The sequence below is a fragment of the Limanda limanda genome, chromosome 16 (assembly GCF_963576545.1).
Source record: "Limanda limanda chromosome 16, fLimLim1.1, whole genome shotgun sequence".
Classification (NCBI taxonomy): Eukaryota; Metazoa; Chordata; class Actinopteri; order Pleuronectiformes; family Pleuronectidae; genus Limanda; species Limanda limanda.
In genome coordinates, this window is record NC_083651.1 from 3,843,570 (window position 1) to 3,986,951 (window position 143,382).

The 143,382-nt window shown below is 41.9% G+C and overlaps 2 protein-coding genes across 3 annotated transcripts; one reads left to right on the forward strand and one right to left on the reverse strand.

The window, feature by feature from the left end:
- The first annotated feature begins 22,508 nt into the window (after window positions 1-22,508).
- Window positions 22,509-80,269, forward strand: gulp1a (GULP PTB domain containing engulfment adaptor 1a). Of its 2 annotated transcripts, XM_061088624.1 has the most exons (15): window positions 22,509-22,629; window positions 45,702-45,787; window positions 61,492-61,573; window positions 68,192-68,253; window positions 72,286-72,357; window positions 74,620-74,718; window positions 74,812-74,949; window positions 75,110-75,242; window positions 75,446-75,453; window positions 75,818-75,904; window positions 76,945-77,175; window positions 77,664-77,805; window positions 77,912-78,006; window positions 79,010-79,020; window positions 79,495-80,269. In XM_061088624.1, exons 3-15 carry the CDS (start codon window positions 61,546-61,548, stop codon window positions 79,514-79,516), a joined length of 1,128 nt encoding a protein of 375 aa, XP_060944607.1. In that variant the 5' UTR covers window positions 22,509-22,629; window positions 45,702-45,787; window positions 61,492-61,545; the 3' UTR covers window positions 79,517-80,269. The 2 variants fall into 2 exon arrangements, with proteins under 2 accessions (XP_060944607.1, XP_060944608.1); XM_061088625.1 differs by lacking the exons at window positions 75,446-75,453; window positions 76,945-77,175; window positions 79,010-79,020 and having other exon boundaries at window positions 75,110-75,226.
- Window positions 80,270-81,070: 801 nt separating this feature from the next.
- On the reverse strand, window positions 81,071-116,477 carry col5a2a (collagen, type V, alpha 2a). Its single transcript, XM_061088681.1, has 54 exons — window positions 116,288-116,477; window positions 99,610-99,843; window positions 98,581-98,600; window positions 98,423-98,455; window positions 98,282-98,314; window positions 98,035-98,088; window positions 97,134-97,226; window positions 96,750-96,821; window positions 95,411-95,455; window positions 95,266-95,319; window positions 95,133-95,186; window positions 94,538-94,591; window positions 94,380-94,433; window positions 94,217-94,270; window positions 94,055-94,099; window positions 93,615-93,668; window positions 93,420-93,464; window positions 93,247-93,300; window positions 92,943-93,041; window positions 92,792-92,836; window positions 92,606-92,704; window positions 92,457-92,510; window positions 92,167-92,274; window positions 91,575-91,628; window positions 91,365-91,463; window positions 91,204-91,257; window positions 90,978-91,076; window positions 90,830-90,883; window positions 90,607-90,660; window positions 90,457-90,510; window positions 90,293-90,346; window positions 90,135-90,179; window positions 89,952-90,050; window positions 89,755-89,862; window positions 89,590-89,643; window positions 89,317-89,370; window positions 89,124-89,177; window positions 88,956-89,009; window positions 88,765-88,872; window positions 88,554-88,607; window positions 88,383-88,436; window positions 87,517-87,678; window positions 86,754-86,861; window positions 86,561-86,668; window positions 86,419-86,472; window positions 86,236-86,343; window positions 85,934-85,987; window positions 85,648-85,755; window positions 84,937-84,990; window positions 84,707-84,814; window positions 84,240-84,546; window positions 83,777-83,958; window positions 83,438-83,680; window positions 81,071-82,322 (listed from the first exon to the last, which is right to left on the reverse strand). The coding sequence occupies exons 1-54, from the start codon at window positions 116,373-116,375 to the stop codon at window positions 82,176-82,178; spliced, it is 4,494 nt and encodes a 1,497-aa protein (XP_060944664.1). The 5' UTR covers window positions 116,376-116,477; the 3' UTR covers window positions 81,071-82,175.
- Between the last annotated feature and the right edge of the window lie 26,905 nt (window positions 116,478-143,382).

Genomic DNA, 143,382 nt, shown 5'->3' on the forward strand with positions numbered 1-143,382 from the left:
TCCATAAAACTCCATCATACAAAACCAAAATGAACGCTATCACTTTGGTTTTCCTCACTTTATTAAGAGTCTGCGATGTCGTGCTCAAAGTTACCTTGAACCTCTGAAAGGCCGCGTTTTATTTTGAAACCTCTGAGAGCCGCCACAGCAGTTTTAATCCTGCAGCCATGAACCATGAGTTTCACCAACTCACTGAGAATAAAAGGATACAACATAGTTCACTGCTGAGTTAAAGGGACAGGCTGTGACTGAGAAACAAATCAACTTTGGAAATTGACGTGTTCATTTCTAACACCAAAGGCCTGGTGGGCGTTAGTCACCAACCGATATCTAAATAACTCCATTCACAGACCTAAGTGAACACCCAACTTATCAATAACATGTTTGAAATCAGAATGAAATCAATGTAGAATGTAACAGGTGTTGGGCAAGGCCCAGTGATCCGACTTAGAACAAAGGGTCGTAAAACCTTAGGCCAGGCTCGGGTAACCCCTTACATTTAAAAATCCAGAATGGGCCCTTATCTCCATGTGGCAAAAGATCACGTCCTGGTCCCCCACGGTAAGCCCGCCCCTGGGGGCCAAATCCTGACAACTCAATTGGCTGGAGGGCCACACTGACCCCTGACCCCTCCTCCCAGGGGGGAGTCACCTGAGACATGACTTAAAAGGGCCGAACTCACAGACTTCTACCTCTCTTCACTCAGATGCCCAAGCAACAACAGAACCCCTCCGGGGTTCTACTAGTTAACTCGGTATTTTTAAGAGACTCTCTTTGTCCGTCTTTTTTCCACGCTGCTCAAGTTGTCTTCTGACCTCAAGAGGTCTAACCACACGACTCAGTAACTAAGGAGGCGATTAGACATCGAAACAGGAAGTGCCCCGCTGGACGGACTCACACACTTCCATAGACTTTACTTTTTCTTTTTTCCAACGATCTACAAACTGCTTCAAACCAGCCGTCCCCTGCAGAAGCGCGACGTTCATCCCGCTGAGGAGTAAGAGGCAATCCACTCCGTTCCTGTAAAACAGCACGTTCTCCGCTGTTACAGAAGAAGACGAAGTTTCATTCCGTCAAGGCAGCACGAATAATTCGCTTCCTTTTCCGGTCCGGCGGCCGAGCCCGGAGCTCCGCTCGTGAGAGAGACTACGTGATTCACTGGCCCCCGACACATTCGCGCCGAGGTGCAGACACACCGCGAGGGTGGTACAGTAAGACTTGATTATCTGGGCAGATGTTAGTTTTGATACGTAGCATATTATTTAACATTTGATTGTATTTGTTGCGAGACCGCTGAGTCTCATTGTTTTAGCCGGCTACGACGAGCCGCTACTTCCGGTTCATTTCCGGGTGTTGTGTTAGTGCTTGAGGCCGCGAGGAAAGCCTCCAGCCACGCACTGTTAACGTCTGTGTGAGTCTGCAGTGATTTCACCGATCAGAACCTCGGCCCACAACGCTCGCTTGAGGGCTGAGGGGTGAATCACAGTTAACTCATCTCAGGCGTGTACTTTTAAGAGCTTCTTTGAACTCTCCTTACATGTTTTTCTCATGTTTTCTCTCTCTCTCTCTCTCTCTCTCCTTCTAAACCGACCTATACACACTTCTGACCTGTATTTATAATACAGGTCATGTCACATAGTTAAATCTATGCTTAGAGAGGCTGAACACATCTGGAAACCATTCGGCCCCCAAAGCCAAGCAGAGATAAGAATTCTCTTTGTCTAAAATTTCCTTTGTGTAATTCATGTGACGACCACCAGTGTGCGCTCCGGCCACATGGTGTCATTAACATAGACTCCATCTTGAATAACGCAAGTTAACCCACCATTTGGAGTCTATTATTGCCACGCCTCCGCTCTCTCTCTCCTCCCATCCTGGCTCTAAATTCATAACGGCTCCGCCATCTTGTTTTGTAGTCAATCCGCCATTTTGAGAGTTTTTAGGCCTTGATTCCACGAATCATGATCGGCCTCCATCTTAGATGTGATGTCACTACGCGTCATCGCCACCCCCCTTCTTTTTCTCTCTCTCTCGCACACACACACACACACACACACACACACACACACACATTGATAGACACAGACAGACACACACACACAGAGACACATAGATGGACCAGAGGTTACATGCGTGTTCTAAATTGTGATAAGCTGCTGTTGTTATCTTTGAAATATGGGAGTTTGTTAAGATGATGAATCATTAAATAACACTAACTTTATTTCACACACACACACATAGACACACACACACAGAGAGACACTTTGACACAGACACACACACACATAGAGACAGACATACATAGGTAGACCGCAGGTTGTCCATGTATTTACTGAATTGTGATAAGTGCTGCTGCTGTGTTTACCTTTGAAATATTGGAGCTTGTTAAAATGATAAATCATTGAATAACATTATAACTTTATTTCCCCTTTTTAATAAATACTTTTGTAATTAAAGTATCTGTAGTCTGTGATTATTTGTGCATATGTATGTGATTGCAGCTGGATTATGATCGCCTGTGCTCGAACTTAGAAGCCTTCACTGTTTATTAAGTAATCGTTAATATTAAAATATTGACATTATTAATTTGACATTTATCATTATGAGACTGATAATTATAGCTTGACATCGTTGGTCCCTGGTAACCAGGGTGGTGCCCCCCTTTCTCAATTATTAATATAGATAGTATTATTCTTAAATTGATAATTTTATTGTTTTAGACTAATTATTTTCATTATTCTTGGTTGATAACCTTATCATTGTTAATTGACAGCTTGTACTTTCTAATTGATAATTCCTATTTTCTCATTAGTGGTTTTATTGTTATTTGATTACTGATCATCTTCAATTAATAATTTAATTATTTTTGATAGATAATTTTTATTATTTTAATAATCCTATTTCATGATTATTAATAATTAGCCAACGTCAAGTCTACTCCTATTGCACAACATAAATGGTGCCCCGTGTGAGGGGATCTAACTCCAGCTGTATCATAATACTGTGTACAATAATCCAGATTCTTTTTTTTTTTTTTTCCAGAAATTTAATTTTTTTGAAAAATTTAAATTTTTTTTGAAAATTTGATTTTTTTAAAAACTTTTGCTTTCTCTCATTTGGTATTGATCATGATTCGTTGTTGAAGAAGAAAATAATTTTGGAAATTTATTCTTCTTTGCAAAGTTTTATTTTTAATTCATTTGAACTTTTACCAAACCGGTATACCGGTGCCTGGTGTATCCGTAATTGGCTGCAGATTGCAATCGGTGGTTGTGTTCTCGAGGCACAAGAATCATAAATAATTTAAGAAAAGAGAAAAATAATTCTAGGAATTTATTTCTCTTTGAAAATGTTTATTGTAATCCCTTTGCATCTGTCCCAAGCAGGTATACTAGTGCCTTGTGTATCAGTGGTTGGTTGCTTCTAGCATATAAGTGGTTGTGTCATCTCAATGCACAATAATTATGATTAATCTTTGAAGAGAGACATAGGTTCGAAACTAATTTCTCTTTGAAGTTTCTTTATTCTTAATTCCCTTTGCTAAGCAGACTTTTGTGTAACTTTGGTTGGTTGCTGACTGCGTTTCAGTAGTTGGTAATTTTTATTGGAGATTTTCTGCATGCTTTTTGATCTTAAGGAGACAAACTAGATTTGAGAGACTAGTTTTGAGAAGACTAGTTGTTGAACAACTAGGTCTTAAGGATTGAGCCACCGAGCTATCCTTCATTGACACTTTATAGACACAGGGTGAAGCTCACCTGTGCATCTTGTTGTGTAGTTTTTTTAATTAAGTGTTTTACCCACTTTTTCTAAGCAAGCGTGAGCAGTCCACCAGGTGCCTTTTCGCACTCAGAAGATGAGTAGCATGTAACACCGTGGGGCAAGTGCTCCCTCAGGACCAGAGGTCCTATTAGAGACTGTAGCCAGTCTGATTAATTTTTTTCTAATGATGCGGTGAGTGAGTTGAGTGAGTATGAAATAAGTACCTGCGATCGTAAGATCAAGAACTGTCCATGCACTCATCAACCCCACTGGCCCGCATCCAAAAATACCCCATGCTCTGGGTCAACTGACACTCCTCTACCAGCAGAGAGCCGAGCTGCAGACCCAAGAACATGCGAAGGCGCTCATAGCCATGCAAGCAGCATGTCGAGCGGAGCAGGAGAAAAAAACTCCCACCTGCGGCACATCATCGAGACCCGCAAAGAACAGGACCAGGCGGTGCAGGAGCATGCGCAGGTCAAAGGTCAGCAGAAAGGGGGGCACAGTCAAACAGAGCTGTCCCCCCCTCCAGCTGAGATCCCTGATGACAGGGCCAGGAGCTGACGTCATTCCCGGTGGAGCCAGCGGAACAGAGACACTGGGAGAACAGCTGCGAGCACAGCTCCACAACCCTCATGCAGAGGGAGCTTTGCTCTGGAGAGCCAGACACACCCAGCAGTCCACCGCTCCGACCCACTCAACACCAAAGGGGGAGCAGGACTCAACCCCTAGACGTGCAGTGACCTGCGACCGCTATGAGGCAACATCAAATGCCTGTCCAGCGGACACACAGCATCCACTCCAGCCAGAAGGAACACATCCTGCGCGGAGCCATGCTGATCCACATCACAACGACGGAAGGACTCCGTCCTGGAGGGCTGAAGGAGATTCCCAGTCTGCCACTCAGGCAGAGGCGCACCATGACTCACGGTCGCGTCCTGGATGGTCCTCCAACCCCGGTGCAAGAGATGGTGGCCACGAAGATGAGTACCGTGGCACATTCGAGTCAAAAGACACTGATGACTCAGCACCCCCTCAAAGAGAGGAAATCCGCAACCGGCGGCAAGAGCCCCTTGAAAAGACATTTATCGCTTCGACCCAGACAACCGAGGGTGTAACGAAGACGACACCGTGGTTCTGGCAGTTCAAGTCCAACTCAATGTGGACCCGGCGCTGGAAGATGACAACTTTCCCCACGCCAGGATGAACCCCAGCAAAGAGAACCAGAAACAACGACCCTTCCAACAGGGTGCCCCTCAAAACCAAGGGGGTGAGGATTTCAACCAGCCCCACAAACAGTTTCGACCTCAGCACCTGAATCCCTCTCCACAGAGAAGTAGGGGCTGTAACCAAAGGAAACCTCATCAATACCAGGAGTATAGTGATGGTGACCGAAATCCAACACATGGGATGCATCCTGGCACAGAGGAATTAATACGGAGATGTGTGGATGAAGCAATGAGAGACATTGTGCCACGTGTTCCTCCAGGCTCCCCTAAGAGACCAGACACTGAACCCCGTTGGCGAAACTAGAAGCAGTTGCCCTCCTTCTCCACTCCTAAAGATGACTTCAATGACTGGGAAGGACCGAGGCGCTGCCAGAAACCCCCTCTCACCTCCACACCTGAAAGGGGGGGGGGAAGAAATCCCAATTTTAAAACAAAGACCGCTCAAACCACTCACTCCATCAATAGCTGCATGCTTTAGACCCTCTGTCAGTAAATCGTATAACGTATGTTCAGGTAGTGAACTCCTTAGACCTCGTTGAGGATTTTGAAGTCGTTACCACTACGGTTGTGCAGCCCTCACGGGTACAGTTGGCAATTCAGTCTTGGCAGAAAAATTTCAATATCTGTAGATTTGCAAACCTAGAAATAGGATTTACCATATATTCACAGATTAGCGAACAACAGAACGTGACTCGCCGTTCTAAATGTTTTGGTTTGACAGAATAACACACATGATTACCTCAAAACACCAGCACCTACTCAAACATTTTCTTCTGTTCCTTTTTCCACTTTTCTTTCATTTCACTCTTCACCGAAATTCATCAGTATGTTAACAATAACTGCCGATAAGCATTATGTGAAATTGAAATGTGCGCCGTGTTTTAGAATATATGTTGTTTAGCTTTGTCTGCCCAGACAATTACCTCTCTCTGTTTAGACTCATGCCTCAAAGACATTTATGCCTCATGATGAACTAACTTTCAATGCTTCAACTCCACTCAAGGATTACCTCTCATGGATTATCACTGGACTCTCGACCCTAGCGTGCCCTGGAAACTGGGTAACGACCCACTTCCCAGGTCAAAGGGGGACTGTTGGGCAAGGCCCAGTGATCCGACTTAGAACAAAGGGTCGTAAAACCTTAGGCCAGGCTCGGGTAACCCCTTACATTTAAAAATCCAGAATGGGCCCTTATCTCCATGTGGCAAAAGATCACGTCCTGGTCCCCCACGGTAAGCCCGCCCCTGGGGGCCAAATCCTGACAACTCAATTGGCTGGAGGGCCACACTGACCCCTGACCCCTCCTCCCAGGGGGGAGTCACCTGAGACATGACTTAAAAGGGCCGAACTCACAGACTTCTACCTCTCTTCACTCAGATGCCCAAGCAACAACAGAACCCCTCCGGGGTTCTACTAGTTAACTCGGTATTTTTAAGAGACTCTCTTTGTCCGTCTTTTTTCCACGCTGCTCAAGTTGTCTTCTGACCTCAAGAGGTCTAACCACACGACTCAGTAACTAAGGAGGCGATTAGACATCGAAACAGGAAGTGCCCCGCTGGACGGACTCACACACTTCCATAGACTTTACTTTTTCTTTTTTCCAACGATCTACAAACTGCTTCAAACCAGCCGTCCCCTGCAGAAGCGCGACGTTCATCCCGCTGAGGAGTAAGAGGCAATCCACTCCGTTCCTGTAAAACAGCACGTTCTCCGCTGTTACAGAAGAAGACGAAGTTTCATTCCGTCAAGGCAGCACGAATAATTCGCTTCCTTTTCCGGTCCGGCGGCCGAGCCCGGAGCTCCGCTCGTGAGAGAGACTACGTGATTCACTGGCCCCCGACACATTCGCGCCGAGGTGCAGACACACCGCGAGGGTGGTACAGTAAGACTTGATTATCTGGGCAGATGTTAGTTTTGATACGTAGCATATTATTTAACATTTGATTGTATTTGTTGCGAGACCGCTGAGTCTCATTGTTTTAGCCGGCTACGACGAGCCGCTACTTCCGGTTCATTTCCGGGTGTTGTGTTAGTGCTTGAGGCCGCGAGGAAAGCCTCCAGCCACGCACTGTTAACGTCTGTGTGAGTCTGCAGTGATTTCACCGATCAGAACCTCGGCCCACAACGCTCGCTTGAGGGCTGAGGGGTGAATCACAGTTAACTCATCTCAGGCGTGTACTTTTAAGAGCTTCTTTGAACTCTCCTTACATGTTTTTCTCATGTTTTCTCTCTCTCTCTCTCTCTCTCTCCTTCTAAACCGACCTATACACACTTCTGACCTGTATTTATAATACAGGTCATGTCACATAGTTAAATCTATGCTTAGAGAGGCTGAACACATCTGGAAACCATTCGGCCCCCAAAGCCAAGCAGAGATAAGAATTCTCTTTGTCTAAAATTTCCTTTGTGTAATTCATGTGACGACCACCAGTGTGCGCTCCGGCCACATGGTGTCATTAACATAGACTCCATCTTGAATAACGCAAGTTAACCCACCATTTGGAGTCTATTATTGCCACGCCTCCGCTCTCTCTCTCCTCCCATCCTGGCTCTAAATTCATAACGGCTCCGCCATCTTGTTTTGTAGTCAATCCGCCATTTTGAGAGTTTTTAGGCCTTGATTCCACGAATCATGATCGGCCTCCATCTTAGATGTGATGTCACTACGCGTCATCGCCACCCCCCTTCTTTTTCTCTCTCTCTCGCACACACACACACACACACACACACACACACACATTGATAGACACAGACAGACACACACACACAGAGACACATAGATGGACCAGAGGTTACATGCGTGTTCTAAATTGTGATAAGCTGCTGTTGTTATCTTTGAAATATGGGAGTTTGTTAAGATGATGAATCATTAAATAACACTAACTTTATTTCACACACACACACATAGACACACACACACAGAGAGACACTTTGACACAGACACACACACACATAGAGACAGACATACATAGGTAGACCGCAGGTTGTCCATGTATTTACTGAATTGTGATAAGTGCTGCTGCTGTGTTTACCTTTGAAATATTGGAGCTTGTTAAAATGATAAATCATTGAATAACATTATAACTTTATTTCCCCTTTTTAATAAATACTTTTGTAATTAAAGTATCTGTAGTCTGTGATTATTTGTGCATATGTATGTGATTGCAGCTGGATTATGATCGCCTGTGCTCGAACTTAGAAGCCTTCACTGTTTATTAAGTAATCGTTAATATTAAAATATTGACATTATTAATTTGACATTTATCATTATGAGACTGATAATTATAGCTTGACATCGTTGGTCCCTGGTAACCAGGGTGGTGCCCCCCTTTCTCAATTATTAATATAGATAGTATTATTCTTAAATTGATAATTTTATTGTTTTAGACTAATTATTTTCATTATTCTTGGTTGATAACCTTATCATTGTTAATTGACAGCTTGTACTTTCTAATTGATAATTCCTATTTTCTCATTAGTGGTTTTATTGTTATTTGATTACTGATCATCTTCAATTAATAATTTAATTATTTTTGATAGATAATTTTTATTATTTTAATAATCCTATTTCATGATTATTAATAATTAGCCAACGTCAAGTCTACTCCTATTGCACAACACAGGCCAGTACCAGTTGGAGTTATGTGTTCATATCTCTTACATCAGAGCAGCTTTGACTATTGTCACTGTTCAGTACATTACACTCGCCAAGACCAGAGAAGTAAATGCATGTCTGACCTTTGGTTTTCCAGTTGGTGACACTAATCTAATCCAGTTGTCAAGAGTAGGCAGCAGCCACTGGAGGATGGAGCCACGTGCTCGACCAATCATGAGTCAGTCTCATCTGTTAATAAGGATGTTTCACCCTGTCTTACCATCAAATAGCAAATTGAAACTAAGCAGAAGAATAAACACTTACTGTACATTAGTGTGATAAAAACTAGGTAAAATTAAGTGTAACCCAGATCTCCTGGGCCTGAGTTTGTAAACACAAAATAATTAATATGATCTCAGAAGAATATTTGAAACGAATCTTATCTTTTGTTTAAATTCCTCTAATTAATATTAAAGACCACCACAACTGTATTTTAATAGTCAAAAGCTTCACAGGTGTTTATTTACAATATGAAATAAATGAAATTGTTGTGAGCTACTCTCAAGAAGTAAAATATTTACAAAATAAAATAAATGCACAACAGTTATATGAAATGTAACTGAGGAATTAAACAAAATAAAATAAAGGGTCTCTTTAAATTGTTTAAACCCTGACAAGGTTAAATAAAATCTTTACCTTTCACAGGTCTCTGAATCAAAACAAAACAATTCCTATCAACTTTAAATTAACTCACAAACATCACATTTGGGCCCACTCCAGAAATGATAAACTGTAGACTCAGTTGCAGGCCAGTAGTGATGCTCGGATGCGGTGAGGCCTGAAAACTGTTATGGCCACTTCACTCAATCAAGAGCATAAAATAAAAGCACGTGCATTGTCAAATAAGTTCAATACTCACAGGTCCAAACGAGGAATGAAAATCCAGGGAAGAATAAAACAGCAGGGTCCATCCACCAGCAACCATCTCAGTTTCTCTCTCTCTCTTCACAGACGTCCGTCTCCTTTGGCAGGTTACATAGAAGAGTAATATCAGGACCACGAGTAGTCGACCTCGACGATACCTCTTAAATGTTTCCCACAGCACTACTATGTTCCTCAGGACTCCGGACAATATCTCTCTCTCTCTAACCCACCTGCTCAAAGCATGCTGAACCACAACCTGCACTTCATGTCCCTCCCCATACAAGACGGATGACTTGGATTGGCTGTGAATTTGCTACTACCCAATGAGAACTGCAGAAACTGAATGACTGATACACACAACTGAGAAAAAGTTAGATTTCACATTAAAAGCACTCAAATCAATAAGTCTCTCGTCTTCTCAATCACAGAGCCTTTTAACCACACATCTATTTATTGATTTACTTTTTAACTGTAAATAGCTAAACTTATTAACTGTACATATTTTATTTATTACATTTTATCCCTTATTTATCCTTATTCTAACTTCTATTTTTAATAATATGAACTTATCTAATTATCATGAACTTTGTCTTTTAATACAACATTTGTTATGCTATTTTGAGATTAATTTTATGCACTGTGATGATTTTATACGGGGCTACATAAGGAAGCAACTTTGAGAAACATTTCATTGATGTAAAGTTTGACTTTTATAGTTTGGCCGATGTCCCACCCATTAACACGGAGGAGGTGGGAGCAGGTGGTGATTGAGCTTTTAATTTTTTCATGTTTCTCTCGATCTTAAGAATGCAGCAAGTATGGATATTAAGCCAGGATGAGATCAACTTAGCCAATGTGAATAATTATTAATGTTGAATCAAGCAAACGCTTGTAAGACATTGAAAGGTCAAGAGAAGGAACCTCAAGGTCGTTGCTTATGAAGAAGACACCGAAGAGAAAATCTGTTTCACGACAGGGATTTGAATGTTTTCACTTGACACTGCAGATTTTTCAGTGATCAGCACATTTCCTGCCTTCTGCTTTTTCGTTTATTTTTACACCATATTTCTCCAAAGAATATTTCCCGCACAAAGGCGAAGGTTTTTCAAAACATATTCTTTCTTTTTTTAGGTTTAGCCGACGCAGCCGGATTGGTCCCACAATAGCACGACGTCTCGTGGTCACAGCGAGCTGCGACGACTCGAATCCGCTGCCGTCAGGATCGAGAACAGAACCCGGGACGTGCACTGAAGCAAGAATGACAGTGAGCCCCCCCCTCTAATCCACGGCTCTAATCCAGCTCCTCTAAAGGCAACTCGCCTGCTTTTAGCCGAGGTGCATCGCTCGCCAGAACACCTGATTCAGCAGCGCGCTCGCCAAACGGCTGAAATCTGCTGCACACAATTGGAAGAACATCCTGTTATCATAATGCGATAAAAGAGAGAGAGAGAGAGAGGAATTTGGGGACGTGCACTGGCTCAGCGACGGCTTTGTTGGCGCTCAACTATTTATGATATCTGGGATATGTTCTATGGAATTCTCTCTGTGGTGAAGGAGAATAGATTAGACGTGAATAGATGAAACATTATAAGGGCTTTATGTAATAATAAAAAGGGACACAACGTGTGTTTTACGTTTTTATGTGAAGGAAAAAACTAGAAAAAGACAATAACGCTCAAAGCCAGTGATCCAGATTCCCATTTTTTTTACTCTCATCTCCTCTCATGGTGTAATATAACGTATGTGCCTGAGGAAATGCTGTAGGCGGAGTCAGCAGCCTCCTTAAAATCAAAGCTTACATACTTTTACTAGTTGATATCATTGCACTGGGACTTACTCCTTGTATTTCTGTCGCGTGTTTAGTGTTTTATAACGTTATTTATTCTTATATAACTGAATTTGTATTGTTTTCACATCGATTTCCATGTATTTTCAGTTTTGCATGCGTGAGGAAGTTAATCTGTTTTCAATCTCTGCTGTGATGTCTGACATGATGTGAGATTTACGTATTACATTCAGGCTTTTATCCCCATGATGGTCCTGCAGGCTGATGGAGACTGGTGCAAGTTTGCTGGGGGAGTTATCAGGCCCCAGCAGGCCTCTTAGAACAAGAGCACTAATTGGCAAAGTTTTTAAACAGGGTCACGTAAGATTAAAGTGGGGTTCTGCTTCGGTCTCTTGCAATTTGATTGATGGGGTTTGTGAAATATGTAAAATTGACGACCTCTATAAAGAATGACGTAATCTGCCGTCTAAAGAGAAACTGAGCACGTCCAAATGAAAGAAAGCAGGAAAACACAGTCTTTTCTTTAGAGTGACAGAAAGGGAGAGTGGTTGCAATAGAGAGGTAAGCACGACTTGTCTGCCTGTCTGATATCCTCTGAAACACAAGCTAACAAGGTGAGGTTTAACTACAGGAGAGTGGAGTATAGGGCATCGCTGCTCGTGATTCTAAATCGAAGTCTACAGACTCTTTCTGTTTTCGGGTGCAGGGCGAGTTTCCCACGTCTCACGAGGTAATAGTCTGTGGCTATTACCTCAGGTCCAGTCCGTTCTCCTTTGTGTTCCGCCGAGGATCCCGGTAATGAGGGTAATAATGTCTGAAACACACAGACGGCTCAGCTCAGTAATGGAGATTTGATGTAGTCGTATCTGCCCACTGGGGCCGACTCGCCTGAGGCTGAATTCACACTCAAAGCTTTCATGCCCGTTTCAATAAGGCTCCTTTTTGTGTGTTTGACTGTGTTTTTTAATTGGCTGGTTGGTTCTGTCTCTTAATAAAACATGAGAACGTACAGTGAGAGCAATTAAGTCATTATCTGTGAAATCAATAGGAGTCAATAAGAGTAAAGGTTCCTTTTTAGATTATTAGCCTTTGTCACATTCCACAAACGTCTGGATGTACTACACATGATAGATAGATAGAGTACTTTATTCATCCCCGAAGGGAAATTAAGTTGTCATAGCAGCCGGTATATTTGAATACAATAAAATAAAATACAATACAATACAATAGAATAAAATTAAAAATAAAAGGTAGAAAGAATAAAAAAACAGAAGCACAAGATAAAAATACAATAAAATAGGTAGATAAGGTGCATTGGCAAGATGATGGTAAAAGTACTGATGATATGATGGTAATGGTATTGTTAGACAGTATATAAGAATAGTACAGTATATATAGTATATAATATAACATAATATATATTTATATATGATAGTAATTATACCAATATAAAAGCAGTATATGGTAATAATGGCAGCAACAGTATATATAATAATAATAGTAATGGTGATATAATAATAGTAATTATAATATGTACACATAAATAAATATGTGTATATAGACTTATGTAAACAAGAATATACAGAGAGTATGATATGATATATAGTAGAAGTATGAATATGAATATAAGATACGATATAAGATTTACATGTCTTGTAAATCGTTCATCTAATCGGTTTCACACTTATCTGTAAAATATATCCATTACAATTCAGACATGCGGTTCTTTCAATATTAATAGAAATTGACTAAACAGGCAACCAGGTAAATTGAGCAGTTCTCTGGCAGGACAACATTCGTAGAATCACCTCCTGAGTGTCAAAGTAAAAGCACACGGTTCATTGTGTTGAAGCAAAGTTTATGAAAGGTTGTGAACTCGGGTCTGGAGAGTCACTTCCTGAACAGATCTCCTGAAATAACCGACTGGTATTTGATAATAAAATCTTCATTGCAGATAAACCAGGTAGGATGAACCAAATGTTTACTAACTTCCTTCGCATTATAGATTATTTTGTTTAGAAAAAAGCTCTGCACATAATGTCCAGCACACAAAGAGTACAAAAAGTGAGAGTATATTGTAGAACTGTTTTGAGGACTCACTAAAGGTAAAAGGTAATTTATGACAAAGCGGTTTTCTAGTTATGATGACCACACAAAGCGTTTTACAGTGGAGTTTTACATTCACACACACACATTAACACACTGCATCTATGTGCAACACTTTCTCTGATGACAAGGAATTATTCTGAAGTAGCTCTGGAGCATCAACACAAGAGAACAACCCATTCCAAACCAGCGGGTGCAGAACAGAGCTATCAGAAACATATGACTCCATACAGCAGTGGCTGATTAGGCCAATTAGATATAGACATCACTTCCCAGGTATGAAGGTTTCAAATAATCCTTTTTCCTCAGTGTGAAAACAACCGAACGACTTCAGCAGCAGCACATTCAACAAAGATGCTGAGAGGCAATTACAGTCGCTGAGAAGTTCGCTGTGGGAGTTTCCTTCTGCTTCCTGAGCTCAGAAATGTTTAGCATAACTATCACAATTGAACACCAGCGTTCATATCGAGTAGTCCCACGAGGCCACAGCAATCACTTGTTCTTGGAGCGAACAGGGACAAAGACAGAGAGAGATAGAGAGAGATAGAGATAAGGGGCCTATTTACAAACCATAATAATGGTTTGTAATATTGACTGTGCATTCAAACCTCAGACCGACCTCCACAGAATACACCAGCGCTCTCTCCTTTCGTACGGGTTCCTGCATACGATGATCTGAAAGGACAAGTGTTGGAAAATGAGTCATGTCCTCTGTAGTACTGTTGTAAGGATCCAGGGACACTTGGAAACTCTGAATCACATCAATTCAGTGAATATATCAAAGAAAAGTATTTTTATTCAACTGCAAGGCAACCTCACTTTATCTTGTGTAGTTACAGTTACAATATGAGCATCCACCATAACACTTACACTACCTGTGGCCACAATCAGTAACTTAAGTAAGCTGCTATTGAAAAGCATCAACATGCCACATAATGATTTGTTCTAGGCAAGGCAATGTAATTTATAAAGCAGCTTCCATACACAGAGGTAACTTCAAGGTATATATACAGGGACATAATAAAAAAAAGGCAAAAAATACAAAATTTTGAGATAATTGAATATAAACTTACATTATAACCCACTAACATTAACAGTATAACAAAAGAGATAAAAACATTAAGAGAAATAAAAGGATTAATCAAAATCTAAAAATAAATCGAAAGGGAAAAAAGGCAAAATGATAAAATAAAAACAGAATGAATGAAGTGTTTCAACAGGTTTTTTTAATTTGCATTGGACGGGTTATTCCTGTGCTCATCAGGCAGTTGCTCCCAGTGCTGTGGTGCACATCGACTTAAAGCTGCTTCTCCATGTTTAGATTGGAGATGGATCAGAAAATGAATCAATTTTTTCCTTCCGGAGGCCAGTTACCAATTTAATGCTTCTGTCAGTTAATTTCCGGGACTCCTGCAGCCGCCTTCGCGCCCTCGCTTCCTCTTATTTTGTCAGATTCTGTCTTTTTGATGGAAAGGGAGAAAACGATATTTTCGGATAGAGTCAGTCACACAAACAGAACTGCAAACAGAACCCGTAATGATGATGAGACATGATGGCATTATGTCACCAAGCTACACGTCGGTGGGATTGATTGTGACCCAAATGCGAGAAGCTCCCCGGCTGAGACGAGTCTGGAGATGAGTTGTGTCCAGATGCTGCCGTGTTCCGGCGTCTTCGCTTCCACCAGATCTGCTCAGTGTTTTATTCTGTTACCACTCTATAGCTCTATAGCTCTATAACTCTATAACTCTACGTTCTTCAATGATTCACGAGCGGACGTTCCTTTTACCTCGCGAAGCTTTTAGGTTCTCACCGCCGGGCGTGTAGCTTTGCACTTGTCCTGCTCTTTTTTGAGAGATATCACCAGATCTAGTTTTAATAACTCGGGTCAGCAATTTTAAAAGTCAAGGTGAAGCAGCGGCCTCTTTGCAAGAGAGCCTGATATAAATCCAGATAATGGTGCACTTAGGTTTCTTGCAGGGGCTCATTTTACATCTAGAGACATATTTAAAAAATGACCTCATTGGGCGCTTGCTTCTGATTCGGTGACACCCCCCCTCTGCCAGCTTCCTGGTGAGGGAGGAGGACTGATGCGAGTTAGGCGTGACACTGCATGCAGTCATGGTGAATTTTCTGTTCCTGCCGATACAAAGCGGGTGAAGGCAGCTCCCTAATGGCTCCTTCACGTGACACCAGGCCTCTCATCTGCTGCTGAGATTGGATATTCAGGGTTTAATGCTCGACTTTTGAAACAAAACCTGGCTCACAAAGCTGCTGCATGGATTTCGAATCCAATTACTGCCGCAGCAGATCAGAGGGGCCGCTGAATTTTGAAATAACCCTGCGCATAAAATGAAATGTCGACTCGATATATACACCTTGGAACAAAAATACACTGTAAATGTGTTGGTGTTTATGTTTGCTTCTAATACATTTTGCCCCTGTTAATACTTTCAGAGGCGTTTTTACCGTATATCTCCACTGAGTCATATGTCTTTTTTTCTTGTGCTTATCTATTTCAATTCTCTTCCCACTATATAATAATGGAGAAAGTGTCTCTCCAAAGGAAGCACTTAAGCTTAAGGATCAGAGCAATATAGGAACATAGCAAACAAAAGCATGATCCCTCTACAGAGAGAAAGAAGTAAAGAGGCAGAAATAGAACCTGCGTGAAGACTAGAGAGAAACAAGGCGAGGAATCTCAAACTGTTGTGCCACTGAACTCGCAGCGGCTGATAACGTGTATATTGCCAATTATCTGCCTCATTTTCTCGGTTTAATTCCAGAAAGAGACAATGATGCCCTTATCGTCTCTGCTTGGGGAGCGCCGAGAGGAAAAGCATGGTAACTCTCTGCTTGTGCAACCCTTTTGTTTACATTCATCTTTGCGATGGTGGCTGCGCTGATGAGCTGCAACAATGATGGATTTGTAGATGTGTGTCTTAATGTGCAGCCTCATATCCACAGATGGAAAGGGAGGAACTTGGTCTGTAGGCGTTGAGTGTTTTCCAAGGAGCGCCCGTGTTATGGACTGAAAATGGGATTGGAAATAATGGTATGAAATAGGTCTCAAACAAGCCGCTGAGGAACAAAGCAGGAGTTTCAGCGCAAATGGATAAAAAAATACAGTCTCATATCTGAGTCTATATAAGAATTAATGACCAGGGTGGAGATGGAGCGAATCTCTAAAAGGAGACGGGTCTGGCTCCCAGTGAGAATCAGCAGGCGTAGACACACCGAGGAGACAGCGTCTGTAATGCAGGAGCTGTTTGGATAAAGCAGATTATTCTGTGCGACGCTCTGTGAAACACAGAAGCACCAACACAAAAAGAACAGAAAAGTGGGAAAATCGGATGCAGCAAAGGTATTTTCTACATCAGTATAAACATATGGCCACAAGCGCAACCACTATTTACCAATATAAATAAACTGCATTATAAATGTTCATACAGAATAAGCAATATGTGGGTATTTAGCTGGCTCAGGGGTTTGTGTACAGGATCAAAATGAAGGTTCACTAACGAGCTGCAGAACAACATCACCAGTCTTCTCACAGTCAGGGGAAAAACCTTTTTCAACAAGAAGAACAGAACATAATATTCAGAACTCTTAAAATGTGTAGACATAACATGCAACATATCCTGAAAGTATTATTTATATATTATTAAGCTGTATTGAGTTCACTTTTCTTCACATTTCCAGGGAGACACACAAATAGAATCACTTCACTGCAGCTGACTCGCCCTTGACAACAATCTGATGATCCAAACAAACATTTAGCTCCACCCACCAATCATAGCAACTGGTCATTTCCTGTCTGAAATACTACTTCAAGTGGAAAATATAAAATGTTCTTAAAGCAACTATGGCACAATGAATGTTTTATTATTTATGTTTAAAGTCTGAGTTCTTATTGAACTGGGGAATCAGTGGAAAAAGATGTAGCCAATGAAACAACACAGACTTGAACTCATGGGATTAGTTGTTGATTGGATTGTTGGTGCGAATCTTCCTGATCTGTCATCATCAGCATCGTGTCAACATCAGGCCGACTTCCTCAGTTTATAGAACGCTGCTTAGCTCCTCCCACCTCAAAGCAATCTCCGAAATTAAGTCTTCTTTATCAGTTGCTGATTTGCAAAACCTTACAACATGTTTTCATATCATCTCGACTTGATTACACTAATGTACTTTACTCTGGAATCAGCCAGAGCTGCCTCCACTGTCTCTCAGCCAATTCAAAATGCTGCTGTCCTGTTTATCACTGGGACAAAGAGCCCCCCCACCCCCCCCCCCTCCTTCCACTGGCTCCCTGAGATATTCCATATTGATTCTAAAACTTTATTGCTCACTTTTAAGGGCTAAAAATATCCTTGTGCCCAAATATCTTTCAGATTTATGGACCAGTCTGTGACTGAACTTTTGCAATCAGAGCCCCCACATTATTATTGTTATTCTCGAGCTTCTTTAAATCCCTTCTTTAAACTTTTCTTTTTATTAAAGCTTTTACCATCGGTTGACATTTGTGCTTATTTACATTACATTGTTTAATCCTGCTTATAAGACTTTACATATTAAATCGTTATATATATTTTCTCTGCTCGTGTTCCATTCTTTTATCCTCGTGTTATCTCCCTTCCTGGTGTTAATTCCTCCTTGTGAAGCACTTTGAAACAGGAAGAAAAACACTGTATGAATGTAAAAATATTATCTTGACCTTTATCATAAACTTTGTCTAACCTTTTCTAACTCAACCTCTTTTGTAACAGTTTAAATTCCAAGAAAGATCAACAGCTGCCTGGGTGTCAAGTCTCAATACTTGTTGTTACTTTGTGGAATGGAATGAATTGTTTCTTTTAAATAAAGAACTGGTGCTTTTTACTTGCATGACTTTCATTTCTCTCGTTCTAAACTCGGCGAGGTCGTACTGGGCTCGATGGTTCGAGGCAAAGTCACTAAAGCGGATATTGATTCTTTCCCCAAATCTTCCTCAGAGCCAGTTTAAGCACCAAAGGGAGAGAGAGAGAGAGAGGGATGGGGGGGTGACAGAAAGAGAGACACCTGCAGGTCTGTGCCAGCAGGCCGACAGCGACAGGGGCAGCAGCACTCGCTGGACTGCTCCTTCCTTCTCCGCCTCCTGGGGCTGTGCTCGGGAGGCAGATGCATAATGTACAAGGCTCCGTGCACCAGCTGAGCAAACTGCAGATACGCTTCTTCTTATATAGACCAACAAATAAAGACACAAGGCTGAATAATTTACCTAAATGCAGATGCGTATAAAAGAAGAAAAAGAATACAAAAGCACAAATTAAAACTGAATTCATAAGTAAGGGAAACTTATGAGTGTGTGTGGCTTGTGAGATGAATAAGGTGATGTATGATTTTAAGGCATTAAACCCATAGATGAATGGATAAAGGGAATGCATGGATCATGTGAGGCATAAGACAAACTATCCAAAATCCCTCATTTTAAACTCCAGCAAGATCTGTTGCAGCCCCTCGGGTAGTTTTGAGAGAATCTGCAGCCACAATCTCATCCTTCCAATTCACTGCTATCAGTCTTTTAGTTGTCTGCTTTATAAAAAAATTGTTTGGTTCCCTCAGCAGTCGCAATTTTTCTATTAGTGCCTGATTTAGTTTGGCCCCATGTTCTGTTTTCAGGCAATTTATCTTGAAAACACATAAAAAATATAAGGAGCCAGAAGGAGAAGTCTGCAATTTCCAAGAGAGCGCTGGAGTTTTTACACAATATCACTCAAGTAGGATAAAATAGTGCAATAGTTGGATTAATAAAATGTTGGTTGTTTTGAAGAGGACGACTCTAAATTATCGACAGCGCCCGTGGTGGAAGACAATTTGCTCTTCTTTTCCCGACAATAGGAAAAATAGGCCACAAAATATCCTTATAATTAGAGCTTTTATTGCCAAAACCCACCTTGACCATTTTTACTGACGAAATATTTAATTTAAGTAAGTTTCCACAAAGAAAAAGAGTTCACACGATTCCTGACACATTTGAAAAAAGTGAATACGTCTGCTGATGTCACGTTTACAAAGCAAACATAAATGTAACACTGAGGATGTTGTAAGGTATCATTCACATATTCATATTATTTATAGGGCTGGGCAAGTTAACTCGTTTTAATCGAGTTAACTCAAGTGATGAGTTAACTCGATTGTTTATCCGCCAATTATTTTCTTTTTTCCTGTTCTGCAGCAGTCAGCAACAGACTTTCACAAAATAAAAGCCTGACTTTCACAATAAAACAATAAATAATCAAACCTGAGTTATTGCGAGATAAAATAATTAATCGAGTTAACTCATCACTTGAGTTAACTCGATTAAAACGAGTTAACTTGCCCAGCCCTAATTATTTATAATCACTGACACTGAATCCATCAGAGCACATTCACCACTGGGGAAAAAAACTGCCAAATGTGGAAGAGATTGTGCCGTGTCATCAAGAAAGTGTCTCTGAAGTTGGTCAGCTGAAGGGAATTTAAATACTGTGACAGGGGCTGATTTCCTTGATGCATTTTTTTTAGCAAACTCCAGCTGTAGATAGGGGGGGGGGGGGGATATTTGAAGCCCCACTGTCAGCTCCTCTGACACCAGGGTCTTTAATCCTGTGAGAGATATCCAAGGCTTCCATGACAAACCATAAAAGTGATTCTCTTTTAAATGCTTTAAACAAGAGCCTGGATTCTGTTATCGTGGACACAGGCACTGACCTATTTGGATTCTGTTTTGGAGAAAAAGGGATTTATATCAGAGGGATTTATATTTTTTAGTTAAGGTTATATTTTATTGTATTTCAGTACAATGCAACGTGTTGCTGATCCTTGCAAGGAGCTGACATTTTGCTTTTTCTCACGACCACAGCTCATGACTTAAATCATCCATCTACTGCAATAGCACATTTCTGCAAACGTATTAAACAGGATAATCTGAAAAACCAGGTTGGCATAAGTAGTCAGATTCTTCAAATGTAGCTCAGGTGATGATATCTGATGTTTCTAGACCTTGCCTGGTGTCCACTTGTGGGGAATTCACACACAAACCAAGCCCTCTGATATCTTCAGCATTGAAAGTAAGCCCCAACAAGGAGATTTGAACTGGTCTTTTATGACCTACAACAGAAATTGAGACAATGAGGGAGAACATTTGTTTTATCTTGAAACTATTCACAATGTCTGTCGCTGGGACGGATTACCCACAAAGTCAGAGCAGCTTTCTACGCCAGTCGGGCTGGAGAAGCCTCTGTTCAGGAGGAAGAAGAGGAGAGAGAAGAGGGGGAAGCGAGCCAGGCCAGGCTAACGGTTTCCCAGTACAAACCAGTGTCCCCAGTCTGTTCCTCGCCAACATCAACAAACAAGATGGATGAGATAAGCCTGAGAATTACTCTGCATTACCTCATGCATCCTGCAAACAGCTGTGTGTTACAGTGTGGTTCATATTCCAGCCAACTTTAAGCCCCTGTAGATAGAGTGAATTGGTATTGTCTCAGGTGGGATATTCCATTCGGCCTCAAGAGGAGGGGGAAGTGTGGATTTCTTGTACCTGGATAAATGCATTTGATACTTGTGTTAAATCAGTTGTAATATTGTTAGAAGACTGAAGGTTTTCAGTGGAAACACGAACGCTTTTGTCCACAGAGACGCTGAAAATCAATGAAAATGAAAAGTTCCTTGTCGGACATTTAAAGAAAGACGAAGTACTCCACACATGGCCTTGGATTAATGTCCTTCATTGTGGTTCAACCCATAAATGTAGATATTAAACATGATATTACAAACGGAGGCAGCCATGTTTCTTGTACACAGCAAAATCTGTAGTGTTGTTTTTTCAGTGTTAATATTTTTGAGTTGGTGGGTGTTGATTTTGGAGTTGTTTTAACACCACTAGTGTTAAAAAAGCTCTGCGAGCGTTGTCAATCAAGCGAGTTAAATGTTAACACCTGTGACTGAGTTAGATTCACTTCAGGTGGAGTTGATCATAAAATATGGGAGGAGCTTCACCACAAATCTCTGCACCCAATGAACCATAACAAAATCCCTCGGCTCTCTTTATCAAGACAGGTGTTAGACTGACCCTTGGTCTCATTTTAGTGTTAAAAATACACTTTAATGAGTCATAAAATAACACTATGTATGTTAAAAATTAACTCTCATAGTGAAATGAAATAACACGATTTTAGTGTTAAAAATTCACTTTAATGTGTCATAAAATAACACTATGTATGTTAAAAAATTACACTCACAGTGAAAGGGAATAACACAATTTAGAGTTAAAGGTGCACTTATGTGGTGTCATAAAATAACACCAATGGTGTCAAATATTTATCACTGTTAAAGAGTTAAAATATTAACACTTTTCAAAGTGTAATTTTAACTCTTAACTTTTAATTTTAGAATCAGTGAGCAAAATCTATACACAGAAAAAGTGTTAAATTTAACACTGTGAGTTGAATTAACACTCCCGATTTTGCTGTGTAGAAGCCCAAACTCAACAAACTTTTGAGAACAGGTTCTCTATCATGTTTGCAAAATGACACTTCACCACTAGATGTCACTATATTCTACACCCTGAACCTTTAAGCTCCATAACTTGGTTGTTTGTGTCACTTTTTTATTATTTAATTCCCCAGAAGTGAGCACCTTTACACGACATTACATTTCATTTAGCTGACGCTTTTATACAAAGCGACTTACAATAAGTGCATTCAACACTGAGGGTACAAACCAAGAACAACAAGAATCAAGAAAGAACAATTTCTTCAAAAAATAAAGCAAAACTACAAAATGCTATAAGTAAATGCCATTTAAGTAATTGCCCTTTAAGTGCTACTAAATTGCACCTGCCAAAAACCCTTCTCCACATAAAACCCCCTTGAGCAAGGAATGAGCTGCAGCAATGAATCCTTCTTTTCTAATGATGGTGGTGGTGGTGGTGGTGGTTGATGGCCCGCCCCCCTCCCATGTATTACTCCAGTGGAGACCACAGAGCCCGGTGACGTCAGAGAAGTCACCGAGCCGCCGCCGCCGCTGAGCCCGAGAGTCGTCGGAGGAGGAGGAGGAAGAGGAGGAAGAGGGAGGAAGAGGAGAGGGAGCCGCTGGATGTGGAGCTCGGACTGTGGAGCTTTTTTCTCTTCTTCCTCTTCGGGACTGGTCGGACTTCTTGTTATTCCTCTTCTTCATCTTCTTCTTCATCATCTTCTTCCCTCAGAGTGAGTAAAGTAAACCTCTCCCTGGCTCCGTGTCTTTCTGTGACTACTTAGATTCCTCCGCTGCTGCTGCTGCTGTTTGCTGCTGTTTGCTGGGGGTTGTGTGTTTGTGACTTTTGTTGGAATCCCGTCTCCTGTGTTGTGTGTTCCTGCTGCTGTTGTGTTCCCATGTTCCCAGTCCGGATCTAACGGGAAACTTTAGTTGTTGCAAGGTGGACCGAGCTACCACGACGAGTCCGTCTCCTGTCCCCGGAGGGACACGCATCTTCCACCAGGGGACACTTTAAAGTTAACACACAACAAAACAATGGAGGGATACGTGGGTCCGTGTGCGTCACCCCCCCACCCCCCCCCCCCCCCACACTGCTCGCTTATGATGGAGGAATAACGGTGCACCTCACGTGTCGGACCCCCTCTCCACCAGGGGGCTGCGTGGAAAGTTTCCTCATGCATTCCGTTAGAATACCACGACATGGTGGGAATATCGTTAATTCTGAGACGTGTTTGTTGTTGTTCCCTTCAAGCAGAGCATGTAAATATTGAAAATGCATGAGGTGGGTTGTGTTTTTTCTACCTTGCAAAAGAGTCCTTGGATGAGTTGAATTAAATCTAGATCCTCTCCTGCAGAAAGTCAGTTCGTCTCCCACTGTTTTTTACGATCCGGAGTCACATCTGTTCTGCTCTGAGACCAAACAGGACACAGCTCCCCGAGGCTCGTGTTTTTCTCCACTTTGGCTCATGTGTGCTGTGACCGTGTGCAGCCTCCATATGGATCATGCATACATGCATGCACGCGTGTGTCCCTGTGCATGTAGGGCAAGGCTGCAGGAGAGCATCCCTGTATTATTTAGTCGGTGAAACGCTCTATGTGCTCGATCTGTGCTTCTTAGCTTCTCATCTTAATGTGTCATGATATTTTGTCTAGTTAATTGCAAAAAACAGAGGATTCATCCTGGTGTCAGCGTTGCAACTTGTGTGGTTTTCTGAAAACTTCTCTAAAGGCTGCAGGAGCCAGTGCTTTGAGGAGTGAGAAGCATCTGTCACTTCTAGCTTCTGTTTTTCCCTAGTTCTCCTTTTCTCAGACAGAGGAGTCATAGATTTCCTTTGGTTGTGAAACAGAGGGATTGAGTAAACCTGTTGACGTCAGCTTTTTTTAGACACATTTGCAGTTTTTCTGTAGCTGCCTCTGAATGGTGTAACGTCTGTGGATGATTTCTTTCCCAGCCACTAGAGGCAGCGACTGAATAGCTCTTCTCCAAGTGGCTCATGTAGTTTATGCTGTGACAAATCAGCATGAATTAGCCTGTAGGCTTCTATTAATTGAAATTCAAGGGGACGGCTTTCAGTTTCACTCGCTGCTTTACAGCATTAAAACCATGTGGCTGAAATTAAGAAGCATCACATAAAGGTCACATAAATCAAACAATAGTCTTTATTCAGCTGGAGAAGTCTGGGCACTCAGTGAGATGCTAACCTTTTGTTTCTGTTGAGCTGGATGAACTTTGGATTAACACAAACTCGTTTCAATTCAAGTGCATAGAAGACAGACAGTAAGACAAATGCAAAATACCATTAATTCACATGCAGTTATTTAACATTTGAGTGGTTTTTTGAGGTATTTAATAGAAAAAAAAGATTTATTTGATGCAAACTGTCTCATGTTGAGCACGTTTCAGCACAAGGTTTATTTCTTTGTATGAATATTAGGCATATACAATAGGTATGTTTTGTGTTTTCATACTCAACAAGAGGGTTTTGATATAAAGTGAAATGTAACAGTGGGTTTAATATCAGTAGGTGGAACTCTGGCAGAGACACTGGCAGTAAGAGACTTGCCGCCCAAGATCAGTGAGGAAATGGGCGGATGAAAGTGTGTGTGTGTGTGGGGGAACAATCAGTCACCCGCTGACTTCTCCTGACATGTCTTGTTATCCGTGTTGTTACTATGAGAGGATCAAACTGTGTGACACTTTCCTCGGTGTCGTTCCTCCCCGAAGCCTGATATCCTTAATAGAAAGAGGAGAAATGATTAGTGGAAATACGATCTGCTCCTGCTTTGATAATTGATTCATTGTTTCAGTCATTTTCTGAGACAGAAATGAAAAATACTCGAGGGTTTGCTGCTCGTCTTTGTCTGTCTGTAATCACTGGAAAGTGAATATCTGTTGGTGATGGACTGGTGATCAAACAAAACAAAAGAGATATTAAGACCTTAAGACCTCTCACTGATATTGTCACTGTTTGGTTTTCAGGTCGTATATCACATATACATATGGGTATATTATATTTAGAATAGCCCAACAGATGTACCTGTTATGTGTGTTTGATTGTTGGAATAACAGTTTAAGCTTCAAGACGACAACAGGGAAGTTGTCTTTGACAAAGCTTAAGCTCCTCCACAGGTGGGAAACCTAAGCCGTATGAATAAACATTTTCACAGCATCCTTCACAGGCCATTAGAAACGAGTGAGAATATACATTATATAACACTAACATCTCCGAGGCCATGGCTGGAATTGTTAGTCTCTGGCGAGTCGTCTGATGTCAGATGGTAGTTATGATAATGATGCTAATCGCGGCTGATTTTTGCCAAAACAACTTTCTCAAATAAATATTCACCTTAGTAGTGGCCTGCTCTACACAGATAGTTCTTCCTGCCTCGTGTCCAAATCTGCAGTGAGTTCATGCACAAACACATCTTGTCGGTCAGTATTTGTTATGTCTGTTGTTTTTTGGCGTTGTGTTCCATATCAATCAGCTGCTTCACTACATAACGTACTGTGTGTCCTGAGAAAGCTACTCGTTGAACAAACAACCCAATGAAAAATGTTAATTTGATCTGAGAACATTTGTCTTTGTAACTCATCCAATTAAGCTTCCAACAGTAATGAGGCTTGACTTTGTCCTTTTTGATCAGTGCAAATATATCCTCAGGAAACTAGGCACACTGGTTCATCTTTTACTGTCACAAGTAATAGTCCAATTCTCTAGTAAATGGACAGATATCTGCTTGCCACCATGTGACTTGTCAGCAGTGGTTTACAACAGTTTCCTTCCCCCTGAATGTGACCTGACGGATCGGACCACCCTGAAGGACAAGTTGATCTATGTTATTTTATTTTATGAATTTCGTATTTGACCACTCCTTTCATGCACTCAGAAGGCTCAGCAGACACTTCATGTACCAGTGCACGATCCCACAGTGACTGATTACATCATTACTATCGGCCCTGGCTCTCGATTCCTCACTGTCTCATATGAAAAGTCCTTTCCACACTTAGCTGTGTGAGAGCAGAGGTGACTTCAGCCTCGTGCACCATCAGAAACCATCTTTCATCCACCAGGACCACAGCAGCTGTAACCTCTGGAATCACAACAGAGCAGGAAGATCACAATGCTCCTCATTTCACATTACAGGGTTTTTAAACTAATCGAGTCCTTGTCAAAACAAAATCCTCCTTCTGGGCCGAAACCACAGCAGAGACTTGCCTGCGTCAGGAGAATTGATATTTGTGTCTCGCTGGGTGAAGGTGTTGACACTCAAAAATGTCAGAGCCTCCAGTGTCACCATCTCTGTGATGGAATTAATCTACTCAGCCGTTTTCATACATCTCAATTAATCACGGGCATTGACAAATGAGACGGCTGAGGGAGCTCTGGGTTCGTCCATGCTGCTGCCTGTTCAGAATCCTGTCCTGTTTCTTCTTTGTCATTTTGTCTTGGATGAGTCTGGTTTTCTCTCGTTAACTACAGGCTCCTTTCAAGTGCTAATGCGTCTTTTTCTTTTTTGTTGGGTTCCCAAGATCAGTGTCACTCTGTAAGTTTATTAAGATCCACAAAGAGGAAAGAAATACATTAGAGTATTTAAAGTCCTAGACACTTAAAAAGGTATAATTTACTGTCAGAGCTTTGATGTTGGAGCTGAGAATAATAATTTTCGTGCCGGCAGCAGAAATTAGGGCTGTGCAGCGATGTGATTTTAGACTGTGACGGATTTTGTTTTCAAGTGAATTGATGACAGTCATACCCAGTCCCACATAATAACGTGGATGCAAGATACGTTCACAGACTTGCTTGCTGCCAATATTACACAACGTGTTTCATGCAGTGACGAACAGGTTTATAATTTACAATGTCACATCACAAAAGATTAATGACAGCACACAAGACAGAACAGCATCTCCCTCCTCTCTCTCTCGGTGTTGACTTTGTTTATGGAGGACACTTAAAAAGATAATAATTCCCAACATGAAGGTTTTCAGGCTAGTATGGACACTGAACACTGAAATCCAGCAATATAAAATAATGGTTCACATGATTGTGTGTGTCGGGGGTCTGTCCACTTTCAGCATGTAGGATCTACAGTAGAATAGTAGAGTGAATATGTGTTTGTGGGCATGGGTTTGACAAAAAATGCAATATGATGGTGTTCGCATGGACTGCAGACATGTGATTTATTTCACCAGTTTTCTTTCTTTTTAGACCAAATTAAGTCAAATGTTTATGATGCAGTTTAGTCTAGTCGTAGGTTTCTGAGGTGTTTTTAATTTGCCAGGTCAGAATCGTCCAATCCAAACTCAAGTCATACATGAGTCAAAGGTAGTGACAATGCTTCTTCTTCTTCTTGGTTTATTAAACACTGTTTCTGAATAAATTTACATCTAAAAACAGTTGAGTTTACGTGGACCTTGACATGAATTATAGAAAGTAGTAATGACAACTTTCAGCATGATACATGAACCATCTTTTTGGCTTTGCTCCATGGATGCCAAATTATAGACCAGACCAGAAATGGATTGAGGTCTAAACAGGATCATAATTCATAACTTTCTGTGCAGCTTAGTTTCCTCATGGCCCCTGACTGTGGTTCCAATGATCTGTCTCATTAGTCCTTTCTCAGTAAACTGTACATATGGTCAAAGATGATTTATTCTGGGGAGCAAACAGAATTGTGATAATGATATTATGATAATGATGATGTGTCAAAGCCTTTATCACGATTCATAAACAATATCTTCTGTGTGTAATGTGGCGTGAAACCCGAATGGTCCTGTAATCAAAGCTTAATTAGATTAAGTTTCAAAGTTAATCTTTTAATGCTTATTAGCAGACGCTATCTTCGCCTCCGTGTCGGTAACAATGGCTACACGGCGAATGTATTCACAACTGGGACATTATGACTTCAGATCAGTTTTTTATGGTTAATCTCTGTCTCAAGATAGCAACGTGTCCCAGATGAGCTTCACCAAATCTGTTCTGTTGGTGTGAAACTTGCATAGTCACTTGCATTATACTTGTTGCCTCTCTGCTCCACGTGTAAGATTTCGTCCTTTTTGTCTTTAACCTTTAACCACAGCTTGTTAAACCTTATTTTGAAAAGGTGGACAAGAGAAGGTGCATGAATATAAAACGTGTGTTTCTGTATTCATAACCATCTGTTGCCAATTGACATTTGGAGGAAATGTCTCGGACTGTCTGCGGGTTATGCCAGAAAGTAAATCACGGCTCAGACAAGGGAAGGCAGCGATGGAGAGAAATGAGCCGGCGAGCGTTGGAGGAGAAAGCTCCCATCAGCCTCATTACGTTAGTGCTTTCAGAATGGGACTTCAGGCTTCCTCTGATTCCAGGCAAATCCCTGCCACTAATTTGGTTTGATCTGGTCCTCGGCTTCCTGAGCAGCCCGACATGCTGGCTGCTGTTTCTGTCTATGTCATACTTTCTATAGCTACATTTCAGATTATTCATTTAATTATTCATTTTCTTTATTCCTTCATTGCTTGTCATAGATTGGACACATAGGGCTGTGCGTTTTGATTAATGAAAGTCTCTCTGCAATGCAATTTCCTGATGAACGTGCCTCAGCCTGAGGAGGGGATGAGCCAATGGGATGGGACAAATGGCTTCTTGCAATTTAGCGCTCATGGCTATCAACATTTAATAGTGATGGTCACTATGAACAGAGTCAGCAGGTACGAACCGAATCCTAAATCAGCTGGCCGTTCTGACATTTTGCATCTTTGTCCTTTATCACACCAGTGAGCTCTAACACATTTTAAAGGAGATGACCTTTAATTTGCTGTTTCAAATCAAAGCTGTTAAACTTCCCTTTGGCCGTCCGTTAATAATCTGAAATACTTCCAGTGTCAATCCATAGGTAGTGATGCATATTGTTCATTCGGTGGTACATTTGAATTCCTATTCCTCAGTGTACGATCAGGACCCTTTGGCAGCTCATTCAACTCGTGGCTTCCCCACAGTGTCGTGCAGATGTAGTTATCCACTCAGACATGAAAGCCTCAATTCCCCCCCCCCCGCTCAAACATCCAATGGAAAAAAACCTAGTGGCTCAAATAAAATGCATTTCTAAAGAATGTCTTGGAAATCCAATTAAAAAACAGAACGGCTGCTCAAAGCATCTGAAGGACAACTGGGTGATTCTGTGTCACGTCAACAGATAAAATGCAGCAAAAATATGAAATGCTCAATGAAAACCAATTAGAGAAATATTCTTAGTTTAAATACAGAAAGTAAATGATAAACACCGTCGGACAAAGCCCATGAACAACCGGTCTGACACCTTGGTTTCAGGGTGTTATGTGATTATTTTGTGCATTTTCTCATTAAAATGCTGTTCCCTCATAACTCTGAAATGTTGAAGTTCCTAAGAAAGTATTATAACAAGAGTATTATATTAAAAACCTATAAGATCTGAGGAACAGTGTGAAGATATAATGGACTCCAGAGCATGACATACTTTTTAAATAAGCTTTCAGAGAGCTATAATTTAACAAAGACATCAAAGACATTAAAGGGACCTGTAATGAGAACAATCCCTGGAAACTTCAGCATGTAGCAGGAAAAGGCTATAAAACATAATTACCTACAAAGTCTCAGAAACTGAAGAAGATACAAGCAACACATTGTGCACACTGCTACTTGGGTAAGATGATGGGTTTTAGATTGGTTTGTGATATTAATATATAATCAATAAGCAAATCTAATGTGTTAAGTTGGCTTCCTCTGCCAAGGGGCTCAAGTTTCCATCCCTGTCAGTTTGTTGTTGTTGTGTACAAACTATTGGACTGATCACCGTGAAACTTGGTGAAACTGCGGGTCAATTCTTTTTTGGTTTCTTTAACTTTGTGGCCGCAATTCCCTCGATTTCTCAGAGAATAATTAATCGTTCTTGATCAAAACATTTTTTTTAAAGGAATGATATTTATGAGTGTGTGCAATTTGGTGCAGATCCAACTACAGATCTGGGTCAAGTAGATTTAACTGTTTGCCCGGGGTTTGCACTCTACTGAGGGCTAGTAAGTTTGACATGGAACGACCCAACTGTGAAACATCCACTAAAAGGCTGGGGGGGGGGGATTCAAGATTTGGTTTGTCTTACTGAGTTTTTCATATTGAATTAAGCAGAAACATATGCAGCACTGTATTGGACATGTGGGCAGCACCAGTTGCATAGTTTTAATATAGGTGTTGGCACCAGTGGTGGTAGTGGGATTTCTATATACATAATCAAATGAAAGTTATGTAACTTGAATAACTGCCCTCTGGTTGTAGCCCTCTGACGACCAGTGCAGTTTCCGTGTTCATATTTCCCACAGTTGTTTTCCATATTCATTTAAAGTCGCTGTGACCTTTGCTCACTGAAACGTTATCACTTCATCTCTGAGTCCAAGTGACAACTGATGAAAAATTGAAGAAATTCCCTAAAGCAGTCTTGAGATCACATTCAAGTTGTCATATTTCCGAGGCCACTGTGACCTTTGACCTTTGGCTATGCTTAAGTCCGAGTTAATGTTTGTGGAAGGATACTTGACGGCGTTCCAGAGATATTACCATCGGGCCACTGGCTGTTGCCGACGCAGAGGCATACCAATATACATTTTGTTTATATGAGGATTGTTTTGTTTTTAACTGTGTGGTTTTTGTGGTTGTGTTCTCACCTTTGTGTAATAGACCGCAGCATCACTGTTTTCTGTTTCCCTCTCTGGTCACAGATATATTGTTATGGACATGTACAATATTACTTTATGTTTTTAGAAACCGTGTCACCCTCACATATTGAGTTTTCTGACAGGTTTCAGTTTTTAAACAGTAAAAAGATCCAATTACTTTTCAGTAAATATCTTGATAGCGATGACTTTAAACAACTATAATAGCTCCTTATCTGAAACATATCTTACAAATTTAATATCTGGCATTATGTTGTCGTCATCTATTTTTTTCTTGTGAAAATCAATATGAGTATTTAAAAACAAAAAGTCTTAATCCAGTGTTATCTAATTTAAAGAACAGTAAAAGCAAAGGTAATACCTTTTAGCTGCTAGCAACTACACCAGTGTTAAGATAGCCTCTAATTAATTTGATTAATAGATCCAAATGGCTGACATAAAAGTATTAGTTTTAGATATTCTGCTGTCTCTTGTATCATTAGGCCAGCTCAGACACAGCCACTAGTGAGGTGGTTAGATGAAGAGTTGTAGGTAACAAGCATGTGATGCATAATATACTGAGACATATGGAGGAGAACATGGAGATCTGGGTTTCAGAAATTACCCTCATCTAGGCTCCTCCATGTTTTGCTCTTTGTCTATTACTGAAACGCACTGTGCACTGCAAAGGCTTTTCATATCCACATTTCCTCTTACATCACAGATTCTGCTCAGCGTTCGTGCAGCTGACGAACATCATTCAGATCTGATGGCTCTGAGCACATTGGACAGGCAGACAGACTAACACTGGTGTTTCAATTAGGCTTTATTACTGCATGTCTTCTTGCTCCAGCCCCCAAAGAAATGACGGATTCCCCAGCTTACCCCAGTAGTCATCCAATTGCAAAAAGGACTGTTTTTTATGCCTCTTTTTTGCTCTTGATGATTCCATTATTTCAAAGGGGCAAGCCTCAGTGCTTTGCAGCTGGCCTTTCTTTGGAATCCACCATTATCCTCCTGCTGGTAATGAGTTGGCAGAATGATGTGTTTTTTATTAGTATTGTTTAGCACTCGAGATGGGAGACTGGCTCCTCTGTTCATTCTCTGAGTAGACGGCGTATCTCATCCTCACAGGCCTGACGGCTGTTTATGTGTCGTGGAGGTTTTGCCAGGGCGGCAGTCTGGAGAAAAAATACTTATACTTCTCAAGTGCATTATTTATTTACTTCCACATTATCAGCCGGGAAGCTTCCCCCATAAAAAATCATTCACATTAAAAGTAATGAGATTTATTTGGGCTCATTACAGTTCCATCCCCCTGTGCATACATTTACTATTACTGTTGTTTGTGTCACACACACACACACACACACACACACACACACACACACACACACACACACACACACACACACATAGATACACACACACAAGTCTCTGGAACACGCTTCTTCAGTTCTGCCATTTATCCTGTATTTTTAGATGAAATCCAACCAGACACCACTTTTTTAGTTTGCTGTATTAAATCTGGCGTGCGCCCAGAGCCACTTCCCATGCATCTGACGTTCTGTCAACTTTCCAGCTCCTCTTCCCTCCAGCCAATGGGAATCACAGTAATTGAATAACAGACCCAGAGGGGATGGCACCGTTTGGTCCGGAATGACAGACATCAAGTGGTTTTTCCATCCTCTTGTGTAAATGCCAGTTTTTAACTTAAATGTTCGCTGAAACTTTGACTGTGACTTTCCTTAAATCAATGCATATAGATATTATTCCCTGATTTGGTCTCCACCAATGTTACTATCTATCTTTAGGTGTTAATGCTTCTGTGAGTCCACCAGCTAGTTGCTAAATGTGTCTGGTTGCTGTGAACTGAAGATTGCAGGCTGTATAATTTAAACAATGAACTTCAAGGCTTTATAGAGCTGGGTTTATATAGATCTCTAGATCTATTGATTTTATGAACACATAGTTTCTCTATGCTTTAGCAAAGTTTTTGTTCTGGAAATGTTTGATTTTGTTGTGTTCCACATTGTATTTTAAAGCTGAGAACTTTATATTTAACGAGTCTGTATAATGATTTATCAGTAAAACCAAAAACAAAATGAAAATGAGTAGCAAAGATAACATGACCTCCTATTACCTTGTTAGTGGATTTAAATCTTCAATCGCAAAAGGCATGTAAACATATAAATCAAGATGACGAGCAGGGAAATTCTATAAAAATCAATACTTAAAAAAAATGAAAAACCCATCAGAAATCCCGAGGTGGTAAATGTAGATTATTTTCAGCCCCCTGTTTTGTCGTGTCTTTGCTTTATCTCAGCTCACCAGCTTGGTTGGAGGTTGTTTAGAAAGCTTGTCTGGCAGTAAGGCAACAAAAAAAAAAATCCAGGCCAGAGAGGAAATCCAGTGTGTAATTACAGCGCTGACAGCCGTCCGGAGCTAGCTCTCTGTGCCGGGGCCGAGATGCAGACCCGGGGGGGGGGGAGACTCCTCACAGGCTGTTGATGCAAGCTCGGCTGGATCCTGTGGAGTCTCGCTGGCCCGCGGCCACGGGAGCTGAGATCATCGGGGAGTGGACATAGTGTGTGGGACATGTCAGAGTAACATCCAGCGGAATGCCAGGAGCTACTGGTTTCCCATCAGAACGTGAAATCGTAACGAGAACATCCAACGGTGGGAGGGAAAGAGAGAAAGAGGGAGGGAGGGAGAGACATCTGGGAGAGGAGCACTGCACACATGTTGCGTTAATGATCTATTATGCTATTAGAAGTGTAAAGAAATTGAGATCATTGTGTCGGGACAATTAGATGCCACCGTCTTATTAATAAATGGAAAACATGGCACCTGCTACACCGCAGCAGAATCTAATACTCTGGTTGTCTACGGATACAAGCAATCGAAGGAGGAACATTATGGGCTGGGATATTCACATTTACATCTGGCATAATAATATAATCTAGGATTCATGATTAACTGTCTGAAGAGTCTTTAGCACAAATTATTAAATCTGTTCTATTAGTTTGATATATATCACTATAAAAAGTCAGATTGCATTTATGGATGGAAAGAGAAAAGTGACAGAGAAAGTTTGCGGATTTTTCATTTGCTTAAACCGTCCAAAATAGTCATTTTTAGATATAAATTCATGGATCTTGATAAAAACAAAATCTGCCGTGTCAAGGAGACTCAGCAAAGGTCTGCTCTCTACTGAGGGAGAACATAACGTTCTATAAAGTAAATCATGGGCCACAATACAAAATAAACCAAAACATTCTCTCGTCAGATTATTAGAAATGTTTGTCAGACTAAGAGAGAAAAACACCACATAAAGCATAAAGATATTTGTTGCAGTTGGTTTTATGATGGTTGCTGAAAAACTTTTTAGAAAATAATAAGTTAGGAAGAAAGAAAGAAAATTCAATAAAGAAAGCTCAAGTTAGTTTTAGGGGAAATGTGGTATTTTATCCAAATTCTGAAGTTTGAATTGTAAACTCAAAATTTTAAATTGTACTCGTGTCAGAGCCGTGGGTTCAAGGGCAGAACGGAAATGCAGCGATAACAAATGAGGCTCTTTCTGCTTTGTCCGTTCACAACAGACTTTCATGCCGTCAAGGACTCGATTCTTTATTCCTTAAACAAACCAAACACTACTTTCAAACTTTCCCTGTCATTTGGTAAATTGGACGTCAGACGTTTCAGACACTTAGCCATGGGGTTTTTGGTCACAGTGGTTTGACCAAAGGAGTAATTCTACTTCGAAGGGGGTGTTAGAACAAAATGTGAGGGCTTGGTTCTGCTCTGAAGCCTTTAAGTTAAATTACCCGACATTTACTTTGGCGTATTCTTTGATAAATCTGCTGTTGGACGTCTGTCAGTTTTAATCCAATGTGCCCTGTGCTAAGTTGTGGGAATGCCCCACAGACTATATCTCTATGGCTATGGCTCCTGACTATAGCTCCTAAATGGTGGAATGAGCTCCCCATCGACACATCTTCCGCCGCAAGCTAAAAACACACCTCTTCCGACTATACCTTGAATTCAAAAAAATATATATACTAACAATTTTGAAACTAACAATTTAGTAGCACTTAAGTGGCACTCTGTAGTTTTGCTATTTGCTATTTTTGAAGAAATTGTACTTTCTTGATTCTTGTTGTTCTTGGTTTGTACCCTCGGGGTTGATGCACTTATTGTAAGTCGCTTTGGATAAAAGCGTCAGCTAAATGAAATGTAATGTGATGTAATGTAATATCTGCGTGACAGTTTATTATAATATGTATTGATATTCTACCTGTAGTGTGCAGGTTTTTCTAATGCATCATCTCAAGCTTCCCCACTCACAAACAACAGGCATTCAGCCGTCACTGTCGTTTTCTCAAATCACACATTTCCCCAAACCTTATCTTGACCTTTAAAAGCCGATCTCCCAACTTTGTCATTCGTTTTCCGCGGACCGGGCTCGTCCTCTTCTCCTTTTCTTCTGCCACACTTTGCTGTTTCGTCCCCTAATTGTGTCCCCTCCATCTGTCACGCCCCCCCCGCTGTCAGAGAGGAACAGGCAGTGATGGATGCTAATCACTTTCCCTGTTTGCCGGTCCAGCCCCGCGGCCTCTCCGACCGACTCAGCCCCGGCTTCCCTCCTTAAGCCTGAGAATAAATGAGCTGCTCTCCTCATTCCTAACACCGGTGTCCCTGTTGGTAATATACCTGAACCAAGTGTAATTGACTCTGAACGGATGCGGTTGTTATTTCATTCGAAATTCATCACATAAATATATGTTGTCTCAGCATATTTGCTGACTGAGACATAGTCGGTAATTTGAAAATGCATTTGAATGTTAGCTTCGTTGTTTACTATCAGATATCAGAAGCTGGCTGGTTCCTGACTCCCAGACGGTGAACTGGGTTTAATGAGAGTTTCTCTGCAGTGCGGGATTGGAAGTCTGAAAATCCATTTCCAGTAAATGAGCTTCCGACTTCCTTTGACAGAAAAAAACATTTCAGGCAATTAAATATTGATGAGAATCACTCACGGCTGTATTGGAAAGAGAACATTAGCTTTCCAACGATGACTGATTAATAAGTTCTTCCAGAAACTTGGACGAAATATTGAGCCATGTGTTAAGGGCCGACCCATGTGCATGTTCTCCCTGTGCCTGCGTTTCCCTGGCTTCATTGCACAGCACACAGACAGACGTTAAATTAAAGACCCCACTGGGAGATTTTAACTGCTTATGAAATGGTCTTGTTTTAATTTTGCTGCCTCTTTATGACTTACAACAGCAAATGAGACAATCGGGAGGGAAATTGGCAGGAAAAGCCAACGTTAAGGCTGAGGGAGAGGAAACTGGGGAAGAAGCAAGCCGGGCTACAAACTAGGCTAAAGGCTAAAGGCTACAGGCTAAAGGCTAACCCGTAATAGACCCGCGCTCCAGAGTCTGTTCCTCGCCAACTGCAGGTCTCTTACTAACAAGATGGACACCACACCCTTACCCCCAGCTGTGTGTGTATAATCTTTATTTTGACATGAATATGTTGAGTATTTTGATCTTTTTGACTCTTAAATATTGGTGACTGTGAGCATGGATGTCAGTCGTGTGATAGAGAGCCGACCCATCAGGGTTGGAGCCCGCCTCTCGCCCAATGTCAGCTGGGATTGGCTCTAGGCCCCTGTGACCCTCGGAGGATAAGAGGTATAGATAATGGATGGATGTTGAAAAGTAGTAAATCCACCGCAGCTGAACTTTTGTTCTCAAAGACAAAATGTGTTCTCCTTTGTGTTGGTAGGATCCCCTTTAACTTTTTGTATTTTAGATTGTGAACCAAAATACAAAAATGCATCTGACAACCATTTTCAATTAAATTTGATGATTATTTGCCCAAAACATTTCCAGAAACGATAAAAACTCCTCTAAATTCAGATTGTTTTCTCAACCCAATAGTCTAAAATTTAGTCTTTTGGAAGCTGTAATATTTGATATTTTCCCTGAGAATATATGTCAAAAGAGTAGTTGTCATTAAACTTTGTATCAATGAATTCATCTGTTGAATTAATTGTTAGGATTCCTAGCATTAAAATAATTTAGGGTAAGATGCATCACAACATGGACAGTACATCCTTCTTCCACCACAGGACAGACTCAGAGGAACTTGCCAAATAAAAAACAGTATTGAGGCTATTTTGTTTGGAGAAACGATAAAGTCTCATCATTCCCCTAAACAAGTTACCGACCCACAGTGGATTATGGGATACCAGCGGCTGTAAAATATCCTGGTATTAAGTCCTACACGTTTGGGAAATGAAGGCCACATTGCCCGGAGCCTGGTGTTAAGTTATTGTGTTGAGAAAGTGGATCAGGAAGGACACATCACACATCTTTACTGTGGCTCAGCAACAAATGTTGTTCTTTAATTCTTCAGCTGTGGAAAACAAAGGCAGTGACAACTCTTCCATTTCTACAAAGTCTTTGATTTGACGGGAATTAGCCTATAAACCAGCCTCAATCCAGGTGGTCCGTCTCATCACTTTCCAATACTGTAGTGTGCAGTCTGCCCTGAAGAAGTAATGCTGCTTTTATTATAACCTCTTGTCTTGTAAAATCCACAGTGTGTGCAGCTCTTGGCAGCTGACGTGCCCCCCCCACCGGCTGCCAGCTACACACTGTCGGCTGTGCTGCGCTGACAGTGATCGATACGTACATTCAAAAAGCTGCTCACCTGAAAAGCCAGACATGGAGGTTAGACTTTGTGCTGGGACAAAATATAAAGAGTTAATATCTGTTCATACTGTTGTTGTTGTAAAACTGTGGCACGATTATCAGCATTGGGATGAATATTAGGTTATAATTGATTAATTATGATAATGTAAGAGATCAAAATCTGTTTCTAGGTTGGGGCTTAATGGTTGAACATTAAAACAAATATTTTTCACTTGGTACACATGCTGTTATTCGGCCTCACATAGAGTCCTGAGCTCTATAAGAATTGAGGAATCCTGACTGTTGGGTTGAACGTCTAAATCAAGACGAGGTGGGAGAATTGTGAAGTTGTGTTCCGCTTGCTTAGTTACCCTCAAGGCCACTTCCTGTCACAGCTACTCTGTCCACTGACAGAGAGGGATAGTCCCCGGGGAGATTGTCTTGGCCACTGGCCCAAACATGCAATGAACTTTAAAGTTGGCATGAGGTCTGTCCTTCTTTGTGTGAGTGGAATCCACTCCAGTGAAGTTCAGTTCATCAGTCTAACATGTAGAACCGAGAGGTTATATATTGAAATGTATTTTTTTTTCTACAGTAAATTATTCAAATCATGTCAAAATGTTCTGTGAGCCCTCTGAGAAAAGTTTTGTTTCCTGTTTTATACATACACATCATACTCCAAAACAACTGTATTTTCTGTGTAGTATTAAGTTTAAAGTAAGTGTTATTGTGTACTATCAGGTGTAATCAATATGTCCACTACCAGAACAAAAAATATATAGAAATTATTCTTCTCCCCCCCAAAAGGCACATTATAGCCTCACCTTGAATTAGTTGCTGTTCAACAATGTGGTGGTTGTAAGATCAGTGTTTAAGGAAGTGGACAGCAGCAGATATAGGAAATTACATGGTAGTGAATTGTTAACATATCGTCTTTTTGAGTTTGTTTGTCTGAAAACAGAAAGAGTAAAAAGATGAATATGAGAAAAGCCTTACTGGGAAATCGTCTGCATTAATATTATGTATCTGTGAGCACAGAGAGGAGGAGAGATGCAAATAGAAAAAGAGCTGAAACCCAGACACACTAACATCAGGAGTTTGCTACTCAGTCAATTACTTCATCCAGTAACATTAAGTTAAGTATTAAAAGGAAGCTTTAGCTACTTTTAATTAAAAGTAATTGCAGCAGTTACCAGCTATGTCCTCGATGTGGGGATAATGAGGTCCAGCCATATTGCTCAGCTTAACGCATCTTTACATTAGATTACATTACATATCATTTAGCTGACTTCCAATAAGTGCATTCAGCCGTGAGGGTAGAAACTCAAAACAGCAAGAATCACGAAAGTACATTAGCATCAAAAGAGCCAAACTGCAAAGTGCCACATGTAAGTGCAGCTTCACTTAGATCAACTTCTCAGCCAAGGTTCAGTCGGATGAGATGTGTTTTGTCTCATTGTTGTGCGTCCTCACAGTGTAACACAATGTTAACAGCGTCCCGGGCTCGGTTCCACAGGCGACAAGAGACGTAATGAAAACCGATGATTCGCCGTCACAGCGGCTCCGACCTCTCATCCGACACGTCCCTGTCAAATTCAAAATCAAAAGTGAAGTCGGCTGTCAACACATCACGGCCGCTGTGATGCTGACGAAGGTCAACAGATTGAAAGGTCACCCTTTGCCCAGAATCGAGTTCGACACCTTCGGAGAAACAAGGCCCGACTGAGTTTAACCCTCGATAAGAGTCTCCAAGAGAAAGTCTTCTGACTGAATGATGAAGGTGGATGAACTGCAGCTTCTCCTCTCGGCCCATTCACTCACCAAAGGGCATTTCTCACTTCTCTGACATGTTTATAGCTCTGATTTGAGTCCTTGGAGCTTTAATTGAAAGGAAAATAATGAATCTATTTCTATGTGGTATATATATATATATATAAACTCCTATTGCTAAAACTGCAGTAAATCCTCCGTCCTGACAGTTGTAATGTTAAGCATTGATTCAGCTTCATGGTCATCATGGAGGCAGCAGTTTGTCGTGCTGTAGGAACTGTACTCCCTTTCTACCGACAGGTGTTTTCTATTATCTTGACCCGTCCATTTATATCGATTAGATTTATGCTTAAGAGGAGAAACACCTGTTATGTCTTTCCCATAAATTTGGCAACACATTTGCGAGGCTGGGAGTTGTTTCAGAGCGCCGCTAAGGACTGTTTGTGAGTTGAGATGAGAGAGTTTTCAAGATGCTTGCTCGGGAAGCACGGATGAGCTGAGTGGAACCCCTGTGATGCCGGATGAGCAACTGCGCCCCAGGGTGTCGAGACACTCTGACTTAAAGATAGACAAAGAGTAACAGCAGGCTAGGTGAACCATTCTCAGTCCGTTTAGTGCTAACTGCAGTTTGTTTGTGACTAAGACCAAAAGAAGATGAGCTAAACTGCACTGAAGTAGAACATTTAGGTTGAGGTAAAATAAACTGTTTAAAGACTGTGCTCACGTCTTTTGGGGCCAATTAAACAGTGAAATGCAACAAAAACATACCACAAAACAAAAGTAATACGTTTCTTCAAGAAAATGTGTTTGTGCTGCTAACATTGGGGACCACCGATACTCATAATAAATTTAATACACGTCTCACCCCCCTCAGGGCAGATTATAACAGTATACCAGGCTACTGGAGATTAACAGATGTTCAACTTTTACTTTTCCTACCCTGAAAAAAGGGGTTTAAAATCCTCCCAGCCACTTCTCTGTGAAGGACCTGCGATAGTAAAAATTAAAGAGGTTTTTGAGGTTCAGAAGTATCTCTGTCGGTTTCAGACTTTTCCTGGGACTCAATTGATTCCCTGAGCATTTTTGGTTTTTAAGCTGCTGTCACACATGCCCCCGAACTCCGGATAATCTCCTTTAACCATCCAGAGGGGCTGGTATATGAAAACCATAATGTCCGTCAGTTGCTGCTGAGTTCCTCTGGCCACCCCCTCCTGTATTGAATATTGTTCGAATGAGCATCTACATCAAGTTTGTGTGTTTATGATGTTTCAAACACGGATGCAAATCTGAACAAAACAAATCCAAAATAAGACAAATATCTCAGGATGAAACAGAGGAGCCATAAATCTAGAAGACAACAACCAAACATGTCAACTTGTAAACACAACGAGATTCAAAAGCTTTAGTTGATAAGGAAATCTGTTAGTGTCAGCGTGTTTTCATCTGAATCCCCTTTGTGTGTAGACACATTTCTGTGTTCATGCCTGAGAAAGGCTTCAGAGTATTGGGACTATTCTGATGATGAGAGTGACTTGTTGTTAGCAGGAGTGGTTGCTGGGAGGAATCAGTATTTTCTGTGTTGATGGAAGGAATATGATGATTTCAGAGTTGTATTGTTTCTGTAAGCTTACCTGTATCCACCCATGCTTTGGCTCATGTTTGTGTCCATTTGCATTTTCTTTTATCGTTGGTTTAAACTCTGGCATAGAGAGACGATGAGCCCATTCTCAATGCCGCCTACAAACTTCCAGTCGACTCTGCTTCTTTGCCAACGAGGTAAACATCTGTCAATGAGCTCACAGTGAAACCTATTTCAGCGTCTGAAAGAAACGGAATTGAATTTAAAAGCTGCAGAACCTGCCTGTGATGCCTTTTCACAGAACTGGTAAATGATCAACGCCCTTCAAGATTTTATTACACATATCCTCGAGAGGTTGGCAGGAATTTCCATCGAGGAGGAGTTGTTGTTCATCGCTTGTCCTCGCTGTAGATGACCGTGTTTTGCCTGCGCACCATCAAGGCTGGTAAAAACATTTATAGTCTCCAGATATTTGGGTCTTGAAGGTCTTTGACTCTCTATTCACTACCCGGTGCCCATGAATATCCTCAGAAGGAAGCTGTCTCAAGGAAAAAAGGATAATGAACGAATGAAAGCAGCAAGCAAATGAACAACCACACCACCAAGCATGATGTGTGGTCTTGTATTTGTGTTTGTGTGATTGTGTTGAGTAAAAGATAATCAAGCTGAGCTGAGGGTCATGTCTCCCCCTGTGTCTGTCAGTATATATATTATTTTATATTATTTATATTTATGTATCCAAAGGTATGACGTGTATAAATTAAGGCAAGCATCCTCATTTTATAGGTGAGAAACTTATTTTGTTACATGGTCTGTATTTGGGAGAGAATCTGCTCAGCTGAGGCCATTTATCATCTTTTCACATCCATGAAATCTAAAGAGAAAACACTGGAATTCACTTCGACATTTAGAAAAAACAACAAGTCTACGCACTGCGTTGCTCGGCTCAGCAGAGATCTTCAATATTTATTCCAAATCCAGTCGGTGCACTAAGAAACGTTTCATCAATAATACAACCCCCCCCCCCCTTGTTGCAGCCGTCTGACTGTGTGCTCGCCAGGAGAGAACCTGATTGAGTCTGCTCTGCCTCGGATGGAATTAAAGTTCAACCTAGCTTGACTGGAGTTGACATGGAATATCAGTTAGTCTTTTAACTGGGTCAGGTTGAACATTAAAGTCGCTGTAAGCTCCCTCACTTCAATATGCTCTCGCGTGTGTGTTTGACGCTGCCAGGCTCTCCGGTGTTCCCCGGGATCCGGTGTTTGACGTGAGCGTGGATAGTGTTCGCACCCCTCGAGCATTTATCAGCTTTTCAAATCGACTCATTCCCACTTTATTTGTTCATTGGAACTCCTCCTCAATGTTCTCCTCCTTTGTGATATATTTTACTTTACCTCCTTCATGTCATTTCTGAGGTTTTCCATTTCTCTGGGAATATTTTTGCTTGCTAGTTTATTCCTCAGACTTTTAGGTGAGAGAGATATTTTAGAACCACAGCACGTTCATTAACAGATGACAATCAACTATAAATTGACCGTAGATGTGAGAGTGAAAGCCTGTTTGTCTCTGAATGTTGGGCCTATGATGGACTGGGTACTGGTCCAGCCTGTACCCTGCCTCTCATCCAAGGTAAACTGGGATGGCTCAACCCTGAAGGAATAAATTATATAATGTCTTGTGTAGAAATTTAAAAACCTCCCCACTCAGCTTCTTAGATGCTTTGGCTTGGTGATTATTCCCTTTGCTTGCTGGCGTCCTTCTTTTTTCCGAAGCTAAGCAACATAACATTACTGGTTTATTCTTTACTGATGGGTTGAGTACTTCAAACGCTCAGATGCCCTCTTACCCACGGATATTTAAATTCAAATTCCAAGGTCATTAGAGTTCGGATATGAACCTTTTCCCTTAGAGCAACTTCAGATCTTGGGCATGTTTGAAAGCTGCAGAACAGATACTACTAAGAAGCTATGGGTGTTGCATCAAAACAAAAACCTTGACCTATTGCACTGACAGCTCTCAACATCATTTCTGGAGTTTTTTAAGTTTATTATTAATGCCACCAATTTGAAAAGCAAGTCAACCAAGAGTATCTTCCTTCAGTCGTCACCTTGTGCTCAGATCTCAGCTGTAAAACCCCGTAAATTAAATCCTGTCATAACCAAAAATGACTCATGGCCCAGTTTACAGAAATAAGATCCAGGTTGTAAAAAAAGGGACTTTTCCATTAATTTTTCAAATTAAAGTTATAATAAGGTTGAAATTTCCATTATGAGATTCCATCTAAAGCGGCACTTGATACACTCTATCTTTCACGGTGGTCTTATTTAAAGCACACAGTCATAATCTTTTCCCCCATTGTCCTTTAATGCTGTGAAAGCACTAATGTGCCTTGAAGGATGAGTTCTTTGGGAAGAATCAGGAAAATCTGGGCCCAGTTATTTCTGAGCAACAACATTTTCTCAGATGTTCCGAAGCTGCTGCTGGTTCTGACAGTGATTCGTATCTGAGCTCAGGTCAGATCTCTGCAGGTTCTCTGATAACCACGGCAGCTTGATGCCTTTTAAACACACAACCTGACGTCTGCCCGGTGCAGGAGGAGTTCTGCACCTCAGGAAGTGAGATGGGCCGGAGCCAGTATGGTGCTATCAGTATGTCCCCCCCCCCTCTGTCTCTTATCTACCCCTTCTATCCTCATGCGAACTGGATCTGTGCTGCCGCCCTCATCACGGTGTCTCGTTATCACCAAATGCTTCAGAGCCCAGAGGGAAAAACACAAGATACTTATCAAGCTTTACTGATAATTATTTTTCACGTTATTATACATACACACGTTTCTTGGCCTGAGAATATTCAACGTCATGCACTGTATTGGATTTGCTATATTGGTATTAGACATAATATATAACCCTCCTGTTGGATCGTAATCCTATTTTCTCCAGCAACTATCTTATTTGGTAATGAGACTGTTTGCTCCTCTTCCAGTCTGACGAGTGGAGTCACTCTTCGACACCCTGGGTCCGGTTGATGTTTCCCAGTCACGCAACTTCACTTGGAATAATATATCAAGTCTTGTTTTTTCTCAAGTTTGTTTTCTCAAATTGACTTTCTGTCTAGCTATCAAAACTTGCCTAAGAGGATTAATCCACTAAACATTCCTCCCTTGTAACAAGTAGCCCGCCCCCCCACCACCCACTGCCCTCTGGACTTTAACCTTCTCACTGCCAGTACATTGAAACTCTGATGTTTGGGGAATTTGCTTCTAATGAAGAAGAGCAGTGTAAATACATTTCAGTGGATATGTTCATGTCATTTTATACAATTTTTTAATGTACACACACTGTGGCTCCAAATGCACAAGATGACTGTGCTCATATCCAGATATATTTTGTCCTTCTTTTTGAATAGTGGGAGGATGACTGTGCTCATATCCAGATACATCATTTTCAGTTTTAAATTACATAAACATTTTACTTTTGACCGTTGTTCCATTCGAGATGATTGACTTTGGAAAACATTCCACTGGTAGTTTATTATACTGTGGGATGGAAAAATGCATCTGTTTGAACACAGAGGGAAATGCTGTAGAAAAAATACATTCAGCATATTTGCTCAGCTGGAAATTATTGGAGATATTGTGTCTTGTCAGATTTGTTTTTGTGGGAAGGGAAGAAATAAAAGTAGGTTCAGTTTGGGGGCGATGCAATAGCCAAATGATTATGGAGTATATCCATCCACATAGTGACATATGCTGCGAGCAGCAGATACTCAGTTTGTCTAATGCATGTTTCTCTCTCTGACCTATTTTCCTGCATCTCCTTCCCTATGTCTGTCTAACTAAAGGCAAACAAAAGAATATATATTTAATAAAGGTATGCTGAGTTTAATTAAACAGTCTATACAAATCCCTTGTTCCATATACTATATATATGCAGGTTTTGGACTTAACTGCATCTTTTCACTGTCCGTAGTAACAAGCTTTGTTTCTTCCCCTGGATCCGATGTCTGATGCGTTCGACAGTGACAGGATCGTGAACTTGCCGAGCAAAGCAATAAATACGATAAACTCAAAATCTCGGTGATAGAATTCAGCAGCAGTGTGCACAGGGAGGATCTGCAGCAGCAAAAACCAGAACAAATATTCCGAAACCTAATCACTCAGCTGCCCTTTCCATCTGTGGGAGTCGTTCCTTATAATTCCACAGACCTGCTGAGCTGCTGGGTCACAAAACTTCTCCTGCTCAGTCCTGAAGTGCATAAACAACCAAGTTTAATCTTAGGAAGACTGTGTTCTTTTTATAAATTACTCATCTGAACTTGGACATACTCAAAGATGTTAAACCAGGGTTATGTAGAAGGACTGGAGACACAACATATATCACTCTTGGGAATTGTCCCGGTGCTGTCACGGCTTTTGATTTCCGATTTGCAAGTGAAGCATTTCAGAGTTTTATTTTGTTCTTTCAAGTTGCCATTTTTGAGAGTGATTGATCAATGTGGTTCTTTTTAAACGATTAATAAACACTAAGAGCTCTCCATCAATCTCCATCGCTGACACTGTGCTATAAATTCATTAGCCTAAATTAATAAAAAAAGCTTTATTATCTTGGACAGAAGGTAAAGTTTATGGTGCCAGGGACACCAGCGGAAAGAGCTGAGTCAGCACCTCCTTCTTCAAGCACACACTAAAAATAATAACTGTGGGCAAACATGTTCTCTGTGTTTTTATGAATGTAATTTATGTTCTTATTCATGCAGACCTGTTCTGTGTCCCTTGTCATTTGTACTTTGTGGTGTCTGATCCGTACACGTTGGTACTTTATACTGGTGTTTACAGGATTCATGCGAGATGTTCATTGGCTTTCATCGTTCTTGCACCTACTCTATTTGTAAATTAAATAAAAAAATGCGTTTTAATTAACAAATTCCTTTTCTTACATACAATTTAATTAATAAATAACTTGTAAACAGTGAAATAACAGCATAGATTTAACGGCATCACTCCAGAAGTGTCACCGACCTTGTTTCTCCATTTCAAAACTGGATATTTAATTGTTGTCTCTTGTCTCCTCCTTCCTGCAGAAGATGCAGCACCACTGAACACCCATCAGCCTTTAGATGTGCGAGGAAACACAAAGAAACCTGAACATCAAGAGTCCACAGTAACAGTAAGTCTCCTTATCTGCTCCCTTCAGAACTCTCTGAGAAATTAACGTTATCAGTCTCATGCTATTGTTTGGTGGAAGTGCTGCTGCCACTGGATCCAGAACAGAAAGATGACTGTTCTTTTGTTCTCCCTGGTAGTTAATGGTTGCTTTCCTTCAGTAGTCTGAATGATAAACAGTGGAACAGCTGGAGTATCATTAGAAATTTCACTTGGCAAAAGAAAAGCTACTATTAGAGGAGGCAAATATGGTGAGACCCACGGTTTCAATATGGTAGTTTTAATGTTACGGTGTTTAATGTTTAATTTATCCAATTTTATTATTGATTAAATATATCCACAGGACATACACAAACTATTATTCATTAAAAAATGAGATATGACAAGCTGATGCACATAGACAAAGCTATGATGCAGAACCTTTGTACATTTGCCATGAGCACCTGATGAGTAAATAAGTGATGAGTCACACACTTCGTACGTTAAACCTGAAAACAGTCTCCTGCTTCTCCTTCAGTTTGAGGCGTTGATTCCGAGTCGGGATCGAGAGTCGACACAGAGGGAAGGAAAGTGTCATGCCGTCAAGTTGAACCTTTGAGATTTTTCTTTTATTCAGAATGGCTGCGTTATATAAAATGCGATCAAAGATTTTCTCACCCACCTCGTGAATACAGTTTTCTTCTGCAGCAGCAGCTTGTTTACCATTTGAAGGAGGACAGATTGCAGAAGGTCTTTTATCGTGTTCCTCCTCACTGAGCTTCTGATGACCTGAAGCTGAGTGCCTGGTCTTCTCCTCATAGACAGTTTGAGTGAGCCTGGAAAAACCTTTTCATGTATAACTTGAGAATAGAGTTTACCAGACTCCCCAATGCAGTCAGCACATTGAAAACAGTGGCTGACAGTAAAATATGGCCGTGTGTGAATGACTTTGTGTGGAGGCTGGGCGATGTCTTATCACGCAGGAACAGGGGTGTAGATTAGAAGTAAATTATTGAGGTAGATTTGGGTCATAAACGGTCCAGTGTAATCCGTCTTTTAGATTTATGAGTGTGTCACATCCGTTAAAGTGCTGTTTTCATTCTCTATGAAACAAACCCACAATCCTCGGGCCATTTCAAGTGTAATGGCTACATGCTAAAATATTCTATCGAGATTTTTTCTCTCAAAATGACCTTGTTTACGAAGGGAAATCTAATGTGCTTTAAATAGTCATGAGAAGTCAAATATGGTTTATTAAAGGTGAGATGAGAGGGGAGAGAGTTAGCTGGTGGATGGTGAACTTGTAGCAGCGTACGGATCCGTTCATCGTGGCCTCAGACGAAAGCTCTCGCCAGACGTGTTCAATCTCTATCCAAACACTGCGGAGGAGCTTCCCCCTCCCTTTCAGATATGCTCTGCTCGGTCAGCTGTTTCCAGAGATGGGGTCAGGATGTGGTTTGCTTAGTGTAGCATAACGTCTGGAATCAGAGGGAAATGATGAGTTTCACCAATACCTCTAAAGCTGAATACAGAAATGTTAACTCATGGCTTTTGTTTTTTTGTGTAGGAGAGGGAGGAGTGTGTTAAAACAACACTTCTAATACACAACATGGGAGTTATCCACTGAATCCCTCTGTGCAGCTTTCAGGTGTCTGCTCCGGCTTCCATTAGCCAGGAAGGTGATCCATTAACCGATGTTGTACTCGTTCAGCTCGGGGATCCCTGTGTGAATGAATACAACATTGCACCACTTTACACTCGTTCACTGAGCATGTTTGTTTTTTAACAGGATGTCACATCTAGACTTTTTCTGCTAATAGCAAAGCTCCGATAAATAAACACTGACTTATAACTCCGAACCCGGAGCTTCAGACTGCGACCGTTTAATCGCATTTTGTGACTATTTCTGGAGACAGAGCGAGTGCATTTTATAACGAGGCGCACCATTAAATCCATTGAGGGAACTGGCTTTTACAGATGAGGTTCAGTCAGGGAATAAGAGCTGGAAGGAGCCAGGCCCTAGTGGTCGTCAGGGGGAACTGCTCCAACGGGAGGGGAAGGAGAGGCTCACCAGAGGAGGTTCCTTTTACTTGTTTTGTTGTAATGAGCTGACCACAAACCTTATGTTTACATTTATGATTTCTTCTTGTTTTTAATGGTAATGTTTTAAAAAGCTCCATTTAACTTAACGAGACCTCTTAAAGCACCACTTCACTTTGTGACTTTCAAATAAAACAGCACATTTCTGTATAAACAGTTTTGATGGGAAAAATATGAATGTGTTGCGTTGGAATTTTTTGCTGGTGCTACTGAACATTTTTCGCATGATTCAATGTAGATTCAAAGATAAAAATAAGCAGCTCTTGCACATTGGACTTGTGGTGGTTTCACATGAAGATTTGTGCGGGACCTTCACTGTGACAGGCGAGTGGGACAGCTGCTGCCCTTTGGTAGACGTCACACATACACCTACTGCGATTAAAGTTGTCCAATCACTCTGACAAATTTCTGTCAATTAGATTCCAGAGAGGCCATTAATGAGATCGGTTTATATAAAATATGATTTTACCTTGAGAGGGCAATACCCAGCACCCGGCCCTCGAGCACATTAATCATCTCCCTGTCGTGATTTGTTGCTCGGTGTGAGCGAACTGGAATTTGCCCCCTGGTTGGAAGGTGGCCTGCAGGAGAGCTTTCCACCCCCCCAACCCCTCACACCACCGGGTCAGGAGACTTCATCGTTATTTTTATGATTTAATCCTAGTACAAGAAGAGTCTCTGTAAAAATAGGGAACCTGCAAAGAAGCGAGTCTACCGTCTGTTGCTATTCACAGAGTTTCTAAAGACTTGCATTGGAGTCAGAACAGACAGAAACTTTACTTTCACTTCTCCTGATCTTTCTTTGGAAATATCAGACTAGCAAGATGTTTCTTCATGAGATCTGCATTCTTCAAACGCTTGAAGGAAAAATATGTGATATTGCCTCACGTCTGAATTTAAACAGCATCCAAACTCTGTGTCGTAACTTCTTGTTTCCCTGTGAAACAACACAGACGTCAGAGCAACAGGCTCTATTAGTATTTAAGTGTGTTGCATTCAGGTGAGTCACTGCCAAATTATGGTCTGGTCTCACTAAAAGCCTTTTTACAGTGTCCCTCATTTTCTCACCCCCATTACTTGCCATCCTCAATAACCATTTATCATCATGGATGACACAGTTAGAGAAAGCAGTGATCCAATTAAGGCAGATTTGGTACAACTCATTAACCTCTAACGGCTTAATTTGGTGAAATCTCGTTATGCGGCCTGCAGCCTCTCTTGCACAGTAACGCATGAATTATTGAGAGCAGTTATTTTTCTGACTTTTGGTATTTGAATTCTCTGGAAATTGTTATTGCTTCACACTTTGCAATGTTTGGGGGGGATAATGAATTCTGTTTTTACGCTTCTCCATCTGTCCTGTTGTTGTGAACTTTTTTTATCTCTTGAGGGAGTTTCTTCAGATTTGGGACAAATGTTGTCAAAGGATGAACTGATTAGAAAGGTCAAGGGTCACTATGAACTCACAAAACGAAATTGTTTTGCCATAACGCAAGAGAATCATAACTGTATGAAAGTCTGGTTCTGAACCACCACTGGGCTGGTTTGTGGAGGTGTACAACCACGTGGAAATAACTAGTTAGACTTTAGATTTAGCTTGATGCAAAAGCAGACACGAATGTACATTCAGAAAAAGTTTTTTATTTATTACAGTTCAATTGCTGGAATGATGCGTAGCGATGAGCACATGGAGAGTACGCTATCGTGTCCTTGGAGGTGAAGTACATGCTGAAGAGTGAACAGGTGGGAAGGCAGGCGGAGGATGATGAAGATGAATTTGGTGGTCGGGGATCCAGGAGGAGGGAGGAGTCATCGCCACGCCCAGGACACACACACATGGGAGATGGGGACACACAACAAGGGAACAAGGGGAAAACACACAAAGGACACACACACGTATAAACCCGGAGCCCTGGCAGAACTGGACTGTTAACAATTGACCAGTCGAGTTTGAAATTTCCCAATGATGGGGAAACAATCCTCCATATGGGACACTAAGCTGGACATGACTCTTCATAAAAGAAACAGTGTTCACTATGTTAAACAAGGTTTCACAACTCTGTCACTAATGATACAGAATAAATCCGGTTAGATAACAAATGAAATGCCAACATGTCCGCGCTGGTGACACGAGTCAGTGGAGGTCATCTTGTCCCGGCTGCAGGTGAAACAGGTGAAGTAAGAACCCAGAGGAATTAAATTGAATTTATTCATCTATATTACAGCATAACAGCAAACGTAAGGTGACCTATCGAGCTGTCGAGAGCAAACACGCAGCTGTCTAGAGGAACATTAACAGGAGAAATCTCGTCTGCTTTCACCTTGTTCTTCATGATACTGCACGGCCGGTCTATTCTAATTAACTCCCAATTGTAGAATCCACAAAAAGCACTGGTTCAGGACCTATTGAGTTTCCTGCCGCACATCTCGGTGAGGTACATCTATCAAGTGTGTGATGTGTAACTTATTCTGAAGTGAATGTTTGTGCTAACGACTAACTGCTCAAGACAGAGTTGACAGTTACAGGAACACATAATGTAAAACATTTTGTTCAAGCAAGTAAGACTGAATGCTGAGTATTTATATTTTAAATGTATTTAGTTTGAACTCAAATGTCACTGAGTATAAAACTATAGCATGCTAGTGTTTGGACTGACAGCTCCCTGGTGGCCACGCCGGTCTGCAACCCACATAAAATCCTTTTTTAGCACATTTAAGCTCCAGCCTGGTTCATAATTATGGTCTGGAGTCTGTTCAGTGAGGTACAAGCTGAGGTTTGCATGTGAAGTAGAAACATTTGTTGTTTTTTAGACTTTGTTTTTCTGGATATAATTGGGGTGTTCGCTCCAATTAACTTCAGTACAGTCTTTTGTTGTGTTGTAGTGGGTTTTTGGGTTCGAACCAGTGACCACCTGAGGGACTGCATGCAGTAAGCAGCTGTGTGTTGAAAAGAATGAACAATCCCAAGGAGAAGAGTTCTATAAAATGAATAGTAAAGTTTTCTCAGGTGCTGAATACGTAGGAGGTATTACGTACGATATTCTATAATCATGGCCTGTATAAAGGTATAACAGGTCCCCAGTTGTCAGACCATTTTCAGAGCATCAAATAACTGATTGAACAGTTTGATAAGCTCCATATATATAAAGCCCAAATTTAGTATTTTATTTAGTTCACAAATACATTTTTTCATGACCGTAGAGTTCACTAGAAATGGCTTCCTGTCGTTATATATTTTTTAAACTAATTAAAAGTTTGTTGTAAGATGGTTGCAGGGACATATTATTATTTTTACGGTTTGCACAACTTGTAATCAAAGAAAACAAACGAAAACAGCCTCCGTCATGTTCAAATCTTTCATATGAGAATAAAAAGAAAGATTCTGTGGAATTTTAACCTGAATACAATGCTTTCTGGGAAGTATGTGAATGAGACAACAGTGTTTCTGAATAACTTTGGCTCATTATGAAACTGCGGCAGGACAAATTATAATACGGTAGGTCTGCCAGGTCACCACAGTCTAGATAATTAACGGGAAACACTGGGTAGAAGCTGTCACTTCCTGCCCCCCCCCCCCCCCCCCCGTGCTGGTGTGAAACTGACAAACACATTGCAAAAAAAAAAGCAAGAAAGTAAAGAAAAACTGAGCTACTGAAAAATAATTTGATTAATTTGAGGTATTTTCTTTTTCCTCTTTCGGGCAGAAAGCCAAACGCAGCTTTGAGGATTGTCTGCATCTCTCTCGCTGCACCGTGAGATTAAGACACATTAAGTTATCAAACTGTTCATGTGAGAAGTTATATTCTGCAGAGAGGTAATGTTGCTCGTTTGCCGTTTGCCCATAAAGCCGTCGGCAGCTGAGATGAGACGAGTGTAATAACGAATGATGAATGTTATTTACTACAGTAAAGTTAGTGAACTCAAATACTTCCACAGAGCCTGAGGGCGACTGCACATAGGAACCTATTATACATTTATCCTTTACTCCTGTAAGACTTTATAGGCATCTCTGTTTACATTTTAATAGTCCAGTCGAGTTTGATTTATTCAAACGGCACATTGAAAACATCAGGAGTTGAGCCAAAGGGCTTTACAGTCATTTGCAAAGGAAAAACAAAACAATGGATAAATAGAAAAATACAGAGAGTGAGACCAAAATACAGAAAAGATACAACAAGGAAAAATAATGAATGATATTAATATAATCTTCAAAATCAGGTTGAATTAAAAGAAAGATTAAAAACTTAAAATTAGATTAAGAATTATTGAAAGTAGGACAACATTTAATGTGACATTTATGGTGCAGAGTGAAGTGCCTGTCTCCTTTATTTCTAGTGACATGAGCAGGTTGAAAGTCAAGCTTTTAGTGGAATGGATCAGGAACTAATCAATGGATTGAGGCAAAATCCATGTTACAATGTTTTCGTTGGCTTTTTAAAAATCATGTGTCCATTCACGTACCCCGGGCATGTGTGTAAACAGGAAACAGATCGTCTACTATGCAACAAGTGGCTCACGTATACAGAAAACACAGTGATGAGAAACAGCAGTGGTGAAAAGTAAGAGCAGGGGTTGATTAGAACCAATCAGGAAGAGACCATGGGGGACGTCTCTGTTTCTGCCTGTTTCATACAACATCCAGGAGTTTTCAAACTAAAACAGGGACATAAAACTTCTCCTGATTAGAAACTGGAAAGCAGACGTAAGCGTAACAACAGGGATGTGTTATTAAACTAAAAAAATATATCCAATGAATTGTTGAATTTCAGTGTTTTGAAGGAGTTTCAGTACTTTTAGTGATCCCTTGTGTGTCGCCATGTTATCATTTTAAATGATCCAATAATACCCCAACAGCTTCAGAGCCGATAAAACGTATAATAGCTTCAGACAGTTTGGTTTTAATATCGTCTCCTGCACGTTACTCTGTGTTTGTGTTGCAGTTAGTCACACAAACGCTGCTATTAATATTTGAATTTGAACTCCCCATGGGTTTTTCAGAATGATTGAACAAAAGAGCTTTGTGACAACGTTCATTCGATGTCGTCTTCTTACAAAGAGAGAGAGAGCGTCTGCGTTTAAACTGATTCATGTCAGAGGACGGTGCTTCTGAAGCTTTTGAGTCTGAATCAAATGCATTTTTAGGAAGTGCTGCATCCATGTTACAAGTAGGTTGTGTTATGTTGTGTTGTGATGTAGAGCAGCAGCCGATGGAAATGATTCCTTGCTCTCTTGGCTGTAGTCATCATCAGTGTTTGGCTCAGTTTCTGGCGCTGGGACCTTTTTCTGCATGAAGTAACATCGCAGGTAGAACAACACATTACTGCTCGGATGAAACACAAATCATGTTGAGGCTGCAAATCTGAGTGAGAATCCTCTGAGATGCTTCTCATTGAGATGCACATTCCTGCCTCTCCACCCACGCCCCCACTCCCACACACACACACACAAACACACACACACATTTCCCGACTGAAAGATGAGATAATTGGACGCTGAACTTGTATAAATCTTTAAATCATAGAGAGAAAGAGTTGCTGGTGGGATGGAGATGCATCGGATCCTCTGCGTATTTGTTATTTGTTTTGTCCAACTTGATTTCTCTCCCCATACATTTTAATGCTGGAATACGGGGGAGAAGTTGCCGCAGACTAGTTATTAAACAAAGCATGAACAGATGACTCATTGATATTGTTTTCAAATGTTGACCTAGTTGCGTTGGAGTTGTTGTGTCTGTTTTCCACAGCTTTGAATGTTGTGTTGCTTCTCGGAGAATGGACAAGTTGTTGACTTTGTGCGCTGTAGCAGAGGCAACTTACACGTATACATAACAATGTATATACAGGGACAAATAAGATAAAATGTATCACACATGTCATCGATAACAACTTCAAATTTTTTCCACTTCATTTTTAACATGAATTCTCAACTTTTGGACACATTTTTCCGTCTGTGTGTGTGTCTGTGTGTGTGTGTGTGTGTGCGTGAGTGTGTGTTGCATGAAGGGCCCCCACTTTCCCGGAAAGTGTCTGGTCCAGGCACTTCCTCCGCCCGACCACAGCTGTTCATACAAGACGCAAACATGAACTGATACAGGGGCAGCGCAAAGAAAAACCCTAGAAAAATAAAGTGTGAACAGCCGGATCCTGTGAGCCGCCCTGTTTTTAAATGGCCTCTGAGGTGAAAACCCAAAGTTCTGCTGGCCAGCAAGAACACCTCCACCACCACCTCCACCACCTCCACCTCCACCACCTCCAGCCTGACCAAGCTGAATAAGCAGAAGAAGGAATGCCCCTCTGTACTCTGAGTGACCTGCTGGAAACCTGTTTGTGAACTTGATTTTGTTTTTGGCCTCTTCCCCAAAGAGGGAAATTGACATAATAGAACTTTCAAGAATGTCTTATTAACTCTTGAGAAGTGGTCAGATCCTGAAGCTGTTGTTCTTCCCTGAGAGAGACTCAAACGTCTGTGAAGGAATCAAACAGACGGTTTCTTGATCAGACCCCAAGGGACAGAAGCTTAGCATGAAGTTATTAAAGGGGGACATGAGGCTCTCGGGTTGTTTGTCCTCTGCTCCTCTCTTTGACCGTTCACCTGTGGGATAGGAAGGACAATCAGGTGACAGATTTTAAATTGGAACGCACCGAGGAGGCTGTGGCTCAGGAGGTACAGCGGGTTGTCCACTGTACAAAGCACCAGCGGTTCCTTCCCTGGTCTCTTCCATTCTGCGTGCCAAAGTGTCCTCGGACAATACACTTAGGACCAAACTGCCCCTGACGGAGTGAGGGATGATGGATTAAGATGCTCTGTATGAACAAGTGTGAATGTGTGAATGGAAAACTGTACTGTAAAGAACTGTGAGAGGTCGTCAAGACTGGAAAAGCAGAATATAAATACAGATGATTTACTCTAAACTCTCAGGACACATTTGTTTTGCCTGTTTGTGTTTCTGGAGTACAGGAGAATTTAGTTTTATATTATTTAATTGATATAATCGCACTGAGAAGCAGATTTTTATTATCTTGCCTGTTGTCCTGAGGCTTTGGGCCAGTTTAGGTTTTTGTGATCAGGAATCGCACGCAGCGGAAACCCGGTCGTCAGACTACAACCTCTGGCATGTTGGCTTTATAGGTCGCCTCTGGTATGTAGCGGTGCATCGCAGGGGAAACAGCTCCTGGCCAACGGGGTCTCTCTCTCTGTACTGTTTTTTTTGCTCATGCAGAACTCCAAAAGAATCCATTTTAGACAAACTGTGGGCGGAGGAGGTTGGGTTTGAATGTCAAGTATCATGTGTCGAGGCGAAACGCTTCTTGTTGAGTGTGCAGACCCCATCATCTCAGTCCTTAGTGAACCAGCATCTGGCCCACAGCTGAAAACTATTAGGATCTGCTGGAACTTCCTCCGCTCTATTCCTCCCCAGTTGGAAGGCGAGTAAGTAGCTTTTATCTCAGCTCTGTTGTCCTTTGCATGTTTTTCTCTCCACGGATCCTTTTTATGTGTCTTTCTTCTTCTTACTTCTCCGTCTAAAAGGGCAAGCGGTGCTTTTCCTTGAAAGTACGTCAGGGTTCTGCCTGCATTTGATCCAAGGCAGTTTTCAGTGCCAGGCTGAGGGAGAGAGAGAGAGAGAGAGCCCCTGGTTTTTAGATCACACACCAGGACACCACGGCTCAGTCGGCCGAGGAATTCTGGGACGAAAAATTCACAAACAGATTGTAGTTTGCGATGTGTTGTTTGTGTGTTACGCTTATCCAGCAAGATTCCAGAGCTGGGGAGAGCAACAGTGAAGCAAACAAAGGATCTTTGTTGATTTTCCTTTCTATGTTGGAGTGCGTCTGTCCCATGTTAAAAGCCTGCTGCCTTTTCAGTGCATATGGGTCAGATTAGTGTGTGGCTGAAAGGCATTTGTAAATGGGATATTAACTTTGCCTTCATTCTTTCTCTAAATAAGGGTTTTTAAACGTTAACCCCCCTCAACCTTCTGCATTTGGATCCGTTTTGTTTGTTAAATGGTTGTCGGGTCTGAGGAGTCGACTCCACAGGGTCAAAGTAGGTCGCGCTCACTTCCAGAAAGTTTCTTTACCAAATTCCAATTGTTTGAGTCACTGAAGGTGAGCTGTTCTGACTCTGGGCTTTGAGATCGCTTTGCCTTTTGGATCATCTGTTGTAGGGATAGTTAGTAAATGTAGAGCAGGCTTATATGTTTTGGACATATCATCAAAACTTAAGAAGGAGAAAAACTACTGTTCTGTTCAGACTGTTGAGTGTGTTTGTATTCTTTAGGTTTCTTTCATGTTTTCTTGTGTGGTTTTAAACGAGTTTGTGGGTTTTCTGTATCATGTTAAACGTAAATATACTGTTTCTGTTTGTTGTGGGTTTTAATTACAGTTTAATTGGGGTTTGTAGGGTTTTTAGTGTCCATTTACTCTGGTTATTGGACCTCATAAAGTTGCATTATTCATAATGATGGATGATAAATGTGCTGTTGGGTCTTCTGAGTGTAGCCTGAGCCCGGTGAGGAGTCTGTTTGGAGCTGAGCAGATCTAACCTGCTGCTCCCACTGCAGCGAGTCAACACTGAAAGAGACTGAGGAAGTTTGCAGCTCAGTGTTAAGTTACTGTGTGTGTCTGTGTGTGTGTGTGTGTGTGTGTGTGTGTGCGTGTGTGTGTGTGTGTCTGGGGTTCGACGCTTCTCCCAAGGGGGGGCTGTAGAATCACCAGACAGGAAGCTATTAAAACAGGCTGAACACTGGGGCTGTCTATCACGGGTGAGTGACATCACGGTCAGGTGTTAGGCGTGGCAGCGTGTTATATCACAGTCTCCCACAAACAAGTGTGCGGCCGGACTTTACTGCATGTTGTGAATCCTGCGTGAACTTAAAAGCTCTTAATTGGGATTTTTAAAGAAGGACCCAATAGGATTAGGACAGGAGCCAATCAGGGTTTGTCTTTTATCATTTGGATTGGAGATCAAATTCCTGGTCTTTGCCCGTTTTACTCTGAAGAGGCCGGCTGTCAAACTTGCCTCGTAGTGCTTTTCAGAATCACTGGTATGCAGCTCCAGTGTATTTCATATTTCTCCTCTGTTTTTTAAAAGGCTGCATTCCTCAGGTGCACCACACCCCTGGTGGGCTGCGTCTGGTTTTGAATATTTATTTATTTTTGTTCATAACTGAAATGTAGAGAGGCTGTCGAAATCCTTTTTTCTATATCTCATGTCACAGAAGATCCACGCTGTCCTCCATCCTCAGATCTGTGAGAACAAAATGACACAACATATAAAAACACACACAAACTATTAAAGGGGGAAGTTGTGTTTTCATAACGATGTGGTCCCTCGCAACACAAATATGTCAAACTTGCTTTGAGGATGAAGCCACTTAAATCCAAAAAGCTGCTTCTCCAAAAAAAAAAAAAGAAGAAGAAAAGCTGTAGTTAAGTACCGAGGCCGTCGCTGCCAACTTCTTAATTTGGCAGTGTAGATACTGCAGAGTACCTCGGTGCTGAGATGTGCAGAATCCTCTCTCACTGTATTTGGTGAAATGTAAACAATACTGTCCTTGTCCCTCCTTCCCGTGAGATGCTTTTTATCAGCCGCACGTTAGACCTGTACATCAGGAACCCAATTTCCCAGCAGCAGAGATACTAGGATTTGGCCGACTGAGGAATGTCCCAGTCTCCACCCTGAAGCTTGTTCCATTTAGAATCGGCTGCTGCCCTTTCGAAGGGCCCGAGTTACAGGAAAAGATCCCCTTACAGTAGAAACCCACTTACATTGTATTTGTATCTGAAACCTACATTTTTCCTTCAGCTTTATGCCACATTAGTTTGAGCTTTATGACAGAGCATTTAAAATGTATTCACTTCATTTTCTTTGTCACAGTCGCAGCCCGATGATGATGATGATGGTCATTTAAAGTCATTTTCCCCCTCTTCAGTCCACATTTAATATCCTATAATCTTTATGTGAAACCACAACTATAGACATACCAATGTATTAACAAGGAAAACTGAAATATTGACATAAGTATTCTGACACTTTTCAAAGACACGTCCTCTGATCTAACACAGTTTAAACATGTTTTTACACTTGTAAGTGTCATTATAATGATATATGTGTAGTCACCACCACAGTATAAACACTGACCATCACATAATGATAATGAATATAACCATTCTCTCTCTCTAAATTTCTTTCTCACATTGGATTGATTGATCTCTAAACTTAAACTGGACAAAAACAACATCTGAACAAATACAAATGCCAGTTGTGATCATTTGCATTTTGAGGATGTTAAAAACAGGTCTGAACAGGACCTATGAGGCTAAATATTCCACATTAATATCCACAATTCTTACGTGGAACAACCGAGACTCTTCTTATCGATGACCACCTTTACAAACTGCAATCAGAGGAGAAGGGAGGTGACCAAGAACCTTATTAGCAATCTGCCTATTATCTGTGAAGATGGGAGAAACATTATGAAAGTCTGCTCTCACTGCAGCACTCCAGGGATCCGGGTTTCGTGGCCAGAGAGGAACCCATCATCAGGGGGGGGGGCACATGAAAGAGCCTGAAGGACCCTCAGACCGGGAGGAACTCGATTCTCTGGTCTGATGAAATCAAGGTTGAACAGTTTGGCCTCAATTCTGAATTCTGAGCATCTGGAGAGAACCAGGGTCATTACTTTTCATTTCTCAGTCTCAGAAGACAGTTTTTTAAAAATCGTTACAGAGACAGTTTTAATCCAAATTGAGAAATAATTGGAGCCGTGTCCGAGGCGTAGTTTAAAGGATGGTTTGTTCATCATCGGCTCCTCCCAGCACTAATGCATCTGACTCAATAGCCTGAATCTATCACTTCGTACTGGCACCGGTCTGCTACTCAGTCAAAACTAATGACCCATTACCCTCCGGTGCCACTGTGATCAATTTGTTTTCTCATACTTAACTTTGTGTTTTATTTCTCAGCCCCGAGGGGACGATTGGACGATGGGGCCTGATACTTAGAAGCTTAGTGTCTGGACGGCATCATTCACTGGTGTCCGTGAAAACATACAATACGACACGAAGCAGGAACTCATTTTGAGAAGAGGAAAAATAAACCTGGGGTCTCTATTTTTAAAGTGATTATATCCAAGTAAGACGAATAGATTTGATGATTAAGTCATAATGTTTTTATTGCAGCTCCAATAAAAATGAACGTTAATTAAATATAAACTTGTCCTGAAGATATTGAATAAGTCCTGCTTGTTCTTGTGGTTTAAAGATCAATACATTTCCATCTATTACATTATTAAAAACTAAATACATAAATTGGCTGGGATACAATATGCCTACAAGGTTAAAGCATCTGAAGTCATTAACAGGAACCTATTGATAACAATGTTATCACAGAATATTTTATGATATCTTTTATGTATTACTTACAGGTTCAATAAAGGAACACAGGGCTGTGAGGAACTAGGGTGTATACTAGTCTGATATAATACAAAGAATATAAATAAGATACCAGAATCAATTAGCACAATTAATTCAAACAAACAATGGTGGCTGTGTGTTCTTTTGGCTGGAAATACAGAATCTACACCAAAATCATTCAGGCTTGATACTTTAATAAAGGAGATGTCCCTGTTTGAGTTTATACAAAGTAGAGTTCAGCTTCTGAGCCACTAGAGTCGGACTGTTATCATTGTTTTGTCTTAATAAATATACAACATATCAATATCTGTGATACCTGAAGTGATCTGAGGTCCGATCACGTGGTTTGTAAAATCATCACCGGAGAATATGGTGTCTTCTGATGCAAGACGATGTGGGCTGGATTCTAAAGCTCAGAAAAGATGAGTCACATTTCTACTCTTTCAACACTTTGTTTTTAACATTATACGATTCTGGATCCATTCAGGTCCACAGCTTGTTTTTTGGGGTGAGGTCTAATGATCTACATGTGTGTCTGAATCAGGTCTGAAGGTTTTGAGCCAATCGAGATCCATGTTTTCTTTTCTGTGAAGCTCTATGAAAACCAGCAGTGTCAGTTCTCAGCTAAAGACTGCAGACATATTTCAGTTCTACACATCGTTTTGCCATAAAAATGAAAAACTTACAACATCTTGTCAATTTGGTTCTCTGACATTAGTTGGCATTGTTTTTTTCATTCACTGAAAAATGCAAAGTGACTTTTTCTTGATATATTGAAAACACCAGCGACGGGTAAAAATGCAATTCATTTTCCTAAATTGCCCGAGCAGTCTTCAGTTTGTTTGCAAAGGGCACAGATTGAAGTAGCTGTTGTGGAGCATGTCGTGCATATTTTCCCAGAGTAACGGAGCAGAGAGGATATTGATCGTGGAGCTCGCTGACAGATCCTTCGCCCTGGACACGCTGTCCTTCAGGTTCGTGAGATTGCCAAGCTCTCATGAGGAACTGATGCAAAGGCCTGAAAACAGTCAAAGAAAGGAGTCACATCTTTCGACACGCTGCAGGAGGCGGACGTTTCGGATTTGTAAAAAGAAATTGCTCCTTTTTTCCTGTGATGCAGAGCTGCTCCTGTACAGTGAGACTCAGAGAGAGAAGCACTGAGCACCACGTTTCTCACTGACTTCACCATGGCTGTGTGAAAGAAGTGATGATGTACAGTACTGCTGCTGTTTGGTGTAGGTCGGGTTAAACTATTCTGTCAACAATGTGGGGAAATTGTCTTCGGCTCCACAGGAAAACAACAAAATAGATCACTAATAAAAAAAAGGTCTGAGTTCTTTTGGAAGTTCGTGGCTTTTTAAAACTCCTTCCCTAGGGAAACAGTTAAAATACTGTACGTAAAGGACAGAACAGATTGTTTTTTATCTCAAGAACCTTTTAGTTTTTACCATTCAGCGTAAACCTGTCGCTAGTTGCATCTGTGGTTTCTTTTTGTTTTCTGCTCGCCGTGTTAATCCCTCTTGACATTTTTCGCTTTACACTTAACATTGAACTGTCCGTACCAAGCAACCACGATAAAAGATAAGATGCTTTCCACCAGAGTCCATGAATTACATGAATCTTCTGACTCTACCCAAAGTATCTACAAGCTTTCGTAATAGTTATAAACATCTGCATATGCATCTGAGTATTTAAGACATGTGACTTTCTCAACATTTTGCCCTGTGGTTGTTTTTGTGAGACAATTATATTCCTCACAAATCTGAAGATCAGTAGAAGTTGAGCATCTCTCATCATTAGCTTATAAAGATTATATTGGATTCCAGTTCTGAGTGTGGAGCTGAATGTGTTTAGGTGGATGGAACATGAAACCACTGCTCTATTTCCTTTGTATAAAGATTAGAACCTAAGGCAACAGACTGTAAAAAGAGGATGGGAAACAATGTTAGATTTTAACTGTGCAGCGTTATTACTTTATTTTGATATAAATCACCAGTCTCAGGCAGGTCCAGTGCTTTAAAACAGGAAAGGGCAGCGAGCACTTTATTATCAGCTCTACAAGGTCGGGAGCCCGGACTCCAGAGATGAGGAGGCCGGGGACGTTCAGACAGCTCAGCGTTGCCTCACCTCCAGAACAACACATCAGACTTTGTTTTGTAGTCTTTTCTTAAGGTCAAAACCATTTTTAAACCGCTTCTTCCTGCTGCTTTTCCAGGTGGAGTACTGGCAGTGACCCAAGAGGGAACTCAGAGACGCACATTTTTCCACTATGAACCGCGCCTTCAACAGGAAAAAAGGTGAGCAGAAAATAACTCCTCCAGCTCAACACAGAGCCGCTCTGTCACATGCTTCTGTTTCTCTGCTGGGTTCGGTTACAGCCGATCCATCCTCAGCTTCATCTCGTTTCCAATGTTCCTCCTCGGAAATAATAAGGATTTCTCTCCACGCCGCGGAGAAAGATTCATCTGGATCAAACCCTGACTGTTCCCGTTTCAACGTCATTAAGATGCAGTTACTCATTTGTCAATCATGCACCCAAAATAAAGTTTTTGGTTTTTTGAACGTTTTTCTCAACTTTCTGCCCTGTGCAGCTCATTAAATCTGCAGGACTGTGAAGATTTAGAACTTGAAAGTCACATCCTGAGTGATGTGTTTATTATTCCATCTGATTAAAAATCAGGCACGATGCAACTTCAAAGTCTGGAATTAACCATCCAGACTTTATTCATTCCACAAAGCTGTGAATGCAAGAATACAAACGGTCATAACAACCAAGAAAAAAAACGATCTACCAAGCTCTGGCCTCAGCCAACGGGGGGGTTGTGCAACACTTGTGTGTCTTGAGGTGACCCTGGCCAAACATAGAGGCGGGGGGGGGGTATTTGGGAGTGTGGTTTGCGAAACAGTTTGATGTGTTTACCACCATCTGTCCCAGTCCCTCTGGTGGGAATCAACACTCCTGGAGAAGCAGTGGACAGAGTTGGGGAACGTGTCCAGGGCCCCAGGTGGTGCACCGGGCTCTAATGATATTTGGGGGAGTTATAATTCACTTCTTCACATCGGGTCCTCCATTTTAAGATGGTAATCAGGCAGGGCAGGCATTCTGCTCACATTCCACTTCTGTTTGAATGCCTGTGATAGAAATACAGATCCATTCCCTCCCCATTTCTACCTGGGATTCTATTTCTGTGGATTCCAGCTGCTGCCCCAGAAAGGTCGAACATGTAGAGTCCAGCTCTTTGCTCTTGTTGGAAGCTGTTAAGCGTTCATCCGTTCATCCGTCTGTCAAGATAGTGTTTGAATGCCTTTTCACTAAGAGAAGGACAGAAGTTCCCTGGCCTCTGCAGTGCTTTAATACAGATGCATAACCTTTAAGCTTCTCTCTTGATTTAATTCCTGCAACGTTTGTTCAAATCAATCCTTATTGAGTGATGCCAAAAGGCTCCTGACAGGTAGCGTAGTAAAAGCTTTCCACCGCTTTGAGAGATGAGACTTTTCTTTCTCTCAGAGCACGAACCACAACGCACAGAAATACCTGGAACCACGTGTGTGCTCAGTCTATTTTACTTCTTTGATAGTCCCAGTTTGTCCTGTGGCTGAACAAGCTGGTGATGGGTGTTTATCCTTCAAAGATTTTTGCACATCGTGGTTTAAATTGGTTTGGTTTGAATGAGCTGGAATCTCAACGTGTTTCATAATGAAAATCCAATGATGAGGAAGATGAGATGATGCATTGGTGCAGTTGCTCCTCCTCTGGACTGTAATGGGTTTAAGAGATTTGTGTCCTGTGTCATCATGCAACAAATCGATTTGTTTCATCACATTTGACTCCGGTTGTGGATTCTCATTCCCTCCGTACTCCCAGTCAGATGTGGGACTTTACGTTTGCGTCTCTCACGACCTCCCACAAGGTTTATTCACCAATGAGTCCAGCTCTCGTCTTCTTTGTGCCGGTTCACGCTTCTAGTCGGAGTTGTTTTTGAAAAGCCTTCAGAGCAGACAGGCCCACATGAACATAAATGTCCAACACATTTTATTAATGTGTGTTTCTGTGCACCTTGCTGCTGCTGCTGCTGCTTTTTGGCCGAGAGTGAAGGCTGGCACCGGCATCAGATCCACTCCACTGATTTACTCCCCCCCCCACCCCTTTATCTCTGCGTCTGGCTGTGTTTTTGGACCTGATCACGTCGAGCAGGTAATGCCAGCAGAGATCTTGATCATTTTTATCTCCCATGTTTATTGCCCCGTGCTCTTGGATGTGACGTGCATGGAGTAGTTTGACTCTGGGGGGGGGGGTATGTGGACCTTGTAAGTAACAAAGTTGTAAATTATAGATTTATATGAAAGGAATGAGAGGAGCAGTGTACACACCACATCATTTCATCTACACCGATTGTAGATTTAATTTCATTGGTTGCTTAAGATAATGTTTTACTACATTTTATGACATCGATTTCAGATTTTATAGTGATGTCACAATGAGATAATTTATACCATATTATCATAATTCATTTTCTGATCTATATAAGCCTTGGGTCAGGTCTATAGTCCTATATGATGCAGAGATAACCGTGTAGAATGCATTTTTAAAACTATTCATGGCAGCATGTTTCTGAAACATCTTCATGGTGTCTCATTATGGGATATATGGGAATAATCTTCTGATCGATAAAGCTTTAAATTGTCTCAGCAGAGAGGTATCTCGGAATATGTTTTTTTCAGGCCACATTCTTATAGCTTTGACCGATCAGCTCTATAAGTAATCATGCGGACTTACTCTCCCGGTGAAAATCCATACATGCATATATTGTACACACGATAACAGATATCTGACTGCAGTGTACTGAGCAAGGTGTAATTCAAATTGACTGATCGATAATGTTACGGTACATTTATTTTTTTAAAAAGGTTTTATTTTGAAGGGTTGAATGTAATGACATCCATCTCATTAGGAGCTGATGTTACTTTAAGCTAGAAACAAGAAAACGTTGGACAAGCAGCCAAAGAGAAGCAGTTCCAGACATCGCATTAGAGACGTTAGTGAGATAAATGTGCTCTGGGATTTATTACGGCCTTAAGGACGGATGTTATAAAAATTGAAATGGCCCTCAATATGAATAAAGGTGAAATTGAACCAACCAACAAGGTTCGGTGGAGAATCAGCATCACAAAGGCGTCGGAACTGTTATATTCATGTCATTGTTACGCTGCATTTTTTTTTTATTGTTATTAAGGTCAGAAGTCCTCTATTCATCATTATGATGGAATCAACAAAGCATTCATACAGAAAATGAGATGGAGGAGGGGGATACATGGGGCTTTAATTTCCCCGTGGCCATGCAAACTGAAAACCTGGGACATATAAATACCAAATATAAATGCTGCTCTAAGTTGAATCTGTGCGTGTCTGATTTCCATGTGAAGGGACTGATGTGAAGTCTGGTGCTGTTCGTGCCTGATCCCTCCTCTAGCTGGTTCATAAAGCCATCTGACGAGACATATGATCCATAAGCATTTCCTTCTCTGGCTCTGGATAATCCGTATTAGTCTGGAATGGTTCCCAGATTTATTTCTACCAGCAATATTCTCAGCACTCGATGTTGTTTTTTGAAATTGAACAAACTTTTAACTCACCTTTCAAGCAGAATGGAGATGTGGTTTTATATCATCCGAGGGGCTTTATTTAAAACCTTAAAATAAGAAAAACCTAAAAGAAACGTCTGTTACTGTCAGACACTGCATTTCTGAGGTTCTAGTGAGATTTTCTCAAAGGACATACTGTCAATATTTCTGTTTTGCACTTTCTACGTTTGCTTCATACACACAGCCGGACCTACAGCAGTCATACGGTTTGAAGTGCTTCATCTTTAATGTAAAACAACCTACTGGGCCTCAGCAGCGTGGTGGTGTAGCTCCTCGCCGCAGGGAGGCTGCACCCCTGCATGATGGAGAACAGTGCAAACCCAGCAAGATGTCAGCCTGTCGGTGATTGAGCGCTGCAGTGAATTAGGCTATTGCCTGCCCACTTCTTGCAGACGCATTGGAAACACTGTGTTTTCGAAAGCTGTCGAAGTTAAGAGCTAAGCCCAGAGAATGTTAAAGAGGGGAAAGCCCAACACTAAAGGATATGTGTTGACTGAAGGTTTTACACAGAGCAGGTACTGTTCCTGTTGTTTCCATCGGTTATACAAGTGGTATCGTTAGACATATTAATGGTAACTTTTAATCCATTGTGAGGAGACAGCTCTTACATGGACAATAGACTTTTGATGATCTCCTGAAGGATATCACCCACCTGTACTTCGGCAAAACTCTGAGAGAAAATGTACTTTGTGTCCTGCAGAGTGTCTGAGCTGTGCTCGTTAAGCCAATTGGTTCCATTTCAGTTAAATCTCTTCCTTGAGCTCATATATGTACAGTCTACAGTTAAAGTTGAGGGTTAATACATGGTTTTTCAAGTGGAGGACTTTAGAAAAGTGTTTTTTTTGTTATCTTTGGAAGCACTTCTCATTAAGGTGAACACTATCTTACCAACGACCTGGATTTGCAGTAAAACATGAGATAAAGAGATGTGAGATAAACCCAAATGCTGCTGTTAGGTCGGAGATAAGAAGAGATTCCTTGTGATAAAGGTCTAAAAGATCAAATCACCATTCAGTCCACAGTGTGCAGGAATCTCCTCCTCCCGTGTGACTTTACAAATGCTTGTTTCATACCTTTGGAGATAAATATAAATTGTAGAAAATAATTCAATCGGGTGGAGGAGTCAAGTTGGGATTCGTTTGTCGTCAGAGCCGATCTGCGAGCAGTCATTTGAGTGTGGTCATAATAACCTTACTGTGTGATTCCCCAGCATGAAGTAACATGAGGACATCTGTTGCTAATGGAACTAGTTGAACTATCCCAACCGGTTCCGCAGGAGAGCGAATCTGAGTCGAGTAGAGAGAGAGAGAGAAGTGATGCAGCCTCAAATTCACCACAGCGTGACAGTGATGAATCGGCACTTTTCTGTGAGTTCTTCTCCGATCTCCTCTCAGCATCTGACAACTGAACCTCACAGAACGACCTTCAGACACCACGACCTCTCCTGTGAGCCCCGGCACTTCATCTTACTCTGTGGCATCCTGGACACAGAAAGAAGGACTCTTCCTGCTTCTGCTGTGTTCTCCTGGTTGCCATTTTTATGCAGCAAGGGACTTGGAAAGATGCACACCTTCCCTCCTTTAATCAGAACGGTGTGTGTGCTGAAGGCTTGAAATTCATATTCCTGCAGTTCCCTCACCACTGTCCTCCGTACTCTTTCCTGGAATTTACAGTTTCTTAACCTCCTTAGCTGTGCACGAGAGGAGGAGATACATCATCCCTCTATCATCTGTCACTGAGGAGTCCCGCTAGGAAATTGATTGCACTTTGGAAGGAGGCCGTTGCCAGGTACGAGCCGGAGATAATCTCATTGCACACAGCTGTTAGGGACGCTGAGAGGAGGAGGACAAGTTAAGAAGAGAAGGTTCTAACTGCAGAGTCTGAGCAGTCACAAACTTTATAGAGAGCATCACTCTGTGTTGTTTAGTTCTTGTTTTCCATCTATTCTTGTTTATTTCAGTTCCATCCGAAAGATTTTTGGACAAATGAAACACAATCTCCTCTACAAATGAGGACTTTCACTCTTGTTTCCTTGGAAATAATATGATTACCGTACATAAGCAATCAAAAAAATATCAAATGTGGGCCGCTGATTTAACTCTAATTATAATAGTCTTAGAATTCATCAAGCCGCTCAGTCGACAACAATAATGCAAAACAAAGCGATTACAGACTTTTGTAACAATCATCATACATTTGAGTCACACCAATTTCCACCTTGCAAAGTCTTGATTAACACAATCAACCCCCGGTAATGGAGCGGCCCCCGAGGTCACAGTCATGCCTCTTTTGTCACAACATTCATTAGCGGGGGGCCGATAAGCCATGTATGAATGGGGAAATGAAACAATGAGAAGGATCTCTAATCAGCAGATGATTAGGAAATGTTGAGAATGGCAGAAGGGGACAGTTTGAATTGTTTCATCAGTGACCTGTGATGATCCCGGAGCCTCGGTCTCATCTTCACAGAGCGTCTGGAGGCCAAGTCGCTCATTAACCGGGTGTGAGGACGTGTCAGAAGTCATACTGGTACTGAAACACTCATATTTAAAGAAAGAAGTTAATGCTACCCTGGAAAACCACAAATAGACTCATGTGTTTTGTTTGTTTATAGAAAGAACTTTTAATTCTTATACCTGATGTGAATATCAAGAAGTTGTTTATTCACTTAAAGTGTAAATGAGACACTCTGGTAACTAAGGGATTCTGAATGTGCTTTCAAGAGAAAACAAAGTGCGTCTGTTTCCTGGACAACACATCAGTAAACACATTAACACAACAGTCCAAATAAGACACTGGTGTAAACAGCCTTTTCTGATTTTCTCAACCCTGAATACTCAGAATAAACAGTAATCAAAGACATGTGGAGTTTTCTGACCTTAGCCGCATTATAAACGGCTTTATAGAGTTTTCACAGCGTTTTGCAACACTGACACACAACAGTTACCTTCTTGGCATCTTAATCAGACCAGGTTTTGTAGCAAAATAGAATATGAATGAATTATTAGCAACTCATTTAAACAGGACAAGTTCTGTTGCCCTCAAAATCTGCTGTGGTGGATTCTGGCCACACTGGGCAACTTCCAGGTGAAAGAAGAGAAGCTCCAACTGAAACAGAAGCTTTAAAAATGTTGGTTCAGCCTCTGCTTTTTGTGTGTTTGTTGTGTAATCATCTCCCTCACACCTTCTGTCACTTTGTGTGAATCTACCTTCTTGTACGGCAGACTGTGATGTAATGAACGAGACTGAGAGAGCTTGTTGTGTCGTTTCAGATAAATCCTGGATGCACACCCCGGACGCACTGGCCAAGCATTACATCCCCTACAATGTCAAGGTACGTGTCACTGTGGGCCTGACTCCTTGATGAGCACTTCAGATGTATTATAGTCAAATAGAAAAATACATGGGGTGGCCGATAATAAGCAATGATTAGTGGCTTTTACATTGAAGGAGACAGAGAAACCTCCTGTCCAGACTAATGCTGGTATTGGATTTTTCCCATCTCTTTTTTAAAGTGCAGATTTTCAAAGAAATACTGGTTTCTGTGTGAACTTGTTTTGGAAACATACATTTGACAGATGGTTTATGTTGACCTTATCACCACCTACTGGGCTGTTTTGCTTTTTTGTGCGTTTGTAGTAGTGTTCTCGTCTGGAAGGAGACATTCTATCAAATGATGGTTGTGTGGACGGAGAGTTCTACTCCCAAGAGTATAGACATGGCATGATGAAGTAAAACCAAATCCCTTTTGTAGCTTCCACCATTTGTTGTGTTTGTGTTGCCATCTGTATTCAGACCTGTCAAACTCTTTAGTCCACGTGTTGCCTGATGCATTTCTCCCGACACAACCAGGCGTTTCACTGAGGACAGCCGCTCACATTGTGTTGATAATGTCCGGCTCAATGAGTTTGCCCGTCTCTGGATTTATTGTCTCAGGTTGAAGCTGCGTAAAGTTTGAGTTGTGGAGTTAGAGTCGGAGCAGGATGAAGCTCAACATCCTTAACCCATTTGATTTCTCATGTTAAACACACACACACACACACACACACACACACACACACACACACACACACACACACACACACACACACACACAAACACTCAGCAATGATCATTTGGATTTTCTTTGCACCACACCTCGAGTATGAATTGTCAAAAAGTGGATTTGCTCTCATTTATCTTCCTGAGCAGCTGTTTTCCCTCAGTGCTGCAATGGGGGGGGGGGCGGGAAACCTCGTCAAACTTTAACTTGAAAGAGCCGCTCTGTGTTTCAGCCTTCCTGTTTTGTTTTCGTTTTTTAATGAGTGTGTCAGTCGCTGGGTGTGTTGTTTACGTGAAGTGACTCATGCGTCTGTGGAGAAGCCAGAACTCCTGATGCAAGAAGTTGAACTTTGAATGAAACGGCACACTGCGTTCTTACTGACTGGGAACACTGGTCTCTTACAAAACACAGACCAGCATGTTCCACTGGGGGGGAGCTCTCGTCTGTCAGGCTGCTTTTCAGACCCTGTCAGCCTACCTTCTAGATACTATGACAGACCTGAGATGGAACTCGGAAACTACCACGTCCAACCCAAACTGCAGGAACTGGCAGAAGAAACATCTCTGATATCAAAGCGTTTTGTCAGTTTCCATAATGTCTGCATATCGTCGAGTCGCCTGTCGGGATCTGAGGACGCCAGCCGCCTCTGAAGGAATTGAAGGGAATGAGATGGTGCTGACTAAGGGTTTTTGGCCAGTTCTGGCTGTTTAAAGCCCTTAGAAAAGTTTGAATAAAGGCCCAGTTAGCAGAGAGTTGATCCTCGTTCGGCCTCGAGGAAAGCTCTCAGTTTTTCCAGCTATTGATTCAACAAGGTCATGAAGGTCTGTGATTTGTTAAAGCTTCCAAATGACCTACATCGTTTCTTCTTGGGTTTTTCCTCAAAGGTCTCTGACACTAAACCTGACACGAGTATTGGCAAAGCTTTAGCTATTTATGAGAAATATTAGCTCACATTTTCTGTAAGTTTTGGCAATTACAATCTATAGATTCTTATGTACAAAGTATTTTTAGAGTTTCACTTTACTTACTAACACCATTTAGACTTTAACGATAGGAGTTCAAATGTTAATGGTTTTAAGGCTGCAATTAATAGCTAGTTTCATTTCTGAATAGCCAATTAATAGCTTAATCTTTCTTTTTTGGTGGTAAAGTTTCAGGAAGATGTGAACTACGTCCATTCAACTCTTCCGGGAAGTTGAAAGTAATGGAGTGATTGACATTTGTGCTTCAGGAATGAAATGAAACGATTAAAATAATTCCTGATCAGTTTTAACAGAGTTAAAGCCACAATCTCAAAATGGCACAGAAGACGAGTGAGGAAGAGGAGGAGGAGGAGAAAAGGGGGAGAACATGACACCCCCCATCCCTTATCACATGTTTTACAGGTCTGTCCTTCCTTTCTCAGTAATTCCCAGAGACGTTTCCTGGAGAGAAACATGTAGTTCTGTGTTGATAACAGAGGGAGCAGAGATGAAGTTGTTGGAATTAATTGAAGCTGTTGAATTGAAGAGACGTTTCCTTGAAGGGACGGCTTCATTTTAATTAAGACTTGTGGAAACATCCTCTTGAACTGCAAACTTAATTAATTCAATATGAACAATTTATCAATCAAGAAAGAGCTGAAGGATGGGAATCTTTATTTTTTTTCAAATTCATCAACGTCAAGAAGATATTTTTTCCCTTATGGACACTGAAGGAACCACATATCAGTAAACCCAGCAGCACCACCCACACCAAAGCAAGACAGATCTCAGAATTGTCGTATTTTCCTGATTCGAATTCCGTTTCCCTTCATCGTCCCTCGTGGTGCCTTCAGGGTCTCTCACCTACTTCTGCAGCTCGTCTGTCTCCCTGCTCTGCCTCCTCTTCCGAGACGTCTTTACGTGTTTCTCTGTAGCAGGAGGTGAATACCTGAGCTTTTGAGATCTGACATCAACAATCATTTCACATTTCACACCCACTCCGGCTGAACACGACACAGATCGGGTGAAGTTGTGTTTTCAGCTCATCGCTGGTCCCAGTGAACATTCTGACATCTATGTTTTGTCCCTGGATATTTTGGGTAACATTGTTATTTGAGAGATTGCACAGCTGAGGTGTGAATCCTCACCTTAGGGAATGAGACGGGGGGGTGCACCGGTTGATGGATGAGCCTCCGGGTTTGGCCTGGCTTGTGAAACGTCCCTAGCCGAGCCCCAGAATGCACTGGTCAGGAACAACTGCTTCCTCCTCTTCTATCTGTCAGCGTCGCTCTCACACTGTCCCTCACGTCTGTGTGGAGGACATTTGTCCAACAGGATTGTGTGTGTGTGTGAGTGTGTGTGTGTGTGTGTGTGAGTGAGTGAGTGGTGACACTTTTTGTGTATCAAGCAGCAATCTGTTTCCCGGCTGCATTGATAGTTGACACTCTGCTGCTGTCTCCCTGGATTCAGGAAATTGGAGACACAGAACAAATACACCAACAAATACTGCAGGTTTAATTAGTTACATAATTCTGAAGCTTAATCCCCCTTTCTTTTTTATTATTATTGCCAACAGGCGTCAGCAAAATAACTGTGAATAACTGATTCAATTAATTGCAGGTAACAGAAGCAACGAGACTGAATTAACCACAGCATCAACCCACCTGCAGCATAAAGATAGCAGTCTGCACCAGTCCAGTGGACATTAGCAGAGCCAAGTCATGGAAAGCTTCACACAGATTTTATTCTGCTGTAAAGACAAATCTGTCCTCGCCTGTTTGCTCCGTTCCGCTGGGAGACATTGTTATTTTGTTTTCCTCAACCTTTGAGGGGCCGGCGCCGGTGTTTATGAAGTCTGATATTGGAACAGGCTCCACACATTAAGCTCAGGAGGCACTGAAGCACGCTGTGTGTGTGTGTCTCTGTGTGTGTCTGTGTGTGTCTGTGTGTGTGTGTGTCTGTGTGTTTGCAACTGCAACAATTGCTGCTGTGCCTGCCAGATGGAACACACCATGTTCAGGCACAAAGGTTAATGGCTCCATCTGTTGGAGAACAGCGGAAGTGCTGCACCTCGGTGTGCGATTCTCTGTGTGTGTGTGTGTGTGTGTGTGTGTGTGTGTGTGTGTGTGTGTGTGTGTGTGTGTGTGCGTGCGTGCGTGCGTGTGTGTGAGTGTGTCGTGATAATATAAAGAAGGTGAATCTTATTGTAGATAGATATTTTCTTTGCTACAGGTCAAGGACTTGAAGGACATTTCCACAGTATATTTGTTTACTTTCTTTTCATTCTTTCCACATTTCGTTTTTACTCCTGTCATCTCTCAAGTGTTGCATCTCTCTCTCTCTCTCTCTCTTCTCTCTCCAGTTCCTTGGAAACACAGAGGTTGAAGCCCCGAAAGGCACAGAAGTTGTAAAGGATGCGGTCAGAAAGCTCAAGGTAAAGTCTGTCCTCGGGATAAAAACTGCAGCCCAAAGCACAGAGGCAGTGTTTTTCAGGAGAGGGGGTGGGGGGTGGGGTTGGGGGGGGGGCATCAAGGTGCCCTTGGAGTTTTTCAGCTCCCCAGTGCGGATGCTTTTAACAGCTCGATAAGCACCTCGCTATGTAAACTTCCCTCAGGAGTAAAGGAGGAGATACAGAAATGTATCTGCCATTGAAACCTGTTGTTAAAAGATCCCTCTTTAATATAACATGAACTTGATATGATGACTGATACACTGGTGCTCTTAATAAATCACTTCAGTGCAGGATCTTTAATTAATTTACACTTTCACTAGTGATTCCTTATATAAATTCTGGGATCTGTTTAGATGCTTCAGTTCAAATTGGCAGAAGTGAATCAAAGCTGGAGGATCTAGAACCAAAACAATAAGCTGAAAGGAACTAAACACATAGAAAGGACATTATAGACAAGTCTCCACTTCCCCTGTTGTACATAAATGAAGTCAAACTATTGAGGATGTTGATTCTGCCATCTTGTGCTTTTAACGTAATTTGGAGCCTATGACAATACTCATAATAATAATCTCACTCAACCAATCACAATGATCATGATGTTTCACTCTGTTTTTATATTATCAACAACTAATTAAAAGCGAAATCAATAGGAAAATGACACTAAAGAACAGAAAGAACTTTTGAAAATGTATTTAGTATGTACTTTTCAATTTGGTCCATGTCCCATCCACTAACATGGAGAAGCTTTCATGTGGATCATCTTTTGTGGTTTATCATTGCAAGTGACCTCTGTAACATTACACATACTAAACTAATTCAGTGTTATTTTAAAATTAATCATTATTCCAGCAGAAACCTAATGACTGGGGGAATGTCCCTCTTATTTTACTGATCGTCAAAGTTAGTTAACTTTAATCCGGACAGAACTTTCCTGAACTGAGTATCTTGAGTTTCCACAAACAGGAAAATACCCGAGAAACTTCTCAGTTCATCAGTTTGACTCCGATGACTAAACTCTTCTTTGTCATCGAGGGAATTTCCCCCGATGTAATAAGGACTCGGTTTCATTGAACTTTGCCCGAGTTCCTTTCAGGACACAGACCACTCAACATCAGTGAGATAAAGTAAAACTAACAGTGTTAGTCTGTAAGCATGGGAACTGCTGCGACCCAGAACCCCCCCCCCCTTCACTCTCCTCCTGCCAAGTGTAGAGTCTGTGAGGCCACTTGTAGGGGAGCCGTGTTTTCCCAAACCCACACCTCTATTGTTCCATCACATTTGATCCTGAGAGCCTGTTCGGAGACCGAGGTTCCTCTGAGAATCTGGACGAGCTCGGTTATATTTCCCAAAGTTCATGCGGAGGCGGAAAAAAAATGTGTTAGAAAAATAAGAATTGAGAGACGGCCTTGGAAAGTTAGAAGACGTGTGGACAAGAAAGCCAAAAGTGTTTGAGTGCAGACGGTTAAACTGCTGCTTCATCTATTTGGCACAAGCTCACATGGACACACTTTGTCTCCTCATGAGCTGAAAGAGAGAAATTAGAGCTGCAGGTTTAATGGTTTTTGAATTTGAAGGCTTCGTGAAGATTTATCTGAATGTATATGATCAAATCCTAAATAATAAGCTGTCATCGGCTTGCTCACATTCACAAGTTCCCTCCCCCTCTAACAGACGATTCCATTGGTTATTGAGCTGAACTCTCTGCCAGCTGCAGTCGGCCTTTAGAACCACTTGGCAACCGAACTGGGAAAGACTTAAAATGTGCTTTAAACGAGCGAGTGAGCCATTAGATGGATTTCTTCTGGCGACTTCTGCAGAACACTTCACCTTGATGATTAACTTTTTAGCTAAACACAGTTTCATCACAGTTTAACTATTGGACAGGTTTTTCATTCACCTTGTTGGTTTTATGATCTCAAAACTCTCGTTAGCCATTATTTTTCAAATGTTGTCTGTGGAAAACAAACCTCTGTTTAATACCTTCCCAGCAGCAAACAGATAAAGAAAGAAAGCAGCTAATAAACAAAGCCCCAAAAAACATTTCAGGAAGTTGGTGGTGAATCAAACTGAACTAAAATGTCAGTGAATTTTGGGTTTCGTGGCCAGAAACCTGACTCGGGATCAGTGATGATTCTTTTCCGTGTAAATAAGCAAATGGTTGCTATAGCACCGTGATGATAACAACTGTTTGATGTGTTGTTGTGGTTTCAGCTTGTTCAAATGTTGAATTTGTCTTTGGTGCAGTTTCAGAGGCACATCAAGAAGTCGGAGGGACAGAAGACTCCCAAAGTGGAATTGCAGATTTCCATTTATGGCGTGAAAATACTAGATCTCAAGACAAAAGTGAGTCCAAGTAATAATTCAGTGTTAGCTCTTGATTTGTGCAGTGATGCTTTGAAACAGGTCGATAGTAAACATTTTGCTTTTGTTTCCCAGGATGTGCAGCACAACTGTCAGCTCCACCGGATATCGTTCTGTGCAGACGACAAGACGGACAAAAGAATATTCACTTTCATCTGCAAAGACTCCGAGTCCAACAAACACCTCTGCTTCGTGTTTGACAGTGAAAAGTGTGTAAGTGTTTCCTCGTCTCTTTAACCACAGACTGCAGAATCCTTGTGTTGTGTTTCAAATCTTATGTTTTTAAATGTCTCTCTCTATATATATATATTGGTGATTTGTGTGAATAAGCTGCAGTGACGTCCTCACAGTCTTTGCTCCCGTCCCGCTGCAGGCAGAGGAGATCACTCTGACCATCGGCCAGGCCTTCGACTTGGCCTACAAGAAGTTCCTGGAGTCCGGAGGCAAAGACGTGGAAACCAGGAAACAGATCGGGACGCTTCAGAAACGAGTGCGTCTCACATCCAGTCACTTCCTGTTGGCTCAGCTTGTTTGTTCTCACAGAGACATTAATGGACCTGAACCATCAGGCTGACACATCCATGTCTTTATGAATTTACACAGAGCTTGTTTGTATTAATTGTTTTGAATCATCCGCTGTGGACGGTCACGCTGTGTCGACTGGAGAGTGCCAGTAATGAACATTAATGTTCTGTTGATAGAGAGTCAGAGTGTAATGTGCAGCCTGCTGATAAACTGCAGTGGTTTCTATTTAAATGGTTGTTTATTAAGACATTTGTATGACTCTGCATTAGTGGTTTTGTATTTAAACACCAGTGTGTAGTGTTCTGTACTTAAAGGTTCATTGGAAGAACTGTTTCTTACATGGTTTAAGCTATTTGCAACATTTATCAGAAAGATAAAGATCATGATCATTTGAAAACATCAAATTAAATATTCTCTATATGATTAAAACAGTTTATCAATATTTTAATCCAATCCCGACACAAAGATCAGTTATAACAGATGTTTGGATGTCAGGTGTCACATGACTTTCTTTCCTTCTACTAAACCAGCTCGACTGCTCTTGTTTCATGTGCAGATTCAGGAACTGGAATCAGAAAACTCTGAGCTCAAGCAGCAGCTTCAGGATCTTGAAGAGCAGCTGATGATCACTCACTCTCCACCGGTGAGGACACAACAGCCTCTGCAGTTTAGACAAAATGTGGTTCTTAAATATTAGAACGAGCCCAGGTCAGATATTCATGATATATATGGTTCTTCATTAGCTAACATGAGAGACACTAAGCAGCCCAGTGGCTTGTGCCCATGGTTCCACAGTCTGCAGTGTAAACTACAGCCTCACCTCTAATCTGTCAATTTATTTTGAATGTTCCCCGTCAGCTAAACCTACACGAGCAACTTTAATTATAAAAAGTGAACAAAATGTGACTATGCAAGTTTCCAAAGTATTTTAGAGGACGGCCGGTTGCGCTGATGTTGCTCCTCTGATGGACGCTGCGCCTCAGGCTTAAAACGACCCCCACCCCCCTGCAGGGACTCCACGGGGGGTCCGGGCCGAGTCTGAGGCAAAGTAATCTCACACCTGATTGGTCTGCACTGCCTAATACGAGTCAGGAATACTAACTTCAAGACATTTTGTCTCAAAATGCCAGTTTTCTAATCTTATTTCAAGTAGGTGGTGGACTTAAATCTAGAATATGTCATAATTATAAAACTAAAAATTAGTTAAATACGCTTGAAACAAGCAGGATGACAAAAAAAAGATGCTACTTTTGAGGGGAAAGTACTATTTTTGAGCATCACAGGCTTATTATGAGACACAAAACATCCCAATACTAGTAAAATATAGCTAAAAATGAGTTTTCCCAGCTAATTTCAAGATCACTCTTATCTTGTAAGGCTCAAATATAAAGTCTGACTTCAAGAAATCTTACCAAGCGAATTTTGACTTGTTCCATTGGCAGATTGTTTGGCTTATTACAAGCAAAAAATAACTTTTTTTGGGCTTTTTTTTGGAGTGGCCTTTTTTGCAGTGTGATGCGGGATGTGATGCGTCCTGCACCTCAGCGGCTCAAACGCCAGCGCTTGTGGCCGCCTCCTCCTGCTGAGAGCGCCGTCACACACTCACACTGAATAACTTCCTCTCTCTCTCTCTCTCTCTCTCTGCTCATGTTCTCTCTGCGACCTCTCCTCTTCTCCTCCCAGCCGCTGCACATTAACGCCTCCAACGAAGCGTACATGCTGCAGAGGCCCTCGTCTCTCTTCTGGTGTCACAGCATCAAGTCACTGTCCTGTCTGGAGATCTCCTCTGTCACTCTCACCCCTATGAGCTCGCCGGAGTCCAACCTGTCCAGCGGGCTACTAACTCCTCCGCCTGCCAAAGCTGCTCCTCTTCCTCCTAAGCCTGCGGAGGGATGCAGCATCCCGCGGCCTCGCGTAAACATCCTCTGCTTTCTCTCTCTCTCTCTCTCTCTCTCTCTCTCTCTCTCTGCTCTGTGCTTTGTTGCTGTCCCTGAAGCTTTGTTATCCTTCACCTCTGTCTGCTTTATTGTTCTACTTTATTTGCATTTTCTGCTGTTCCTACATCTTTGGATTTTGCATTTTTCGTACGAGATAGATAGATAGATAGATAGATGGATACTTTATTAATCCCTTGGGAAATTTAGGTCATCCAGTAGCTTACACACTTATACACTTAACTGACATACATGCATAAAACACATATACATACAGATAGAACATTGCAGATACAGGTACATGAATGGGTCTGACCCTATGGAACAGAATGCAATGATGTGATTGTGTCAGTGTCTAGTATGAAAGTGTTCTTGTGCTGCTGGAGTGGGTAGTACAGAAAGATATATATAAAAATATAAAAACAACTAAATTTGTATAAGAGTAATATCATTCCTCCTTAAATACAGGGAGGAAGCATCTCCATCAAACCACAGTCGTCCACAGACGTCTTCGACATGGTTCCCTTCTCCCCTGTGACACCGCTGGTTCCCACAGTGGCCAGTAACGGCTGCCCGCCACCACCCCCGACCACATTGCCACCAGATATAAGTGAGTGACAACTCTCTGACATGTTCTCATCACTTCTCGGGCTTGTACGAGTGTTTCCTGTGCAGTCTGAGCCCCATGTGTGTGTGTGCTGTGTGTGTGTTTGCAGGGAAGGACTTGTTTGGTTCGGAGCCTTTCGATCCGTTCACCTGCGGCTCGGCCGACTTCCCTCCGGACATCCAGTCCAAGCTGGATGAGATGCAGGTGAGAGTCTCCTGTCCGCTCTTATTATCACTGTCCTCACTTTGAAGATTCAGACGTTTCCTCTTGTTTATATGAACAAAGCCTCTGAGTTCTCCAACAGCGCCACCTCCCTGTGTGAACTGGGAACTGTAAGCAAGCAGTTCCCTTTCTACTAAAATAATGAATAGCGTCAATAGATCATGGTTTTCAAACTGTGGTGCTTAAAACAGAAGTGAAAGAGTAATTATTTAATTCTATATTCCTGCTCAGATTATTTAAGAGGAGCACAATAGTTATTCAAACTTTAGTTCACTCTGCTCTGTTTCCTCCAACGTGAGCAGAAGCTCAACTGGGCTCATCACACCCAGCAGCAGCTCCCTCACTCCCCCTGGTGCCTGGAGGTAGGAAGTGGAGATGACAGATATGCCTGTTTCCCCAAAACTGAAGCCAAAGCGTCTCGATCAACCCCTGGTGGCCAGCTGCAGCATAAGCCCTAAACCTCACCTCCTCCATGTCAGTGGATGGGATTGGGACCAAACTAATAACTCAGATTACACATCAAATGTTTTTTCCTTTAATATAGTTTAATTTTAGGAAGTTGTTATTGCACTGAGGACGTGGAGAGAAGCTGCAAAGGGACTTGAGTTCGATCATCTGAGTCATCAGAGTCACATCAAACAAACGAGTGGTTTACACGAGCAAAGCTTCACAGATTAATCTTGATTCCTGCACAAGAACAAAAATAAAAAATGTTCCACACTTAAAAAATCATGTTCAATTCTCCCACTCTGACATAAAACCTGACTGGTCTGTTTCAAGACGTCTCAGGAGGCGGTATTCTGTTTTCATTCATCATCAGAAGAGACAGGACATTTAATAAAGACTGTGTGTGGCCAGTAGGAGGCGCTGTTGCTCCGATTCCCACTTTATTTCCCTTTTCAGTGCAAACTTTTCCTTCCTACTCTCTTGAACTGTTATTAACATCTGAATTCATCTCTTATCTCTCGTCCTCTTATGCTCGCAGCGTCAGAGATGGTTTGTACTCTTTGCTCTGTGTGTGTGTCTGTGTGTGTGTGTGTGTGTGTGTGTGTGTGTGTGTGTGTGTGTGTGTGTGTGTGTGCTGTGGCTCTGTCTTTGCATGCATGTGGTTGTGTCATTCATCATCTGTCTTGCTCTGCAGTGGATTTGCTTCTTTTGAGTCTGTGTTTTATGAACTAATGTGAGAAAACACTTTTCATTGTGTTAATAAAAAGCATGCTTTTGTTTTTGCTTTCATATAACTTCGTGTCCTGTTGCTTTGTGCTCGAGTTTATGCGTGTGAATAAAGTGCATGTTGAACTTCTCATCCTTCTCTTAACCTCTCAGAGCTTTGAGACACTTTGTTCCCACGGCTCAGTCTCAGTCCGACCGTCACTCACGCTCGACCGTTGCTCGGCGACATGTTTCCTCACGCCGGTGCTGGCGCCCGCCGCGGCGTCTCTCACAGCTGTTGACTGACTTGTCTTCCAGGAGGGGTTCAAAATGGGACTGACCCTGGAGGGCGCCGTGTTCTCCCTGGATCCGCTCGACAGCCGCTGCTGATGTCTCCACTTTGAACTCGTTTGTATGAAGAAGTGCCGAACGCCACTCCACGGCCGGGTCAAGATGTCACACTTTCCATCTTGAGGTTTATATGCATTTGCATTTAGATTGGTTTTTTCGATATATATATCAAGGTGAACTTAGATCCGTTATAGAAAAGAACTATTTTTGTATGAAGAATAAAAGAGGAAGGAGTCGTTTTGAGTACCTTTGATTGCACAAGGCAATGAGAGATGTAAATAGTGGAACATGTTGAATGGTACGCTCCGTGGCAGGATTTTCATATGAGACCATTTTGTGTGTATGCACCATTTGAATTGTGTATTTGTGACACATTCCTGTTTGTACACCGAACACAAGCTGGCAAGAATTAAATAAATGGAACCCGTATCTTTAAAACCTTCCTCCCGCCCCTAACATCACATACTGTTATTTTACACATGATGTAGCTCATTAATCCAGTTGTACATGTATGTTGCTTACTTACAGTCCCACCTTTTGGTTTTGATATTTCAGGATATTTTCGTTTGTTTTTTAAGTATGAGAAGTCAGTTCCATTTTTACGCATCGTCATTTTTACTCTCCTCTCTTCTCTTGCACCAGAAGGCACTTTTTTGGACGGACTCTGTCCATTCATGCAGTTCTATTCCCATGATTTTACTTTTGGTTGCATTGACTTTGCTGTTACACTTATTAAAGAAAATCTTACTGAAAAAATTCTGTCTTTTCGAATGATTGTTTCACTTAATTCAGCTGTTTTGGCACGGTGGTGCAGTGATTAACACAGCTTCACAGAACAAGGTTTGAATCCTGGTTCAGCTGCAGTTTTACCTTTTTCTCCCATGGTCCAAACACATGCAGATTTGGATTAGGTTAATTGATTGAGATACATGGGTGAGTGGTGCTTATTATTAAAAAACTTCTGACGAATCAGCATAAGACAAGTTTCCCATTAGCCCGAACAAGGAAATAAAACCTTAAACATCAACACGTTAGCGATTAGCTCGGTGCAGTCGACTCTTCAGTCTAATAATCTCCATTAGAGTTCCTCTGGCTTCACTGTTTGTTTTCAAACCCTCCCGAGGCCGAGAGACTATTCTACGATGGTACAAAGTTTTGATTTAAAGGACCAGATAAACTCTCCTCAGACAAGAATAGGCAGAGAGAAATTATTTTCAATATTTATTTTTTCAAAGGAAGAAATGCATCTGCCTCCGGTGTGGAAGTCTCCCTCCTCTTCCTCCCCCTGGTGGGCTCTGCCTCTCGGGTGCGAGATAAGTGTTCTAATCTAGAATAAATATACTTAAACACGAACTGTCACAATGGAATTACTTGAAGGCACATTCATGAAAATTCGAAAACACAAAGCTCTTACATTAGAAACAACTGTTTTTGACTTTGATACATTTGCTGAACAGAAATCTGTCTAAAATCGAGTCTGTGTGCAAAATAACAAAGTCGAAGGACCTGACTGCACCTGAAGTAACGTGACAAGAGCTTGGGGGGGATTTACAAGCATTGTGTTTAATTTGTTGCATAGCAAGAAATACAAAGCAAACAGGCACACACAGCCGCCTTATTCTACAAAACCGATTATAAAAAAAGAGAGCATATAAGTCCAGGATACTGCAAAGGGGGAACCGACATGCATAAAAATAGGATATTTTCTGTGCTACCTTATACTGAACGATATTAAAGTTGTAGAGAAAGAAAAAGTGTCACAAATTACCACACACCAGTCACACGACAACCTCAGTCATCTCTCCATCTTCGACAGAAAGGTCTTTATTGGCTTCAACCCCCCAAAAAAACCCTGCCCTGCGCCGCGTAGCCAGGAGAAGAGCACAAAGATCACACTACTTACAAAACAGCACCGGTGGAAATCAAAAGAAAAAATTAATAATACACATAGTGTCATCGTTTTTTCTCAGTTTCGGTGACGAGGTAGCTGACACTGAGGAAATGGACAGTCGTGATGTGTCTCGAGTGTTTTTCTACGTGATCGGTACAGAGTTTAAAACAACTGGATACAGACACGGCTCCATCAGAACTGTCTCGAGGAAAATACCGGAGCTGCTGAACTCGTCCTCAGCTGTATTCGTTTCCTCAATAGCACCACAATCGAGTTTCAATATTCAGACAATGAAAACATTGAGAGAGAGAGAGAAACAAATCTGTTAAAAAAATTTGTTGGGGATTGAAAGTTGGGGTTTCTGGGCCTGTAAACAGCAGTTACTACAAAAAATGTTTAAGCTTCTATATGCATGACTCTTTGGCGAAGTGGATTTGTGAAATAAAATGATAGGGTGTTAAAGATCTTTGTACCAAACGAGACCACAGTGACCAAAGCTTGGAAGTCAAACATTCACAAGAAGACAGAGGAATGATTCAGATTTTTTACCCAAAAAAAGTTTCTTTATGTCAATTCCAAAACATTCTTCTAACTTACAACTCGTCGATGTCTTGAACCGGGTCGAAGAGGCACAATAAATATCTTTGCCGCAGGGCCAGAGCAGTTCTCAGTACTCGTATGTACAACGTGGCTGAGCGCGTCACGCGGTCAGTTCAATAGTCTCAGGATTGTCCTCCACGCCTCCCAGCTGTCGTTCTTACAAGAAGCACACGGGCCCGATGTCGATGCCGAACTCTTGATCCGAGCCACCAATGTCCACAGGGGCGAGATCCACAATAGGAAGTCTTGCTGTTTTCTGTGTCCTGTACTCAAACACCGTCTTGCCCCAGTTGCCGGTCGCTTGCTGTGGAGAGGAGACAAACAGAAGCTGGGTCAACGTCTTTCTTCGGTGAACAACACAGGTTCATCTCATCTGGACCAGTGGACCACAGGCAAAATCTAAAAACCAATACATTGTGAGGCACTGGGTGACTGATGCCCCTTCATTAACGTGGACAGACACATTTAATGTATTTATCTTCAATCCTCCTGCCTGAACAATCTCATTAATGCAGAAAAACTGTGTCTAAAAGTGTCTAAATGAATCAGTTACATGGCCACTAGGGGGCAGCACATCAAGCTGTCATCTCAACACAAACATATTGTTATAGGAATTGGTTTAATCATACATTTCACTGAAGATTTATTAAGATATATTATGTATTTTTATATTTAATATTGACTCTTCTTTCAGTTCTGCATTGATCACTAACTTCAGGGGAAAACATCTGGTTCCTCAGTGATAAATGTTTCACACGTACTTTTCAGTCTGTGACCATCACTGAGAGCAGAAAAACTATTCATAAAGATGGACGGCATATCTCTACTTCTTCACAGAATCCAGATATATAGCCAAAATATTCCAGATATGAAAGGAACATTTGGAAGCAGAGCTTGTTCAGTAGCAATTGGCGGAGGGAATTTATAATTAAAGTCAATCTCAGCTGTCTCTCAAAATGTTTCAACCCCATTTTTTAAGTAACTAAATAAGAAAAAAATGATGCTTGGACAAACTTTAGTTTGAGGCCATATTGAGACAAAACACTATTTGTCATGTAATTAGGATGAGGTGAGATTTGTGATCTATGCTCCAGTCATCCACCAGGGGGCAATCAAGAGGTATTGGCCTAACTTTTGCTGAGCTGTCATGTCGTCCATCTTTCTACACTGAGAGTCAGGGTTTGTGAAACTGAAACAATGAGCTGACAGACACTGACGTGCTTCATAGAACTGAAGAGTTGGGGGATCATTTCTATGAACTACAGGTTTACTTATTTACTCACTGAAAAACTTAAATCATATCTCTGATGCCTTATCGACACATATTTGGTAGTTTCATAGGCTTATTTGAAAATAAAAGTAACATAAAGATATAGATTGAATACTGAATGAGTGTGTAAAAGGAGGGAAGCCACTTACAGAGCAGGAGTCCTGCACCACCGTGTATCTGAAGCGGTTGTTTCCCTCGGCTTTGAGCTCCAGGTCGTTGGAGCCCTTGAGGATCACAGCTTTCTTCAGGTTGCCCGTCTTCTCGTCCTTGTAGCCCACGGAGTTCTTGCAGTGGTAGGTGATGGTCTGGGATGCTTCTTTGGAGAGGAGGCGGATGAAGGTCATCTGAACTGTGACGGAGTTTGCTGCCTGTTCTTTGTTGCCGTACGTGAACTGGAGAAACAAACACAATAGTAAAGTCAGTGAGTACCTTCCTGTGTGTTTGCCGCTCACAGCCCTTCCTCCACCACCAGAGATACGAGCGCTTACATGTGTTCCCCTGTTGATGTCGGCTCCGAACCACACAGGCTTGTTCCTGGAAGAGCTCCACCACGATTTACGAGGAATGCTGTCCGGGTTGGCGGCGATGCAGGTCTCTCCGGAGTCCATGTTGCAGTGCACTTTGATGGCATCCTCGGCACTGCCTTGGTTTGGATCCACCCAGAACTCACCTACATGAGAAAACAATCAGGAGGTGGTGAGACTTTAATCTACAGCTGCTGTGGTCAAATAAAGCAGTGATATCACATGCTGGCTTGTGCCTGGACAAGATTTATCGTGTAAGAAAGAAACACCAAGAAGATGGAGATGAAGAATAATTAGAACATAAACTAGAGGAAAAGGACAGAGGGATAGGTTGAAATTTGATATTCCACATCCTGTGAGACAGCCTGTGTGGACTTCAGTTCACAACAGTCCTGTAAAGAAGATGGTCGCCAACGCCAACACTCACCACTCTTTTTCATGGGGTAGCACCTCTTCAGGTCGTCGCAGGTCCTGGCCGGATGCTTCCTGCTGCCGTCCGGGCTCTTCATGTTGTCGATCTGGCTGCTGAGGGCCTTCAGCGTGGCCTGGACGCTGGGGTCCACCACCACGGAGCCGGTGGAGTTGCTGTTGGGCAGAGCCTCGTCCTGGGTGAACTCAGGAGGAGGAGGAGGGCCGAAGTCATAATCCTGAGGGCCGAAGAGTTCGTCCAATGCAGCCGTGGGAGGTCCTGGGGGACCGGGAGGACCTGGGGGTCCGTCCTCTCCTGGAGGGCCCTGTGGATTGAGAGAGTCATTTCAGTTGTTTAAAGCACGTTCAGCCTTTTGTTAGTTTCTACCTCAGAAACGGTCTGTCTGTGTTTCACCAGGTTTGCTGAGTCAACACACTGTACATATAGTAATACGTTCCTCTGTGAACTGAATAATGAGACGATACCTCTGGTCCGATTTCTCCACCAAGTCCACGAGTTCCAGGAGGTCCCATGGGCCCCGACTGTCCGAGGTATCCTTCCTTTCCAGGAGGTCCAATAGGTCCAGGAGGCCCCTGAGTCACATGACAGATAGGACCGTGTTCAGGATTTTGACTTCAAATTGAATTTTGGCATGAAACTAAGACATGATTACATTTTATTATCATAAATCTGAATATTATAAGATATAATTTACCCTGGAGCCGCTTGGTCCAACGATTCCTGGAGCTCCTTGTTCCCCTGTCGTTCCCTTTTAAAGAAATACATTTAATTTCATTAATCTCTTTCTGCTGTAAACACAACAGTAGGTCAATCTATAGTTTTTTTTTATTCAGCTCATAGCATTTAGTTTCCACTGTTCAGATGTATTTTTACTACCAAAAGACCAGGTTATGGGGAAGATGTGACAAACAACTGCTTTCTAATTCAAAACAGAGAGAATGATTAGAGCAGATTTTAAGTTTCCTGGTGTTTTGAGGATTCAATATTTAATGTACAATAACTTCTGAATATTTTTAATGTTATGTTTTGTATTGTGTTGAAATAAGGGAACAAAGTGTCCCTCTTTGGCCTTTCTGCTACTATTGAACTGTAGTCTGTAGTCATTTTCTAGTGTGATACACTGATACAGATTTTCTTTACAAACTATTTTGTTCTGTGTTCTATCACAGAGACAATGGGCCGACACAGCAGAAACAGATCTCTGGGGACAGTTTTGGCAGACTGCTTTGCTTTTCTGATATCAGTGAGTCAGTTCCTCTTTCTGGATTGAAGATCTTGTGTTAAAAATATAGAACCAGGGAGCACTAGTGAGGAGGAGCCTTTAAATCAACCATCTCATTGAACCTGGCCCGCACAGAAGCTCCCTGACAACAGACTCTCACTACTGAGCATCACTCGGACTCACCGGAGGTCCGGGGAGACCCTGTAGACCAGTGAACCCTCGATGTCCCTTCTGACCTCTCTCTCCGTGATCACCAAGGTCACCCTTATCTCCTCTTGGTCCTTGTGGTCCCTGAATTAGGAAAAATGTGACACATGTGATATTTGAAACAGGGATGTTTTCCTTTTGGTTCCATCAGCTGTTAATCATTTACAAAAACCGACAAAGCATCTAGAGTATGTCGTCTCTTTTGCCGTGATCATATTTCACTGAATGTCAAGATGTTATAAGCTGGATATTGAACACTCACCACTAATCCTCTCCTTCCAGCGGAGCCAGGTGGACCAACCGGTCCTCTTGAGCCCTGCAAATGAGTGAGATCATGATCAGACCCTCAGGGAGCACAGAGCTCTGCCAGCACCGAGGAACTCCAACGCCTCATTATACCCAAACACATCATTCCTATCACTTCATATTAAGTCCAGTCAGGATCCAACAAGCCTCCCGGGCTGGAATCAAGAACGTACTCATGTGCGTTTATCTTTTATTAATCTCCTGTTGATGCAGAGACACAAGCTCACTAACACACAGGTGGGAAAAACGTCCACTTACAGCGTCTCCTCGTCTTCCAGCATCACCCTGGGAACCCACAGGACCGGGGGTGCCAGGGAGTCCCTGTGCACCGGCCATACCCTCTGGACCAGAATCTCCTCGGCCTCCCTGGAGAAGCAACGACCGTTATTCACTACAAACACACAAAACAACATGTAGCGCACAATTTTACGTGTCTCTTACTCTTTGTCCGAGACTGCCTTCCTTGCCTGGTGGACCATCAGATCCTGCAGGGCCCTGAGGAGCACACAGAAACACCATAAGACATGTGACAACACAAGTGAAAACACATTCTACTTGTGACCAAAGCAGATTTTAAACTTACATCAGGACCTGGATCACCACGAGGTCCATTAGCACCAGCAGAACCAACCGGACCTGAGGGACCTTTATCTCCAGATGATCCCGTGGATCCTTGTTTCCCTGGTGGACCCTGAGAAAAACAAACAGGGACGTCAGGACGCAGCCCTTAAAGGAAACTCTTGTTGAATGACATGAAGACAGAAGCTGATACAGACCCCTGGTCCTGGAAGGCCGGGCATCCCTCGCTCTCCTCTCTGACCAGGGAGACCCACAATGCCTCTCTGCCCTGTGGTTCCAGCTGGGCCAGGAGGACCATCAGGACCCTGAAGACAAGATCATCACACAGAATATTTAGATTAATCACAGACCTACTGGCAGTATCACACAAAAACTACAGGTTATAGAAAAATCTGGACATAGAGGATTTACATGTGGTTTTATAAGGAGACTGTTGGGCATCTTTCAAACATTCAAACATTCAAACATTCAAACATTCAAACACCGAACATGATGGAGGGATGAGACGTGGAAGAAAACTTTACATTTTCCAAACTTTCATCAATTTTTCAGGAAACAATGAGGATCTTGATTTAAGTAAAGAGACATCTTCTTGATTTTCAGATCCTACTTTGTATAATTTGGTGCAGGACTTCCTTTTTTATTTTATTTACTCATCTATCTGTGATAAGAGCCAGACAGGCGGAGATGTTCGCTCCACCGAGTGCCATTCTAATTTCTAAAATGAATTTGTGTTTAGGAGCAATCGATAAACCCTGAAGTAATGATCAGGCAATTAAAATGAAACCCGTGTGCTGGGATCAATAAAAAGGCCTTTTGCTTTACAGCTTATTTAACTGCAGCAGCGCAGAGAGAAATGTGTGTTTCATCAACTCAAATCCTCTCTGGTAGTTTGAGCTGATGTTTTTTCTCACAATATTCCTATTAGGAGATTCTAATTTATCGTCTCATAGGTTTTACCGTGGGTCCGTCCTCTCCGGAGTCCCCTTTGTCTCCCAGGCTGCCAGTTGGTCCCGCTGGACCTCGCTCTCCTTGTCTTCCAGGGGATCCGTTGTCTCCACGGATACCATGAGGTCCCTCCTTGCCTGGAGGCCCGAGGGGTCCTGGTTCTCCAAGTGGACCCTGGCAGGAGTCAGTCACATTGCATTCAGCACAAAGACATAAGCAGTGATAACTCTGGGCTTGAAGGTAGCTACTATTTATTTGTGTGTTTGTTTTTTGTTGTTTTCAGAGATCTTGTTTGTCTTATCATGAGTTCTTCTTTGTGATTACAGAGCAGTCTGTAGCTGTGTGTGTTGGAATGTGAGGAGCTGAGGAATGAGAAGCACCATGCTAATGCGTCACAGATGTTGTGAAGAGGCCCTCTTCTCTTCCACACCAGGATCCGATGTGCAACACGACAAGCAGCAGAGTGTGCAAACTTCAATAAGGCTTTTTCCAATTGGTCAATTGAGTCTATTGTATCTGGAACACCTGTAGTGTGAGACTGGTCTTTTTTGACTCCTGTGAGGTGTCTGTCTCCTGTTATACAGTTTAGAATTCATAGTTTATAATTATACCCATAATTGTGTGTGTGTCCTTATTGTATTCAGTGTATTTATAAATAATTTCTACAGGAGCTTTCTGTTTCATATCCTACATATTGAACTCACAAACTATTAAACTGAGGTTTTACATCACTTACAGTTTTAGTGCAGTGGATGACTATCAATAAACATTTGGAGCAGTTTGATCAAACTCAGATTTGAGTTCAGCTACTGGAGTTTATATAATAATAAATTCCTCCTGTTTCCCTGATTGTGTTTTCAGTGACAGTGTGAACTTACAGTTGGGCCTGGGGGTCCGACTCTTCCTGCAGATCCAGGGAAACCAGTGGGACCCTGAGAAATGACACAAGATGCTCAGATGCTGCTTCATGACTTGGATGACAGAGCAACAGCTTCTGTTGGACAATCATTCAAGTAATATGAATAATAATAATTTTGAATTGATCTTACTGGTGCGCCCTGTGTTCCTCTGCCACCCTTCAGTCCAGCAACACCGACTGGCCCCTGAAACAACAACAGCATGTGATTAGAGAAGCATTTATCTATTTATTTATGTATTTAAATCATGAAAACTAACACACAGTCCAGGATATCATGTTCTGCTTTTAAATGAATCAGCTGACATCATTCTCCATGTGTTGCCTTTATATTTTCAACTCACAGGAGGTCCATGAGCTCCGGACAAGCCTTGAGGTCCTGGTGATCCAGCATCTCCTTTCTGGCCTGGCTCTCCAAACTCTCCCTTGACTCCAGGTTGACCATCAGGACCCTGTAAAGTTTGAAGGGTTATTTAACAATAAAAAAGTGAATAAACTAATGTTTACTATGTGAGGAGTGTTTTCAGCTACTTACAGGAGTTCCAGCAAAACCAACAGCTCCAATTGGGCCTGGGTCACCTCTTGATCCCTGTGGTAGGAGATGTGTATATATATATATATTATTTACATATACTGCAGAACAATAAACAAGGCCAAACCAGACTCAATGTACGAGTTGAAGACAGAGGACCGGTCAACTCACAGGCACTCCTCTGGATCCTGGAGGTCCAGCTGGTCCTTTGGGTCCAGGCTCGCCCTGCAAAGATGTCACGGTTTTAATAACAATAGTTTCTACGATCACTTCTTAAGTCTGTACCATTTCCTAAAAACAACTTCACCTCCTGCAGCTATAAACTTGAGTCATTGTGATATGAATAAACAAAAGAGAACTGTACCTTCTCACCACTGGGTCCTGAAGATCCCACGGGGCCGACAGGACCTGGGGTCCCCTGTTGACAGAACAGAACTGTGGTTGGACATGTGGCTCATCGCTGTTACCAGGAGCCTGTGCTGACACATCTCCTTGAACAAGCTGATACAAGTCTCGGGTTTCCACTGATACATCATCCGTTGCAAAGTTCTTTCAGCCTCACAGAGGTATATTGAACTTGTGCGTTTGTTGGTTGAGCTGCGACTGTGTGTGTTTGAGTGAAAGATGTGTTTCTTACTCTTGCTCCGTCATTTCCAGGTGTGCCCTCTGATCCTTTCTCGCCAATTGCTCCCTATAAAGACAGCAAAATAAACATGTTATCTTCAAGGTACATTGGTGCTGTTATTTGGAGTAAACGCTATGAAACAAATGTCGTGAGCAATATTAATAATGGCAAACTTACTCTGTCTCCTTTAGGTCCTGAAGGACCAGAGATGCCTCTCTCTCCTGGCATCCCCTGCAGACCTGGAGGACCCGCATCACCAAGTGCACCAGCAGGACCAGGGCTTCCCTTCGAAGACAAACACCAAAGGTTTGAGGTTTTGTTTTTGTTTTGTTATGTTTTTTTAATCCGTCATGGTTGTGCTGCTGCAACAGTACCTTTGGTCCATCTGGACCGGGTGCACCAGGGATTCCTTTGGGTCCCTGCAGACCGTTTGGCCCCAGGTCTCCTCTCTCACCAGGAATTCCACGCTCTCCCTGGAGAAATAAATATCATAAATCTCTGACGGTTCAGAGACACTGTGAATTTCAGATTAACTCAGATTGAAGGATGTCACTCACCCTTGGTCCAGTTTGACCCACAGAGCCAAGCTCTCCAGGAATACCCTGAAAATCACAAACATCCGTATTATGTCAGTCATTTGTGTCACTTTGAATGAATAAAACATGGACTGGGACACTAAATTAATGTGTTTAATAAAAGCTTCTATTACACTTACTTCATCACCTGGTTTCCCAGATTCTCCAGGAGGGCCTTGGTTTCCAGGCAGACCCTGAAGAACACAAAGGAACATTTAACCAGGGCCATGAGAGCACGTCTGCAGCAGAGTCTGATGTCTGCAGGTTTCTTATATTTCATCTCCAGCAAAATACAATCTCGTACCTGGAACCCATTCACACCTGGAGGTCCTTGCTCTCCTCTTTCTCCTGCAACACCCTGTGAGAAAGAACATATAAGACATAAGTCACTGTTACTTTTTTAAAGCAGGGATATAAACATACAATCGATTTAAATGGGAAAGCAAACACTTACAGCCGGCCCGGCGGGACCAGCAGGGCCAACTTCTCCATCTTTTCCTGGTGGACCCTGAGAACAAAGTGACAGAGATGTGATTAATACATATTCATCAAAACCAGCTCAAGTGACTGAACGTGTCAACAGCAGATACATATCAACAGATTTCATGATCCGCTCACTACTCACGGATCTATAATTGTCCATATGTGAGAGAAATGAGGTGAGGCACAATACTCACTCTTTGACCCGACACTCCAGCAGATCCCTGTTCACCTGTCTTTCCTGGATCACCCTTTCAAAGTAAAACATATTTCAGAATGAGGACGATGACGTGACTGATCAGACTGTCTGTTAATGTAAAGTGTTGAGTGAGTCAGCAGCCTTACATTGAAGCCCTTAGGACCTGGAACTCCCATGGTTCCTGCTGGGCCTCTGTTTCCAATGGACCCTGCAGGGCCCGGACGACCATCCTCACCTGCGGCTCCCTAAGAAAGAAGCAAACATCACTGTGACTTCACTGAATTTGTCCTCTTCAAGATAACCTGGAGTTATTATAATTAATATATCACATTTTACACTATGTCCAATGACTCTTTTGTTATGAGCACTTACCAGCGGTCCTGGCTTGCCTTCTGCCCCCTGGACTCCAGGAGTGCCAGTAAGACCCTTTGGAAAAAGAAATCAAATATGTTACTCAAGTATGTTGTGGAGACAGATATCATGGATGAACAGATAGTCCAGCTCAAAGGGAAAATGCCAAGTTCCAGTGTTACCCTTGCTCCTGGCAGACCAGGTTCTCCTGTACGACCAGGGTCTCCTACGGAGGCTTTGGGTCCTGGGGGTCCAGATGTGCCACGATCTCCTACAGCACCCTACAGAAAAAGATACAAAGATGATTAATCCATGCTGATGTTAGTATTTCCATGTGTGTTATACTGCAGTAAACCAACCGATAGAAACAGTGAATGTAAAATATATTGTACCTTAGGTCCTGGGAGCCCATCAGCACCGGGGAATCCTCTGTTACCGGGACCTCCCTACGAGACACGTCAACCAGTTACACACTGCATCATAGTCACAAAGAAAGCTGGTTACAACTGTGTTTAATAGGATCGTTAAAGTAAAGAACACATTGTTCCTTAAATATAGAAGCTGAATCTAGATCCATAAGACCAAATGTTCTGTGTTCTATCACAGAGACAATGGGCCGACACAGCAGAGACAGATCAGGACAAATGAGGTCAGTCGCTCGTCGCGGGAGATTCAGACTCTCCAGTCGGTCTAATTTCTGGACTGTGGAAAGAAGCCAGAGCTCCAGGAGGAAACTACACAAAGACACACACACACAGTGCAAGGCCAAAGCTGACTGGGATTTTAACCCGGGACCACGTTTGCCAATATCCATGAGTCCTTATACTCTCTTCATAATTGGTATAATTTCAAATGTCCCAGACTAATCTCTTTCCCCTGTTTGCCAGATTACTGGTTCTGTATTTACTTCATTCCCCCCCAATGACCCCTGACCCGAAGTACAGCTCGGTCACTGTAACAGTAGGAGGCAAGACGCTGACTCACCCTCTCGCCAACAGGACCACCAGGGCCGACAGACCCGGCATCTCCACGTTGTCCTCGCTTTCCTTCCTCACCCTGAGGTCCGATCACACCCTGGGAGCCTGATGGACCCTAGAAACATGACACACAAAACCAGAGTACTCATGAAACCAAGAAACGAGACTTACACGCTCACTTCCTTATCTTGCATGTCTTTGTCAAAAGTTTACTAGTTTGACTTTTACTAGTATATTTAACTCTTCCAAATTATTTTTAATGTCTTAAATAGCAGAATCGAAACATTAGAAACTTACAGATTCTCCTTTGGGTCCAGCTTCTCCTTTAAATCCTCCAACACCAACATCTCCCTGTAACACAATCATTCAACAATGTTTAGTCAGGATTAAAAAAAAACTACAGTGACCAGAACTTTCAACATTTTCCAGACTTGAATCCACGTTACCAGTTGTCCTTTGATACCAGGCTGACCGGTGCTTCCCTGAGGTCCTGGTGGGCCGGAAGGTCCAAGATGGCCGCCATTACCTTGTGGACCAAGATTTCCCTGTGAAGAGTAATCAGTCATTCAGTCATGTTGCATGTGAGCTTCATGAATATATACACAATGGGATTTAAGTAACTGTTTACATACCACTGGTCCTTTGGCACCGGGACCACCGTCGGTACCCACGGGTCCCTAGGAGAAACAGAAGTTTTTTGATTAGATCATCAATTCAGAGCACTGACTATCCTTACAATCTTCCATTAGTGATGTGTCAGTGTATGTAAAGCAAGAGATTTACCCCCATGCCGGCTGGTCCAGCTCTACCCAGATGACCTGTCTCTCCTCTCTGTCCTTGTGGGCCCTCAGGACCCCGGACTCCTGTGGGACCAGGTTGTCCCTACGGAAAACAATCACGTATCACAATTAAACGTCACAATGACATGTCTGGCTTTGAATATATTGTCTACAGTCTATGTATATGCTTTCGATAATAATTTATACAAGTAAGAAAACAAAAGTATTCACTGTTAATCGTCCAATAATTAAAGGAGAGCATTGAGTGTTTACTGCAGATGAAGGACGAGAGCTATCTCTGTACTCGCCTTCATTCCTGGGGTTCCTGGATATCCAGGGGGGCCACTGAGACCCAGGGGACCCTGGGAAATAAACAGAAGTGAAAACCAGAGTTTAATAAAGAACCAAAAAGTCTGATGATGATGTCATGCTACATATTTAAGTATAAAATCAATTTGTAACAGAGTGAACGCTGACTTACCATTGGACCAATTTTTCCAACGTTACCAGGAGGCCCACGTTTACCCTAGAAGACAAAGACTGTTCACTTGGATGCATGAATCCCTGAGATGTTGTGACCCTGTGAGGGACGAGCTCGACAAAGAGACAATACTAGACAACAACATGGATATTAGAGGCGTTAAAGAAAATAAGTAATACAGTGATATCATCTTACAGCGATGCCGCCGGGTCCAGAGCGCCCTCTCTCTCCCGGCATCCCAGCAGGACCCTGCAGTGACACACACACACACACACACACACACACACACACACACACACACACACACACACACACACACACACACACACACACACACACACACACACACACACACACACACACACACACACACACACAAACACACACACAGTGATCAATTATAGCTGTCCCCCATTCAGTGTTTATGTTTAAGGTGAGTAAGTTCAGAGGGTTTTTTGTATTTAGTATTTAGATACAACCTTGTCTCATTCGAGATAAGAGCAGAAGGTAAACAACAGAGTGCTGTAGTCCACTCTCATTCATGATAAACTTTTATCATTTGTTAGGGCTGCCCCAGTCAAACTTGGGATATCTTTAAAAAATAAAGCAACTTTAACTCTCAGAATATAACTTACCATGGGTCCAGGTCCTCCCAGTGGACCAGAGGGTCCTGTGGAACCCTAGAAAACCAGAGACAACAGATTGTTGTGGTTACAGAGCAGACACACAACATATTTTATATCATACAACTAAGCCGTCAATCATTCAACCCATCAATCAAAGGGAGAGACTGTTACCTTGGATCCAACTGTTCCAGTTTCACCTTTTTGGCCTATAATTCCACCGTGACCCTGATAACAAGGAGAACAAACATCATTGTTGTGTTTAATGAGACAGAATGAAGAACATGCACCATTCAAGCTTGTTTCATAAGAAAAGTGCTGGACAACTTGTACTCACTTTGTGACCCTTCAGTCCAGGAGGCCCTGGAGTACCAGGAAATCCTCTGGAACCCTACAATGTGTGCACATGAAAACCATTATCAGTTATATCCAGAAAGCATAGACCAGAAACAGGAGGTTACACCCGTTGCATGATCATTGTGGAGGAGAACTTACTGCTGATCCGGTGAATCCACTTTCTCCAGGGTTTCCTGACTTGCCAGCTTCTCCCTGTGTGAAGAAATTAACCAGATTGAAATGAATGTCAGTGAAACACACGTCAGATTTATTCTCTCCAGTTTAATGTTAGGGAAAAAGTGTTTTTTACGACATAATGCAGTTGGAATCCAGGATGTGTGGAACTGGAGCTTTATACTGCAGCTGGGTTTTGTCTACACTGTTCTTAATACAATCTGCCTCTGCTTGTGTTTGGTTTGGAAACACAGGCACAATTACTGACTTCTTGTGGAAACCAAATCCTTTCATTGCACAGTTTTCATGACCCTGTCACCGAAATGAAGTCTTTTATTCTCTTTCACTAACCCATGAAAGACAAAGCATGAAATGGATCCTTGAAAAGTGTTTGGATTTAAAGGTGTGGTTACATCAACACTACACTTTGAAGGCTCAGATCCTGTTTGTGTCTCAAGCAGCTTTTTAAACTCTGGTGAATATGAATTAGCTGATTATTATTTAAAAAAAATGCTGTGGGTTATTTGTTCGTAAGAAGGAAGATGGTTTAGTTTCCCTGAGTTTCACGTGTCATACTTACGTCTTCACCTGGTTTCCCTGGAGGGCCCTCAGGTCCCCTTTGACCAGATGGACCCTGAGACACAACAACACAGTTACTAACACTCACATGAATGCTTTAAATCACGCAAATCACGAGAAGACTTATGTTGTACCATATGTCCTGGATCTCCAACTTCTCCAGGAGGCCCCTGTGGTCCAGCATGACCCTAAAAGAAAAAAACATTCAAATATGAACAGGAATCAAATCAGCACTGAAGAATGATCAGTGGTTTCTGTGCAGCGGTCGTCGGGACTTACAGGCGTTCCGTTGGGTCCAGCTGGTCCTCGTGCTCCGGCTTCTCCCTGAAACCAACACCACCAGAAATCAAACAATGGACAGAATTCAACCTTCCACAACAACACGTGTGTGCACATGTGCATACAAACACACACACATCTACTCCAATATACTCGCCTTCATAGTGATTAAGTTAAACGAGGGACATGGATTGAATTCTAAAGTCTGACAAAGCTGTGTTGATGTGTATTAGCGATATTTTATTATGCTGTTGCAGCTAATAAAACATTTTATGAATAATATGAAATGATACAATATTGTTTAACTCTAAATAAATAGTTGTTTTACACTAATATATTATTCATGTAAACACAGACAAATGTGCATTATCCCATTTTAGGGAATAAGTTCTGCCCTCGGCTTCGTGAGCTCAGACATTGTCCAATATGTTGATAAATCAATCTGAAATCAGAAGCTGACAAGCTATAAAACAAACAAAAATATGGTTTATGTTCTTCCACAGATATGAGTTTAAATTATGTTAAGTTCAATCAATACAAGCTCTTAATTTACTGCGCACGACAACATTTCCAATTCCTCAGCATGAGGCATTTTGAAGTTTTCAGGGAAAATGTTCTACAATATCAATCACTTCCTGCATTAGATCCAGAAATCTGGAAGAGGATTGTGTTTGTATAAGTTTATATATGAGGTATATACTGTATATTAAGCAGAGGTTTTACTTCAACAAGCTACATGTGGGAAAACAACCCAATATGCATGTTTAAAGAAACACTTCAGGTGTTCATCACAAGTTCTACACAAAGCTGTACAATGTTGTATTATGTATTATAGATGATAGAAAAGAGAGCATGGGTTAAGTGGACAGAGATAGTCTAACAGAGAAATGCATCATGGGAAATGTAGTATCCAATGAGTTTAGTAACTTGACTGACAGGTTATCTGAAGTTGTGTCAGTGACTGTTTTACATCTGAGGTGAAACATTCAATTGATGGAATATCTCCTCAATTCTAAATCACTATATCAAGTAAAGTAGAAATGTGAAATTGTAGAATTCTTTACAATCTCATAAAACATATTGAACCCCCTTTCTCCTCAGAGCCCTGGTTAAAAACAGATTAAATAGGTACTGGCAGCCAGTGCACAAATGTGACACTGTCCCATTGGGCTGTTCTTAATTACCAGCCGGTCACTGTTTTCTGCCAAAGCTACACACAGAGAAAAAACATTTTTTCACACAGCTAGATTTAAAAAGATGTCTCCTTTTTCTGGATAAGCGGTTTATAAAACACAGAGAGACGAGGACACTGGCTCATAGGACGCTGACGTCTTCTTACCCTGGAGCCGGTCATCATGCCCTGGGGAGCCGACTTCCCATCGAACCCAGAGGCCATCTGGGATCCCAGACCCTGCAGGTGGAGCACACACACTTCATCTTAGCTGAACTCTATTTAATCACAATGAATTTGCCATTAACAAGTGGCAGTAAATTATGTAAACCAAACATGTAAGTTTGATTTAATAATACCATGTGTGCCTGTTCTCTGCATAAATATGATTTAACATCCCAACATGAACAGTGGTGGGTGCTGACATCCTAGGAGCATTTCATCATGTGTGTAGACCTCATATATGTAGTTTTGTGGTGGGAACAATAAGTTTGACGGCCGACACATGCATGAACTGTGGATGTACACGTGTGTGCTGCCTGCTGGACTCACTCCCGGGTGTGAGGGTGGTCCTGGAGGTCCGGCTTCACCAGGATTACCAGGGATACCAGGCTCTCCATCGTAGCCTGCAGAACCCCGAAGGCCCTGAGAAGCAGAAAACACACAATCGCTGCTGAGTCACTTGTTTTATTGCTCTGCTATTCTCAGTCTCACAACATTATTATTTTGTGGCTATGAAAAAACAACCTATTTTATTGTGTTAATTTAAATTATTTGATGACTCAATTAGCGTTGCTAGGATACGTTGCTTTTGGTTGCTATGCAGCGTGAATCCAGTTTGACAGAAATGATGCAGATTAATTTCTGTAGCCGTGCAGGAAGGAAACTGTTGGTTATGTTCCAATAAATCAACCTAAAATGCTGAACTCGACCGGAATGCGACTGTGGGGGGGGCTCGTTCATTCATCACCCTGCTACACTTCTGCTTGGTCAGCACATAATACATCAAACTTTCCACTTTACATTACATTCTGAGTCTTGGTCTTTTGCCCTTGAGCGGAGAAAAAACTATTTTTTAATAGAGCAGTGTTTTTATTTTCACTTTGAGTGAAGAGCAGCAGAATCATTCTCATGACCTCTGTGTGATCAGGGGTCAGAGGTCATGTGACGGACTGAGACTCATGAAGAGAGACTCAGATGGACTTAGAGGACAAGACGCTTCATTTGAATCTTTTTTAATTTGTTTGGTTAGCAATAAACAATCATCATTATGTCAGTCTGCATATTGTCAAGGCAAACAAACTGCAAACAAACCCACTCTTAATATTACATTGCATTTGTTATATTATATGCTGTACTGTAATATATCCCTTCGAAAAAATGCTGAAATACAATTTGAAAGATATATAATGTTACACGTTATGTTGTGTGGACAGTATAGGAAGTGACATACAGGCCGTCCTTTGTTTCCTCGTTGTCCTCTGTCTCCTGGAGAGCCGGGAGGTCCCTGTTGTAAATCAATAAAAAAGACAAAATGATTACATATCACAACAATGTCAACAATGACTTTCTCTTGTTAAGGTGGGTCTCCTTTAAGTTCTGCAGGAGGTAATTGTCCTCTCATGCCATCTAGTGTCTATTCAGGTAGTTGAGCATTCACAGGCAAAACCCGAGAGACATTCTCAAGAAACAACTCTCACCATCGCTCCAGGACGACCTCTGATACCAGTGACCTGCAGGGAATTATAAAAAAGAAAGAAAACAGTTAGATTCTGATTTAAGATTGTTTAAGGGATGATTAGAAAGCCTGTTTTAAAGGTTTATAATTAACAAACACTCACGAGTGGGACATCTCCGGGTTCACCCTTCTGACCCTGAACAAGCAGAAGCAGAACGAGAAATAATAAACTTTTAAAAAACTTACATCACACAGTTGTAATAACATCACTTAAATTGTTCAAAAAGCAGAAATATCCAAAGTGATAAAGCTGTGACCAACCTTATAGACCCGGTCTCCACCTGCATTAACAGAAAAACATCAAAATAAATCTCATTATTCATTCAACCACATTCACATCGTGACTGCATAGTGACCCAGTTACAGAGAGAATCACTAAGCAGGTCAGACAAGGTAAACAAAGGCTAACCAGTCATTTAACACCATCGATCTGATGTCACTCATTCTGAGCGAGTGAGGGCAGCGGCCTGATAATGGACCGAGAGTTGTTCACTGGTTCTGACACGTAAATGGATCCAGTCCCTTATGATGCGGTTTCTGTTTTTATTGCTTTACTTCAGGGGTTTTCAACTGGTTTTGTCCCAGGGACCACCATTCTGACTTGAAAGTAATACGTGTATGTGCGTGCATGCATGTGGATAGAAGGAAATTTTAACATTTAGTTTTCCATGTTGGTTTTATATATTTGTTTCTCAACCAGCGAACGTGGTAAAGTTGACTGTTAATGCAATTAATAGTTTTGGCTATTATGCCAAATTATTTTTTCTTATTACAAAGTATTTGTATTTACCTCTTTTGTTTTATTTAATATTTTCATTATTAATTTTGCCCTTTTGGGCCTTCTTTTTTGGGAAAATAACAATAACCATCATACAAACTACATCTCCAAGACTTCCTGAGAGTTTTTCTACCTAGTTCAAATGCATCTACCTTTAACACGAATGCACAGGGGAAAACTACTGGCAGTTTCTAGCCCCAAGCCGGTTCAAGGTTCCCCTCATCACCTTTATATTATTTTAGAAATTTTTCTTATTTTAGATATTTTTCATGATATTCAAGAGTAATCTGGAAATGTGTTGAAATATCATAGCAAATTTCGTGGACCCCCTGCAATGCTGTCACGGACCACCAAGGGGCCGCGGACCCCCGGTTGAAAACCCCTGCTTTACTTATTTCAAAGCTTGTGTGTGAGGACATGTAATGTGACCTCCCCTCTACAACTAGAATCCATTCCTTTGAACAGACAGTGTTTGTTTCCTTCAGGTGATGAATAACCAACTGCTCACCCACCCAAAGTGCCGGTTCCGCCCCCGGTTCCTCCGGTGCTGGTGGAGCCGGTCTCACACACCGGGCAGCACTCGCCGTCCGGGATCGCCACCTTGTCACAGTTGGTCACGTCATCGCACTGGATCTCATCGCACAGGACGGCGCCGCTGTCGCACACACAGATCCGGCATGGCTCGGGCTTCCAGATGTCCCTGTTGGTGTACACCTGGCCGTCGGCCGTGCAGCTCAGGTCATCTCCTGGAACAGATGGGGAAACACTTTTAGTTTATCAGATTTGTGTCAGTTAATTAAAAGCAAACCGAGAAAACCTGTTTTTTCCATTATGATCCTTTTAAGGCTTAAACCAATTAACCCGGACATGAACTGAGACCTTTAGTCCAAGTGTCCACATGCAGAGAATAAACCACACGTGTCTGAATCCTTTAAAAAGACAAACAAAGAGTAAAGTAGCTCTGCTTTCTGTTCAGGGGCTGAGGCCTGAACTAACATGTCCCTACAGCCTCTGGAAATTAATCTATTTAATCCTCCTCCCAGCAGCTGCCTCGAGGGAACCAGTCACTGAGTCACTGTCCTCTGAGTTAACACTGCAGGGGTTTATAAGGTAGATATAATGCTGTATACAACATGTATATTCTGAGTGCACCGTGCATTTCAGAGAGTGATATTCTGCACAAAGACTGAGACAATCCAGATCTGGAGTTTACTGTAAGTCTCCAGTGGTTAGACATGAGATCATCTCCTCCAGAGGCAGCGTCTCCAAAGAACTTGACACATGTTCAAAAGACAAAACCCTGCAACCACCGACTGTCTCTCCCAGACGTCTCATTCACCAGTTTGTGTTTGAAACGTTTTACCCTCAATGTGCACCGAGAAAATCTGTCTGACTTTAAACGGGATCCGAGTCCACATCTGTCACATCTGCAGACAGGAGGCTCCGAGGCCTTCACCTGTTCCCATTGCAAACAGCAGGTGGCAGCTCCGAGCTTCACACAGGTGAGGCAGGTTGGTGTCCAGCCACTAAACCAGAAGCTGCAGAGCAGAACCTGACAGCTGATGGTTCATAGAAGTGGGTTTTGTCCACAGAGAACCACATGGAGGAGAACTCAGACTCAAACCTGTGGTGGAAACCTCACTCGCCTCAGTCTGCACTGTGGAGAAGGTGCTTATAGTGAGACCTTTAGACAAGCATGTGACAGAGAGTAGATATAACCTGTGAAATAAACTTTAAGACGTATATTGATCATGAATGTTGATGCACTTGATTGAGCAGCTCTCAGGGAAATTAAACAGATCACTAAGAATAGTTGTACATGAGAGATGTGGAAGATACACACGTACACAACTCAACAAAGGGGCTAAGCAAACACAAACAAGTGTTCATAAAACATAACTGAAACATTATCTCCTACAGAGCACTATGTGTGGTATCAAGGCTGATTAGTTCAACGAGAAAAGTTATGTGTGCAAAACTTTGCGTCAAATTCCCAAAATTGATTATCAAGGAGTTGCAGCATGAAACAAATATTTCTAATGCCAGAATATGTTCACGATTGATAATAATTTACATGTGAAAGATTTTTCACTTTGGCTTCCTCCATTGGAAATAACAAAAACAATATGTGGTAGAGAGTAATTCACCCTAAACGTCTAATATGCAGTGATGAGGTCAAGGGTCCCAATGTGTGAAACTTAATAAAAGAGGAGACACAATAAGACTCTTGGTACAAGATCAGATAAAGTGAATATGAATGTTAATCTACATTTAAACTCTCCTTAAAAAGATGAGACATTGGGTCGTCATCTAATTAAAAGAGGAAACTCGAGGTTTCTACAGATGCATCATGTGATCAGACACTTTACGCTCATTACATCTGATCCCACAAAAATCTGTTGAGGTCAAACACACAAACCACATTTCTTTTTCACATCATTTTTAGTTCATTCAAAAATCTCTCAACTTGAGAACTAAGTCGTTTAAATATCATGTTTCCTAATCAACATAAAATATTCATCAAATCAACATCAAAAACTTTTAAAACTTTCTCTCCACTGTCTCCACACATTGAAGTTCAAAGCTTCCTGGTGTTTTCATCTGGCCTCGGTTTGGACTCCCGTTATAAACGATAAGAAAACAAAACAACAATCACACAGAGTTGTTGCTGCGACTGTAAACTCCCCTGGACCCACAACAGAGGCTCTTCATTGTGTTATCTGTGTTGGCTGAGGAGCCTTTATCTGTGTGTGTACTTCAGCAGATCCACCTGGATGTTCTCACTCGCTCTTGTTCTGTCGGCCGCAAAAGTATTTTACGATTCTTCAAAACACGACATATTCCAGATTCCTGAGTTGTGGCCATTTTAATAAAAATCGGATCCAGAAATCTGGGTAACAAGAGTTGTGCGTTTCACGTGATTTGTGCGGCGGCCATTTTGAAAACACTTCACACACCTCAACACCTCTTCAGCTGCAGGGCGATTTTTTCCCTTGATGGATTTTTTAAGGGATTTGTTGCGAGAGTTTGAAATTTACTGGAAGAGAAGTGTGTTTTTTTTTTTCCGGAGCCTTAAAAACGCACCGCAAGCCTCCGAGGGGGGGGTGGGGTGGGGGGGGGATGCTCACTCTTTCCTCTCCTCTCCTCTCGGGCTAATTCATCGCAGGCTCCACACTTTATTTCCACAGACGCCGTACGAGCCACAGTTCAAATCGTGACAGCGGTGAAAAGGCATTCCCCCCCCCAACCACCCACCCACCCACCCCCCCCACCCTGGCTGCTGGACTTTCCACCAGTCAGCGAAGTGGTGGGCCGACTGGTTTCCTCTCCTGGTTTTTTAAAAACACGGGGTCTGGAGCTCTGGGACATGACTCATGTGTCTGCTCTGCTCAGATCACTTCATCAGATAACGGAGAAGCCAGCCTCCTCTGTGAGGTCATCGGGGGGGGGGGACAATGCCACAGATGTGATGTAGCTGGCAGATGTGAGGAGGTAAAAAAAAAAAAGGAAAGAAAAGTGGGTAGTTTATGGATTTTCCTTGGCTAATATGGAAATACTCACAGAGCGTTTGGGGAGAATCAATTGCAGCCAGAAGTTTTTTTTGGGGTGGGGTGGGGGGGGGGTGTGTGTTATAAAATGACCTTATGGAAACAATGAGTCATTTTTAAACTGGATCTCTCATTTCCTGTGCGAGCCCGAAAACCCACAGCTTCCATCGGACTCATACTCAGTAAAAGATAGAGACCATCAGAGAGAGCTGAGATCACTGAGGTTCCTTCTCCTCTTCTGAACCTTCTCTTCATCTCACCGAGGGAAACCGGCCACAGCAGCACGGGTGATGGCGTGAGGAGCAAGCGGCCTGAGACCAGATGAGTTACAGCTGCTGAGTGGGGGTGGGATCGGCAGCTGCTGCTCGGCGTGGCGTCCAAACTAAAGCCGTCCATAAACCGGCCACAAACATCACCGGCCTTCGCCCTATTAGCCTCGAGCCTGAGTGGTTATGGGTCAACAGTGAGGACGCCGGTCACCTCAACACGTCAACACGTCGTCTTCCTTCATATTTTAGAGAAGAGTTGATTAATGTGGCAGTAGAAACCTAGATGTTAAATATCCATAAACATTAACCATATTAGAATTATCCATTTTTAAAGTTAAATTAGCTGTGGGAAGGAACTCAGCAGAACAGCATTAAAAAATAATAGTTATTGTTATTATTAGACCTGAGCCTGAGTGGTTATGGGTCAACAGTGAGGACGCCGGTCGCCTCAACACGTCAACATGGTGTCTTCCTTTCAAAAGGGGAGTCGACTCCCTCCTGTTAGCCGCCGCCCCCTGCTGGCGTCTCCAGTGAGGATCTTAATCTGTCAGAATAACACATCCCTGTCTGTTCAATACTCGCGTTACGTTGACAGGGCTTGAAATCAGAAAGAGAGCGATCCAGTTTGAACACGCTCTTCACCTCGGCTGCCACTTACACAGCTCAGTATCTCCAGGGAAAGGGGGGAGGAAGGGGGGGGGGTGGTAGGAAGCTCAGGCCAGGAAAAGTTGAACTGAATAAGCAGATCTCTGATTGCATGTGGAGGCTTTTTTTCTCCAACGGGTCCTCCTCCCGAAGAGGCTAAACCACAGTTATGATCTGTTCCCATCACATGATCAGCCCGGGGAGGATTGTGGTAACCCCCCCCCCTCTCCATGCACCCCCAACCCCCCCTCTCGCCTCTCGCCTCTCGCCTCCATCTATTCTCCTGCTGGACTCTCTGCTTCCTCTCGCTTTGGATCTGATTCATTTCCATTTGTCTGCATGGATATTTTAGAGAAGAGCTGGTAAACGCAGCCGTACAAACCCTCATGTTAAATATCCACATAACATGAACCATCTAAGAATTATATATATATATATATATATATTTTTTTTTTTTATATTCTTTATTTTTTTTTTGACAGTTGTTTACAAAAACTTACATCAGCTGTCAACCTTTTTCAAAATTGGGTAACTTTGTACATTTTGGGAGAGGTACATGTAGACAATAATCACAGATCAGTAGAGAAAAACAAATAAATGAATAAAAACAAGCCGAATAAAAAACAACAACATGTTAGAAGAAATATCTTTTTTAAAGTTAAATTAGCTGTGGGAAGGAACTCGGCAGAACAGCATTAAAAAATAATAATTGCCCCTTGACGGCTGAGACAACAGTTTATGAGTGATTTATGATAAAGTCCCAACTGAATAATATGCTGTGATTACAGAATTAGAAAAACATAAGCTGCTGCTATGGAAACGTGAGCTACTGAAGATCTTAATGCCAAAAGCTTGACCCTGGTTGGTTCTGCCTGAGGCCGTCACCGAGCTGGGGGTCAAAGTTCAACACCAGGGCGGCCTCTTCCCCTTCAGGCATGAAACCAGTCAGACAAGATCTGTGCTTCTGCTGCAGCACAGAACAGGATCTGTCTTCATGAGGAATATTCTTCTGGCTTGTCTCATACTCTGTTCTGTTCATGTTACTCTGCAACAACACATACGCTCTTTGGATTTATTTAGTTTTCTGGATCGGAGCAGAAATCTGACAGCAACGAGACAAAGCTCATCTCCAGATTGTCTCACAATTCACTAGGACTGTAAACACCGATGTTTATATCATCACAATCCAGTTTGATGTTCCACTTCTTAAACCTTGAACATCCACGGTTAAGTCGCTATTTTCATCTGTCATATGATATTTGCAGCTTTTCGATTTGAAACAAGTTCCTGGTCAAACATATGCTTTTCACATCCAGTGCACAAGCCCTTTGAGACAAACTGTAATTTGGGCCATTCAAATAAAATCTGATTGATTGACGACATCGATCAAACTAAATAAAAAAAAACACATTTCACCAGATGTGAACAGCGTGCTGGAACCTGACTGTCATCACAGGAGAAGATGGTGTTTCCACAAAAACAATCCACGCACATAATCAGTGCAACCAAATTATGCTGCCTAAGCATTTCCCATCATTCTCTAATCACCCCTGATAATATAAATGTGTTGATTAACCACATGCCGTTTGGCTGGTTCATGTGAGAGCAGGTATGCAAGTGAAAGGAAAATGGGTGACGTCAGATGTTCCAGTTTACCAGAGCCGAGCGGTAACGTATACAAGGGGTCCGAGCTCCCTGGGGTCCGACATCAACAGAGCGAGCGGCCAGATGTGAAAGATAAACTCTGGATTCTCTGTTCACAGAGGAACTGGGAGTAAAAGTCTCTTCCAGCACAATATGTTCAAGCTGCTCGATAGGAAAAATGACAAAGGAGAGATACTGCACGAGCATTAGTGTGTTTCACTTAGAATCTGACTCTGCTGCTGCAGCAAATACATTTATTTATACCTGTTATATATGTTAAAAAGGTTAATTATGAATAAAATGCAATTAATTTACAACAAATCTGTAATTAAAAGGGTTCAAGGGAAGTTTTTCCCTGCCTCTGTGGACACGTTACATTCATGGTGTAAGATCAGAAAGGAACTAAATTAATTTTATAGAGTCAGAAAGTCCAAAGAAAGTGTGTTTTGTAGATTATCCAGAGTACAAGGGACGCTTTTCTTAAAAAATAAAAACCCACCAGACAGCTAATAAAGTTCCACTAAACTTTCAAAACTCAGACAGAAAATTGAATCAGTTATTGCTGAAGTCATCTGTTTGCCTTTTTGATTGCCACCCCCCCCTCCACCTCCACCCCCTCCCACTAGTCCCACCGTCTCTCTGTGATCATGTGGGAGAACACGAGCATAATCACAGACGCTTGTTGATGAAGGTTGTTGCATCAACACAAAGTGATCATCATTTCCTCAGAGCAGGGTTGTGGCTTTTTTTTTCTGTCTGTAAATCAGCCTCACACTCATCAGACAAACACACTCTCGTGCACTAAACAACACACAACCAAATATGAAATAAGTTCGAGTTAAAAATGCAGCAAAAGCAACATTTTGACTCAAGATCTTCATCTCAAATATTTTGACGAGATGCAAAGTGCACAAATGTTAACTTGACCTAATTGCATATTTAGTAGTATTTAGGAAATGGTACAAAGATGGATCAAAATGCTGCTCTGCAATGTCAATACTATAAAAATAGATGTTCTGCATTAACATTGTTGTATCATAAGCAAAAAAAAACATTATTCATGTCTTTCGCAGAAAAGGCTCCAGAGGATGAAGACTTACTGTTTGCATTCTGTGTTTTTTCTTTTAATTCATCAACTCCTTTTCTTTTTATTACGTGTTCTTATTTTGTATAAAACTAAAACTATGAGAGTTTTTTAATATATTTTATGGGTTTTTCATCGCAAAAAAACAACACGACACACTGTATAAGTGTAGCACCATATGGTCACAGTTTAAAGGATTTGGAATATATTCCTAACCACTGACTTGCTGACCTGTGAGAGTCAAAGAATGGACGGCACATGTTGGGCCAGTGTCATTCCTGAGGTGGGGAAGGTCTCGGACGGGTTTTATGAGGCGTCCTGGATCGGTGGCGAGGAGAAAGACCCGAAGGCGGGAGGATTTATTGCCTCCACATTTTGTCTGACCTGCGTTGCTACAGCAGTTTAAGGATACTGCAAAAATCTGCTCCTCAAACCAGATGGCGCCCGGAGGCTCTTTCTTCTAGATCCCTCTTTTTCTTTCACGTTGTGTCTTCTCATATCCTCGTCAAAGCTCCTTCCATCCTCCTTCCTTTTGTCCTGATCCCTATCAAAGCACGCGGTCACCTTCTTGACTTCTCTCCCTCACGCTCCTCTCGCTCCTCTCCCTCCTCCCTTCCTTGTTCTCCTTTCTGCTTTTCCTCGTCTCGTGTGCTTATACACGATCAACAGCAATTATGTCGCTGCCTCTCTTTTGTTATTTTAAAGGCTCGGGGAAATGATGCAGCTGCTCGGCCATGAAACCGACGTACTCTGTGTTCTATGAACCTCACATCAGGCAGAGGATGTTTCCCATAAATATTTACATTTGCAACTGGACTGCACATTTACGAGGTCATAAGCTTTACATTATCTATACTTCCATTAAGTGGTGAGATTTAGCCGGTTCTCTTATTCTGAAAAAAGAAAACAGGTCCATTCAATCATGTCCCTTGAGTTCTTTAAAGGTTAAACCTGTTGTTTACTCATTCACTTTTATATTGCTTAAAATAATAGAATTTATTCGACATTACATTTCACAACCTCTTCATCAAAAGAGGTTTGAGAGAATAAAAACAGGTGAGGGAGTAGATTCAGGGATCGGCGCCACAACATCCTGCAAAACATTTCCAAAGCAGAAACTAAACCCTTGATTCGTCCAACACACTTTCATGTTTGAAAAATTGATTTACAGAAATGCAGCTGTGTCTCCGTTCCGAAGCTCAAACACAGAGCTCACGTTATAAAGACGCTTCTGTGAGCAGAGACCGAATCTGAGGAGGAAAAACGTGTCTGGGCAGATGTTTGCTTGATTTGGAGCGAGCCCAGTATCATCTGCAAAATGGAAACCATGACTTAACTCCAGGTGAACCACATCAGCTCGTCTCCCACCTGCCAGAGTTATTCATTATTACTGAGCTCCACTAGAAACATGGAGGGAAAGACGCTCGGGTGGTTTCCAGTGACTCTCGCTGCAGGTACGAAGCACGGAGGAATCTGCATGACTCACTGGTATCTGAAGCCAAACAGAGGCTATTAATATTATCTGGAGAGAACACTGCAGATATCTGAGCAAGGGGGGGCCTGAAAGTCGACACTGCCTGTGTGGCCCCCTGTGGTGACATCAGTCAGGCCTGAAGCCTCAGGGGACACACGCTATATATCACTTTCCCTTTAAATGCTAAATGAAAGTCATTGAAGTTTTCTGCAACCTGCATTTTGTAAAAGCTGGGGACAGAGACCGAGGGGATGAGGTCAGAGGTCGTGCACTGTTCAGTCTCGTGAGGTCAGTCGGGCCTGGTTAAGAACTGGACAAGGTTTAACCTGTGAATATCACTGATTGCAGAATAATTATTAAATTAGATAAGAGATATTGTGTTAACTTTGACAGAAATTGCAGCATTTTAATGCCAATGATGCACAAACATATTTGAGGTAGTTTAGAAACTGGTTCTCCATTTCATAAACTGTCCACTAGAGGGCACTGACAAATTTACATTTACTCAGAACTTGCGTGTATCACAGTTGTTTATCTGTGTTTATATAATATATTAAAACTTAGCAAATATAAATCTTTCTCATCCTTTGTTTTATTGTTAACTTCTCAAATAATATGAATATCAGTAAAATCCACAAAATCCAAACAGCAGATATCGCAATATCTGTGACAAACAAAGTAAAAACTACAAATAAAGTTCCTTAATCTTTCCTAATGTGATATAAGTCTGAGTATAAAGCCCATATTATTAACCCAGACAGTAGACTTTCACATTAAGAGCACATTTTAATGGACCTAAGCTTCAGTTTATCACTTTCTGATCTCTACTGAGTTAACTTTTGCTGCAGTGATTTTATTCCTTCCAGGGTTGATCAACAGAGGCTTCATCTTAAAGGCTGGGATGCAGCTGCCTTCAATTTAGGTTTGTCTCAAATAAACGTCTCCTCAAAAGACACTGTTAAATGTGTCTGGGCCACTTGTTAGAGACTTTTGAAAAGATCCGCCCATGAAACGACATATTACTTAATTAAGCTTCATGTTATGAAGTGAATAACGTCCAAAGTTAATTGTAATAAAATCTACTTCAAAGTCTCTCTCTCTCTCTCTCACACACACACACACACACAGACACTTACAGACGGACCCAGATTTCTCTAATGTGAGAAGTGTGATGTGTGCAGCTCGATATTGGACATATATTGTTTTACAGAATATAATGCAGCCAAAGAAGTTGGAAGTTTAGAAAAAGAAATAGTAAAAAAACAAATATGTGATCAAATGTATTTGTATTCCCAGGGTAACTTCAGAGCAAAACATTGACATATGTATACACACACACACACACACACTTTGTTGTTGTGTAATCAGATAATATCTGTCTCATATCTGCCCAAACATCCACTATCGTTCAGTCTCTAATGAAGTGAATATATTCCAACCCACGACTCGACATTGTGGCAGGAAAGCAGTGAAACACAACTGTAGCTGAGAGCATTCTTATAAAGTCCAGCGTGCCAAGCAGGGGGGGGGGTTATGTCTTGCAGATGTGTCGCAGTTTGTTTGCACTAACTCCTCCTCTCTATCAGTAACAGCTGCATTCTTTATTCAACATGTCATCAGCAGCTGTGAGAGCCTCTTCAATGCTGAAGAGAAGAAAATGTGTTTCTCCACTGAAACACCAACGCCTGAGAGTTTTCTTAATTCCGTGGCTGCACAAAAGGCGAGAATAACATCAAATCAAGCTTTGTTCCTCTGTTTTGATGTGGTGTGTGTCTTATCTTTTGGATAACAGCGAGCTGCAGAGCCAAAACATGCACTCTATCAGAGGAAATTCCACTTTGACATGACTTCCTGTGCTGGAGTGGGACCAGTGTTCTGCCGAGTGAGGGGATATTTCCCTGGTAGACATGTACCAATGTGCCCAGTGGGCTTCCCTCACTTCTTCCACTCCCTTTCACATTCTCACTCTTGTTTTTTCTCCCATTCTGGATTCCAGCTCTTATCCACTGTTCCTCCTCCTCCTCCTCTTTTCTCTCACACCCCTGTGCTCTTCCTCCTCTGATCTTCATCTGCTTCTCCTTCCTCTTCATCCCTCAAACCAGTAGTTAAAAAAACAGGATCATATTTTTTTCTCCTTTCCTAGCCTTAGTGTGTTAAAAGCTAATACCAGGTCACATCAGTGGCTCCAAACAAGAAGAGGAGAAGGTAAAATATAAATCAAGACTCCCAGCCTGTACTTAGAGCTGTAACTCAGCCCAGGTAAATAAATACAGGCATGTTGCACACCACAGTTTAAAGCTGATGTGGAACTGAAGCCTGATATGAACAGTAATACACGGTTATTCTGCCGGAAGCTTTTTCCTTAGGTAAACGAATGGGGCTGTGCTTTTATTCTGAAGTATGTTTAATGAGTGTTTTCAGTTGAAGTGCTGCCTGTGTATAGTCTCAATGTAAGTGAGCAGTAAGTCACCGAGCTGGAATTTGGATTTCTTGCTCTCTCGGTTGAAACGTTTAGAACTTTACAAGATGTAGAAACAACGAAAGGTTGGAGAAGTGCAGACGCTTGAATTCCAACTCAAGCTTTTTCCAAATAGTTAAGTCGGGCTCTTTCAGACACTTCTCTGCTGCAGCAGCCGTTCATCCACCCGGTGACATCATGGAGGTCGGATGGCAGCCGTGAGTCACCGGCTTCAAGCAGCGGTTCCACATGTCATTTGTCGAATGTGAGAAGTGTCTGTTTTGGGGAACAGTGAGTGGACGGAGCAGCACAGACTCACATTGTGTTGCAACGAATTCACAGAATATCTGACTTTCCTGCGGGATGTTTTTAAAGCCGTCACGTAGCAACCTCTATGAAATGTTCATAGATGTTAATTTTCACTTAACAGACGATGATCCAATTAAACAAAAGTATTTATAAGACCTAGAATCTCCTCACCTCATTTATAACATGTGATTTCTCTGCTCCTCAAGCTCATCCATGTGTCGGCCTTGCAAACGAGATGAGTGGGATTGGTGAAGACATTTCAAGAAACATCATACTCGCTGCTGATGTGTTGGCAGTGATGCAGAGAGGAGACGCCAGCTCTCCGTCTACTGGCGTCTCCACTCAGTTTAATATCTCTCCCCCTGAACATGAGCATGTTCTATGGGAGACCTTGGTACATTCATTATATCTCAAATCCTCACCGCTTCCAGACTTTGAATCCATTCAACTGGCTGAAAGAATATTCAGCACATAAACAAAAACCTTCCCAAAGAACCAGACAAATATAAGATCATGCCATGCAACACCCTGCAGTAATCTGATTACTACCAGCAGCAGGACCACCTGGATGCAAAAAGTAGCTCAAGGTCCTTTCCTGCACTTAAGGCATTTCCCTGTTAAGTCAATCAGCTGTCCAACAAGTTGTTAAGGGCCTAAACATAATCTCACACCACATTGCTAACCACCCCCCGGTCGCCCACCAACACCCATGTAGCTCCGCTGGTTCAGCCTCACGAGTCGTAATACAGCAACCGAGTCCACAACGTAGAATTTAGGCTGCAGCCCAACATGCAATTATGGCCGCCGGTCACCAGACTGTGGTGTAGAGACAAGTAGGTGTCCCAGGGTTTATGAGGTGATACACCAATAAGAAAGCTGCATCTACAAATGTAGAGGTCACTCATACAAATTATCTATTATGACGTACTTTTTAATAACTGATGATGGAACTCTTCTTTGTTTAATTTGAAAATCCACTCAGCAGCCAGTGTAATCTAATTTGCTGAATCATCACCTAGTCCTAACCTCGTCACCAGGTCTCGTGAAATTGGACGATTTGAAATTGTCACCGGGGGGGCGACTGGGAACATGTGGGGGGGGGAGGTGGTGCCACATTAGACTCAGACCTGCCAACCTACAGAAAGCTCCAGAGGCCTAAAGTCAACCTGGAAAGAAACTACAAGCAGCTGCACAAACACTCAGGCTCCTCAGAAGCAGGAACATGATGACAGGCATGTTTGCCTTCCTGGCACTCAGGGATGGACAATATTACTTTTTAACAGTTAAGACAAATCACGTGAGCCTTCGTCCGATGACAAGAATCAATCAGTGACTTTAGGGATGACTCAAGACTCCGACAGCACTTCTATGAGGAGTGTCGACTGACAGAAGACAGAAGAAAGAAAGAGAACTCGGGTAGTTCATGATGAAATCACATTTTAGGCTTCAGCTTCAGTCCAGCTACTAAAACACTGGATCCTATATTTCCCACAATGCAACTGAGTATCACCTTTAGACCCTCCCTGCCTGATACATGCTGACTTGAGTCTGTAATATAACCCTGATGATGTCATCAGCCTTGTTTTCCCTGGGCGACCCTTGAGCAGAAAGTCCAGGAGGAGGAGGAGGAGGACTGAAGCGAAGAAGGAAAACAGAAGGATGGAGAGTCGTGCATCACTTCTCTGTCATCATGAGAAACCTGAGACCTCCGGACAATAAGATGGAGACAGAGGGACAGAGACAGAGACAGAGGGACCTCAGGGAGACACGGCTACAAGCGTCCATCACCTGCTCCCAGACGGACGAGATGGGACGTCTCTGCAGCTCAGACATGAACCTGATTGGCTGAGCTGCATCTGTAATACATATCACTGTTTACACTGCCCTCAGGTAACCTGGCAACTACATGTGACATCATCCACTTGGTTACTAGGGGACCCTGCAGCCCTTTGCACATGTGTATCTTATATTCTTATTGTGCAGCTTTTAGTATTTTTTTGTAGTATTTACTTCTTTACGAGTATTAACTTCCTTCTTCCTGCCTGTGTGTTGTGCAGCTGTAACAAAGAAACGTCCCTGCGGCTGTCAATAAAGTTTTTTTCAGATTGTAACATTTTTCCACTCAGTTTCTCCTCCTGACAAGTAAATTGAATGTGAACCTTATGTGTGTGGGACATTTTGAATGTTTTTCGTCTCGGCATAGATGGGACACAACACATTTAACTCTAAATCAACTGGAGTTAGTTTAATCTACTCGTTTACAAAACGTCCGAGTGGGAGCTCTGGCACTTTTTCAGTCAGAATGACATTAAGACAATTAGAGCGGCTTGGGAAACCCGGCCCCTGGTGTCATCCTCCCACACGGACCCGGCCGAGAGGATCACAGGGGAAGACCGGTGGGGAAGTGCCAATCAAGCAGTGGGAAGAAACCTGACAGACAGGAGGAGCCGTAATTGCACGGCTGAGGAACAAATAGTTACTTTAACTTGAACCTGTGGAGGTGTTCGGGGGGGCGGGGGGGGGGGGGGGGGGTTGTCTGCTCTCAGGCTGTTGAGGAGGAACCGAGAGCTCCGGTCCCCTGAGAGGAATATGGACTCGCTAGGTCTTACATCACCTTCCAATTATCTTGAAGGCTAAAGCTTTTTATTTTATGTTTTTCTCAATATATTTCCCCAATACTGCCAAAGCAACTATTTTAACATCTGGAAATCATCCCCTCCCCACACCCACACCCGGCGCCTCCATTTGCTGACTGCAATAATTTGCTTTACAAGTAGTTCCCATGGAGCAGTCCTCACAGGCCTGTGCCACCCGGACGTCCCAGGTCCAGACGCTTCACACCAGACACCTGATGGGATCCGGGTCGGGTTCAGAGTCCGGGACCGAGTGAGATCTCGTGAGCACGACCCTCTGTTTTAACCGTGGAGGGAAAGAGGCGTGTAATCAAGTCATAGCTCAAAAATGCAGCATGTGTTTCCAATCAGATCCGTCTGTGGACCTGGTTGAATTCACATGTTTGGACGTTTGGGCTTTGGTAGAAAACAGCCCATTTGCTGCAATGTCAGTGATGTGGCAACAACAACTGGAAGCAATTTAGGGAGAGAGACAGAGTGAGCTAGTGTAGCTTTTGTTGATTTGGATTCTTTTTTTCCTCTCAGTGAGGGAGAACTTTTCACCAAGTAGATTTGCGATGGCTATCAAATAAACCCTGTGACCATTGGGACCAATGCAACTCTGCCAACGAATCCCAGTGAGCTGCTGGTTTCACAGAGACTGAGCGTTAGTGGCTTTGATGTCAGGCGCTAAGAGGCATCTTTGAAGATGTTTTACAGCTATGGAGGAATAATGGTTAAACACACACACACACACACACACACACACACACACACACACACACACTCAGGCCTGAATCTGTGTTTCAGCTCTGGGCACAGATTCGTGTTTTCATGTTATTGGCGTCAGTTTTCTATTGCAGCTTTTTTTTCCTTTTTCCATGTTCATATCCCGAAGCCTCACTCCTCACCTCAGCTTCTTCCACTGTACCGTGAGCTGCAGGTTTTGTTCGAGGGGCTGTTCTGTATTTTTATCCCATAATCTTCGCTGGCGTCACCATTTCCAATCGTGAGCTTTAACGTCTGCTGCTTGATCTCATTTGCCAACTTGTGTTCTTCTGCGAGCGAACTTTCCGCACATGTGCAGGCATGTGGCTTCGATCGAGACCCGTATCATTGCATTGAGCAGAGATTTGCAACATTTGCTATAAACATGTTTTCAGTCTCGAGGCTGCATATTTGATTTTTTTTCCGAATTCCAAAGCCCTCAGAAATCTGTCCAATGTTGCCATTGACCTCAGCAGAGACATTTTCCATTTGGGATCAGACTGAAAAATGTCGGGTTAAGACTTTTCTCAGAGTTCAATGTCTGCTTACAATATGGTTTCATTAAGATTCACCAATAGTCCATTCGAGTTCCCTATAAAAAGTAAAATGGCGCTCAACTGGTAATTGTAGCCATGACCACGTTAAGTTTTACTGGTTATTCTGGGGAGTTCCGGATACATTATATTCACAAAACTACACCAATTGCTAAAAAGTTGGACTGTAAAATGCCAGGAAGTCTGCACATCAAAAACCCTTCCAGTTACACACACACACACACACACACACACACACACAAGAACATTGTCTCGAAAGACTCTGGTGAACCACATTTTCCCTGACTCTACAAAATCCACCAACTTTCCACTGTTTGTATTCGGTGGAGATGCAATCACCTCACCCACCACCACTGTTCCATGGAAAGAAGCAGGATCACTGAGGCTGCTTCTCCTGAACAAACATGGACTCAGACTGTTTCCCAACAAGAGCAGATTTTAACTCAGCGGCTAACAACTCTTGTTCTACTCAACACCAACATGAGTTAATTCCCCCGACCTCGTGTCAGAGCAGCAGGATGATGTAGAGGTCGCTGGAGTTACAGCTTGTTTCCAGGAAATATAAAAGAGGTTTAAATCAGTGTCTGTTCCAGTGCTTCTCGAATGGAAGCAACAAGAATAGACTTTAATAATTTCTTCTGCACAGTTTGAGACACATTATGGGCTCTGTGTTTCATTCACCACCAGGTGGCGCTATATCCGATCCCTTCTATCACACAACTGTCTATGCACGTTGTACTTAAAGAGTAAAGCCAACTCATTTTAGTTAATGAAATAATGAGAGAAGTTAAATTATCCAGAGGGGAGAAATGTCTTAAAAATAATAAACAGCTCTGTCTTTGCTGCACTGCTCAAACTCCAAGTCCAATAAACCCCCCCCCGGGCTCAGTGTGGGCCATGACATCATACATGTAGAAACAACACAGTCCCTGTGACGACACAGGACATCAAACACCCCGGTAGAGGGAAAAGAAAGCAAGGTTCAAGTAAAACAAGAACACTGAGGTTCCAGAGCTCTGTGTTTCCAGCTGAAGACATCAGGACGCTCTCAGGAACTCAGAGCGACCAACAGCATCTCATGTCTCCTCACATCTGTCCTGCATTAGCCAGCAGCCTGTGTTCCCTCAGAGAGGCGCGAGAGCTCCGTGGTCGAATTCTTTTAGCAGATGTACAATGTAGAGCGAATGAGGAGGAGGGGTGGGGGGGGTAACACTTAATGAATGTTTCCAAAGTGCTGGAGCGGAGCTGGAGCGCATGTAGAAACCACCAAGGTGCTGGTTTCCCCTTCTCTGTGCCTGAAGGTGACATCACCTGCGATCACTGACAGATGTTCACCGGACTGTTTCCTCAGGACAAATCGTGGATAATCACAGCCGAGCTACTCTCATCTTCTTCTTCTTCTTCTTCTTCTGTAAACCGCTCTTCAATGACCAAGTAGGGTTCGTCTCAAACCCAGACAATAGAGATGCAACTTCTCTTGTTCTGCGTTGTTTCTACATGAATTTAATGCTGTCCAGTAGAATACAAGACATTGGACAATAAGGAGAATTAAGTTTGGAGAAATAAAACCAATATACAGTGTAGGAAATTAACAGAATAAGAATTATCCGAAGTAACTTTTTTCCCTTAATCAATAAAAAACACACTTTTAGGAGTCGCTGCTATAAATCACTTTAAACCACAGAGACAAACAAGAAACTTCTGCAACTAAAACACAACTTCTTCACACAACAAAGCCAACGATTGAGGTTTCAGCCAACTTCACACATGAGAACCAAACAGCAGAAAAGAAGAATGGGAGGGGGGGTGGGGGGGTTCCACTTACCACTGTTCGGGTCTTGACATGTAACAATCAGAACCTGGGCTACGGAGACCACCAGAAAAAGGAAAGTCCTTAAATGCACAGAGCTCATCGTGTCTTAGAAGAAAGACATGAGCCGTCCCGTGTGTGTGCAAAGAAAAAAAGCTCCCAAAAAAATTTAAAAGGTTCCCGAGGTTATCACTGCACCACCATGAGGACGAGAGTGCCTCTCCTTGTAAGCAGCGAGCAGACCCAGCCCAGACTGCGTGAGTGGCTTCTTTTTTTTTTGTGTAGTTACAGCTTTAAATGAGAAGAATGCTGGCTGGGCCTAATTTTCCTCCCCCCCCACCCCACCCCACCCCACCCACCCACCATCCCTCCCCTCTTTTGTCAGCCCTCTCCCATAACCATCCTCTCACAGGCTGTGTGGCTGTGGGAGAACTACACCCATGTTCACGAGTTCCTCAGAGTTTCCAGTGATTCCTTTCGAGTCTCGTGTCGCTCCCTTCAAAACGTGATCCGTCTTTAAACCTCAGAGCCACAGGACATAAAGAAGATGCCGGTGGAGAGATAAGGAAGAAGAAAGAAGAAGAAAGAAAACATGACTTTGCTTGTCCCAAGATGTCACTGGTTTCTCTGCCTCTCTTCAGAAGTGGTTGCTAAGTGAGATCATAAAAAGGCTGTTTTACTGCCGTCTGTGAGACACCGAACGGGAAACAGGGCAATTAAAAGCAAGAATAGAGTTTTATCACTCTATTGTTTTTGAGATGAGAAATTTGCAGTTTGGAAATTGGAGCACACGAGATTTGCTGGTCGATTCGTTTGCTTGTAGAATCGAAGGAAATCGTTTAAATTTAAAACTTTCCTGAGTGACAACAAGAGAAAGAGAGATAAGAGGCAAACTGAGACCCTGAGTCACGATGGGTGGTCCTGGTCGTAGGTGGTCATCGCTGAGAATGTAAATTTAGAGAGAGATCTGAGGTCAGCACCTCTTGACTTATGGAGAGAACGTGGAGTCCAGCCACTGAGGCACTAAATCTGATTCCACCAAACCAAGAATAGTGTAAAGTTTCATTGTGAAGGACCAACAAGGTTTTAAAGTCCTTAAACTTTAAGCAACAAAATGTAAAGAAACAATATTTAACATGTTGTTGGGACATACGAGTTCTATTCAGATTGTATGCACAAACTGCTCATGAAGAATTGACACCAATTCAACTTTGGTAAATTTAGAAACATGGAGAAATAACAGATGAATGATGGGTCTGATCTGTGGGACAATTTTTCACCGGCTCACCCAAATATGATGAAACCTGGTTCAGAACAACGGGCTCTGAATACAAACATGATGTTACCATCTACACAAATAAATGATGTTGACTTTGAAAACATATAAAAGCCACAAGGTCGTGTAATATTAATGACTACATCTGATTTTTGAGATGTAAATTACAGCGAATAAAATAATTATCTAATTATGTCTGAATTCATAAACCTCACATTCACACTTGGAGTCATTTCAAAATGAAACACATCACTTTTTGAAATGACACCAAAGTTTCTCACCCGAGTTTTGCCACACTCTCTGAACTGTACGACAGGAAGCAGCTGTGTGTCGTGTTCACAAGGCGCTAAAAGCATCAGGTGATTGACTTTCCATCAGACAGGGTGTGTGTGTGTGTGTGTGTGTGTGTGTGTGTGTGTGTGTGTGTGTGTGTGAGTGTATAGAAAGAGGGGGTGGGGGTGGTGTTTAAGAGCCTAGAGGAGGGCTAATGAGAACGACAGCTGTTTTCTCGCCGGCCCTGCCCCTCCGCAGGTCGGCCAATCGAAGCTCCCTCAGCTTCAGGACTCACGAGAAGCATCAGTTGTATTTTCTCTGAGAACCGACGGGTAAAGGAAACATCAGGTTCAGAGCCGACACTCTCCAAAAACTGTTGTCATTACTAGGGTTGCAAAATTCGGGGAATTTTCAAAGTTGAAAACTTTCCATGGGAATTAACGGGAATATACGGGAATTAACGGGAATATACGGGAATTAACGGGAATTAACGGGAATTAATGGGAATAAACTGGAAATGTTGTGGGTAATTTATACTAACTGTATTTACCTTGTCATATACAGACATAAATATAAACATTTTGTTGTGTCATAGGCTGATTTGAGCCCTGAGGAAACTTTGGGCACTTGACTATATGCTCCTGCATCGTTGTGTCATTCTTAACATAGGTCTTTGCACAGTATTTGCAAATGTACACAGCCTTCCTTCTACATTGGATGGGGTGAAATGTCTCCACACATGAGAGAGTGCACGTGGCATTGTTCTGTAGAATAAGATGAGAAAAAAGTTTGTAAAAAAACACTAATGCAATGCCAGAGATATAAATAGTTAGCCAAACAATTGGAATCGTCTGTAAACATATTTTACAATTGATGGATAAATTATAATGGAAATAGGCTAGATGAACAGATGAACAATCCTCAATAAGCATGCTAATATATTTTCCCCAGTAATATCATTGAAACTTACCTGACTAGTCCTGCACTCTACAGCAGGCCTCAGTAGCCCTGCTGTAGAGTGAAGGATGCTGGGAGTTATCTGTGCATGTGATGGAAGAATGCACAGTGGAGGGTTGAAACTCAAAGTGCAGTGTGTGCTGCATTCCATACATCTTTAAAATAGAGTTTTGAATGATGTTTTTATTGCTCAGCTTTTAATTTGCATATTTTTTTTTTTTTTTCAAAATTCCCAAAATTCCCGAGCTTAATATTCCCGTGGAAAGTTTCTGGAAAGTTTCCGGACATTTACCGGAAACTTTCCACACCTTTGCAACCCTAGTCATTACAGAGACCGTTACCGAAGGGAGTGTAGGTGCTCTGGGAATCGGTTCATGTGAATCATGACCAGTCCCCGGTGGTCTCGAAACAAGATTACTGTGCAAGTGATTTCTTCTGATTCCGGTTTCTTTTTACATAAAAGGCACAAAGTTATGAACAAATGTCAGGTGCTGTCATTATCCTGTCACCAGGAACAGTAACATGAAAAAGAAGGATTATTACTTTTTTCAGATTTCGGAGATTATTATCCGCTTCCTGCTTTAAGATCGTGACTTTCTCCTCTTTTGTTCGGACTGAATGAAACGGTGCAGGCTGGTGAGGCTGCAGTGTAACAGGTCAAGGTTATGAATAATGTGTATTTCCACACAGAGCATGGAAAAATAATTGATTTATCCCAATGAATACTATAGTATACTGGGTTTGAGGTTGCAGTTTTGTTGCTATATCTTCTACTTCTGATTGTGATTAGTACATGGTTAACAAACATACTGCATCTGTGTGGTAAAAAAAACATTCAATAAAACTGGAGACACAGCAAACTACAAAGTTTACATATTTTACATCAGTCAAGCATGAACTGATTATCTGCTGCAGTCATCAGTTGTTGTTTGTTTTGGGCCCTGACTCCTTTAGCACAACTTTGTTTTGCTGTAGATAAAACACACACACACTCAAACACCTCAGAGTAAACTTCTTTTTTGAAGTGTACTGATTTATTTATCTTCATTCAGCTCAAGAATATTGTTGTTTTCACCCAAATTAAAAACAATTAATTCAAGTCTCTTGCATCATTGGTTTGAGACTTAAAGCTTAGTTAAAGGAGGACTGATACTTCATGTATCTAAGACATGAATATATGTCTTAATACATTTTGTCGACGGCTGTTAAAATCTCCATGTTTTGTATTTCCTTTGTTTTTCAGACACTTGCAGGTGAAAGTGACTTGATATTACTGAAGTCCAAGTTGTGTTGACTCAGGTTTTATTTCCTGATACTTGAACAGGAGCCACCTGCTTCCCTGTAACCTGATGCCTGTTGTAGAGCAGATATTTAGGTTTTTCTCAACCCAGATGTAACTCTGCACAACAAGGAAAGGTTCCTTGTTGACTTGGTTTTATTCAAGTGAAGGAACAGAACTTTGTATATTAACTTAAAAGTATAGTTTTATTCACACACATTATATGAAATGTAGTCAAGTAGAGATTTGCTCATACTGGTGATAAGACAAAAGTCTTGATATTTAATTTGTTAGACTGGGAGTTGTACAACTGGTCCTGTTTTCTGCTGGTTACATCTTAAAACAAAAGAAGCAAGAAGTACACAACCTCTGCTGTTGCTCTGTTGTGAGTCCTAGCTGCAGTTTGTGTTGCGTGTTCTGGATCTGCAGCTTTTCAACTGCTCAGGATTAGATTTTCATGCAAGAACATAATTTTGGACGAGGTTCCAGTAGAAGGAAGTAGATGAGAAAAACTGGCTTCATCCTCCATTTCACTCCAGCGTCTCCTCCCTGACTAATGAACTCCTCCTGGTAAGACTTTGTATTTCCTTGTAATGAGGAAGAGAAGGAGGAGGAGGAGGAGGAGGAGGAGTGTCTGCAGAGTGGTGGTTTCCCAGGACTGCCAACCCAAGCCCTTGCTTCTATGACTTTACTTTAACACGTCACACATTCTCCTCCACTGATACTTAAAACACCTTGATATGTGTCATCAGTATTTTGTGGTCTGACGTTCTCCGTGCACATGGACCTGATGGTACTGATAGAAGTAGAAGACAAGGAAGCTTCTCTGATACAATCTACTGTAACTCTGGCTTCGGATTGGACCACAGAATGGAAATAATTAACATTGTCTAAATCACCAAGGCTACGCTTGACAAAATATCACAACACACAGCCTCTGCAGACGGAGCTCACACACCAGCAGCTCACTATCTGCCCATTACAAGGAACTGGTATCATTTCCACCTGGGCTTTTTCAAAGATCCCATTAGAATCCACAGACTCTCACTCTTGTTGCTGTCGTGTAAACGTTCTTATTGGACCGGACAGGAAGAATGTGGAGCAGATGGGACGCACATGGGGCCTATTGTAAAATGCAGACCTCTGTGTTGTATATATATATATATATATATATATATATTTATAACAGTATATGATCCTGTCAGAGATGAAAAGAAACCCAGATGACGTTCAGCTGCACAATAACAATCTTATCTAACTTTATTTATACAACACTGCTGGACAGAATGTAAGAGAATGAGTAGACAGCAAGAATTTGTGAAAACAATAAAATAGATTTATAAAGTGAGGTTTTTAAGGGAGATTTAAAGGGGGAAATGTGGGAGGAGCCCTGGTGGTTGAGGGACAGACCATTAACAGTGTAGCTGGATAAGAAGAACAATAAGGCCAAACTTCCCCCATCTCATTAAGTTCACTGCCACTGACCATAATGGACGAATGTAGATACTAAGCTAAGGAGTGGCCAGCTGTGTGGAGGTGAGAGAGGATCCAGGAACTATTTTTGTCGCTTGTAATTCGAGCAACATGAGTTCAAAGTCTTCCAGGAGAGTGTGTGTCCATGTTATACTCATGTTCGAATATCACAGCCCTCCTTCTCTGGGATGACAAGCTCTTCCCTCACACCTTCCAGTGTCCCTGTTGGTTCCCAGTTCCTCTCAGCCCGCCCCTTACATTCCCAGTTTGTGTGTGGCGATGTAATCCCCCCATCTTCCTCCCTCATCTTCCTCCTCCAGGTCCTGTCATCTCTCGCTCTGTCGGCTGTCTAGTAAAGGTGTAAAAAATTACTCTATAAATAATAATCAAACACTGGATTGGCTATAGTTATTGCTTCATGCAGACTTTTCCAGAGTCTGGAAGCTCTGACCACAGAAGTATAAATACTGTGTGTTAGAGAAGTTCAAGAGGAAAGTTATTGGCAGAGTTAATGCTACATTCCTGCTTATAACAAGTCTGAAATGGAGGTTGGAGCGGAGCCATGAACCACGATGGATGTGATTAGAAGAACTTGATCAAATAAAAATCTATCTGTAAACCATGTGACTTGGACATTTCAGCCGGGCTGCTGTGTTTTTCACTAGAGGAGATAAAAACATTAATTACCTTTTGTTCTGTTTGCAAAACAAAGACACAGTTGAATTGTGGAAACTGTTTATTTTCCACGAGTTTGTATTTTGACTTTGAGGCTTTTGTTTTGTATTGGGATCCACACGGTGGCAGGTTTACATGAATCCCAGTGAAACCTGGGATATCTCCTGCTCCTCCTGACGCCTGGATCCACCGCTGCCAAGGCTGGGATGACTCCCCCCCCCCCCTTTCCTCCCAACATGTATTTTCACGATCCGGGCTCATCTGCAAAAGTCATCTCGCCCCAACCCCCACCAACCCCCACCCCCCCACTAACCCAGAAGACTTCTGAGGCCAATGAAGTAGAGTTAATAACAGGAGACAACTTTAAACAAAGAAAATGTATTTTCCTTAAAGGGGAATGGCATCAGATGTACAAAATGTACAAAGGCAGATTTGTTCTGGTGAAATTAGAAATTATATAATATATTTATTGTATCAATTAGGAATAATGAGCCACCAGGGCTGAATAAATAATGTATTAGCAAAGTTACATGACTGCTCTCATGTAAAAACACTATGAATGTTTGCATTGCAGATTTTTTTTACATTTTTTTATTACCCCCCCCCCCCCCCCCCCCCCAGTTTGCCTGTGAGGTCCTGTAAGTGAGGATTAAACTCTTCTCACCCTCAAGTGCTTCTTTGAACTTCTAATCCACGAGTCTTCTGGCCTGAGGTGGTTTGTTGTTCTTAGCATGTAGCACATTTCCTTCGAGTGTAAATGCAGGAAACTTAGTAACCTACACCAGGGGCCCTACTACAACAGGCCCCCCCCCCTGCACCATGTGCTGCAGCCGACCCCGGGTCAACCTACTATACCCCAAAGAGAAATTAATTGTTTCCTCCGACTTCCTGTTTAATCCTCAAGAGAACGAGAATACAGACCGAAGGAATCCTCAGCCATGACACATGTTTCATATGGAAGATTTATTCACTATCATCTAGATATTATACAGCATACAACTCACTTTGGGACGGCAGAATTATCATCCGATGGAATTCACATGTCGAAGGTTAAAGCCGACATGTAGCACAACATTAACATTTATTTTTGGAACCATCGAATAAATAACTTTATTTGACAGAATGTTCTGACTCTATAGCTTCTGAATACTCACCAGAAAGCAGCTTACTGTACGTCTATATTCTGGTGTTAGACAGAGAGCATGCAGTCAGTATATCAGTTTTATTTTATCTTCTGCTGCCTTGAAATTAAGTTGCTGAGAGTGAAAGTGAATGTTGGAGTTTGTAAAATTACAAACAACCATTAAAAAATCTGTAGGCGGCGCTAGTTACTATATCAGCAGTTTGCCTTCATGTGCTTTAGCTGTTTAATATGTTGTCATACTATAAATCCTTTTCCGCACTTGGTTTGAATATCAATAAACTCTTCTATATGCCTGTGTTTTGTTGTGGATCTTTTGAAGGACTCATATTGTGTTTTCCTTGCTTTTGTCTTGTATCTGTTGCTGCACTATTTGAGTTTATTTCCTGCTTTACTTTGATAATTTCTGTTGTTAATCATTTCAGATCACTTCACTTCCTGTCTTTCTCTGCCTTACCGCACCTTAATTAATGCTACTTGTGTATTTAGTATGTTTTCCTTTGTTCACGTCAGTTCTTCTGTGAGTCCACCAGCATCTTCCAGGTGGAAACCAGCAGCCGTTTCCTCCCTCAGGTGTCTGGGCTCAGCCTTGAAGATGGGGTGAGGAGTTCAGACATTAATCAAAAGAGGACAATTGAGGAGGTTTGGGGTTTTAAATCAGGAGTCGTCCTGGGGCAGTTGGACGTAGGAGGTTTTTACTGTGCACGCTCGACCTGGAGAAGATCCCTGGAGGGATTACATTTCCCATCCGGCCTGGGAACTCCTCAGGATTCCTTTAAGAGGAGCTGGAATTCCTGGCGAGGGAGAAGGACATCAGGGAAACCCTACTTGGCCGGATACCTGTGCAACCTGAGCTGGGAAAACTTTCTTTGTGTTCTGTTATGAGTCTTGTCACGTTTTCCCTCTTAAAATGTTTTTTTGAACAAATGGAGCAACAGGTAAAGCCTTTTCTATCTGTTTAAAAAGAAAGCAGTGACACTTTCCACATAAAACAAGGGAGGAACTTTAAGAGAGTGGGCAGCTTTGTTAACCTCTTCTCTCAGATTTTTTTCCTGGCTAAGAAAAACCCAAGTGTCTTGTGTCTATTTACCTTCCTCTGCTTGTTTCTCCTTACAACACTGGTGCTGACTTTATAAAGGCAATGAAAGCTCTTAAATAGGAGACGGTCCAGGAGCTGTTGGAACAAGTCTCCACAAACTTCTCAAACCGAACACCCCGGAGGAATGTTGGAGACAAATGAAATGAGAAAGCCACAACACAACAGTGATCAATCAAAGTCTCACAGTCTCACAGGCAGAGAGCAGGTAAACTGAGGGATTTCCTCAATAATGTGTCAGTCAGGACTAAAATGGTAAGTAAGTGAATATGATGAATTTTATCAGAGATTATTACGAAAAAGGAGGATATTTCTTTCAACATTCTGCCTTTTATTTAAAGGACAAGGGACCGAACTTGCAGCCGTTAGAGCTGCTTCCAGAAATGCACTGAACTCCAAATAATCTCCCGACATTCTGCTTTGGGGCTGTGAGCCTCCAAGCTTCTCCTCTAGATGAGCCCCTGGAGGATTCACCGCCAGCGAGTAAGTATGTTGGTGACGTTTCTAAGGAATACAAATACCTCAGGATGAAAAAGCTTTGCTGTTCGCGTAGAAGATACCAATAAGGATCGCTGAGAGCTTTTGGTGATAAGAGTCGACACCGGTGTAGAAGTGCTGTAGACAAATCCATGTGATATGTCCGTCACCTGAACCCTCCAGAGATGTCTGTGTTGTTGTGAACACATCTGAGCATCTCTTGCTGCATTGTTCGTATGTGAAAGACAAACTGCAGAGAAGCTCTACCAAACCAAATTGTGTGAAGATTCTCCTCAGTTCAAATCTGAAAACAGCCTGGGTGAGCTCGCAGGAATTTTGATTTTGATGCTTAAATAAATGTGAAAAGAAGACGATCTCTGTTCCACCGGCTCTGATTAAAACCTGATACAGTAGAAACACACACGTCTGCCTACTAGGGTTGCAAGGGGGCGGAAAGTTTCCGGTAAATTTCCGGAAACTTTCCGGAAACTTTTCATGGGAAGTTTAGCTCGGGAATTAAAAAATATGCAAATTAAATGCTTAGCAATAAAAACATCATTCAAAACTCTATTTTAAAGATGTATGGAATGCAGCACACGCTGCACGTTGAGTTTCAACCCTCCACTGTGCATTCTTCCATCACATGCACAGATAATTCCCAGCATCCTTCACACTACAGCAGGGCTATTGAGGCCTGCTGTAGAGTGCAGGACTAGTCAGGTAAGTTTTGATGATATTACTGGGGAAAATACACTAGCATGCTGATTGAGGATTGTTCATCTGTTCATCTAGCCTATTTCCATTCATTTATCCATCAATTGTAAAATATGTTTACAGCACGATTCCAATTGTTTGGCTAACTATTTATATCTCTGGCATTGCTTTAGTGTTTTTTGCAACCCTACTGCCTACACATATAACTGTTCTTACTCTGCTGAAGGCAAATGGGAAACTGGGAAGCTGCACCCCCGCTGTAGGCCTTCAGCCACTCGGTGGTTGTCTCCTCTAGGAACGACCAGGGAACCGGAACGACCAGAGCAAATAAGTGGTGAGAAGGTTTTCAGAGAGCGGCCTAATGCCGAACCACATGTACATTTGGTTTTACATGGTTGTGGGGAAATGATTTGCACCTTGTGGAAAAAGTGAGGAGGACTGAGGTTCGCTGAGCATGAGTCATTGGCCAGCTATCTCTGAGGGGGATGGAAGTCCTGCCTCCCAGCGCCGGACTCAGACATTTGTTTACTTTCCAGACGCAGCAGTGGAGAGGCACCAGAAGGGGAAACTGGTGGTCGAGATATAACTTCACACATTTCACTGGAACAAGTGATACAACGTTCCTACATTGAAATGTCGGAGGATTAGCGACATCGTAGACATTATTCTTTTTATATTTGCACAATCTTTAAAAAGGAGCTGAAATTATGCATAAGATCGTCACCAGAAAAAAATGCAAAGTAAATTGTTCTGGTGCAAATGGGAGGTTAGTGAAGTAGCCATTAATTTAGTGTTTTTTTGCCTCTGTTGACTGATTTCTCATGAGGTCACGGCTGCTCAGAGGAGGCAAGATGCAAGCGGCTGGGGAAATTATGACAATGTCTCAATAGCTCATCCAAATCTCTGGTGAAATGTGTGGGCTGGTCATCGTGACCAGCCACCACAGAGATATACAAGGACCATAGAGTTTGAATTAACTATTCTGACTGTGTAGTTTGAAGTTGTACTCCAGACAAGAATGAGCTGGCCTGTCTTAAGTATGTTTACTCATTGCTGCCTCCAGAACATCTCCTCCTCAGCTCCTCCCAAGCCGCTCCCTCAACTCAAATGTTTCCGCTTACTAACTTTATTTTTAGAAGGTAAGGGGAAATATTGAGGGATTTTGTTTTCATAAAAAAACTGTAAAGGCTTATTTAATTAACCTTTTTGCACCTCCTTTTTTTCCAATTTTTTTTTAAATGCACAAATAATAAAGTGTGAAAATAACTATTCGTCAGTCAGATGTCCACCTCTGTCATCCTTACCAACTACTGGATGGATTGCCTTGGAATTCTTCACTTCACCTTTGGCATCAACAGTAACCATCACATGAACGCATCTGCTCCAAGGCCCTGGAAGATCAATCCAGTTTGGGAATGTGGGTGAAAATAGGAAATGTCTTGAATCAACTGCCATCTAACTTCTATTCTGGTCTCACAGGACTGAAAGGTGAAGACTCTTAGTCACTGTTAGACTCCAGGTTCACTAACTCGATGTTTTGTTTGTGATCAGCCGTGGAGTTTGCATTTCCAATGATTTATTCAACATGATCAATATTGATCATATATTGGGTTTGTATTGATACTTAGATGAAGATCTAAATGCAGGTAAATCCAAATGGTGCCCCTATTTTTTCTTTACTGTATCTTAATCATAATAAAGACTTTTACCATTTAAGTATAATACATACGATTGACTTGTTGGTGATAGACGACAAACGACCATTAGTTAGAAGGACCAGTGCATTGCATCTTGACCATCAAGACAAGTTGTCTTGGGAGCAACTGGCACGAGTTACATGAAATTGGATGTGGATTTTCATGATCCCCGGATAATCACTCTTTGTGTTTTTTTACTTAGTTTTGTTTTTTCGGGACCTCCCAATCTTTCCTGTTGCAAAATTTCCGCTTAAGCAAAATAAGTTTTTAGTATCCCAAGTATCCGACTTGAAGCCTTCACCGTGGAGCAGGACTGCACTTGAATGTTTGTGAGCGCAGCCGAGGCTTCATAAACATCTTAGAGCTCTTTGCTTGGCCTCGGGGTTTAGAGCTCTGTTGTCAAAATGTTTGGAAACTGGCAGGAACTTGGCCGTGCGCTGATGTTTGATGGAGGCTCAGACTGGACTTGAGGAGACGAAGAAATACTTGAGCTCAATCTGACACACTACGTCCCAGATGTCCCAGAGGCATCATGGCGTAAGTCGCAGAGTTTCAACAACTCTGCAACGACGAGAGAAGCTAACAGAGGATAAGAGAAAGTGTGTGAGGATGAGGAGGCTCTCATAAGACGGGCAGCTCCCTCGTCTTCTCAGCTGTTCTCATCAAGCTATTGAATAGATATATGTTCTCTTCACCCTGAGGTAACCAGTGTCTATCAGATATCAGCAAATTAAATAAAAAAAACAACATGTCAGGATATTTGAAGCATATTATTAGCAGATATGTCATTGAATAGAAAGAAATCTGCAAGACATATTGTACTTTATTGAATTGTCTGTGCATTTTCTTATTTCAATTATTGGTTATTATGTTATTTTTCATATCTGTGCATTTCTACAAGTTCCAGGGAAATCTTTTAACCCCTGAAATACCCTATATGCATTTTTTGTAGTGTTACTCCTGTTACACAGAGTAATTTAGAGTCATTATTGTGTAGTATTCTGCATTACTGCCACCTGATGGACTGGAGAGGAACATCTTGTCGTAGGCTACACACATCAGCACGCTAATTTGCTAATCTCTCCCCCGTCTTTAGAACCTGGTGGAAACTTTTAGTTTACATTCCTGGTTCTAAAAGGTCCAGACACTTTGCTCGACTCATGAACTCACTGCCCACGTCTATGACCTCATGAATCAGTCTGCTGCTAGAATTAGTATTATCTTAGCCCCTCCCCCCAGTCGATGCGAAGGAGGAGTGGTTCCACACTGAGCTCCCTCTGGATGTTTTGATGAGCTACCCCCCCCCCCCCCCCCCCTGTTTGTATGAGTATTTCCAGACACTCTTAGTATGTGATCTGGTTGTATTCCTCACTACCTATAGCCTATGTCGATAAAGAACATACTGGGTGGTCACATTATTTAGATTGGACTCCACTTATATCCATTAAAACTTCTCAAACCATTCCTATCAGTTCATATCATAATCTGTTGTGTTTCAATCTGTTCCAGACACAAAGAAATAGCTAAATATCATGGATCACATGATTATCTCCAGGAGACACAGCATGAAGCCCTTTAATGCAGAATTAAAATGTAAAAAAAAAGATGCTATAACCTGAGACTTGCCTTCTTAAACCACAAGATCTGGTTTTTACGCGATCATACTTTCCATTTCGTCTCAGCAATATGAGCTACTTGATTCTTTCACGTCCATTTTAAACCACAGTTTGCTCAAAGCTGTGGTGAAATAGCAGAAGCAGTTTTCATCCAAGCCCGTGTGACCACAAGCTGAGGAACAATTCTGCACACGGACGCAGAAATCCTCCAGGCTTCTCAGGGTTGAACTGGATCCATCTCTCCTTCCATCGCACTGAGGACGAGCTTCAACGAACTCCATAGTTCAAGTACAAGTTTCTCTACGTACGATCTATCTGTAAAACATTCGAATAAGTGTCTGTGAGCGTTTTAAACATGGTTGTAAATTGCAATTAAATATTTCAAGAAAGAAAAGTTCTATTCAGGGCAACAACAGTGGAGACTAGTTTCTTATGAGAAAGTTATAGTCCACTACACAAGCATAATCACCGGGTATAAAACAAATACATGTAGTCTGGTGATGTCACACTTTTATGAGGAGGTGTGTGTGTGTGTGTGTGTATATGGCTTTCTTTCCACCGCGGAGGGGGGGAGAGAAAAATCATGGCCCTCATATTCCAGTCGCTTCTACAGATGGGTAAACCACCCATGTGTGTCTGGTGAGTGGGGGTCTCCTCCAGCCCAAACTGGAATGTACCAGAGTAATTTATCACTCTGAGGTCTGTGAGTCAAGAGGAAAGAAGAAGTCTCGTTCCTCTCGGAAAAGAAAGAGAACCACGGAAATCTACGTGAGGCCTCTCACACAGAGAAGCTTCCATTGTACAACGAGAGAAAAACAGAGGCAACGAATCTGATTTGTTACGAATAAGAGAGAATTGAATGGAAACTCGACACCACTGAGCCACAGCCTGTAAGAAAAACCCCGGTTGTAAAAGACCACGAGCTGTTCTGAATAGCAGCAGCGAGAAAGTTATCACCTCAGCCTCCCTGGACTCCTGTAACAACACTTTCTGTTTGCCTGTGCAGACACTCCCGTAATGTATTCACAGGCCTTAAAGCAGAAAAAGACTCGCTACAGAGCTGAGTGATGGAGCAGGAAGAACGACCCCTCAGGCAGGTAATGCTACAAATAGCTGATGGCTGAGTAATGGCAGCTCTTCAAAAAAGTTATTTATTCAACCATGTCGGGCTGCGGTCGGTACAGGTAGCGGCGCCGCTCGACTCCGCCCACAGCGATCGGCCTGTGTGTCTCCTGTCATCTCTCTCTCTCTCTCTCTCTCTTCAGCTGCAAGGATCTGACAGCTTGTTGAGTTTCCTCTCCAATAACTCACAGACTGCACCTCACTCGTCTTGTTCCGACTTGTGCTGCGTGGAGCTCAGAGAGTCGTTTTGTCTTGTGAGCAAATCAATTAGATTTATATGTTTAAATGTAAATGTTTTCTTCCTGTTTGGCCTCATGTGAACAATTGACCTGTTGAAAGTGTGTTTCTGCATTTACAATCCAGAGTATTTTGTGTTGTTATTTAAGCCAACATATGAATTGTCGGTGTGTTCCATAGTGATACGACTTCTGCTGCAGTGATTTGGACGTGTTGTGATTCGTCCACCGTGAGAACTGCACGAACCAATACACCCGCAGTAATCTACACATGTACAGTACATGAATACATGCACATGCACATGGGCATGAAGTGCAGAGCAGCCCTGGTGCAAAGGTAAATCAGCCGTTTCCTCTTCCACTGTCATATTGTGCAGCCAACAACTGATCAAACCCACAGAAGTTCCTAAAGATTCCAAATATGTCCGGTTGAATGATTACGAAACGTGTGTCTAATGCATAAGAACAAGATATTACAACATGTATTTTTTCGCTTCACTATTTCAATTTGATGAAATAGTGCAGCCCAAAAAAACAACATAGGAATTTGACTATTCTTCTCAAACGCTGCTTCAATAAAGAGCTGGAAGCAGAGGATGAAGAATAGTTATGTTCAGTAGTTGTCTTATGTTACATGTTGGACCAAAAACCTTAACGTAGCAGAGTAAAGGTGCCAAAGGTGATAAAATCAAATCAAACACATGAAATAATCTGTATTTAATAATCTGTACTAAAACTGAATCATACAGCTCGACTTGAACACTCTGATTCACATAATGTTCATAATCACAACTGGGAAATTAACAAATAATTTGTCGTTTTAAAAAAACATAAATCCAGTTTGTTCCTTCATAATTGTTTGATATGTTCGCCTCATTATATCTGAAGGCCGTCTTTTTCCTTTCAGATGTCCACTGCTCCTCTAATCCAATAAGAGCATAAGCCGGGGGTATCTGCCTTATTATCTGAAGTATCACATATTCCCATGCCTTCAAAGTGAACACTGGGATTTCTCTAGGTTTCCAAGATGAGTCATGTTTCAATAATCCTTTACAGGCATACCCCCTTTTTATTAGTTTCTCCCTTAAACTGATGATCTCCATTGTGTTTGGTTCTTTCTTCTCAGTGATCATCAGAAAGTTTATTTCTTTGTATAAATCAAACCTGTAAATGATCCCGATAGTGTTGCTTCCAACCCCGTTGTTAAAAATGAAGATCATATTTAAACTCCTGCAGTCGTGTACTTTGAGTTATGAAAGTACTGACACAGAGCGAGGGGGAGGAGCCTTCACACCGATCTGAGACGAAGGCTGGAGGATGACCTCAGTGCTCAGATCTGTTCACCACATTGGACTGGAAGCTCTGAGCTAATGACGCTTGCTTCCTGGTGCAGGGGCCCGAGCTGAAATCCCTCTGCCCTCTATGAAGTGATATTTAACTGCTGAGTCACATTCTCTAGAGGCGTTGATGGAACAAAAGCCAAAGAGGACACAGGCAGAACCACGACATGTGCTGCCCCAGTGGTTAGTGGCATGTGTGCTGCATGTGCAGGATGTCGTATGAATCCCACTGGCAGCGCTGCTTCCTGCCTGCGGCCCATGAGCAACATTATATGTGTCTTCTCTTCTGTTCTGTTCTGCGGATGCCAGACAGGCGAGTAATTCAACTCCTTGTTTACACAGTTCTTGTCAGACGGACGGCCGTGTTGTCCTCTGTGTAGTTGTGCGTTTGGTTTGTGTTTACGCAGGAGTTAGCGTTTACGCTGCCATCCCAATAAAATCTGTCAGAATCCAGCAGACGCCTCTGAGGCCCGGCTCACATGTGGGCAGAGAGTGGCACTTTAAAGTGGCAGCGGGCATTTCTCATCCACGTGCCCTGCAATTTGAGTTCAATCATAAAATACACAAAAGGTCGACGAATGTTTCTGTCTCAGCCTGCAGGAACTTAAAGAGAGACTTTCAAGATACAATGTGCACTTTGAAAGGCCATATAAATTATTATAAAAAGTCAAATTTAGTATTTAAACTGAACCCTACCATCAAGAGAAGACAGCTAAAGGCTGGTTACATCAATAAGTGAAATAAAACTACAAGAATAAGTTTAATTTTGTGTTTGTACATGTTTATTCCAGTTTCTTTATGTAATTTCAGGGTAGTTTTATCTAAGTAAGGGTTTTATTTATTTATTTTAAAACAACCTTTTGCTGTTAATGCAATATTCATGATTTAGTGGCCTTTACTGTACATGACGTCCAATCAGGTCTTGACGTTTACAGGTTTCACATCACGGCTGAAGAATTAACGAGTGTTGAGGAGTTGTGGCGAGTTCAGTCACGTCTGGGAAAACACACAATACAACCCCGGGAACACACTGCATTTTTGTCAGATAGGCTGATGAAAGAAAAGTTATTTGAGTGGTTTTCATGACCTAGCACCTACAAGTTTGAAAGATCCAAATTCACGAGCTGTGATGTATTTGAGGCCATGGAGGATCTTTTTTTTATTGAACAGAGAGTTTATAAATTGTGATTTTACACTTACAGGTTTTCTGCACATGTTTATAATACGTCTGAAGAATATGTTGATATAACATTTTCCTTTTCCCCACTCTTAACTTTTGAGATTTGTGCAGTTTCTTGGCATAAAAAACAACTTTTAAAATTGAAAGCAATATTTGTACAACCAATTACATTGGTAAGAGGGACAAAAATACCTTAAATCTTTGACCAGCTGCAAATATTACATGCACAAGTCCTGTTCAGCTGTTATAATGTCATTGAAATCCTTGCACACATCATTTTAAAAACAGAGTTTCACTTTTTCACTTTAGTTTGGGAAGAAGTTATTGTCGTAGGATAAAAAATGCGGAACTAAGAATAAAGATTTCCTATTGTTTCATGACTCAGGGAAATGTTGGGTTGTGTTTTAGGTTGCGCGTAGAATTCAACAAGACCCAGTTGTTGTGTTGTTAAACTTCAAACCCTTTGTGTCTTTGTGGGAGCTGAAGCAGCACAGAAGTGGTGTGATGGCTCCTCTACTGTTCAGCTCCTCTCATCCTGGGGCTCACCACAGTTTTCCTCCTTCCTTCACCTCTCACAGTCCTGCTGCTGTGGCTCGACTCCTTTTGACAAACTTCTAAACATCCTCTGTCTGTTCCTCACACACCCTTCACACTCTTTTTTCAACCTCATACTTTCTCGATCACATCTCAACTGTCGGCCTGTTTCTTTAAGATGTTCAGCTCTACTCTCGAGGGGCATGTTTTTCATCATCCGTCACAATCCTGCCAACTTCCTTTCAAAATGTCTGCTCTGGCCTCGCTTGACGCCATTTTCCAGCTCAGACATCTCCTGGCAACGCTCGTCTCGGCCAATCCCCGCTTGCACTATATTTAAATGTTTGGGCAATGTGCTCCTGGAGGAAAGATTCAGTGCTTTGTTCCTGATCATGTTCTCCCCCTGTTAGAGTTAATACCCTAAATAGAGAAAGAACAATACCCATTTAAAGACCAGTTTAATGAGTTTTAATACCAGTAAGAAGGAGCCATGCCACTAACAATGCAATGGCCTCAAACTTTATTATGCATTACAGTATTCTAAGTTATGTAACATTTAAAAAACAGGGTAAGTATTTGTATTCCAGCTACTTTTAAAAGAGGGGCCATGCTAGCATTAGCACATTAGCGTAGTTCTGCTCTTTGCTTTATGCAGATGAGATGCAGAGGCACGTGAAGATGTGGTTTGGCTGTTTGCACAAAAGGAAACGGAGCGACAGGCTCAGACGTGGTTACCAGACGAGGAATCGAATTTAGCTTAATATACAAACATTGATTTGTGCAGCTTCAGGCAAACAAATGTGTGTTGCTGTACATCATGGAGAATGAGTTGTCGCTCTATGACAACAGAAGAAAAGTGTTTGAACAGAGGGAAATTAAATCACTGGTTCTCCAAGTGTTATTTCCCAGTGCGAGACCTGTAATCACTTGACCAACAGATCTGCCTCAGGGCCGCGAGACCCGAGCGTCAGGTGGTGATGAAGCCGAATGAAACTTCCTGTCAGAGCAGGAGTGTGAGTGAGGTCAGAACAGGAGAGAAGCTCAGGGCAGTGTCTCCTGGAAGTTTGTTTCAATAAGAGACCGACCTGTTTCTGTGAACATTCAGCATTTTGCAAATCTGATCCGTCTCCTGAGCAACAGAACTGATCTCGTGATGCGTTCAGGGACAGTGTTCAGGTTCAGGTTCAGCTGCTCACCTGGTTTAACCTGCACAGGGGCCGAATGGGAGGGCAAAATTAAATTATCTGTGTCACCTGAACACAATGAGCACAATAAATCAGATCCGTGCCTACTTTCCTTTATAAAACAATGAGAGTGGAAACTGTTGCATCCCCACCCCCCACCCCCCCCACCCCCCCTTCCAGCTGTGAAACGTCTGTGTTGCAGTTGTAATCTTTAAACATTAACATGGTTTCCTGCCACCTGTATAAAGTCTGTCATACAGTCAGTCATCTCCTGTCTGGAGGATGGTGTGTTTCAACCACTTGTCATGACTTCACGAGAAGAAGAATGCAATGAATGTTTTATTTAACAAATCTTATTAAATGTATAAATTCATTAAATCCTATTTTCTATGCAATAAGTAGTTTACGTTTATATACTATACATTCTATATCATCCTTTGATAAACTTTTTAGTAACTATGTAAAGATTCTGTGCGTCAAACACAAGTTGCACTCATGTGTTATTTTTATCTTTAAAGTTAGGGCCCCCTCTAGTGGACAGAATCCATAGTGAATATTGGAAATTGCACGAATGCACAAATCGTCTTCCCTCTGTTTCAATGGTTTCATATCTAAACAAGGCCTCATAGAATGTAGTTTTACACAATTATATTTATTTTGTGTATATCACTCTGTTGCTATGGTCGCTAAACGTGTTAAACTAATCATGACTCACAGGTAGGAAGGATCGTGACAAAGATGAAAACAAAGATGGACAGGTCGATAGATCCCTTTAGCTTTTAATTAACTTTGTTGTAATGATGTCAGATTCAGTGCATTGTGTACATTTGACTCTTATCTTTAAGGTTAGTGCCCCCTCCAGTGGAGTAGATCCATATTGCACTACATATGCCTACATGTGCATGTTCAGATCATCACCAGAGCCTGACGATCTGAGCAGAGACTGAGAGAGTGAGTGGAGTCGATACAACATCTGTTTCCTCCCGTTACATGTTGGAATCAGCATCTGGAAAAGTTCATGTGGACCCACAGACTTTTTCTTCACACATTCAAACATGGTTGATGATCTGTTGATGAAGATGTTCCAGTGTCTCTCTGACGTTCACACAATGTTTAATGTAGTTATATCAGATGTCACATACCTTTTTCTGAACTTCACAAACAATTATTCACCTTCATAAGATGAGAAAGACGTCTCTCTAAACTATATTGATTTATTTGAATGAGGCTGCATCTGTGGTGACTTTATAATCACATGAATATCATGAAGATTAGGAATAATTGGCTGCAGAATTTGTATCCCAAATATTCATGCCATGATTATCTCAATGTTATATTTACTGACTTGTTTACCATAAGGGAGACTGTTTTGTTATGCTTTAAAAAAATCTCTGTTGTGAATGTGTGGGAGTGGATTTACAAAAGTGACAGAAGAACATCTGTCATTTTTTAAGGGCAGGCTTGGATAATTTATCGTTATTCATATCATTGTAGGGCAATTTTTTCAATTATTATGATCATATTTGACTCTTTTATCAACTTTCTTTTATTATTTTACTATTATACCTTTATGTTTTTCTGATCTTTTTTATTATTATTGGATCCATATCTTATACTCATCTCTTTTAGTATTTTATGATATTATATCCATCGCTTTATCTTATTTGTTGTTTGCGTGACTTTGTTGTCTCCCCATTTTCAGATGTATTACATTTACGGTATCGTTTCCTCTGTTCCTGTTGATATTGTTTTGCTCTATGTGTGTGGATGGGGGTGGTGGGGGGGGGTGTACAGTTTTTTCTTTATTGTTTTTATCCTGTGAAGCGCTTTGTGTTGCATTGTTTGCATTAAAACTGATCAAAATCAAGTCTGATTGTCTGAGTGACTCATAAATATACATTAAACAATTAGCTCTTTCTGATCTTTTCTTGTGTGTGTTTGTGTGAGAGAGTGTTGTGTGTTTGTGTGAGAGAGTGTTGTGTTCAAGATTCAAGATTCAAGATTTTTTTATTGTCAAATGAACAGAGATAACATGAATGCTTGGGTCACACACTCTCTTTAAGCAATGCTCAGTAATTTAAACCCCAAAAAATAAAATAAAAATAGAAATAGTATAAAATAGAATAAAAAATAATAAAATAGAACAACAATGAAATAGAATATCAAAAATTGAAAATAGAAAATAAAATATATATATCTAAATATATACATCTAAATAGATGAATGTTCAATTTGTTCAATGTGTTTGTGTGTGTGCGTTTATATGTGTGTGCAGCTCCCCAGCACTTCACCTGTGTGGACGTGTTGTTGTTGTTGTTGTTGTTGTTGTTGTTGTCCGCCAGTGACTTCACATGGGCAGGTTGTCCTCCGGAGTCACGTGGTCAGGCTGAGCATCCTCCTCGGATGCAGCGGCTGCGCGGCGCGTCCTCTCCAGGTTCCATGGACCAGCAGCTTCACTCCGCCTCCTCTTCCTCCTCTTCCTCCTCCTCTTTCTCCTCTTCCTCCTCCGCGGAGCTGCTCAACGACACCGCAGGTAGGTTCCGCAGAACACGTTGTTTATCAGTGATTGATTACATGTTGGAGCGTTGGAGACATCGAGTAGAAATAAAGAAATCGATGCTGAGTCGGTGCACGGTCCCTGGACACGCAACAATGACATGCATGTGTCCGAGACGAGGAAACGTAACCGCGCAGGGATGCGAGATGAAGTTTTTCTTGCATCCATGTAAATAGATGCTGCAGGAGAGCCTCCTCGCAGAGCTGCACCGAGAGGCCCACACGTCCCCGTGGTGCAGGTGGAGCATCACTGCTCCGGAGGCGGTGTCTGTGCTCATCAGTGTGTGTCGGTGGTGGTGGGTGATGCATGTGCACGTCGTCCTGAGACCAGCAGCTCTGCAGGTGATGCAGAGGCTGGCTGGGTGGGGGTGGAGGAGGTGGATGTAAGGTCACTCACATGTAGTAATGACTCAGCATCCATCGTCCACTGAGGAGAGGGAAGGGGCTTCACTGGATTCCCCCCCCCCATCCCCTGGCAGCTGCTCATATTCCTCCTTGTTTGTGTTCTGGAGGAAACCAGATGGTTCTGGTAACGTGACACGCTCCGGCCTCAATGTTTTATCAAGAAGGAATTACAGAAGTGAGTGTGAGTATCGATCCGGGCACCACTCACGTCTGGACCGGAGGCTGCAGAAGGAAAACCTCATGAGAAGGAAGAGGAGGAATCCAGGTGAATCAATTGAAGGGTGAAGACCCCTTGTAATGTTTTTGACCCTGTCAATATTTAGCATTATTATTTAGCATTAACCTCTGAAGCTCAAGGTTAAACCAATTCATTAAGTAATTAAAGGGCATGTTGTCATATTGTCATCCAACCTACACACTTTGGAGTTTCAGGGCTTTACAGCGTTGCAGTGTCCATGTTTATCAAAGTTGTTGTGTATATATATAAAAATCTCTATAGTTTATCATGTCTGTGTCTCCTCTGATTAGCAGCAGTCACATCTTAGAGTCTGTCACATGAGGAGAGAGAACAAAGATGAGGATTTCGAGTTAAAGGATGGTAAAACATATTATGGATGTTTTAAGGTCCATCAGCAAAATAAACAAGAGACAGCGAAAAGTGAATGCCAAAATGTTCTTCAAAATCCTTTTGGTATTGTTTTGTATTACTTCTTTTTAGTGCTGTCAAACGATTAAAATATTTAATCGCGATTAATCGCATTTATGTCATAGTTAAATTAAATTAAAGTAATCGCAATTAATCGCAAATTTTTATCTATTCTAAATGTCCCTTCATTTATTTTTTTCTTTTGTTTTAATGCTCTTATCAACATGGAAAAGTGGATTGGCTTGCTTTATGCAAATGTTTTATTTTATTGAAAAACAACATTGCCAAACAGGGCGGTACAAAATAAAATGATAAAGTGCACATTTCAGGTAGACAAGGACTCAGCCTATAGTGCAGTTAAACCATGGCTTAATATTTTCTTTTTTTCAAGTTTGCTGTGAACATAGCAGTCAGGCCTCTTATTTCAGAAACAATGAACCATAACAGTAAGGTTACCAATAAAAGGTAAGCCTACTACTTCTTTGCTTTCAGCCAGCTACTCAAACAGACAAGCAACAAATAACAAACAAACAAAATACACAGGCAGGTGTCGGCCTACTTTGAAATAAATTAAACACAGAACTTTGTAGAGCTATTTGAGTCCTCCCCTTATTTGTGGAAAATGTATGAAATAAGAAGTACCCTATTTTGAAATAAATAAACACATATAGCTGCAACCTAATAGTGTAACGGACTGGGTTTATGTTTATGTTTGTTTTTGACGTATTCTCAGTAAAACACTGTGTTGAAGCAGCGGCAGTTTGATATCCTAAGGGTCAGTGAAGGGGTCGGGGTGGGACATGTGACTGTTTGGACCAATAGGATAGGGTTGTTTTGGGATCGGGGATCAATGAGGAAGTGAAGTGTTGTTGATGTGTGCGAGTGACGGAGTAAGAGCGAGAAGTGCACATGTTCGTGTAGAGGATAACACAAGTTACTAAACCACGAAGAAGTTCCGTGTCCTGTGTAAGCGGGGACCGTACAATAGCTTTAATCTCTGCGTTAATCTCGCGTTTAAAAAATATACGGCGTTAAAATGGGTTTGCGTTAACGCCGTTAATAACGCGTTAAACTGACAGCCTTACTTCTTTTGTAAAAGGTATCTGTAGTTTATTCAGAGTAATGATACTATAATACATATTTTAGCTGATAGATAATACTCTTTTATTCCTCTGGTGTCTGACTGAACGACTCATTGAAATAAAGAGATATTTCTTGATCTACATTCAACTCTTTCTCTGAAGCTTATTTTAGAGATGGTCTATATCTTCAGCAGCATCCCAGTGTGGAAGTTTGAGGCCTTTGTAGAACTATGAGCTGCTGTTTGTTGCCCACTTCGCTCCCAATATAGTGACACATCAAAAAATAGCTGCCAGCTGTGCCTGAGAGTAAAAAGCTGTGACTGGCTGCGTATTTCATGCAGCATTTTCCTCCTGTACGCTTTTTACATATTTTACACTGTTTCACAGGGACACTGCTGCTGCATCTTGGGCTCAGTGCTTTTCAAGATGATGGGGATTTGTTTGATGAAATAAAAAACAAGCCGGTGGTTCTTCCTCTGTAGCAGAATGATAATGGCTGCAGACAGATGTTGGGAACAGTGGGTTGGAGATCCCACTACTCAGAAATGAAGCCATTGGGAAAGATGGTAGCCAACAATGCTTCTATCTTTTAGACCAATTGTCATAGTGTCATGATGCTATATAACATTTTTACAGCATCAAATACATAATTATTACAAAACTTCCTGCAATATGCACATTTGACCTGAACTTTGAATTTTGACTTTTTAGTTTGAGTCCATGTCCCATCCACTAACATGAAGAATGCATGTTGTGGGTCTTAGTCGTGCTACAGACTGATCTGTGTTGTGTAACAGAACTCACACTCTCCTGCTGCTCTGCGAGTTAAGTTGTGTCACCGTCACTCAGTATGAACTGTGAAACTCTGCAAGATGTCTGTGCACTGAGGCCAAGGATTCTAGTTCGGTTTCTGATCTAAGAAATTATTCTCCACTTCCTTTGATGCAGTACAGATGATACAAGTTACATGGAAATCAATATTTGCTGTGGATTCAGGGCTGCTGGGGAACAAGGTTTAGTCACCTCACCACTTCTTATGTTTCATATATTTTTGATTACAACATCCCATCACACACACACACACACACACACACACACACACACACACACACACACATTTTAGTGCTCATCATCCCACCCCATCATATTCACATGAACACAGACCTGATGGTTTGCAGACGTGTGAACAGCCACAAATATATATATTTCTTTATTTACAGATAACGTAATAACAATGCACTGTAAAATGGAAATACTGACATAAAGGTAAAATACAGTTAAAATATTTGTACTTTCCATCTCAGGAAAGTGTTGTTTCACGTTGTGTTACCTCTTTATTGGTCTGTTTTGTGTCGACATCTTCAGCTGCTCCCGACCTCCCACCAGAACATTTATTAACGTGCGTCACTTATGCATGTCAGCGTTATCTACACACTGGGACATTCCATATCGCCGTGGCAGTGATTCAAGTTGTGTCAGGGTGGGAAGGAGCTGGCTCAGCTCTGACCGAGGTGATCACACACTCCACCGGTGGGCAGTCGGGATGACACCCTGGCTCTGCTTGTGAGGAGAGCTCATTTCCCTCTGGATGAAATGATAGTGAGTCGACAGGAACGTCACGCCATGCGGGAGATGCTCAGAATAGTTGAGTCTCTGGAGGCAGCTCTATGCAGGGTCAGGATACAAGTCAATGCTGTTTATTGAGCTGTCGATACAAACCTGATTTGCTTTGCAATATGTGTCACCAACTACGCTTGTGCACTAAGATGATTCTGCACAATTAACTTATCAACATTCTCAATGCATTAACTGACCCAGTGGCTCACTGTAGCTCATCTCTGTAGCTGCCTTGTAACCGAGACATTTTGTGCTCAGTAAAGATTTAACTCCCCACCTGCATCTCACCACAGCACTGTTATGTGTGTGCAGTGCTTTGTGCAGCACGCCGGCGATGAGACAGTCGAAATCTCTCAGAGGGAGCGAATGAGTCAGCGGAATAAAACCGAGACACATGTCCAAGCCTCTCTTCTTCTTTTTTGTTTTTTGTGACAGTGGGAAAAAACAGCAGCTCCTAAACCGAGCCGGCCATTTGGGATTCGTCAGTTACATCACGTCAGTTGTTTCCATGACTTATTCATATCCAGACCAGCTTTTATTCAAATGCTGTTTGGCTGCTTCACTCAGTCTAACATATACAATTTTGTTTGTTGTTTTGCCACCTGCGTGCACACAAGGACTCACAACAACAACACACTTTTAACTTCTTCATGCAGCCAGTGGAATGGAACAACTCTTCATTATGTACACACGTCAATTTGCCACTTAAACCACAAATTTGATTTAATTAACTCAACAAGCACAAGAAGTAGAAACTCTGGAGATCTTTGGTGAAATGATGACGTCTCCCACTGGCCAGACAAATCACAGACTCACAACCCCGGCGTGGTCTCCTCCAAATTAAAACCAGAATAATCAGCAGCGTCTATTCTGGAATCATCAGGATAATAAAGCAGACCTGAGGTGCCCTCTCTTGTTTGTTTGTTTGTGTGTGTGTGTGTGTGTGTGTGTGTGTGTGTGTGTGTGTGCGTGTGTGTGTGCTTTTCAAAATCTGCACACCAGCACCTCTACAATTTGTCTAATCGTGATGTTTGTTTGATCCGTAAAAGTTTTTTTATGATCCATTGTATGACATCACGCCATAGAAAATCAAACTGTCTTCTTTATTTAAGTATTTAACAATTTTTTAACAACAATTTTTACCCAATCACGGTTTTCCAGATGCTCTTGCTGCTTGTCACCCTGCCTTATCACCATAGCAACTGATAAAAACATCACACCAACACGAGGATCATACGTTTATTCATAAAATAAACTCATATACCACCTTGTGGGTGGAAGCAGATGTGAAATGTCACGATGTATCAGAGTGAGCTGCTGGATTTATTACATCATCTAGTGTCTTTATATGTATTGAACTAATTTTCAACAGATTACATAGATCAGGGGTGTCAAACTCAAATACGCAGTGGGCCGAAATCAAAAAATTGCTTCAAGTCGAGGGCCACATGGGTTCAACGTTTATTGAAAACTTATTGAAAGAACCTTAGTGCACATATTGAACCTGGAACTAACAAGGCCTATATATTATGCCGATAAAACAACATTAATTATGAAAAAAATGAAATACAAATAATAAATAATACATAAATAAATATAAAAGTAATAAAATCAGTTTCATTAATTGCTTTCTGGCTCTATCTGCAGTATTTCCAGAGTAATTTCCAGCAAAAACATTTTCTAAAGGCAAACAACAGCCAAAAATAATTGACTTCAAAGAAAAATCAAATGTCCTGTAGTAGCAAGAGAAAAACAAGTTTCCCTGCAGCATCTGCGTCTCCCACAGGCGCAGCTTGGTTTTAAAAGCCCTCACTGTAGCGTACATGTCAGTGATGACACGCCCCCCCCCCCTGAAGCTGCAGGTGGAGCGCATTCGGGTGGCTCGTGATGTCACACAGACACGTTTTATTTCGCAGCTCTGTTGGGCCTTTCACTTTGCTTTCAATAAACTCACAGATCTCCTCACGCAACTGGAACAATCTTTGCAGCACCTTTCCCTGGTTCAGCCATCGCACCTGTGTGTGATAGGGCAAGTCACCATATTCTGTACTTAACTCCTCCAGAGAAGACTTGAACTGGCGGTGATTTAAACCTTTGGCTCTGATTAAGTTAACCGCTAATGTTATGAGGCTCATCACATGTTCATTTTCAAGGCTTTGCCACACAACGACTCCTGGTGTATGATGCCGTGATAAGCTGTCAACTCACTTTTTTCCTCACTTTTTTCCTCCTTCATCTTTTCTCGGATCCACCCTTTACATCAGCGATCATATACTGTTCCTCCCACCTGTCTTGAAAGCTGCTGTTTTCAAATGCCACCTTTCGTTTAGACATTTTTGGGAGAGGGATAGTTGAAAGTTGACACAAGTGGTATGTGAGACTGTGAGGCGCGCGTTCGCGGGACCGTGATTGACGTGCTGACACACGGGCAGTGCATTGTGGGATCTGTCATTCACCATTGACCCGCCCACTCGTCAGCCAATGAGAGCCTGCCATTGGTCTAGAACTGTCACGTGCCCCATCCCGACGTGTTC

Excerpts from the sequence above, each read along its gene's own strand:
- col5a2a (XM_061088681.1), bottom strand. The coding sequence starts at position 116,375 with ATGAGCTCTGTGCATTTAAGGACTTTCCTTTTTCTGGTGGTCTCCGTA. Across the intron at positions 92,705-92,791 it reads CCGGTGCCAAAGGACCAGTG|GGAAATCTTGGTCCACAAGG; the intron begins GTATGTAAACAG and ends TACTCTTCACAG. Across the intron at positions 91,464-91,574 it reads ATGGGCTCCCAGGACCTAAG|GGTGCTGTAGGAGATCGTGG; the intron begins GTACAATATATT and ends CTTTTTCTGTAG.
- gulp1a (XM_061088624.1), top strand. The coding sequence starts at position 61,546 with ATGAACCGCGCCTTCAACAGGAAAAAAG. Across the intron at positions 72,358-74,619 it reads ATGCGGTCAGAAAGCTCAAG|TTTCAGAGGCACATCAAGAA; the intron begins GTAAAGTCTGTC and ends TCTTTGGTGCAG. Across the intron at positions 77,806-77,911 it reads CACATTGCCACCAGATATAA|GGAAGGACTTGTTTGGTTCG; the intron begins GTGAGTGACAAC and ends GTGTGTTTGCAG.